The following is a 112654-nucleotide window of genomic DNA, read 5'->3' on the forward strand; positions in this document are numbered from 1 at the left end:
TAGTAAATAGCATAGGAACTTGACAACAAAATAGTGACTTGGAAAGGCTAAAGTAGAAATAGGTAAAAGTAAGTGATATCGAATGTTAATGAGTACAGCAGAAAATTCACAAATTCATCCACATAAAAAGATATAATAACTTTAATCTAAATAAATTCAAGATCTAGAGTCAGTGATTTCATTGAGTGAAATTATTTGTTATGCATACATAACTCAAATAGAAAGCAAGAGGTCCAGTTGAATTCATTGAACCCGTCCTAGATCTACGTAAGAGCTTGAATATTAATTGATCATCAAAACATAGCAGTAATAATCTTAATATCTAGGAAGACCATTTAACGCACCTTTGGTAGCCAAACCAGTCATGAACAAAACATAACATTCTTTAAGGCTAAATTTATGCGAAAAAATACGACCCTTCTTGGCTTTGAGCTTCATCTTTTTCACTAATTGCTTGCTCATAGTATTCGTCTTCGTTAATTTGCAATTTTCTTCAGAGATTTCTGGCTCTTCTTTAATCGTTTCGAGTTTCATCTTTAGTATCTCTTCAATATCTAGTATTGGTTGAGTCTTGAAGTTCTTTGATGATCTGCTTGTACATGATGATACCACCCACCACATTTTTCTTGACCCTTTTCTCATCAATTCTTGTCTCAAGAGGCACTTAAGTTTGATGAATTTTAAGTGATTTTCTCTTTATATGATGATGAGGAAGGAACCAAACCAGAAGGTGGTCAGGTTTTTTTTTTATTGGTTGAAAAAGTAGCCAGAGGGCAAAAATAGGGGACCAATTCAAAATTCAATTACTAATGTTTACTGGCTAGGTTATCTTTACAACTAGGTGTGATCATAACAGTGGTTTGTTTATCACATTTAGCTTAGCAATATTGGTTTTTCTTTTGTACAGGGCCACGGTATTTAATTATTTTATCACACTTGCTATGCTGATACTTGGAAAATTGTTTAATTAAAAATGGATTATCCTTGTAAATCCGTACCTAGTGTCTATTGAAGATGTCAAGAGAAAATATACGGGAAAAAAAATAGCGTCTCTAATGTTAGAACACCATTGAAGGTGTTCAAGCTCACTCTTCCATAGATGGAGAGTGAGCTTAAGAGAAGCAATCTGTGAGAAGAAAAGAGTAGATAGAGAAGAGAGAGTAGATAGAGAAGAGAGAGTGCGAAGAGTAAAGTTAGAGAGAGATAGATTTCTAAAATATCAGTATATCTCCTCTTGTATATTGTACTCAATCATGTATTTATACTTGTACATAGAGAGGTATGAATACATCTACTAACTACCTCCTAACTAATTCCTAACAGAATACTAACTACTTTTAGTTAGTTTAACAAACTCCTAACAACCATTAGCTTGTCAAATACTCACTTTGTCAACACTCCCCCTCAAGCTTATGGTTTAAACAAATTCATGACTCCTAAACCACTTAGGAGTGTTTGGTGTTGTGCTTTGCCCAAGCTCTTTGTGAGTAGATCAGCCAGTTGATCTTCAGTGTGAGTGAACTCAGTTTTCAGAACTCCTTGGCAAATCTTTTCTCTTACAAAGTGACAGTCTATGTCAATGTGTTTAGTCCTTTCATGGAAAATTGGATTTGCTGCAATTTGTATTGCAGATTTGCTGTCACACATCATTCTAACAGGAAGATCAACTTGAATACCAAGCTCTCTGAACAAGCCAATTAGCCAGGTTACCTCTGCTGCACAATTTGCCATACTCCTGAACTCAGCCTCAGCTGAGCTTCTGGAGACTGTCTCTTGTTTCTTGGATTTCCAAGAGATGAGGGCCTCACCAAATTTGACTAAGTAACCTGTGACAGACCTCCTGGTTTCTAGACATGCACCCCAATCTGAGTCACAATAAGCAAGAAGTTGATTTGAAGAGGTTGTTGGCATGAAGAGTCCAAGGCCTGGGGCATCTTTAATGTATCTTACAACTCTGAGTGCTGCAGCCATGTGTGATTCCTTGGGGCAATGCATATATTGACTTAACTTCTGTACTGAGAAAGATAGATCAGGTCTTGTCATTGTAAGGTAGAGAAGCCTTCCAACTAGCCTTTGGTACCTACCAGGGTCCTTCAGCACAGGATCTGTGTATTCTTCTTTGGGAGGAATACATTCATCAAACTTTACAGATGTGAGTTTCAAATTTTGTTCAAGTGGTGTACCTGCAGGTTTAGCTCCCCCTAGACCAGCTTCAGCTATTAATTCCAAGGCATACTTCCTTTGAGACAAGTGTATACCTTGACTGGATCTGGCAACTTCAATTCCTAGGAAGAATTTGAGTTCTCCTAGATCCTTCATCTTGAACTGTTTCTGCAGGTCTTTTCTTGTGCTGTCTATGAGACTTTGTCTGCTCCCAGTGATCAGAAGATCATCTACATAGACTAATATAATGACTATGTCACCTTCATCCTGCTTAGTGAACAGGGAATAATCATAGTGACTCTGAGTAAATCCCAACTGCAGCAGTGCTTCTGTTAGCTTTAGGTTCCACTGTCTGGGAGCTTGTTTGAGGCCATAGAGTGATTTGTGGAGTTTGCAGACTTTACCCTTCTCCCCCTGTCTAGCAAACCCAGCAGGGATAGTCATGTAGACCTCTTCTAAGAGATCACCATTGAGGAAAGCATTATGGACATCCATTTGATGGATAAGCCAGTGTTTAGCAGCAGCAAGAGCAATAACTGACCTGACAGTAACCATCTTGGCAACAGGACTGAAAGTCTCACTGTAATCCAAACCTTCTTGTTGACTGTACCCTTTTGCAACTAATCTGGCCTTAAATCTTTCAACCTCACCTGAAGCCTTGTACTTGATCTTGTACACCCACTTGCAGCCAATAGGTGATTTACCAGGGGGCAGATCCACCACAGACCAAGTGTGATTATCCTGCAAGGCAGAAATTTCAAGTTGCATAGCCTGAATCCACTTGGGATCCAGAGAAGCTTCAGAAAAGGAGGAAGGTTCAGAGATGGCAGAGTAAGAAGCAAGGGTGTGTACATAGGCTGGGGACAGATGAGCATAGGACAAATGTGCAGAGATGGGGTATGAGGAGGAGCTATGAGCAGCAGTGACAAAGTCCTGAAGCCACAGGGGAGGCTTAGGCTGTCTAGATGACTTCCTAGTGGGAAGAACATGGTTTGGAGAAGGAAGATCAGGAGAAGAAGGCACAGCAGGACAGACACTAGAGGGAACTGAAGGCACAGGGGAGGAGATTGGGGGTGATTGAGAAGAAGAATCATCAGTGTCTGGTAGAGTAGTGAGAACAGGAAAAAGAGGATTTGAGGAGGTGTGAAGTTCTTTGAATGGAAAGACATCTTCTTTGAATACTACATTTCTATTGACAAATAATGAATTGGAATGCAGGTCATATAGAAGATAGCCCTTTTGAGACATAGAATACCCCATCATGACTGCAGGAATAGCTCTAGGAGCAAATTTGTCTGACACATTTGGACAGGCAGCATAGCACAGGCACCCAAATGTCCTGATGTGAGTGAGTGAAGGAGGCTGTGAATACAGCAATTCAAAAGGAGATTTGTAATGAAGTAGTTTAGAGGGTAGTATGTTGAGCAAATAGACAGCAGTTGTAACACACTCACCCCAAAATTTCAAGGGAATGCTGGCTTGAAATCTGAGAGCTCTGGCCATATTCAAGATAGTTCTATGTTTCCTTTCAGCCACACCATTTTGTTGGGGTGTATATGTACATGTACTCTGATGAAGAATCCCAAGGGTGGACAGCAGAGATTGGAATTCATGACTGAAGAATTCACTACCATTATCAGATCTAAAAGTCTTAACAGTGGTAGAAAAAAAATTGTGAACCTGTGAGAAGAACTTTCTCAGCACCACAATAGCATCAGCTTTGGAGGTAATCAGAAACACCCAAGTATATTTTGAAAAATCATCTACTATAGTGACAAAATATTTCATTCCAGCATGAGTTGGTACTCTATAGGGACCCCATATATCACAATGAATTAGTTCAAATGCAGACTTAGACACATTAGAACTAGTTGGGAATGGGAGTTTAGGTTGTTTAGCTAAAGGGCAAACAGTGCAAGATAGATCCACATTTGTTTGTACAAGGTCAAGACCTGTGGACCTCTTTATTACATCTATAGGTGCATGACCTAATCTTCTATGCCACAAAGACATGGACTCAATTTGACTTGATTGATGTGCTGAGGGAACAGGAACAGCTGGGATGAAGTCTTCCTTGAGGATGTAGAGGCCTTGTTCTTCTCTACCAATCCCCCTGACCAGTCCACTGGAGAGATCCTGAAAGATACAAAAATCAGGAAAGAATGCAGCCATACACTGAAGTTCCTTAGTAAGTTGTGATACAGATAATAAGTTACACTTGAAGTCTGGAACAAATAGCACATTGCTGATACTTTGGTTTCCAAACACTTTTGTTTTTCCAGTGTGTGAGACTGATGTTACATTTCCAGTGGGAAGTTGTACTTCCCTCTTATCAAAGTTAGGCACTGGTTGAATTGTGTCTAGTGCATCTAGACTAGCAGTCATGTGATCTGTTGCTCCTGTATCAACTATCCATTCCTTAGGCACATGTTTGGATACTAAGGCTGACAAAATACTACCTGCAGAGGCTGCTTTGACTGAGTGCTCCCCTGCATTTTCAGTTCCTTTTGCTAGCATCTGCATGATTTGCTGGTACTGGCTTTGTGTGAAGAAGCCTGTTGGAGCTGGAGGATTTGAACTTGTAACATCAGGTTGTAAGGCCTCTGCTTGATTTGCATAGGAAGTAACACCTTTCTTCTTTGACTTCCAGCCTGCAGGATAACCTTTAACCTTGAAACATTGTTCTTTGGTGTGTCCCCTGTATCCACACACTTCACACACCACCACAGGTTTCTGAGGCTTCTGTGAATGTGGCTTATATTGAGAGTCATAGTGTCCTCTATTTGGTTGAATGCCTCCACCTTCTCCTGGTTGATGTCCAAAGTTACCACTCCCTTGAGTATGAGCCTTCTGACTGAATAGGGCTGTGCTTTCAATAATCCTATGATTGGAAGTTTCAGAACTTGCACTCATTAGATTTCTCTGACTCTCATGATCTAGGATGAGAGAGAAGGCTTTGTTTAGGTTAGGAGTGGGAGTCTGAAGCAGAATTTGACCTCTGGCAACCGAGTAGGACTCATTCAGTCCCATTAAAAACTGAAGTAATCGTTGATACTCAGAATGTTCTTTGAATTTTCTGGACTCATCACAAGAGCATCCTGGACACGGCATAATTGAGTCAAACTCATTCCATAGGCTCTTCAATGTAGTATAATAGTCAGTTACTGACAAAACTCCTTGGTTTAGGCTATGAATCTCCTTATGAAGATGAAACACATGCACTCCATTGATTTTGTCGAATCTTTCCTTCAAGTCACACCACACTCTGTGAGCATCATCACTATACACAACACTACTGAGTAGTCCTGGTCTTACAGCGTTCATGATCCATGACAGGACAACCGCATTGCACTTCTCCCAAATGTCAACATACTCAGGACCAAACTTAGACCTAGGAAATCTACCATCCACAAACCCTAGCTTGCTCTTACCTCGAAGTCCAATACGCATGGATCTACTCCAGACTGCGTAATTTTCTGAACCTGTGAGTTGTAAGGAGATCAAGGAGCTTCCTGGAGTGTCGTTTGGTTGAAGATAGAGTGGATGATTGTGGTCTATCACCGGAACTCTAAAGTAGTCTGTTTCAGCTGTGAGATTTATGTTTGAGTTGTTCATTTCTGCAGATCCGCCTTCGGCTTCAGTTGTGACAGCCATTTTTTTCAACTCAACACCTTGAGCTTTGATTTTCTTCTAAACTGCAGGTTGGAGACTTTATAGCAGCTCACCGTCGCAACCTCGCTCTGATACCATGTTAGAACACCATTGAAGGTGTTCAAGCTCACTCTTCCATAGATGGAGAGTGAGCTTAAGAGAAGCAATCTGTGAGAAGAAAAGAGTAGATAGAGAAGAGAGAGTAGATAGAGAAGAGAGAGTGCGAAGAGTAAAGTTAGAGAGAGATAGATTTCTAAAATATCAGTATATCTCCTCTTGTATATTGTACTCAATCATGTATTTATACTTGTACATAGAGAGGTATGAATACATCTACTAACTACCTCCTAACTAATTCCTAACAGAATACTAACTACTTTTAGTTAGTTTAACAAACTCCTAACAACCATTAGCTTGTCAAATACTCACTTTGTCAACATCTAACATATATAGATACTGCTAACTTCTTTTATAATTCCACGTTGATATTTATTGCTTCCCCCGTTTTAAATTATCTGTGGTGATCTCTAAAAATAGTTATCTCAAATTATTTTTTATTTTATCCTTAGTAGTAAGACTACTAGCTAACACCTCAATTGTCAATAGAGCAACTGTTTAATGAAGAGAGATTATATTTTAAGACACAGTAGTCAAAATCTTCTTCTAATGTTGTTTTCTTAAGTAATATGTAAAAGAAATATATGGCATATAATGGATGGAGTAATACATTACAAACGTATATTTCAATACAATTGAGTATTAGGTATTGAAGCCACCAAACCTGGATAAAAATATAATGTTACATGCATTATATTTTAATTTTTAAAATTATGACCAGTTTCAACTCCTTCCAATTTCATTATGAATCAGGCGACTTGGTAATTCGTTGAACCTATCAAACATATTTATTCATTTATTAAATATTTATATTTTGAACTGTACTGATTTGAGTATTGAGAAAAATACTTTCTAAAACGAGCGTTAGAGAGGATAATTATTTTTTGGGGGTTAACCAAGTCCACCACTCAATTTTCAACGATAAGTTCTGCAAAATCTTTTATTACAAGCTTTCTTATAATACTGATGTAAACGGTTTCTTTAATCAGGCGAATTTGTACAAATGACCTTTACCTTCTTGAGGTCACTATTTAAATATTATCCTGGTTAATTTAGTGGATAAAATTTATACAAAAAAAATAATTACAAAACCATCTTTAGATAGGGATGGCAATAAGGAGGGGCGGGCTGACCTTAACCCGCAAAAATCTTAACCTGCCCTGGCCCGCATAAATATTTTTTTGTTTTTTTATTATATTTTGTTATTTACATATTTATAGATTTAAAAATTTAGTGGGAGTCTTTTAAATGTCCGAAAATGTTAATAGGAAAGATTTAATTTTTTTGTATATGACCATACTAGCTCGTAATTGTCCTTTAGTTAAAAAAAAAAACTAGCTCGGAATTGTATTCCCAGAAGCTAATTGCTAATGGGAGCAAACTATCTCATTTAATTGTTGATAATTTGCTTATACATGTAAGATTTTTTTTTTTAGATTTAAAATTCAAAAAAATGCTTCATAACAATTTGAAGTTATAATTGAATATATATTCGCATACCTACACAGAAGCACTATATTCTCATGTTCCAACCAAGTGTAACTAGTTTGTAGTGTAATAGATGTAGTTCTAAGTATATATAATTTCAGATAAAGCTAATATAAGTTTAGGTATGTTCACGAGAATAATATTAATTTTAATTTTTTTTTATGTAACCCAACCCGCAAAAAAGTCATTTTAACCCGCATAGCTTAAAAGCCGCTCTGCCCCACGTCCGTCTCGTCCCATTGTTATCCCTACCTTGAAAGACTGAATTTATCATATTTAACTTACGAAGAATGAATTTAAATAGTTGACATTAAAAATAAGAAATTACACCCAAATAACCTTGAAAAATAGGTGCTCTTAAACTTGTGCCTATTTTTTCACAAATTTTAAGGTCGAAAATCAAAAGTTTAATCTATGAGACAACACTTATTAAACTAAACATTTTGCCTAAGAGCTGAAGATCACCTACTTTTAAAGTCATTTCTTATAAAGGAAAAATAACACTTATACTCCAATAAGGGAAAGTATTTACCCTTAAATGCCCATTATTTTCATATCTTTTTTTATTTTATAATGACATAAATTTATTTTAAAATTTTTGCGTATGATACCGATAGGACATCAATATAATGACGAAGTATCACAGAGAATTAAGCTCAATCTTATATGAAATCAACATGGTATAAAATACCGATGGAGTATCACAGATAATATATTTTCTACTAATTTGGAGTTTAATAAATAAGATTGTGATTTTAATAATTTTCTCTTAATTTTTTATTTTTCTTTCTTAAGAAAAGTTCAATCTTATATGATACCAATAGATATTAATATACCGACAGAATATCACATAAAATTAAGCTCAATCCTATATGATATCGATATGATATCAATATATCGATGGAGTATCACGGATGATTATTTCATAACAGTGATGCTGACGTTATGCGCGAAATTAAAGGAGAAAATGATGTAAGAGGTTAAATAGTTTGGATCATGAGTCTATTAAGGATAAATAGTTTGAGTTTGGTCCAATTTGAATAAATAGTTTTACAATTTGATCTATTTTATGTAATTTTCCCTTTTATAAATCATCCAATCAAAAAAAGCCAACCAATGCAAATTAATCCCTTTGATCGAACATGAGTAAGCTTTCAGCCCTACACAACCCAAACTACAACTAAATTTAAAGCGCAACTCGCCACTTCTATCATTCATGATTTGTAGGTATAGATATGGCCCAGCAATCATTAGCCGAGTTGGCAAGGGTCCAGTTCGAACCCATATGGGCCCAGACATACCAAACCTAGTTAACAATGTATCAAAATCACAACAAATGTAACAAGCTTATTTAGCACACTTTTAATTTTTTTCAAGTTTGCACATTATTGATGCATAGATGACTAAAAAACTACACGAAAAAATGGGTTGAAATCGACATTGTGAGTTTTTGCTAATAATAATAATAATTTACTTTTCAAATTTCAACATTCAAATATACTCCAAATAATCTCAAATCTAAAACATAAATTCGATTCATCATTAAGAACTTCAATTCTCAATTTATCAATATAACAACCTCTAACAAACTCATTTAACACCCTTTCAGTTTTTTTCATATATATTTTTATTCAATCTCACATGAATGAAATACATTTTAAAATTAAATAAAGTTTTAGCCATATGCGTCTAAATACAAAAGCAAAAAAAAAACAAAAAAAAACAACTATATTCTTTTATCTGAAAATTATCTAATATTGGTGTTCATGCAAAAACAAAAACAAAATAAAATGTATAAGACGAATATTACTTAAAATGGAGACCAAAATAAGATGGAAAATTTACATAAATGTATTATATTAAGAAAATATTTACCATTTATAATAGTAATATTTTTTTACTGGACACTTATAACGCATTTATAATACAGTTTTAATACAATGTTAATACATATTACTGACAATAATTTATAAAAATCACATAATATAAGTTTTATTCATTGATAATATATTTATCACACACTTTAATACACTTATAATACATTTTGTCAATTTCTTACCAAACAAGCATAATATATTTTAAAACACTTATAATATATTTATATTGCATGCATAATTCACTTTTACTACATGAAAAATATATCATAATATTGTTATGTATTGCTATAGATAGTAATAAACAAAAAATATTATTAAAATCAATAATTATTTATTAAAAAATGTTGTCCCAATAATTTTTCCTATCAATACTCAATAATTTTTTACGGAATATAGAAAGGAGCCCATGCCAAAAAGAGGAGAAGGACCTCAATGTTAGTTGTCACTTGTCACTTGTCACGAAACGTATTTGATCAGCAAACAAAACAACTTAATTTTCATGCTAAATTTCAGAATTGAATCCTAGATATCATATATGCATCAATGTATCTTTATTAGGTTGATACACTTTAGTTATTTTTAGCCCAAATGACATAGTCTACGTTCTTAGGATGTCAGTACTTTTGTATTAAACCTATTAATTATACATACAATAAAATAAATCAAAGTTTCTTATGGGAAATTCAACTAAAATTTATAAGCATAGCCGACCCTAACTTTCTTTCAATGTCCTAAAAACTTCTTTAAGTTGCGGCTAAAATTTGGCCAACTCAGTTAGGTGGGAGTGATAGATAAGAGCAAATAAATTCCCTGTGTTCAGTCTATTAGGGGAAAAAAAGGGACCGAAGTGGCATTGAACAATTTTTTAGAACATAAAAAATAAGCAAAAAAAAAAAAAAATCGTCCAATCAAATCAACTACAGACACACAAAAAAGTTTTTTATATTTTAAATAAAAATATTTAATAAGATTTATTTTGTTATATATTAAGGTGTTCAATTGAAATAAGTCATGGTGCAAGTGTCTAAATAATTCATTGGTAAATTTAAAAGTTTACCCATGTATTAAACATTATTATAATTATTATCAAACAAAAACATTCTACAGTGGAACTATAACTTAAGTGGAATTTGTTTTAGTGTTATAAAATAAACTAACTTAACAAAATAAGAAAGGAAGACAATAAGAGAAAGAGAGAGTTGAAAAAATACCAGCGTATTTATAAATTACACACTGAATGAGGCTATTTATAGCTTGATGAATTAAGAGGATAAGGGAGAGAGCGATATTCTTTTAAGTGGGTCTCATAAGAAAAGTAGTGGATCTAATAATTTCAACAAATAATTTATCAAGAATTATAGTCTAAATATCCTTTCCTAAAGAAATTGCCTTTAAAATGGCAATAAGTTTTTTATTATCAAAGAAAGCTGCAGAATAATGCATGATTAAGTGTTTAATATTTCCTAGATAGGAAGTCAGGTAGAGAATTATCAATTCCCTTCTTATACTGAATATTGAAATCAAATGGGGCCAATTAGGCCTGCCATCTAGTAAATATTAATTTAGAGACATCATGTTTAAATTTTTTGTCAAACATATATTTGATTGATTGAGTATACGTCTTGATCAAGAAGGATATTTTCTCTGGGTTTCTGTCCATTTTTTCGAATGAAATCTTATAAGATATTCACATTTATCATGGGGGTTTACTTGTTTTAGTATCCCCCCATAACCAATATTAGAAGCATCAGTTTCACATGTAATTATTATTTCTTATACATTTAGTTTTTACTAGTATAGTGTACATGCTTTGCAAATGTGTTTCACGTCATTTATAATTTTATATGAAAAGTAGCAATTGACGTTAAAATAAATATACATTTAGATAAATGATATAGGTAAATATTGTAGATCGAATATGTTATTGTTTTTAAGACTTTAAGTCAAATATTAAAAATAAATATAATGTGTTTATTTAGTTCTATACGTAATTTTTATTTAAATCAAAATTTTCGTAATTGTTATCTTTGATTTAAAAATATTAACTGTTGGGACTTTTAATATAGTTCAAATAAAGAAAGAATTAAGAAACATATTTTAAATAACTAAACATTAGAAGTATTCTTAAAAATGATATCCCTATAACAATTTAAACGTAGTATTTTATCAAATCATTAAATATTAAAATAATGCCTCAAGGCTCAATCCGTATTTGCTCAATCAAGTTAAAATGATCGGACAATGTAGGGATATAACATTAGAAGAGAAAAAGACACTCGATGGCTAATAGTAAAAATAATGACCCAAATTTAACTTACTCCACAAATATATCTTTGGTCATTTTATTTTCACTTTAGTTATAATTAGCTCGTATAATGAGGATCGAATCACCTTTGTTGTGGCTTTAAATACGAATTACGTATACATGCGTTGCACGTGTCAATATATATAAAAAGTGTATACAAAAAAATTAACAAATTATATAAAAATAAGAAATTTCAAGTAATAATAAAAAGAAAATAATATTAAATTCTATTTAATTTACTTTCAAGTACCAAAATAATTTTATGTAATATTGAATTTTATATGAATCTATTGTTAGTGAACCATATAGGAATAATGTTGTTTCCAAAATCCCCAAAAGGAAAAAGAAACTACATGTAGCTTTAGGAGTATTGTACAATGTACATAAACAATTGTTTCCGAAATGAAAACGTAAACTAATCCTGGATGTGTAAGCAACACGTGGCACCAGTTTAGCTAGAGAAATCTATTACGATTAAACTTCTTTACAAATTATATGAGCTTATTAAGTGGACACAAGTGTCGAAGAAATTTTTAAAATTATTTTTATATGAGTTATAAATTATGAATTTAAATCGTAAAAGTAATATTAAAATCCAAACTGTTTATATCGCATCAATATACTTTGTGAACTATAGACGACTTATGAGCCTATCAAGTATCAAAAAATAATCGAAATAATTATGAAAATATAAAAAGGGAAAATAAAAATAACACGTAATGAGTGTGGTCCAGCTGTCACGTAATGAAAGGGTTACCCGTGATTAAACCCGACAAACTTGGCGTCAATAACCATATCCTGCAACTCCCTTTTCTCTCTACCGCTCTCCTGTTTCTTGTTTCATTCAATTCAATTCAATTCAATTCAAATTCTCAGTTTATCTCACTTTTTTTTTCTCTTTCACCTATTCACACTCTTCGTCATCCACTATCTATCTGCAGCACTGCACTTACAGATGCTTTGCTTATATACCACAGGCCCCCCACATTCATGCTTGTGGTCCTATTCTTTCTAATTTCTTTGACTTAATTTTTACATTTTTATGTCTGTTTCCACCAAGAATCGACCCAGCACTGTTGGTGGCGGTGGACAAAGCGGCGGCGATGAAGGCGTCGGTGCCGTTGGTGGTGGTCGGTGTAAGGAAACGGATGATTCAGAAGAGGAAGGTGATAACAATAAGGATTTTGGGAAGAATAAGGGGAAAAGGGTATCTTGTTTTCGGTTTAGAAAGGTTAAAAGTATGTTTTTGAGGAGGAAACGAAAAGGGGTTTCTGGGAATTCGGAGAGAAGAAGGGAATTAAGTGGTGGAGGAAGAGGAGGGTGTTACTTGTGCTTGAAGAGACCGCTGACTTCTGATTCAGGTGGTGAATCACAAACGAGTGATCCTAATAGCCCCAATTTTACTTATGAGATGTTAAGAGTTTTTATTGAGAAGAATGATTTTTATTCCAATGAATGCAACCCCCATTTGGATGTAGAATCTAAGCCATGCTCTAATCAAGATGATAAATGAAATGTGATTAAAAGAAAAGGAGAATTTTTGGATGATAACACAATTTGATTCCTGTTCTGCATTCTGGGTGAGTATAAAACTCTGAGGTTTGGAAATGCCAATAATTTGTGCAATTGAGTATCATGGCCTAGTAGTTCTTGGTTTGTTTTGCGTCATTTAGCAGTCAAAACACTATATTTGAACTCGAGGCTCGAGGGGGTGAAATAATTCTGTAGTTTTAGTTTGTGTTTATTGTTTCTGGTGTATGATTGTCATTTTGTGGAGCTGAAAATCATTTATATCAGATTGAGAGCATAGCTGTTAGAAATTCGGAATTGCAATCCGAAGGAAAGTTACGTTTCTGGCTAAGATTTTTGACTTTGGAAGAGAACTTTTCAGAAAATGGAGTGTATTTGGATTTTTATTTGAACAAGATCGAGGAGAAGCCAGAGAAACTATCCATCCAATTGCTCTGCGGTGGATGGCAACTTGAGTACAAGGTATAGAACTTGATTGAATGAAACATTCTTTACGCAAATGAATCAGATTTTGAAATGATCACCTTTTGTGGTAACCATAATCTTGTAAGGTTCCATGTCAATTGTGTTCATCATTCAATTTTTAGAGCCATAATTTGTAAAGAGTACCGGCCACAGTTCACATTGTATATGAAGGTGTAAGCATTGCATATCTATGTATTATGTGATTGTATTTGATGTTAAGCTTTACTTTGAGAAATTTTGTCAGTTTTCTGTTATGTTATATCTTCTTTAGGTTGTGTATGTACTCGAAAAGATGTCAATGACTGCACTTATTTTAACTTGATAAAAAACTGTGATGGATCATGGTGAAGCCAAACATTAGAGCAATATGGCCTTATGGCGAAACAGATGGACCATAAAAGCCCCATGTTATTAAAGTTCTTTGTGTTTAAGAGATGAAGCTTAATATGATAGCAAGCATATCTAAGGTTCACAAATATTGGCGTTAAACATGGACTTTACTACGACATATAAGACAGAATTCTAAATAACTCGGTGTTGGAACCTTGGAGTGAAAAGAGCTGTTTTTCTTTCACACTTCATGGGACCATTATCTATTTATCTTCTATAAAAAGATTTAGAATTTACAATTTCTATATGTAACTATTACCTGCTAAGGATGCTGATGTTATACAGGAATCTGTCAAAACACTTTGTACATTCCTTCCTCTTTATAGTATCAGAGTATAAATTTGAAGTGTGATTGGTTACTGAACCCGCCTTTGCTTCACTACCTTTTTTGAAATTCTGTGCTTTGTATTGTTTAAAGCCACAACTGTATTGTGCTTGGTATATTTTGGAAGTTTTGGCCATCCCATATTCAGTGTCTTAAAATTGATGGATAACATAAGTGGTGGTGACTTCAAATTTTGGACGAAGGCATGGGTAGGAGAGGATACCAGAAATAAGAATGCTTAGAAGTTAAGCGTAGCTCTGGTTGGAAGGATGATCTTTGCCTTATTATGTATGAGGTACAACAAATAAGCTGAGGTGTCAAATGAGGAAGACACACCGATTTGATGCAGGTAGGTACTTAGCTGGAAGGGAATTGCTAGTAACGTTTAACATAGACATTTCAGTCGAATTTCCTTCTTTCTGTCTCCAGGGGATCTATATAATCTTCCCTCCAATTTAACCTCTCTAATGTAAAAGTTCTGTTAAAATTCTTTCGCATGTTTTCCAATAAATATTTTGGTATTGAAATTGCCATTTTATCTTGTCACTGGTTGTTCTGAAATACCTTAAGTCTAGTTTCAACTTGTCATTTGACAGTACTTATGGCGAGAGCCTGTTAATGGTTCCTTGGGAAACAACTGTCACAGGGATCTCAATTTAAGTCAACGTTTTTCTTTATACTAATTCATAATAGAGGATTGTGCATTTCAGCTATCCATCTTCGAAAGATGTTTCTCCAGAATCATAGTAAGCTTCTGTTAGCATCAAGTTGAACTGTTGTGACCCTTGTAATGTTATTTAAGGCACAATGTTATTTTCGAGTCATTTAGAGAAACTGCAGATCATTCCTTAGGACCCTTTGTAATGAAGCCATTGTGGCAGATGGTTGTCCAGTCATTAAAGAGACGTCCCAATCCAAGGTGTTTGAAGTTTGAGAAAAGACATTCTTAGCAAGATGCAGTGTTGCTAAATCGTTTCATCTTTTTGAAGAGAAGTAGGCTTTCGGTCTCTCGCTGCTTCCCCATGTGTTATTCAGCAGAAAGAATGAGATGCTCTAGCATATTGATTGTGCAAAGCATAAATGAATTTCGAATAGCACTTTGTTAAGAAAGATCCCTAAATGTCAAAATCAGGTTGGTTGGGATGCAATTGTAGGATTTCTGTTCATTTTTTTTCTTCTAAATTTTCAATCAATTGTGTTATTACCTTCTGTCCCCGTCGCATTGAATTACTTCGTTATGCGACTGATTTGTGGTACTTCCTGAAATTGAAAGCTCACTGAAATTATTGTGCATTGAAAAGGAAAAGTCAGAGAAAGATTCTAAAGATAACTACACGAGGACTACTTCAATTCTCAAAAGATGATTACAATGAAATGAAAAGATGTTATTTATAGACTCAGCAGCTGTATGAGAGAAACAATCTTCCTACCTCCACGAGGTAAGACTTTGAGGTAAGGATAAAGTCTGCATAAACTCTATCCTCTCCAAACAACCATCCATTTGCTTGTCACGTGATTTATAACGACATTTCTTTAGATTGGCTTGAAGCACAAGAAGAATCCATAAGAACCACTCTATTGCTTGTTAAAATTCTTGGAGAATGATTGAAGACCAAGATATAGGAAAATAAAATAGAACGGTTGTGTTCTCTAACACGTTTTGCTAGCTTGTATGGAATATGTACTGTTCTAATTGAGTGTAGATTTCTAGTCATTTTCTCATTCCAGAAAACAGGTCATCAAGTGTAGATGGGATATGATATTCTATGGATTAGCTATCCCACTGTTTAGTGTAAAAGTCATCCCTGGATTACCAAATATTTCAAATCAAATATGGAATTGTTTTATTTCACTTTATTTATGGGATGGTAATCTCACCATTTTAATACAAATAATTATGTGATTAATTAATATCTCAAATTAAACATTGAATAAAGTTAATCTCAAATTTTATCATGGTATTATCATTATCCGATGTGTCAAACCCAAAAATGTGATGTTACTTAAGGAGTATTAATAATACATGAATTAGCTATATTGAGATTATTTCTTATTCACTATTCGATTTGAAGTGTTAAAAATAACATCTATTGCATAATTTCTAAAAAAATCATTTATTTACGAAAATACCCTCCACATTCTTTTAACTTTGTATACTTTCAAAAACAATTATCTTTAACTATGATTATGCATATATTAAAAATTCTTATTCTTATATTGCTAATATCATGATTTGCTATGTATTTTACTTATACATATGATAATACCAAGTAGAGTGTATAGTTGGAAAATTACATCAAATAAGAAATTAATAATATCAAAAATTATTAGTTTATTTGTCCAAGCATATGAAATCAACTTAAAGCATATAAAAAATATTTTTGTTGAGAAATAGTTTGTATTTGATCATTAAATTTTAAAAATATTATTTTGAGAAACAATTTAATGTTTGGCCAAGAGTGCTTTTTATTTTTTCTTCAAAAAATATTTTTTTAGCTTATTCTCGAAAAACAACCTATCTTTGAAAGCTTACTTTCTAGGAAACGACCCTTGAGCAAAACTTGGCAAGCAAAAAAAAAAAAGGGAAACCGGTCATAAAAGAGAAAATTAGAAGGAAAAAAAAAAATTGTTATTCTATCCTCAAAAGTAAAAACCCTGCGTCGGAGTGTCTACACAGAAACCTGTTTTCTTCTTCATTGGCCTTTTGTATTCTCTTTCCCACTGGCGGCCGCTGATTTGGTCTCCTCTCTCCCTCTCTCTCTTTTACGTAGTATTAATTCCTCATTCTTCTCTTAGCTGTGGAGGTAATTATAGCGGCGGTCAGCGATGGAGCTGAAACTATCATTCCCTGCGGATTCTCCGCCTTTGGTTGTCATTGCGGCGGCGAAGATCGCCGGAGTTGCAATCTCTACTGATCCAACTCTTACTCCTGGTTCTCCTCCTATTATACATCTAGATAATGGGTAATTTATCAATTTCTCCACTATTTGCGCAACTTTTCGCCTATTGATTTGTTTTCTTTTTCCTGCACGGTTTTGCTTGCGTTTGTAATTTGCTCGTCATTGTCTTGTAGTTTTTTCTTTTAAAGATTTAAGGGCGTCGGGAAAATACATTGTTACCGTTATTTGATGAGACATAGAGTAGATTAGTTTTACATAATAAAAGTATTATTCTCTTTTTTGAGCGAGATAGGGTGAGTTAACCTTGGTGATAGCTTTAAATGGTGTTGTCTGAACATATTATACATAGAACGCAGCAGCTTTGCTAGATCAGCTATAGAGAATTGTTCCCTTCCTTTTCGAGAATGGTGATTGCACATAAACTTCAGTTGAAGAAATATTAGAACATTGTCATGGTTGGGTCGCACTTTGACCGGTCGTTGGGTCCAGGAAATGGTCAGAAACGAAACATGTGAGAGTTAATTGATGTGATGATGAGGGTCTCCTTGTGGCTTGCTTTTGTTTGAACTTATTGTCCGAGCCAAATAACCCATTAAACATCATTTTTAGGATGAAATTCTATCAGGCTGATTGAAAACTTATGAGGGTTGGCTCAGTTTGCTGGTGCATGTGGCATCCTCCACTAATACATATCAGGTTGAAGACCGCAAAAGAAATTCATATCTGTTAATTGTTTGAATAGATGAATCTCATTAGTCAATAGTGATATATAGCCCCTTTGATGTTATTTCCCTATGCATTACATGGTGTTTAGAATAGCCAATTGACCATATTTTTCGTTGCTCTTGGGTATGTCTGTGTTTTCATGTAGAGTGTGTTTGGTATGGAGGAAACATTTTTCAGAAAGCGTTTTTCAATTGTTCCGTGTTTGGTTGGTCAAATGCTTTGGAAAATATTTTCTCTAAGGAAAAAAAGTTCCTTAAAAATGAGGAAAATGACTTCCTTAATGGAAGTAGAGAAAACAAGTTCCAGTGAAATTCATTGTCTCCTTCCCATCCCCTACTGCTTGACCATCCCGCCCCACCACCCTTGAATGCCCACTTCCCACCCCACCCCATAGTGTTTTGCTAAATTACATATAAATACTCTTCAGACATTTTTTTTTTTGCTTACCTAAAATAAGTAAGAAACAACTTGTTTTTCAAGACAACATTTTCTAGGAAAACATTTTCCTTCATACCAAACACATCCCTAGTGCACTCTTTTATCAAAAACACGTGTCACTATTTAGTTATGCTATAGATGTTTTTAGTAATATCAAATGTAAAACGTGATGTTAAACTGTTTCTAAAGTGGATCTTACTTCCCTTCTTCCAACTTCCCTACAGTATCTTAACTCAACCTTATTTTCAGACTGAAGCTGCAGGGAACTTATGTGCTTCTGAGGTACATTAGTCGGGTTGCTAACATACCCGATCTGTACCAGCGGGATGCCTTTGAGTCTAGCCAGGTGGTCTTTTAAACTCTGCAACTCAAAGCATTGACTTAGATCTATTTGCTGTTTTCAAATGTTCAAATGAGAACCTTGAAAAATATTCAAATGAGTTCTTTGCCATTTTTAAAATTAATATTTGATTTTTTACTTTTTCTGTCCTTTTTTTTCTCCATCATTACTGCAGATAGACGAATGGCTTGGCTATGCTCCTATATTTGCTTCTGGCTCTCAATTTGAAGAAGCATGTGGCTACGTGGATGGATATCTTCTGCAGCATTCATTTCTTGTTGGACATAGCCTCTCAATTGCAGATATTGCAGTTTGGTCTGGCCTTGCAGGTAGCTGATTCGAATAATTAAAAAATTTAGTGCCTCTATGCTGAACTTATTTAGTGTTTTTTAAGAAGTACCATCATTTTATTTGTGAGGTTGCTATTAGGAATTGCAATTAGATTAGCTTCTTGAGTTGGGCTAGATTTTCCGGGCTGGCAGAGTACTGCGTGAATTAAACACAGACTGTTTATCAAACTCGATGGGTGTTTGAAATGAACACTGTTCCTTTGAAAGTAAAAGGAACTGTGTACAGCTTTAAATTGATGAATCTACATGGTTTGATTTTGGCCTTTTTCTAGCCAAATAAAATCTACGGAAGAAAAAATTGTAGATGAGTATCAGCACTGGTTTAGTGTGGTTTTTGATTGCTTATGGAAAAGAGAATGAGTAATCGTTTGGGCAGAAAAAAGTATGTGTAGCTAGTAGTGCGTTTGAAAAGGATAGCCGGCGAAATCTTTGATTGTATCCTAGCCTAGGGGAAGTAAAGTCAGAAATAGCTTTAGAGAAGGTAGTGCGGTGGTTCCATTATCCACTGAGTTTCGAACCATGCAGCCATTGGCCCTCGGGGAGCCGGTTATAAAAGAAGTTAGATATTAGCTTTATTAATGCTTGTTTCAATATTTCCCCTTTATTTGAATGTATTCATATATGGCCTTTTTCATTCTTGTTCAATTCATGTTCAAGAAACATCTGAGATGTATGTTTGATTCTCTGTCAAGTTCTATTGGGAAGGACTGAATGGGATAATTTAAATTTGAGGCAAGTTCTGTTATTGAAAAGGTTCACTAAATTGCTCAATGTAGCACAATTTAGGAGACTCTAATGCCTTTGACCTTTTTATTTTTCATTAGTTCCTCCTCACATGATATATTTCTGTCTCCCCTTAGTTACACTAACCTATGGGGCAATCTGTCCTTTTTCGTAGGAATAGCCAATTTTTTATCAGGCACTCTCTTTTGACAAGTGATTTTTTGTCAGACACTCCTATGGGCCTATCCTTTTCTTCCAAGGCAAATATCTCTTTGGAAAACAAATATTTGGATTCTGAGTGAGGGGTTGTCGCTGACTCACTTCTCATTGGTGAAGTGAAGCAATTTCTAAGAGGTTGTGGCTCAAAGTGATTGCTTCTTTTCATATGTCTCTATTTACAAATAAAGAGAAAAAAGGAGGATAAAATATGGGTGTTTAGCTATTTAATACTAGGATTCCTCTCCTAGTTCACTTTTGTGTTCTAATTGGTTCATTCTCTAGCTTGCAACAAATCTTCTTTTGCTACTGTTTCCCATTTTCTTGTCTGCGAGATGTCATAATTTATTCTTCATTTCTTCTTCTTTTTTGTTAGGATATAAGTGTGGCTCTTGTAATTAAGTTTAATTATTAACAGTATAGACATAGAGCAGTGGTGTTTGGAGTACATCTGTATATAAGGTTGCAGTACAACCCATGTACTATTGTGATATTATACAAAGTTACTAAGTTCAAAAAAACTAAGTTTAATTATTAAAGAAGTTCAAAGCAACTGAATATGAAATTGAAGTTATTGATTAATTTCTCTTATTGCTGATTAATTGAAAACTAAAAATAATTTTGTGGTCGAAGATATTTTCCAGCTTATTGAAGTTATTTTAATTGCTTTTAATTTGAGCAATTGGTATCTTTACTGACATTATTTTGTATATTGAAATTAACTATTTTGATTGTAAAACGATGTTTCAAGGGCAAAAATCCAATATGCTAGCTGTTTCTTATGCTTTGTAACGTATGGACGTCATTTTTCGCTTCTCCCTTAAAGCCCCAGGTGGCTTGTTGCTTTTTTTCTTTTCGCTGTTAAAACGTTGCTGGAGCTCTAATTCTCATTGAGCTGGAAATGTCAGTTAGCATTTGGAACTGGTACCATGCTTGGTGCTTTTTCAGTGCAGGTGGATTTGTTTTTAAATACATTAGGGAAAAAACCTCTTGCAATTAAGTAGAGTGTAACATGCCTGAAAAACAGAGTGGTGAAATTTCCAAAAAGGCGCTACGCTGATCAACACTTGGACTCTTAACCTTAATGCTTTGAAATGTACTTTTGTTTTGTGTTTGGAAAAAAAAGTTCTCTTTGTTTTTTGCTACATTTTTGGGGCACCACAAGACAAGACCATAAATTGAGACCCTGTGAATACCAAATGAATTCCTTTTCAGTGGTCTCATCAGTGAGGATGGATTGAAAAGGTTGCATTTTCTCTTTGATTCATAAGGTTTCATTTTTGCCGACACCTAGATCTATCTTTTACCTGTAAATAGACCCTAGTTGGACCAAATCTGATGTAATATATGCTTATTTTATAATTAAACGAGTGCACTTGTCTATTTTACTTATTGGTGCTTAAAATTTCCTTGTGCATAGGTACTGGGAAGAGATGGGAAAGCCTACGATCATCTAAGAAGTACCAAAATCTGGCAAGGTGGTTCAACTCAATATTAGCTGAATATGATGTTCTAAATGAAGTCACAGCAACATATGTTGGAAAGAAAGGCTCTGGAAAGCCAACTGCATCCAAAGTAAAAGAGCAACAAGGCTCAAATGCTAATCTGGTCAAAGTAAATGGTGATCCCACTGAAAAGGAAAAAGAAGGTAGGAAACCGACGTCTGAGGTAGATCTTCCTGAGGCAGAAGTTGGAAAAGTGCGGTTGAGGTTTGCACCAGAACCCAGTGGTTATCTCCATATTGGTCACTCAAAAGCAGCATTACTGAACCAGTATTTTGCTGAAAGATATAAAGGGGAAGTTATTATTCGTTTTGATGACACGAATCCTGATAAAGAAAGCAATGAATTTGTGGATAATCTACTGAAAGATATTGAAACTCTAGGAATTAAGTATAGGACTGTGACATATACATCTGATTACTTTCCACAATTAATGGAGATGGCAGAGAAGTTGATTCGTGAGGGTAAAGCTTATGTGGATGATACCCCAAGGGAGCAAATGCAAAAAGAAAGAATGGATGGAATAGAATCAAGGTGTAGGAACAATAGTGTAGAGGAGAATTTGAAATTATGGAAGGAAATGATTGCTGGTTCAGAGAGGGGAATAATGTGTTGTGTTAGAGGGAAATTGGATATGCAGGATCCTAACAAGTCAGTTAGAGACCCAGTATATTACCGTTGCAATCAGACTCCTCACCACAGGATTGGTGCTAAATATAAAGTATACCCTACTTATGATTTTGCATGCCCATTTGTAGATGCTTTTGAGGGTATTACACATGCACTTCGATCTAGTGAGTATCATGATAGGAATGATCAGTATTATTGGATTCAAACTGATATGGGTTTCAGAAAAGTTCATATTTATGAATTTAGTCGACTCAATTTGGTCTATACACTTCTTAGCAAGCGCAAGTTGCTGTGGTTTGTGCAAAATGGACTGGTCGAAGGGTGGGATGATCCTCGTTTTCCAACTGTACAAGGGATAGTGCGCAGAGGGCTGAAGATTGAGGCGCTGATACAGTTCATCCTTGAACAAGTAAGATACTAAGGGTGTTGCTTTATTGTAAGCTGAATACAATTAACATCATTCAGATAATAATTGTGCATCTGGAAAGGCATCCTTGTGGAACAACTGCTAATTTCATAATCTAATTAAGCAAAACTACCTCTGTTTTTCATCCCCCCCCCTACACACACCCCTCCCTCCTTTTTTGGGTGAAGGGGGAGAAACATCATTTCATTTATTGCTTACTGGACTTACATTTGTAGTCTGAAGCATTGTAGAGCAAGTCCATTGAGATTAATCTGACATTCTAAATTAGGAAGCATTCTTTTATATGTTTGATATTGTATTTTGAAGCCTAAAGAACGTTCTTCACAAAACTTTTAGGGAGCATCAAAGAATCTCAATCTAATGGAGTGGGACAAGCTATGGGCCACTAATAAGAAGATCATTGATCCTGTATGTCCTAGGTATACTGCTGTTATTGAAGAAAGACGAGTTTTATTGACTTTGAGTAATGGACCAGATGATCCTTTTGTACGTATTGTACCCAAGCACAAAAAATATTCAGGTGCTGGGGAAAAAGCAACAACTTACACCAGGAGAATCTGGATAGACTATGATGATGCTGTATCAATCTCTGTTAATGAGGAAGTAACATTGATGGACTGGGGCAATGCAATAGTTAAAGAGATACAGAAGGACCAAGAGGGTAATGTGACTCATCTGTCTGGGATTCTGCATCTTGAAGGGTCAGTTAAAACAACAAAGTTAAAGCTCACTTGGCTTCCAGAGAGTGATGAACTTGTTAAACTCTCTTTGGTTGATTTTGACTATTTAATTACCAAAAAAAAGGTATGGCTCTTTTCACTTCAATATGTTTTATATTCAGGCGGGTTTCAAAGTCCAGCCTATCCTTTTATTAAGCTTATCTATAGTCTTTTTCTCCTCCACACCCTCTATTAAATTTTGAGTTCTAATGTAATCAAATTCTTAGAACTTGTGACTGTATGGTTATGTGAAGTTAGGAAACTGCAAAATAATATTGTTCCCATGTAATAATAATAAGAAGCTATTACTTTCTCTTATTTTTGGATGGGTAAGAAGGGGCCTTTATTTCTTGAGTAATAATATTACAACAGCAACAACAATGTCATACCTTAGGGAGGGTAGGATCTATGCAGACATTACCCGGGGGGACCTTTGTTGGGTATAGAGGCTGTTTTGGATAGACCCTTGGCTCAAAAGTCTTAAATAATAAGATTGATACAAATTAATCGAAGTGTGCCTTTCTACATCTGGATAGAGTTCTGAGATGTATTGGAAATACATATGATTTTAGTTTTCTTTCGTAAATGACTTTGAACTTGGGAATGATGAGTATCCTATTAGTGTATAGCTCTGTGTAGACTATTGTTCAGTGTTCACATACTTTTACTGCAAAGCATGAAATTCTAGCCTATCCTTATTTTTGTTGATAACCAATTCTAGCCTATTCTTTTAGTAAACTAACTCTAGTCTTTCTTTCCTCCACATGGTCAGCTGAATTTTCTCTTCATAGTTGAATTCTTAGAACTTTTGAGTGTCTTATGATATACAACATACAATATTGGTTGGTTAGCTCTCTCAAGCATAGGGAAAAGACATAAGTTGCACCTTCAGATTGTCTAGAAAAGTCATTTACACACTCGTACTTTATGGGCGACCTATTACCCTCCTATTCTTATTTTCAGTGGAATTAATCACTCCGTGAAAATATAAAACTAGTTGCATATTGGGAGGTGTATTACACACACATACATCAGATATATTGCCACACTATTTTGAAGATTCAAGTGTGCCTATTTTCTTTTTATATATTGATTTTTTCTGCCACGTAAGCTTTTAGGGTGGTATTAGTCCATTAAAAATAAGAATAGAGAGGTAATAGGTCACCCGTAAAGTATGATTATGTAAATGACTTTTTTGGACAACTTTAGGGTGCAATCTATGACGTTTCCCTTTAGGAAATTTTTAAATGATATGATTCCCCATATAATGGTAAGAACTTTTGAATAGGTAATAAGATTTATCTAGAGATAAGTGCATTTTATGTGGTTTGGATGTAGCTTATGGGAAATATTGGTTATGAATTATTTGGGTTGTTTATGTGAGAAATATTAGAACTTATGAATGCTTAGTTAATATTACTGTTGAGGTATGTCAAACATTTAAACAATGGTAGAGATTGGGTTTTCTATATGAAAATATTAGAACTTAATGAACGTTGAATATGTTATTACCGTTGATGTATGTCAAGCATTTAAGAGTGGCAAAACGATTTTTTTGCATACATTGGTAAAGAGTGCCCTTCTCAATTTAAGCAGTGGTGAAACAATATTTTTTGCATACATTGATAAAGAGTGCCCTTCTCCATTCTAAGATTGATTTAGAGATATGAACTTTATTAGTAGATGCTTTTGTACAATTTTTTGGGGAAGTAGATGTTAGGGATGGTAGAAAGAACGAAAAGTAATAAAAGCAGAGAGTACTATGACCTCTATTTATAATCCATTACAGCATAATGAAACGAACTAGTACCCATTGGGCCTTACTCATTGACAATGTACATTTGAAGTTATAGAATGCCTTCCATAATGTTCTGATTTCGAGTTGTATTTGCTGTCCACGTGAACTTGGTAGTTCACGTACTGAATTGCTAAATTTTGTTCTTGCAGCTCGAGGAAGATGAGAATTTTGTTGATGTTGTTAATCCTTGTACGAAGAAGGAGACTCCAGCACTTGGTGATTCTAACATGAGAAACTTGAAGCGTGGAGACGTGTTGCAGCTGGAGAGGAAGGGCTACTTCAGATGTGATGTTCCCTTCTTAAGACCACAAAAACCCATTGTTCTTTTTGCCATCCCAGATGGTAAACAGCAACCAGTGTTGCGGTTTGCAGCCCCAGATGGCAAAACAAAATGAAGACAGATCAGTTGATTAATCACATCATCAGTGCTGGGTTTATTATGAAAAGAGACTGAAATCCTTCTAATGCATGTTCTGGTTGGATTACCAATCTTTAATTTTCTTGCTCTAGGAGTCTTTATTAGCTTGTACTAGTTGACGATTTTTTTGGTCGCAGACCTCGATGTGGCATTCTTTTGTCTGCATAGCTAAAACATGTATTATGTATACCTCTTTGATCAATTCTAGTTTGTCATTTGGATAAAGAAACTCTGATTTTCAGTTTTTAGGTTTTACTTATTATTGCTTTTATTCTTATTGTTAGATGGAAGTATAATATAACATCAACTAGACGTCTCCGAGTTATGGATAAAACATTAAAATATTACAAAGTTTTGTCCCGTGAATTTAACGTTACAAAGATTCTTTATGTACTCCACATGAGCGAAGGGAAGTATGAAACCTTCTTATTACAAAATTATGTATTTCCACCCGTTCTAAATACTGACAAATTGAATTTGTTTTATTTGACCTTTTTAAAAAGACATAATTCATAAATATGTCCTTTAACTTGATTTCATTTTACATTTATGACCTCCAATTTTAGATATGCACAAGTAAACACTTAAGCTTGTATAAAATTGAATAAGTAGACACACGTGACACAATACACTCAAGATGTCACGTAGGACACAAAATTACTTTGTAAGATGCCATGTTGTACGAATGTGTCTATTTGTTCAAGTCTTGGATAGTTAAAGTGTTTACTTATACACTAATAAAGTTAGAAGTTATAATTGCCAGTTAAAATCAAAATTAAGGATCATATTTATTCTATCATGTTTTTTAAAAAATAAGAAGTATTCAGCTTTACTGTCAAATAAGTGAGACATTTAGAGAATAGTACAAAAATATTACTTAAAAAAACAAATAATACGGACCAAACAGAGTTCGGAGTACTATTATATATAAGACTATTAAAGCACGCTTTTTAATTAAGAACTCAGCACTCTGTTGGTCCACAAGATATATAACAGCCTTATGTAGAATCTTTCCCTATGAAATGGTACGTTACTTTTTCCTTAAAAAAATAGAAAGACCATGCGCATTTGTTGCATCGCAGCGAGCAAATGTTTTACTATATTGCATTGTCTTTCAAGTTTAGTATTACGAATGGTCATACAAAAGAGTTATCGTAAATGGATAATTGTATTACTTTTGATTCTCTAAATAAAATAATTAGGTGGAAATATTTTTAGCCTAAATCTGTCGAAATTTCAGGTTTGTTTAATTCGTAAAATCAGTTTGAGTCGTTAATTACTCAAAAAGCAAACCTTGTTCACTCACTAGAAAGACAGACATAATAATAGAGGTAGGTCAACCAAATCTTTATAAAAAAAATCACGTAACTCTCTTTTATATTTTGATCTTTTTTGCGGTCTCAACTTTCCAAATTTCACTACAACGTACATATCCTTTTTAAATGTTTTTTCAAAGTACAAATGTTTCGTTCTATGTCCACGATATGACGTAAACAAGATTTTACGCATTAGTCAATTATCACAATTTGTTTGGTAAGCGAGTTTGCTCAATATGACATTATGGTGGTACAAGTGTTTTTCTCTGAATTTCAAAATATGTGTCGATTTAGAAATTTAACATAAAAAATAGTAATTCTTTTCAATTATATCATTATGTTAAAGAACTATTTTTTCTTCATAGTGTTCAGTTCTCAAGAAACATCAAATAAATAGGGTAATTTAGTAAACTATACACCTTGTAGTATTTGTTAATTTCCTTAATTTAAGTGAAATGATTTAAAGTCACACTTATTTTGTAACGGAGGGATATTTAATTAGTTTGTGTTATTTTCACCCCCTGGGTGATTTTCTTTTCCCTGTTTGTTTAAGTCCTTAAGTAATTACTTATTAAGCAAACCTATCCCATTGAAAGAAATAACCAAAAGATCCTAATTATTAATTTACCTAACCATGCTTAAGGTATGAGAACCTTTACTGCTTTTTACACTGTCATCATCATCCATATCATAACATACTAGAAAATTCATAATTGGTACAGTTGTTCTTCACCACTGCTGACATCCCATTATCCATTTTTTGACTGATGGTAGAGTAGAATCATCCCTTTCCCCCTCTTTTGTTGAATTTATTTTTCAAATCTATATTGCTTTAGATACAAGAGACTACAGAACCGGCAATTTATTTAGTTTAGTTTAATGCACTAATTACTTAGTTGCGTAAAGAAAAGTAGACAAGTAGGTAGTTCATTATTATTTCGAAAACCCCTTTAAAAGATACACATTACGTAACTCATCTTTTAAGATTAATATGTTGACTAGTACGATTATTTGACATCGATTTACAATTCATGAGATCTAGGTACTTGTCCATATGAACACACAAATCTTTGTCAATCAACCACCTCACCAACATTATTGGAGATAAATTTGAAAAGGAAAAATAAAAAATCCAATCCATTCCCCATCGTATATGAACACACAAATCTTTGTCAATTAACAACCTCACCAAAAGTAAATTATTGTCACAAAGAACAATTAATTAACGAAACATTTACTTTTTAGGTGCCAGCCTTGACTTAATTTTCTGGACTTCCTTAGTACCAACTTGGAATGTTTTAGTCAAGACATGATCAGGAACAGTTGGTGATGAAGCGAACAACGTTGTAGCAATCGATTGAGTCCCCGGCAACTGGCTGTTGAAGCCCGCGATGACAGCTGCCGGAACATCCCCATTGTTCTGCTGGAAATGTACAAGTCCTCTAGGGAAAGCAAACACTTCACCTTTTACAATATGTTTTGTAATCAAAACATTAGATGTTGTAATAAAGCCAACGTCTAATTCACCCTCTAAAACAAAGATCATTTCAGTGGCACGAGGGTGTGTGTGAGGTGGGTTAATTCCACCAGGGGCATAGTCGATACGAGCCATCGACACACCAAGTGTGTTAAGGCCAGGGACTTTCATGACATTTGCACCTGTGACTACAGAACCAAATGTGTTGTTGGTTGCTCCTGCCTTAGCTATGGCCATTGATGAAAAGTCTATTTCTGAAAAGTTCTTCTTGCAAAAATAACCATTTACGGTTAAACCTGTTTCATGTAACATAAAACAGAAATTGCATGATCAGCTTGTGTTACTTTAATCATATAAAAATAACGATTAGATCATAATGTGCAAGACATTTTTTAATTGCATATATAGTACGAAGGGTTAGCTAAGTAGTATTGTCTTTTTGTCCTTTTTACCCGTTACTTCTAGTAAAAAGAATTTGATCCAAAATATTTATCACTTTAAAAAATAAAGGAGGACATCAATTATTGTTTTTTTTTCCGATTCAAATCTAACTACTCTAAAAAGATATAGTCATTAATATAATCAATTGAGGAAGAGATAAAATATATCCTTTATGATTGCTTTCAAAAGTGGGTGTACCAAATTGCTCTTAACGACAAAAGAAAAATTAAAGTTGGGAGGAATTGATTATATTCGGTGGCCATGTCACCCGCTGCTAATCAATACTCACTCATTTACGTGTTCACTAAAAAATAATAATTAGAAGCCTATTATATTATTGAATGTTTCTTTTCAAGTGGACTCACTCGAACAATTTGACAACTTGGATAAATTGCTCTTTTTTTCTTGTGTCTATATAATAGATAAAATTTTATAAAATTTCTAGAAGACAATATAAATATTGATAAGTCTAATAATATTTAATTTTATTTTTATTTATCTGTACTAAATATTATATTTGTATTTTCCAATTCAAGTAAAATTTGTGTAATGAACCATGTATTAATTATAATATTTATTTATTTTCTTTTTGAAGAAAAATATGGATATGCCTCAAATTTTATTTGAATCAATGATCAATTATGAGGATATTTGTGTAATTGATAGTGGAACAACTCATGCCATTCTTAAAGACAAGAAATATTTTTCCAACTTGCTTAGAAGAAAAGCACATATTATTACAATTTCTGGTAATTCAAAAATGATTGAAGGTTCTGAAAGAGTTACTATATTTCTGCCTAAGGGACAAAAATTGTTATAGAAGATACACTATTCTCTTCTAAATCCCCAAGAAACTTGCTAAATTTTAAAGATATCCGCAGAAATGGATATTATGTTGAGACACTAAATGAAATGAAAGTATTGTGTGTGTTCTCTGTCTCTTCTTACATTTCGTAAAATTTTGCCTATTATATAAGCTCAAGAAGAAGAGGACAATTTGCCCAAGTTGTCAAATTGTCAAGTGGATGGGTCCCACTTGGAAAGAGACATTCAATATATATTTGATCTTTTACTAAATTTTTTTTAGAGGGGGAGTATTATATTATTGAATGTCTCTTTCCAAGTGGGACCCATCCACTTGACAATTTGACAACTTGGTCAAATTGTCCTCTTCTTCTTGAGCTTATATAATAGGCAAAATTTTACGAAATGTAAGAAGAGACAGAGAACACACACAATACTTTCATTTCCTCTCAATCTCTCTTTCTCTCACTATATATCTCTTTTTAATTAATTTGCTAAGTTAGTTTATTTTATAACAAAGACTTTTTTTTAAAAAAAACAATAATTTATATTCAATTATGTTTTAAAATATAATTTCTCTTTATTAAATATTTATTCTACGAAGATGTTTATAGTCTTTTAGAATATAATTACTATCAATGAAAAAATTGGAAAAAATAATTAATTTTAGGAAAAAGAATTAAAAATACTCGTCAACTTTTATTTATTTTAAAATAAAGTTATTTATACCTCTATAGTCTACAAACTTATCATTCGTAACCTCCAAACTAACGGTTTCCCCCAAATCCATCTCAAATTCCTATTTTCAACCCAAATTATCCACTTAAAACAAAGTCTCAATTAAATTCTAACCTTCACCCAACCCAACTAATAAATAAGCCAAAAAATATACCCTTTCTGTAAAAGCTGTATCCAAGTCCAGAGAAGGCAAAAACAAACCCCTCTAATGGTGACCGCGACGACTTCCAAAAACAAGGAACCTGTAGTATGGCACTTTCCACCTTCTACAGTTTCCATAACTTTGCATTTTTTAGAATCTAACTCAACAATCCATCACTTCTAACCAAACCCACCCCACCTCCAAATGTACCCCCTTTCTCTTTACCACCACCTATCCCCAAGTCCATTCAAAATACAAATCCAACAAAGAAAAGATAAACCGCAACAAAATCAATAGCTTGTCAGAGAAAAGTCTCAGCACTTAAGTAGACGTAAAAAAGAAACAACATAGCAATCAAATAATACATCACATCTCTCACAAACGGAACAGGACCAACAACAAAAGGTGTCGCATAAATCGCCATCAATCCAACCACAAAAGCAGAGACAAATGTCCCTGCTGAAAGAATCGCGCCAAATCCAGTATATTCTTGTACTGTAATTTCAATTTCACTAGCTTCAAATTGTGTCAAACCCAGTAACTTCGTGACTTATGAGGAAGATGGAGAAATTGATTCTTTTTATTTGGGTGGGTTGCGTTGAATTCATATTAAATGGGTAATTTTAATTGAAATTGGATAATTTTGAGCAGAGCGAGGCTTTCCGTTAATGTGGGAGTATGGGTGCATAAATAACTCTATTTGTAGACAGCTAATACTTGGATTTTGATTCAAGACTCATATTCTTATATATATGGCACAAGCTAGTAATTGATATGGTCAATTTTCTTCTTTAATTTTTGTTATATAGTTGGATCTTGATTCAACACTCATAATAAACCGTATAACAAGTAAGCAAGAATAAGCATCAATTTGTACAGATAGAAAATTAAGGCAAGGAAAATCACAAAACAAGAATGAGAAACCCAAATATTAATCAAGAATCTACCTTTCTCAGTGTCAAAGAAACCAAAAAAGAAGAAGGGTAAAAAAAAGCAAATTAAATAATTGGTAAAATGGAACTTACTGTTGGTAAGATCAGCAACACAAACATCTTGAAGCATGTCTGGATCTCCAGCAGAAGCTTTGTCTAAGCTAATGGCTATCATAGCCATAATTACAACCAATTTTCCAAAAGCAGACATGCTGGAATTAAGAAAAAATAATTTTTTTTATGGTCAATAGAGGAATTTGTATAAGAGAACACTAGTAGTACTTTGGGACAATGGAGAGAGAAAATTGGAGGGGCTTTATTTATAAGAGGAGAATGACGAGTAATCTTTGAAGTCACGTGAGCAAAGCGTGCGGGTGCAAACGCAAGAACCATGCTGTCTATTAGGAAAGAGACGCCCTCACTAATTAACCACCCTATTAATGAATAAATTTGTGTTTGTTACATAACATTATTTTATTTTATTTTAGTTATCATAGAAATTATTTTGGCCTTAATTAGTGTATCTATTTAATTAGATGAGGTTAATATGTTAAACCTTATCTTAATTAAAAAATAAAAGTTCTATGATAATCATTAACTTAATTCTCTGATTTTTTTCCATCCTATTGTCATTCTTATGTTCAACCTTCAATTTTCTTTCCTTTATTTGTTCAAAAACCAAATAAACCGCCTCTCAAGCCTATGATTATATATAAGTTAAATCGCACTTTAAAAATTCTGTGGGCAATGTAAAAATAAAATAAGTTTCAATCGCACTTTAAAAATAATAGGGAAACCAGGTTGGGATTTACGTACGGTGGGTGAAGATATGGGTTGCTAAATTATTAAGTAGCTTTCACAGAATAATTATAGTTGAATGATTTTAAAGTGACACGAATTATATTTTATTTAAATAAAATAAAATAGTAATTGGCTTATTATTAGAGAAATTAACTCACATAGTATATTTTCGATGGATCCTGCCTTTAAAGGAAAGCAAATAGTATAGATTACATATTCACATTAATGATTATTAATCGCTTTAATATACAAAGATTTTTCTAATATAGCTTATCCAAAAATTAAGGAATTCAACATGGTTGGTTGACCTCAATCTCAACTCGACTCGGCATCGCAAATGTCACGAATGACATCTATTTGGGATATAAATATCATATTAATAACTTTTTTTTTCGTGTCCGAGTCCATATTGGAGTCTCGATTAAATTCGAATCGTTCACTGTCGGACCCATTTGGAGGTGACTCCATTGACAAAATTTAGATTATGCACTGCATGGTTCATTCGGGGGTAACGCTCCCAACAGGATTTTCTCCATACCTAGGACTCGAACTCGAGACCTTTAGTTAAAGGTGAAGTAGTCCCATCACTGCAACACAACTCATGTTGGTAAAATCACATTAATAATGATACTCATATACAATTAGATTTTTTTATAACAATCAAAAGAATTCGAAATTATTTTTTTATGTTATATTTATCTCTTTATAACAATTATTTGCCTATACCAACAATAATTGTCTTGATAACAATCCTTTTTTTTTGTTTGTAAAATTAACGTTTATAACGATTATCTTCTTTTTAGATGATATAATAATTTACCATTTTATATATATAATAGAATCACCAAGACTACCAATAACAGGTCTACAGATTTTGACAAAATATTTTGATTCTTTAACAAATATATATACAAATTGCAAAAAAGTCAAAAAAGGGAGGTGCACATGCACCGTCCAAGAAGAAAATGCGTATTTTACACGTTTTAAAAATTGTTGCCTCATTTAGCAACTTTTGACAAGAAAACACGTATTTTACACAAAAATGCATATTTTACGCGTTTCCAATTTTTTATAAATAGAGGGCCGCTTGCCCTCATTTAGATCATCCCACAAAAATACAATCCAAAAGAGTAAGAACACAAAGAGAGTTATACTAAAATAAATATTGTAGTCTTGAGTGTCCTGTGAGTTATTTCTTTTACAAGAAATAAATATTTATTGTTGTTTTCTCCTTGTATTTGAAAGCATTATGCTCACATATTATTTAAAATCCTTCTACCCCGTGATTTTTTCCCTCTATCTATTTGAGGGGTTTTCACGTAAAATTCTCGTGTCCAATTTATTTTCATTATTTATTATCATATCAAATTTTAGTTATGGTGCTTCCTCCCCATCTGACACAAATAAGAAACGGTGGTTTGAAACTAAAATAGTGTCAATGTTAATGGAGGTAATATGATTTTCAAGTACAACGTTATGATCAGGGAACACATTTACTTTTACGGTACGTACATGGCGTAGTGTAAAACGTAAATAAAGGCGTCTGTTTTTGTTTCATTTTCTTGCTCTATCCTTTGATCATATTGTATAAAACTCCCATATTATGAGGAAGTAAAATGGAAAGAAAGAAGGAAAAAGGATTTCCCCCCAGGACTCTTAAATAGTTTAATATTGACGGACAAAAGGGGTTGCTTGGGTGGCAAGTACCCTCAAATCCGAATGGAGGCTTTAAAGTTTAATTTTTTGTTCTTATGAATTAGTTTATTATAATCAATTTATTTAATCTTTCCTAATTCTAGATTTGTAAACTTCTAACAATTATTTTCTGTTATATAAAAGAACTATAGTTTTTACAAATAATACTTAATAGACTTTTTTTTTGAAAAAATATCTATAACCTATTATTGCTTTTAAAAAAGGAGGCACTGAGACTAGGAGGCCCTCAAACAAGAATAATGTTGGTAATGATCCCTGCAGATTTAACAAATATTGATAGAGGATTAAAAAAAGGGTAACTTTAGTTTGCTAGAGAGAGTTTAAAAGAAATGCTTATTACCTCAGTGAATCTCCTTGTTCTCCAAATAAGATTTTGTATTGTTTTACTACATTATATGTTTTGTCTTTTCTATTCATAGCACCAGTCAGTTTGTTGAATCTTTGTTCAAGAAAATATATGTCGATGGCACGAAATTTGTTAATTATATTTATGTGGATGTCCATCATACAAATATAACTCCATATTATTTTTTTCTTATTCTTTTCCATTTTCTTTGTGATCTCAAATTCTTAATGTCATATCTTTCACCTTTTTCATGATCTAATATATTTAATGTCATGTTTATGACTATTTTTTATATGCCTTTATGTAACATTATAAAAAACCCATAAAAACTCATATTGTAGACACTTCAGCACACTTAAAAGAATAAGAAAGTTCTTTCTATTTTTCTTTGTCAAGGTTTAAGGATGCACCATATATAGATAGTTTTAGTATCTGCGCTGGATTATGTTCGTTTAGAACACCATAAGAGCTTTTCAAAAGGATTAATTAGCTTATACACTAATAATGCAAAAAGATGTTACTCTATCCGTATAATTTAACTTCCTACAATTTGTTTATCTTTTTTTTTTTCTAGATTATTCATTTACTAATTATGAAATCATGTATAGTTGTCTTTCAAGTCATCGAATAATATAAAAGTCTTTAACACTGTAGATATGAGTTATAGAAGTTTAGAAACATGAAAGATACAGAAACAGATCGATCACATTTATTCTTGACTAATAGAGAAACAATAGGCTGTTACAACATTATTGGAAATAAATTTAAAAATGACAAAAACAAAAGATATAAAATCCATTCCCCATCGTATATGAACACACAAATCTTTGTCAATTAACAAGCTCACCAAAGACAACAATTGTCACGAAGAGCAATTATTTGACGAAAAGTCTATTTCTTAGGTGCCAGCCTTGACTTAATTTTCTGGATTTCCTTAGTACCAACTTGGAATGTTTTAGTCAAGACATGATCAGGAACAGTTGGTGATGAAGCGAACAACGTTGTAGCAATCGATTGAGTCCCCGGCAACTGGCTGTTGAAGCCCGCGACGACAGCTGCCGGAACATCCCCATTGTTCTGCTGGAAATGTACAAGTCCTCTAGGGAAAGCAAACACTTCACCTTTTACAATATGTTTTGTAATCAAAACATTAGATGTTGTAATAAAGCCAACGTCTAATTCACCCTCTAAAACAAAGATCATTTCAGTGGCACGAGGGTGTGTGTGAGGTGGGTTAATTCCACCAGGGGCATAGTCGATACGAGCCATCGACACACCAAGTGTGTTAAGGCCAGGGACTTTCATGACATTTGCACCTGTGACTACAGAACCAAATGTGTTGTTGGTTGCTCCTGCCTTAGCTATGGCCATTGATGAAAAGTCTATTTCTGAAAAGTTCTTCTTGCAAAAATAACCATTTACGGTTAAACCTGTTTCATGTAACATAAAACAGAAATTGGATGATCAGCTTGTGTTACTTTAATCGAAAAGATAATGATTAGTGTATTTTTTTTTAAAAAAAAAGTCCAACTAGACATTAAACCCCCTGAAAAAGGCTACCTCTTTTTCTGAACTGAGACAAAGATGAATAATTTGCTGGCCCCTTTAGCCCAAAATGGAGGGCCATAATACTTTTTACTTTAGAAAATCAAGATGTTAATTATTTTTCTTAATTTCATTGTTGTTATTACTCTATAGTTATTTGTTACTCATTTAAGGAAGAGATAGAATATCCTTAAGGGTGATCGAATATTAAACTCCCAATCACGGCAAATTAAAAAAAACAAACAGGAGGGATATATTTGGTGTTGTCACCAGTTGCTAATTAGTAATAGTATCTATCCTAGACTTCTACAGCCAATTAATGGGGGAGATTTTGTTTTGTGCTGCTTTATAAAGTTATTTTAATTTAATGTGTTTTCTCCTTATATTAGATATGTTATTATTTTTTCCAACAAGACATTTTTCTTTTTTCACACATTAATCTGAAAATATCATTTTCTTTTATTTAATTTGATTCATAAAGGATAATAGGAGATCATCTCCTCCGTAATAGTTGTATTTTGATTCAAGACTCCTCTATTTTAAATAAATACTATCAGTTATCTACTTATTTTGCCAGCTAATATACAGTTGGATCTTAATTCACTCATAACATATCCTACAACAAGTAAGCAAGAAGAAAGAAGCAATTTGGACAGATAGAAAAGTCAACATCCGCTACAAACGAGAAATTAATTAAGGCAAAGAAAACCACAAAACAAGAATGTGAGAAAGACAGAGAGACAAGAATGATAGAGACCAAAAAACCCCAACTTAAATCACAAACAGATCAAGAATTTACCTTTCTCTTGCTCAATTTTTTTAAAAAAATTAATCAAATGGTAAAATGGAACTTACTGCTCTTAAGATCAGCAACACAAACATCTTGAAGCATGTCTGGATCTCCAGCAGAAGCTTTGTCTAAGCTAATGGCTAACATAACCATAGTCATAATTACAACCAATTTTCCAAACACAGACATGCTGGAATTAAGAAAAAAAATAATTTATTTTGTTCGTTTGATTTATGCAAAAAGAGAGGCACAGAAATAGAGGAATGTGGTATAAGAGAAGTGCTGCAATGGGACTAGTGAGATACAAAATTAGATGGGCTTTATTTATAAAGGGAAATGTTGGTAGTCTTTGAAGTCACGTGAGGAAAGCGTGCGGGGTGTAAATGCTGTTTTATTCTCTTCGACCCAAAGCGAAGACATTAGGAAAGAGGCCCTATAAGAGTCCGAAGTTTGGGCTTATGTGGACTTTGACTTTGCGCCGTTGACGTGTCCTCGCTAATTTATACATTATTTTCATTTTTAACATATCAAAAAAGATAATTTTATTTTTATTTTATCATTAACATTCATTACTTATTTCTAAAATTATTTTTATAGACCTAAGATTATACATCAATGAATATGAATATTGTGGTAAAATATTTATAAGAAGCACAAAAAATTTAAAATAGACAAATAAAAGTGAACGGAGAGAATATAATTTTTAAACATCTTTTGAGTAACCAGTCATAAGTTTAATGAATTTAAAATGATAAAAATTACTTTAGCAACTTTTAGAACAATTCATAAGTTGGACAATTTCAATAATGTCATACAAAACTAATTTAGTGATTTTCAAAGAATAATTGATACTATGTTGAATGATTTTCAAGTGACACAAATTATATTTTAATGATTTTTATAAAAATAATTGTAATTGACTAATTATTTGAGATATTAACTCTCCATAGAAACTAACTCGATGGATCCTGCCTTAAAGGAAAGCAAATAGTTTAGATAGATTTTGCATAGCTTATAATCCAATAAATAGGAATTCAACTCGACGCGGCATCGCAAATGTCATGGATGACATACCAATTTGAGATATAAAATTCAGGTTAATTAAATAACAGTATACTCAAATATAAAAGTTTATTTTTACAAATAAAAGTACAGATGGATACATAAATAATACACGTCAAATTAATCCATACATTCTTGAACTTAATTAGTTATTGCTTCACTTTCGTATTAGCTCGTCGAAGAGAATTGTTCAACCACTCGAAGTGAAAACAAATACTTCCTAACTTGATTTTGATGGTTATTTTGTCCATTTTTAGCTTGACGTCTGACCTTGATTGATTAAAGTTCATAGGAAATTATGTACAATGAAATAATAAGTTAACACCGAAGAGTTAAATGATTAATCTTGTATCAAAGCACTGGATCATTTAATTTGGTTGATGGTTAGAGTTATGAAAGTAGAGGTAATACATGGATGCAGAAATTTGTTATAAAGGTATTAGTTATGCAAAATTAGCTATTCAGTCAGATTAGGCAACATAATAAATAAATATTTAATGATTTTACTTTAGGAGAGTTGTTAAAAATAAGGACAAATATGAGCCAAAGGGTTAATATCGAGAGTATTTTTGAACCAAAAGATTGACGTCAGGGGTATTTGGGGGCCAAAAGGTGTATGAAGGGTAATTTTGTATCAATTTGAATAGTTAAGAGGCATTTTAGACCCTTCTCCATATGTAAAATAATGTATATATTCTCTCGTTCTTTATACATATATCAATTATGTGAAAAAGAAAAAGATGAACCAGACATTGTGCTGGCAATGTTATGGTTTACGTGAAAAAGAATAAAGAAGAAAAAACCAATCAAACTTTATAAAACTATACTGGTATTTTTATGTGGAAATTATTTTCCCCATTTTTGTAACCAAACATTGTATAAAGTTACGGTAGTTTAAATACATGAATAACTCTTCCCTGACCAATAACTAAACGATCCTTAAAATATTAAGGAATCGTTTGGTAGGGTGTATAAGAATAGTTTTGAATATGGTGTATTAGTAATAATGAAATTAATTATGCTAACGTTATTATTTATTGATTGTTCGAGGGTAGTAAAATAGGAACAATTACTATTGAATAGAAGTCTAAACCCACTTGTTATTTTCGTAATAAATAAAGAAGTTTGAAAACTGGAAATAGTGTACGTCAATATAATGTTGATTGTTGATGCAGGTAGGATTTCAAAGTTACGGATTAATTGGAAGACTTTTACTTCTACGTTTCGTAGCGTAGTGTAAAGCGTAAATAAAAATATCTCTTTTATGTCATTTTCCTGTTATCATCAAGTATTGTATAGACTATAGTATATGAAGAAACTGAAAGGGTTTACTATTCAAAACTATGGTTAAACTCTGTTGAAGATGACATTTGGTGTCAGGACTTCCTCATTTTGAATATCCTTTGTTGTCAGTGAACAACACCGTGAGAAGTCTTCATAAGGAAAATCAAGATGCAGCGGTAATTAAGTATTTACCCCCATCGAGAGTTGACGTCAATCCAATAAATATATCATACGTGTTTTAAAAATCGCTAAATCATAATTAATTAATACACATTCTTACTAAAAATTATCATCTAACCTTAATAAATTAGTATGATACGGTGTAAACGCTTGATATAGATCAGATCTTGACAGATGCAACTGGAATTAAGTCCCCATATAGATCAGTTCTTGCCAGATGCAACTAGTCGAGATGTTAGGAAGTTTGATTTGATCGCATCAACTAGCGACGAAAGATGCTAACAGAAAATTCCAACAAGATATTTCTGTATTCATGAGAAAAGTATTTCTCAATTTAAGTAGCACATGAGATTCAAATTTTTAAATTTTAATTTTCCAAACATAAATTGGTACCAGGAATATAATGTTTTAATTTGTTGACAATTGGCTAGCTCTCCGGCCCCACTTGTAGGACCACTTGGTATGTTGTTGTTACCAGTGGCGAAATCAGGATTTTTAATAAAGGGATTTAAAATCTGAAGAAGTAGACACACAAACTAAGGTGGTTCGACATCTATAATTATACATAAAAAATTATTTTAACCATATATAAATAGGATAGTTTTTTGTCGAAGAAGGTTCGGATGAACCTGACTCTGCCACTATTATTGACTGGCTAATTTTTTATGATGACGTGATTGACTTTGGCACACATAGTCAAAAGAATCGTTTCTCTTCCTTATTTGTTGTACTTAGTTCTTTCAACTGCCGTCTAATCCCCTAACATGCTCAAGAACTGAGAGCAGTCATGCATTAACTTCATAATAATAAATATTCTGGAGAAGGAAAAAAAAACATTCTGGAGATAACCACATGCGATTAACATTCAATTTCGCACATATACTATTATAATAACAAACACATTTATTGTTACATGATGAGAAAACTAAAGACAATTCTCAAACTAAAGACAATTCTCTCTTATTGTACGTTACAAAAGTTGAAACATCACACACTTGTTAACAGAACAATATCAATTAAAGAACAATATCAATTAAACTTTTACTCAATTCCTGGGTGCAAATTTTGACTTAATTTGCCGAACTTGCATAGTACCAATTTGGAATGCTTGAGCCAAGACATCATCAGGAACACTAGGTGATGCTGCAAACAACGTTGTCGCAATAGATTGCGTACCAGCTAACTGACTATTGAAGCCAGCAATAACAGCTGCTGGCATGTGGCCATTGTTCTTTTGGAAATGAACAAGTCCTCTAGGAAAAGCAAAGACTTCTCCTTGTACAATTCGCTTAGCGACCAATACATTGGCTGTAGTAATGAAACCAACATCCAATTGGCCTTGTAAAACGTAAATCATCTCGGTGGCTCGTGGATGGAGGTGGGGTGGGTTAATACCACCAGGAGCATAGTCGATTCGAGCTAGGGACACACCAAGGGTGTTAAGGCCAGGGATATTCAGAACGTTAGCTCCAGTGACAAGGGAACCAAATGTATTGTTTGTGGCTCCTGGCTTTGAAATGACCATTGACGAGAAATCAGCCGCGGAAAATGCATTCTTGCATGAAAATCCATTCACCTTTATGGCTGTTACACAATCAGATCACTTATAAGTTAAATTAATTACGTACAAATAAATTTATATATATCATGATATCGAATTGTCCAATATTATTGGAGCCGCGTCTTAACTTACTTGAGGTGAGATCAGCAACACAAATATCCTGAAGCATATCTGGATCTCCAGCACAAGCTTTATCTGAGTTGATGGCTAATAATGCCATAAGTACTACAATTAAAGGGAACATCTTTATAAAGGCAGCCATTTGAAATTGGATGAAGCAAGTAAAAAGGGGAAACAGGACACAAACAGAGAAGATTTAATGTTGACCTATAAATTTGTATGGGTAATGAAAAGAGAAATTAGGCAGTTTATTTATAGGGTGAAAATTCCAAAACGGCCAAATCAAAGTGATGTACTTGGAATTTTAGTTAACGTGAGATAATTTGTGTAAGAGCACCAAACATGCCATTTGGTAATTGTTAATATAATCTATTCGAATTGTTATCAAGTTTTATATATCCTCATTGAACTAGTATCAATTTCTGGAAGTCAGCTCCTTTACTAAAATGAATAAATAAAAGAAGAAATAAAATAGTCTCCATTATATCCCAATTTGACACGTTCTAACAAGCTTGAACCACAAGTTGACTTTCACAAAATTGAAATGGTACTATACATAATTAACGAGTGTGAAAAGGTTTAGGCCGGAGCTCATAGGAATAATTAAGGTCTAGTTGGTGACCTCGAAATGAAGGGAATGAAAACTTAAAAAGAAAAATTAAGAATTATGTTGGTTAATTATTACTGATATAATATTTCGTTCTTCCCCTTCCTTAATTAGGGAAGTTAACAGGCCAGATAATTTGAAATGATCAGTTATTAAGCGAGAAGAATGAAGGATATTATAAAACAAGTAGCTATAGAATATTTGTTGTACTGAATGTTTGAAGTGTTTGGGGTATATACTATTAACCATAGAATATATATTATTAGTTATGAGTTTGGATATAGTATTTATTATAGAACAATTATTTATTCGATTTTAATAAAAGCTTTAATAGATCATATATTCGTTTATGTGTCCATTTACTTATATAGTAGATGATTTAGTGTATAGTGTTTTAGCTTATACACAAAGGATTAAATCATCGGTTCTTATAAGTATAAAGTATATTCACAATCTAAGATGGAAATTGGACAAGTCATCGGTATGATCGTAGCACAAGATTATATATAATTTATCTTGATTATGGGAGTGGTGTAGTTCCAACTTCTTGTGCTAGTGCATATTGTATGTATTGAATGGGACCGAATAGAGATAGTTGTTTTAGACTGACTAACAAAATCATATTCTCTAAATTGTTAAATGTACTTATATTCGTAATCTTGATATAACTATTATGATCTATATATATTAATTATCGTTTTGATTTATTAAAATGTGAGATTCTGATATGGGTTAATATGCTTGGTAGATTGGATGATAATAATATACAATAACAACAACAACAACAAACCCAGTATAATTCCACCATGTAGGGTCTAGGAAGCGTAGAGTGTACGCAGACCTAACCCCCACCTTGAAAGGTAGGGCGGTTGTTTTTGAAAGACCCTCGGCTCAAGAGAGGAAAACAAGATAAAAGGTCAGATAGGGACAAGCATATCGAAAACAAGATGAAAACAAGGAATAACAAAAGTGAGAAAGTCATGGTAGAATAGTACATAAGAAAGAGGCATTATCTACTATAAATAAATAAGATAATCAAAGTACAACGGTCTCACACCTATAAACAACAATATAATGCAGAAATCAAATAGCAATAAACAATGAGCAGAACTACAACTACTATGGTGTAAGGATAAGTCGCCTAGCCTTTTATCCTAATCTGAGTCCTCCACAAAGGAAATTATAGTGTGCTAATGCGCTTACTAATAGAAAAGAATAATGAGACCATGTACTAGCTTTCTACCCTAATGTGGGTCATCCACACCCTCATATTTAAGATCATATCCTCGGTAAGCTGTAATTGCGCCATGTCCTGTCTAATTACCTCTTCCCAATATTTCTTCGGCCTACCCCTACCTCTTCTGAAACCATCTATGGCCAACCCCTCACACCTCCTCACTGGGGCATCTATGTCGCTCCTCTTTACATAATATATATTGGTGAAATAATAAGTTAGTTGATGAATTCATCTCTCGATATAGAGACTGATGATATGCCTTTTTGAGAAGCTTATAAGTTTTTATCGTGTCAAACCTTGCAAGTGAATTTATGAATCCAACACATGAAATAAGTTAAGCAGTGCTCTAAAGAAAATTAATCTTTAAGTTAAATTCGTTAGTAATTTAATTTATTGATTATTATCCGTAATCTTAACATGGGGAATTACATAAGTGTTTAATGGAGAATTTCGAAATATAAATGGAAGAGTGCAATTACTAATTTCTAGTGGAATGATTTGTAATCTATCATGGTAAGAATAATTCAAATTATTTATTTTGAATTATTTCAATAATGCGGAGCCTCAGTAATTAATTATGTGGTCATTACATTGTCCATATTTAACTAGGACTCAGAATTCTATTTTTTTCTCCTTTTTGAACTGGGAAAAGGTCCCTATAAATAAGGGTTCTCCTAACCTAAAAAAAAAAGAATAGAGATAGGGTTTTCTATGGGATACTTGCCCACCCTAATATTGAGAGAGTTCGTCGGCTGTGAACTTGGGATCACAATTGAAGACCGCATAGGTATTTATCGAATTAAATTTCAGAAAGTTTATGTGTTCTAGCATGCTTATATGTGTTCTAGCATAAGCATACGTGTTATCTATTATTCATGTAAGCAGTATGATTCTGATATGTTTCCGCTATGCATATAGTTTTCCAACATGAAGATGATAGTGTTTCTTACCCTAAAATTAAATTGCATCAAGTGTCTTTCAAAAATAATATCTCTGTCTTTCACATGGTAGCGACATGGTTTACATACACACCATCTTCTTCGAACTTCATTTGTGGATTATTCTGAATATATTGTTATATATGTGGATGGTATAAAAAAAATAGTCATCCTATACTAAAAAAATAATTGCTAATAATTAGTGAAATTAAATAACTTGAAGGAAAAAAAAAAGGCAAGTAATTTGTTATAACATATTAAAATACTATGACAATAAAGATTGTTTATAGTGTTAGTGAATATATATAAGCTAATGCCTAATTTATTAAAACAACTTGCACTTTCCATAGAGATAACACTGAGTCGTTATGCAAAGATAATTGAAGCCTCCAACTGGACCACGTCCAAGTCAAATCAGAATGGTATAATAAAACAACATAGTTAATTAATCACAAAAATTAAACAAAGAATTATAGTTGTTTGAACTCGGGACATTTAATCTCATGAACATCAATCAATTCTTAGATCCGTGTTTGCTGCCGGAAAACTTTTTCTTAAATTCGCCCGATCAGAACTCAGAAGTAACCTAGTTAATTTTGCCATCCTATTTATTTGATGTCTCATTTGTCAAGACTCAAGAACAATAAACGGTGAAAAATTATTCTGGAGTTTCTTTGGTTAAATGAAAAACAAGAATAGCATACATATACTGATATACATATTTCCCCTCATGAAAAATATCATAGTAGTTTAGATTCTATATTGACCTTTAAAACAGGAGGAATATATTATAATTTAAAAAGGAGTAATTAATGAATTACACTGTTCTATTCCACAGCTCAATCTCCTAACGTATTTTCATTCTTGAAATTTTCGCTGGTTTATCCCTTTTTGGATTAATTATATAGTAAATGTGCTTTTAATTTCTTTTGCAACTTAAGGACCTTTGAGTAAACTGAAAATACTGCGAAAGAATATTAAACCAATGTCTTAAATTTTGTTAAGTTATTATAAATATTAGACGATAGTCTAATGTTGCCCATTATATTGAGCAATATATGAATATATTGGACCCAAGTCTAACATAAAATGACAGTTTAAATGAGAACATAAGAAAATGAGATTTGAGTAAACCAGCCTTAAAAAATGTAAAGCGGAGTACAATAAATATAATGTGATTTGATTATTCCAGAACTCAGGAAATACCGTAATCATTAGCAAAGACTAATAAAAGGTGGTCCATCCTCGGTTACACTAATCTCAATCTCCATATCTTAAGTTGCTATTTCAATACAGCGATGTGATAGTAGCTCCCAATGCAGTCTTTTCAAATCTGGGATCTTATTTATCGACTCAAACACATCTTTCTCTAATGGTTATCGGTTCGGTGGCTAACAAATTCTGCAAGCAACAAGACAATGCCTAGGACTCTAGAGAACTAAATCATTGCATCAATTGTGCCAATTGCTAGATTAGGATTGTTTTATGCAATAAATTGTACATGCAACTGACAGAAATGCCAATTCACAGAGGATGGGAACCCAGGATAATCCAGATTTATACATTCATTGATTGGAAAAGAGGGCGGGGTGGAGAGATACAGAACAAAAGAAAAGAGAAGTTTGAAAGGAAGAGAAGTTTGAAAGGAAGCCTGACAAATCGGTGTATTTTCTCCCAGAAGAACAAACAAAATTGAGGCAACAGCTACCAAGGACTCCGCAAGCAGCAATGTGACTGGACACTCTGACTGTTCTTCCAAGCAGATGAAAGAAACCACAATGCGTTAGTGTATCCTTAAAGAGACCAAAAACGAAAGAAATGAAGGTTAAGCCAACATCAAGTCAAATCAGGTTAATAATTAGTGAAACACACATCAACCTCTGATACACACAGTTAACTGAAGTCCGGAAGTACTTATATAGATGATCCAATTTGTCTTCTTTTCTTCACTTGCAAATATGGGAAAAGAAAAACAACCATTTCTTTTATCTTTTCCGTAAATTCCAACTAGGAACCCGTGTTCCTTTCTTCAAACACAAACTTCAATTCCTGTCTGTCTGGTTTAAGCTAGATCTTGAGAACGGCACGTCATCATGGTGCATTGAAAGTACACCAAATTACTGTGCAGAAACCAAAAGGATTTCTAGAACTACTTTCAAAGTCCAGAAAAAAATCCAAAGTTAACACATTAGCCACTTCAATTCAGTTGACATCTCATACTCCAATAAAGGCCGGATAAGTGGACAATGGTTTTGAGGAAAAATTATAAATTGGCATCAGAATCTGTATTGCAGACAAAGTCAACGTAGATAATGATCAAATAAAATAGATCAAAGAATCTAACCTGTAAAATAAAATAGATCAAAGAATCTAACCTGACCAAGGTACGAAACCATCACTTCACTGCAAGCTTTAACTTGACACTAACTACTTTTTCTTCTTACCACCACCAGCCTTTGATTTCTTGCTAGCAGCTCCTTTCTCAGTGGTGTGAGCTGTTTCCTGTGACCAAATAAGGCATCATATTTTAACGCGATCCAATCTTTAGCCAAAGATACATCATTTAGGAGCAAAATTCCTCTAGATTTTCATTCTTCACAAAAATTTACTACACAAAAGGCCAACGTCACAAATAAAAAAATAATACCAAGAGTACTTAGCTTGAAATATAATAATTGTTCCTTTGAAACGAAAAAAGTAAATGTTGACTAAAGGCATGATACATAAATGTGCCCTTTAACTTGGCTTCAACTGACAACTATGTCCTCCAACTTTGATTGTGCACAGCAGACACTTAAACTTGCATAAAGTTGAACAAGCAAACACACGTGTCCTACATGGCGATTCGCGTGAGATACACTCGAACGGATTTGTATTATGCCATGTAGGACGTGTTTATCTACTTGTTCAACTTTATACACGTTTAACTGTCTACTTGTACACACTCAAAGTTGAAGAGCATAGATGCCAGTTGAGGCTAAGTTAAAGCGCATGTTTATGTATTATACCTTGACTAAACAACTTACAGCACAAAGATGGAAGAAATTTTGAAGTATCAGTGCTCAACATCATTACCCTACTCCCCAACTCAACTTATGTAGTCATTACTTTCCAATTGATGTTTGTGTGTTCAAAAAGTAGTTCATAGGAAACAATTTTTAGGAGGATGCTTTTTAGCTGCACCACTTTTATCTTCATGAATTAATAATTTATTCCAAACCTTCTCCAATCAATCTCTTTTCCACAGGTTCATTATTCACTATTCAGCACAGCAATCTTAGCAAAAGTATTACCTAAATTAGAGCATTTTGAACTATGAAAGGCAAGAACTTAGAGATCAAGGTTCACAAGGGGTTTACAGCATCATGTGCTGAAGCAGACGTGTCTGGATAACGGCACGGAGTAATTTGACCCCAATTCTAAAGATTGGAAGATTAGTCTTCCAAGGACACCGGGTCTGGACCGTAAAGAGAGTGTCTTAAACTTGGTAACAGGAATCGGAGATACAAGAACACATTTAGTCCCCTGTGAGCCAATGTACCAAAAGTTATGAGGGCAACCAATCATAATTTTGGAACAAATATTAACAAATTCTATATCTAGCATGGGCATGCTTTTTGAATTCCCTGTGAGCCAACGTGCAAAAAGTTATGGTAGCGACCAATTAGAATATGGAACAAACATTGACAAATTTAATATCTAGTATGGGCATGCTTTTGTAGGACAAGACTATGCCTGAAATTTGTATTCAAAAAGAAAGTAACTTTTGGATTTTAGAAAAGCACTACAAATGAAAGATGACCTATATTGATATTCAATCCCAAGAGATATAGATGACTTCCAAGAACAATCAACATAAGATATGATTGAAAAGAAAGAAGAAACAACATAACCAAGTGTTGCTCTTACTTCTTACCACACATAATTTGCAGTTTTTAATCAAGTGAATTGACCTACTCATTACAACATAAATGATGACTTTATCCAATTTTTCTATTGCCAAAAAAGAGTAAGCAACGCGTTGACAATCATTAAATAAAGATTTTTCAGTTGAATGTTTCTTTTGTTTTCAGGACCCTCCGCCTTGTTCCATTTTTTTTTGCGACGGGGGGGGGGGGGGGGTGGTGTTCATGAATGATACCTTTCTTTTAACTGGAGCAGATGTGCTAACTGGTTTAAAGAATGATTCTAACCTGTTCAAAAACGAGACAACACATTCACAATGCAAAAGATCATGGTGAGAATATACCGCAAGAATTACAAATACACTAGAACACCGTACATAAATTAAATGCTTTTACAAGGTGAAATAATATTCAAGGGCCAATCAACCACTTTTTACAAAGTTAAGGGAATGATTTTTTTTCCGACATTATTAACAATCAACAGATTAATTCTAAGCAATTCATACCGTCCCTGAGAAGATTTGTTCTTGGCTGTCTTGATCTTTTCAATTGCCTGAACAAAGCAAGATGCAAAGTAGTTAATTGTATCCTTCAAAAGAAGCTAGAAGAAATCTCTCTGTCAAATAGTGGCAAAAGGTATCATACCTTCGTAACTCTATCAATGTTGAATCCATTTTCCTTAACCAGAAAGTTAACCAACCCCTAATAAGAACAAAAATATAAAAATGAAAATTCTGTTGAAACTCATTAACAACCAACCAAAAATTCAAAATTTTCTCAGGTAAGACAATCACTTCTTCATCAGGAGCAGCCCATTTTAGTTCAGTTTGCTCATCATCTGTAACAACTAATGGTTCCTTGAAGAGCCGCCTAGCCTCTTCATAAGGCCAATCTTCAGGTATTTGATATCTACAATAGGATCAACAATGAATTAACTTTAAGCAACAAATGATGTAATCATGATTTATTCAACTGCCCACATATGTACCAACAATGTTACAGTCAAGTCCACCCAATCCCCAACCACAACCCAAAGAAAAGGTGAGAGGGAGACGGGAGATGGAGAGGAGGGAGAGCTCTCAAGTATGTCAATTACTTGGCATACTTTTCTCTTGAATCTTTTTGAAAATTAACTTTTTTTTAATAACAAAAGAAATCCTTGAGGGCTACAGCCATATGGTTCAAAACTCAGTAGATAACGGGACCGTCCCACTACCATTCTTCACTTAAAAACTAGGCTTTTGTTTGCGGCAACCCCATGGCGTATGCCTAACCCACACATCCTAAGTTCACTTTTATTACTAGACCAAAGCTCTAGAGGCTTCTGAAATTTTAACTTCACAAGAGAAAATATATTTTGAGATAAACTATTAAAAAGGGGCAACCATGTCTAGGCTGTGTACAATAGATCCAACATGATCGCTCTTCTCAGGACTCCACAAGTATCCGGAGCTTAACCAAACTGACCTTTCTTTAATTATTTATCAAACAATATAGGTCCCTTATGAACTTAAAATTTAAAAATCTTTGCTGAGGAAGTATGCCAAAATGTTTAAGAACATTGTTAATTGTCTAGAGGAAGTGTACAGTCTATAAATAGTGCTAACCCATAAAGTCTCCAGAAGTAAATGCAGTAAAAAAGGGCAGCCCGGTGCACTTAAGCTCCCGCTATGCGCAGGGTCCGGGGAAGGGCCCGACCACAAGGGTCTGTTGTACGCAGCCTTACCTTGCATTTCTGCCAGAGGCTGTTTCCAAGGCTTGAACCCGTGACCTCCTGGTCACATGGCAGCAACTTTACCAGTTACAAATACGACAAGCTCCTTTAGAATGAATTTCTAAATTTTAACATGTCCTCGCTCTTTCTGCCTTGAGTGACAAGAGAAATCAATTAGCTTCTGGAAAAAGTTTTTCATTTTATCAGGATTCAGGATAACTGAAGACTGTTGGCAAAGAAGAGCTAGTTAACACCTAACGAATGCATGCATACATACTCGGTGAACTCGGTTCCATAAAACATCAAATGAAATACCTCTCTTTGTTAATATTCTCTAATATGCTCTCCATTGACCCATGTTGGCGTACAAGCTTCAAAGCCGTCTGGGGCCCTATGCCTATTGCATAGATTGATGATTAGATACCAAGAAATGTTGCTCAAATCACTCAAACCATATCAGTTGCAGCATAAGTAAAGCTTGTAGCATAAGCACATGGAATTTAAACGGCTCTTAGATGCTAATGTAAGATTGATTATAAGAAGTCAGGATCCGGGTGCCAACCACGAAAATGGCACTTACTGTAGCATAACTGGGAACAGATCGTACAGAAGAAAAGCATAGGGGCCTAGACTTGAAAATGATTGTTTGTTGTTTGGGGGGGGGGGGGGGGCAACACAGGCTTTTCTCAGGTATCTCAATCTCCACATGAAGGCTGGAGTTTTAACAGCACTTGGTTTTTTACCACCTTAACCCAGGGAGCAAAGATGAGAATAGAAGACAAGGAAGCTACTATATAGTTGACAGACTGTAGCCTAAGATCCAAATCTACACGCTATCATTTAGAGGCTAGAAGCACATGTACATCTCTGTTACAACAATCAAAGCACATATGCATTAGGAATAGGAACTTATATACTTATCTCAGAAAAAATGGAGGCAGAAGATATACGAGCTCTAAGATACTGCAATCTATATAATGAGTCAAATGATTTTTAAACAGAGATCTAACTGACAAGCATGGTACCTCGGATGCTATCACAGTAATCACATCCACAGAGAATGCACAAGTCTATGAACTGATCCATAGTAAGTTCGAGTCCCTCTAATACCTGCAATGAGACATATAAATCAAGAGGTTATACACCTGACATCAAGACATCAACTAAAAAAAGTGTTCAGCCATTTTACCTTGGAGATATCAAATTCCATCACTGGTATCTTTTTGGAGCTAGGATCCATTAAATGGCGAAGAAACTTTGGAGCTCCAAAAGTTAAGGAATCCATATCTTCTGAGGCCACAGCATAGACCTGACAAGTATAGGAACTCTTTCTCATCTGATACTTATCTCAAATGATGCCCAACGAGAAACTTGGAAGTGGAAAATCTGACTCAATTACACGTCATAACTCTTCAGAGAAACATTTCACTGTCAGCCCTCACCCCAACCTCCGAAATTTTTATTATAGCATATGTGTGAAGGACTATACATACCGTGAAAACCTTAATTCTGCATATGTAGGACTTAAATAATCCTTTACAATATAATAGATTAAATATTCCAACAATATAAAGCATCAACCAAGTTATCAGGTAATCTGAGCATTTCATAAGTGATGTTTGCTTTAATAACTGGGCATAGGACTAAGCAATTAATTAGTTGACAGGGAATACATGCCTTTTCTGCCTTGCAAAGTGCAGCACACTGAGCCTCTGCTTCAGAAGGAGCCTAAGGAAACCATCAAGGAAAAAATTCAGACTTTCCATCGCATCAGGGGCAAAAACTTTATTTTGGAGACATACCATTGTCTGTAAATTATGTGAATTAAGGTGCAGTCAATGCCACTAGCCATCTAAAAGACACCATACTACCAGAATGTCTATACAGACTTCCAACTCACCTCAACAGCAGGTACCCCCATCAGTCTGAGAAGCTTTTTGCAGTCATCATTGTGTTGCGGCGTAACCTGACAATTAGGTGTGTCATTCATACATATGCACAGGTTTTGGCTATTTACTACAATGTAAAAAAAAGGGGGTAAAACCCAAACATTTCGGGAGGTCTACGAGCCAAAGCATGCTATACAATGAGATATCCCATATTTCACAAGAAATCACTTTCTTCAAATTCTCAAAACACTTCAGTGGTATTAGTAGCTACAGTTGCAGCACACCCTTGCCAATCGTACAAGAGTATTAAAAAGTCATTCTAAAATTATCGCCCAAGTGCTGAAACCTCTTTTCTATTCAGAACCTGTAAATCTATGTTGAACAAGGTTGTAAATCATAATTCAACAGCGGAAAATTGATACAAGCTTTGGAGTTTGAGAATATATGCCACCTGCTTCTTAAACTTGTCTGTACAAAATAATATTGAAGAGTAAAGCTCGACAGATTAAGGGTAAACAAAGGTGCTTCCTTTTCTTGACATTATTAGTTCTCTCTGCATCTCAATTTGTTGGACTTTTTCGGTGCAGTTTTACAAATCTTGTATTTGTAGATAACAGAACAATAGGAGTTTTAAACATCTACTATGCAATAAGATTAAAGGAACAGTAGGAAAACACCATTTCTGGTCTTACGTAACTAATAAACCTAGAACCAGTCTGGAAAGTCAGGGATAACGAGTAGCACGCATAAAGAATAACAATTATACACACACACCTTTACTGTTCTCTTGCTGAATTTCTCAATATCCTCCTTGTTGCCACTCTGTAATCAACATGCAACTATATCAATTATGTGAAAATACACACATATGAGGAAAAATAAGAGGTGGACACTTTTCCCAACCCTTTTCCTGAGGTGGAGGGTACAGGAAATTAAATTCAGTTAATAATAAGCCCAAAAGAGGTACTGAAATCATGACATATAACTATCAAACCTCTGTAGCCTTAGCCAAGTCATCTGTGGCATCTTCCCTTCTAGAGTAACTGCATAGACAAGAAACAGTGTGAGAACATGACCAAACAGGCAGCATGTCATGGATATGATACAAAGAGCATATAAGGGAGCTAATAGGTACCGTTTTGCAAGTTCTTGTTTCTTCAAATCAGGGGGCTTCCCATCAAAAACATAACTGTTAATAAATACATGGGAATTACTGATGAGGAACAAGGCAAGAAAGGGACAAAAGTAAAAACACAAACGCTAAAGCAACAAATTACACTGGCTTGATTCCAGCTTCCAAAAGCCTAATCGTCCGCGAAAACATCCCAACCAAATGACTGAAAACACAGATAGCCATCATAATCAATAAAAAACTACAGTTTTGTAATGCCAAATTCAAAGTAGAACGCAAATCTAACATAAGCAATTATGTAAATGAACCATAACAGTAGTTACACAAATATGTTTTGTTTTACTCTTTAAAGCAACAAATAGCCCACAAAATGTTGCTCCTATTCATTTTAGGTAGATTACAACAGTACTACTAATCGTGTAGTCAAACAGTTTTCCCTTTGACTACCAAATTTAAGAAACAATGTCCCAATTGAGACTAGATCATTTGTTGTCATTCTTTGTTAAACAGGGAATAAAATGCTCTGCATCAAAGTCAGCCAGAAATTAATAAAAATAAATATACCTGGTAGTTTCCCCAGCTTCGTTAGTGAGCATTTCCGTACCGCTTCGTCCAACGACAATCTACAGAACAGCAAATTCACCATCGAATTACCCTCCTAATAACTCCACAGGCATATGAATGCATATAAGGTAAATGTACAGACCAGGAACTGATAAATGCTCATACTAGCGTCGATGGCTATTTTACGACCGAAATAGCTCTCGAATTTCTGCTCCTTCATTCCACTTGGAGCATTGTCAGCCAACAGCTTCATTAAACCCTAGAATTCACAAAGAAACAGTTCAGTATATGAAAATGGAAGAGAAAAATTGATGGATTCAGCGTGGACAAACCTTAATTCCCATTTTTTTGAATAGAATGAAGTCAGAAAGCCAAGCCAACTTCTCAAAGGTTGGGTACTAGGGTTTAAGCTTTTCCCGCCTCTTTGGTATATATATATATGTGTGTACGTATGTAGTAAGTATATCTACAAGGCTTGTATTATACGCCTGGTTTTGCTCCTATGTAGGAGTTGTGGAGCCCACTGTAAAACCCCCGCTTCATGTTATGCGGACAAACCGGCTCGTGAATAGCACGCGTCTCCCTCAATATTCTAGGGGTCCTTACTTGAAAGAACGGAAAAGGATCAAAAGCATTTTCTTTGTTAATAATTTAGTTTAATGATCAAAAATGTCCTTGTTCCAAATAGATAGTATATTATTGCTAAATGCGCTAGTAACCTAAGAGGCGAAGTTGTTGATTCACCTTCAAAGCAGCATGTGAATCTGGTGTGAAATTATCATCATTACACATTCATTGGTCTAGCGAGCCTTTCTAGAGTGCCCTTTAACAACTTTCAAAGTTGCATTAGCACTAGCAGGAGGAGGAGCACTAGTAGAAAGAGCGGGCAAGCTCCGCTACAGATCCGGGGGAAGAAATAGGCATGGGAAAGAATCTGCAACAAAATAAATTGAATAGACAGAGAAGTCAGATAAATCTATATGCTAGGAGCCTCTGTTGGAATCCCCCCTATCACTTATTTTATTTAAACCCACTCTTTTTCTAAGAATGATTTTTTAAAAACTAGAAAATGTTTATCCTACTAAGTCATAAAATGGTAAAATCTCCTAAATAGGGTTAAAAGAAAAAACAAAACTTCACTTTGTTTGTGTGTTTGATATTAGGAGGAAAATAATCAATTTTGTGTGTTTAATTCGTTAAAATGTTTGGAAAATAAATTCTCAGAATAAATTTCTTGAAAATGAGAAAAATAAACCCCCCCCCTAAAAAAAAAATCTCCCCAACCCTTTGACTATTCCAGACCTCCAAACCCCACTCTTTATTCAATTTTACCTCTATAATATTTTGTTGAATAGAATATAAATATTTTTGGGATAATATTTTATTGCTTATTTATCAAACACTAAAAAATAAGCAGCAAACTTACTTATTTTCTGAAAAAATATTTTACAGAAAAACATTTTCCGGGGAAACTAAAACAGTTCCTTTCATAGCAAAAACCCTGAGTCTTTTTTTTTTAGGAAAATTAACTTAAATTTTAGGTATTCGCTACAAACAATTTTGTGGTTAGTGTTCATGACATATATTAAAGCCGTCAAAGAAAAAAAAATTATTTATACAAAATCCCTACCTCCCATGTTGCATCACTTGGTCAACTTTGAAATTTTTTAAGAAATAAATAGAGTGAGACTAACACCTAACACTTTGTGTGTATATATATATATATATATATATATCATGAAGATTCAATCCATTTATGTAGAGCTAAGAATCTGAAATATACTGGAAAGTTGGACATATATTAGCCTGAAGTAGGTATGAGTGTATTTCTATACAAAATGAGTCGATAATACAAATATAGTTGCCGTATATAAGCAAACATTAATTTGAGAAGTTGTATCTATATATGCTCGAGTAGTTTAAACCAACAATAGTTACTTTGATTTGTCAACTTTTTGATTGACTAAGCTTAATTTTTCTAAGTTTCTTCATATGTACAATTCTAAATTCTAATACACTACGCCCAAAATTCAAATACGGTTTTTGCAAAATCTATAACTTCACTTCAGCGGTAGAGTCTTAAAGATAAATAAAGGGTGTGTTTGGTGAGAAGGAAAATGTTTTCCAATTTTTTTATGTTTGATTGGTTAAATATTTTGGAAAATATTTTCCAAATCAACTTGTATTCCTCGAATTCAATGAAAATGACTTCCCTTAAAAAAAGTAAGGAAAACATTTTCCAAAACCATTTTGAACCTCATACTTCAACTTTCCATCATAACTCAAGTCTCAGATATCGACTTACGATACTAATCCTAGATCCAACTCCTGATTCTCAATTTGAAATCCGACTCTCGACCTCGATTCGAGGTCCAACTCTCAAGTTCCAAATTAAGTCGGGGTTAGATCTCGAGTTAGGATTAGAGGTCGAATTTTGAATCGAGTGTTGGGGTCAGGTCTCGGGTCGAGAGTCAGGAGTCGAAAGTTGAGTGTTGATGCCGGGTCTCAGGTCGAAGTTGAGTCTCAGTTCAGAGGTTAGGATCGGGGTCGGGGTTGGTGTCGATGTAGAGGTAGAGGTCTCGAATCGAGGTCAGGTTGGGAGTCGGGGTCGAGGTTGGGTCTTAAATCTCGAGTCAGGATCTCGGATCAGGGCTCGGGTCGGGAGTCAAGGTCGAGGTCGGGGTCTCGAGTCGAGTCTTGAGTTAGGAGTTGGTGTCGAGTGTCGAAGTCGATGTCGAGGTCCGGTGTCGTTGTCGAGGTCAAGTCTCGGATTGGGGTCTGGGTCGGGTCTCAGGTCGGGATCAGGTCTCGAGTTGGGGTCGGGGTCTTCAGTAGGGTGTCAAGTTGGAGTCGGAGTCGAATTTTGGATCGGGGTAGGGTGTTGGGTCTCGGTCGACAGTCGGAGTCTGATGTCTAGGTCAAGATTTTGGTCTCGGATCGAGTGTTAGGGTGGGGTCAAAGTCGGGATCGGATCTCGAGTTGGGGTCGGAGTCTCTAGTTGAGGTCGATATTGGGTCTCGAGTTGAGGTCGGGGATGAATCTCAGGTTAGGATTGGGTCTTGAGTCGGAGTCGGGGTCAGTTGTCGGTCGAGTGTTGCGGTAGGGGTCGTGGTTTCGTGTCGAGGTTGGGATCGGGTCTCAATTCGAGGTTGAGGTTGGGTCTCGGGTCGGGTCTCGGGGTCAGATTATATAAAATATGTTTTCTAAAAAATGTTTTTCATTCATGAATCATACACTAGAAAATATTTTTTTCACTCACCAACCAAACATGAAAAAATATGTTAGAAACCAACTTATTTTCCAAGAAAATATATTCCTTCATACCAAACACACCCAAAGTTTCAACTTTCAAGATTTTAAAATTACTTAAATTTCTTAGACATACTCCAAGAAAGCTATGTATCACTTGCTAGTATATCACCCCGAAAAAAAGAAAGATAAAGATTCAATATTTCAACTGAGAAAACAAGAATTGTTTGGTTGAAATGAGGAGTAATAAGTTAATAAAAATGCCCACAACCCATATAGTATATATTATGTAGTATAATGTATTAATGGACATTGTGTCACTTGTAATCCCCAACTTAGGTGCCAGCCACAGCTTATATATTAATGAACAACGAGAAGGAGAATGAAAATGACACCAACAATAAATCGATAAATTTTATGCCACGAACGTTACATGCAACGTTCCCACTCTAACCCTTTTGTTGCTTTATATATTTTCCGAATTTTAACCAAAGTCTCAAAAAAAATAAAAATCATTTGGTGGCCTTTACTGGCAATCCTCTCAACTCTCTGTAGTCATGGTAAGTTATTGCTTAATTTCCTTTGTCAGTAAAGGAAAAAAAAAAAAAAAAAACACTACAAATTATGCTAATTAATTTGTTTTGTGTGCTTCTCTACATATTAATTAGGAGGAGGGTAAAACCACAGAGTATAATTCTGTGAGTTCATTGAAAGATCAAGGAAAAGGTGGATTTAGAGCTACCTCCTTTATCTATGGTAAGTAATTTTCCAGTTTTAGCCTAGCTATATGAACTTGTTCATTAATAAGTAGTTTACGTATATGCATGGTGTTTGAATATTATTTATTTGTAGGTTTACTGGGATTGGAAAACATGGGTTTTATCGCAGTCATGGTGAGTTTTGGTTTGTACTTCAGTTTTGTGATGGGTTTTGACCTGACTGGATCAGCTAATACTCTCACCAACTTGATGGGCTCAACTTTCTTGCTATCCATTCTTGGTGGCTTCATTTCAGATACTTACATCAACAGATTCCACACTGTCCTAATTTTTGGATCCTTAGAAATTATAGTAAGTTAAATATTAGCATCTACATCGACGATCTTCAACAAGACAAAAAGTTAAATACTGTTATGGCATGTAATTTGGTATGACTAATTTATGGCGATGATGATCGATTATTGTAGGCGTTTGCATTGATAACAATTCAAGCTCATTATAAGAGTTTGCAGCCAGTATGTTTGGAACCAAACTGCATATCAGGAGGGAAAGCTATATTTTTCTATGCATCACTTTGCTGCTTTGCTTTGGGTGGTGGTGGGGTTAAGGGAGCTTTGCCGGCATTGGGTGCTGACCAATTTGATCAGAAGGATCCAAAGGAGGCTAAGGCTCTTGGAAGATATTTCAATTTGATGTTGTTTAGTTCTGTGATTGGTGGAGCATTTGGGGTGACATTTGTTGTCTATGTTAGCACTGTTAAAGCTTGGTGGAAAGGTTTTCTTATAAGTTTGCTTTCTGTCACGCTTGGTTTTATTGTCTTTGCCTTCGGAAAGCCTTTCTTTCGCCTTCAACAACCTGCTGGCAGTCCACTTACTAGAATTTTCCAGGTTAATTTTTCACCAACTCGTCTTCGTCTTCTTGTTGACACTTCGTTTATACATAATAAGTGAACACAATTTGGACTAAAATTACTGGGGTCTGCCGTAATCATACGCGGAACTATATATATATATATATATATATATATATATATATATATATATATATATAGCTCTGCCTGTCTATCTGGCTCAAATTCGGATTCGTCAAGCCAGTAGGTTTCGTGGTTAAAACAAAAAAAAAATGAAAACGATTTTTTGAATTATGTATTCTTTTATATTAATTACATAGCATATAGTATGGAAATTGAAGTTTACTTGATATTATATTAATGTGCCAAAATGAAATAGAAAAGAAACACCTTGTATTTGAGCAAAATTAGTTTTGTTTCTCTTCTTCTTCTTTTTTTTTCAGGTGATCGTTGTGGCAATAAAAAATCGAAATCTGCAAATACCAAAAAACAGTGAGGAGCTGTATGAGATTAATGAGAAAGAATCAGACTCATCACAGCCAAAACTTGCACATACTAAACAATTCAGGTGATGTTAATATTCCGATGAATAATTACTTAGGAAAGGCAGCATATCCATGCATTCTTGTATGTGTTTTCGTATTTATGGCTAAGTAGTACTATTTGTTTGTTACTATTAATAAACGCCCACTTGTTTTATAAACAAAGCAAGGGAGGTCCATTTTCAAAGATTAATTAATCTGTTCATGTTTGGGGTGTTAATGATAAGTCCATTTATTAACTCAGTCTATTTTTACCTACTCAATTTTAGTGTACCTAAAAATCAGACTGACATATTATATATAGTCATAATAAATGTTGATATACCGTGAAACAGGTTCTTAGACAAAGCTGCAATCCATCCTAAAACAGCTGAGCCTACACCATGGACAGTGTGCACTGTGACCCAAGTTGAAGAAGTGAAAGTATTAGCAAGAATGTTACCCATCATAGCTAGTACCGTTATAATGAACACATGTATGGCCCAACTCCAAACATTTTCCGTCGCACAAGGCTATCGAATGAACCGTTTCATAAAAAAATTCGAGGTACCAGCACCCTCAGTGCCCGTGATCCCACTAATTTTCATGTGTGTTCTCATCCCAATTTATGACCTTATCTTTGTCCCCTTTGCGCGAAAAATCACCAAACACCCCTCGGGGATCACTCAGCTCCAACGCGTTGGGGTTGGGCTAGTCCTCTCGATCGTGTCCATGTCTGTTGCTGCCCTAGTTGAGATCAAAAGAAAGCACCATTCATTGAAAGATCCATTGAATCCAATTCATCTAGCTTGGCTAGGATTTCAATATTCTATTTTTGGAATAGCTGATATGTTTACCTTAGTGGGCTTGCTTGAATTTTTCTACAAGGAAGCACCTGTTGGAATGAGGTCCTTATCCACTTCATTTACATGGATTTCAATATCTTTGGGCTTCTTCTTGAGTAGTGTACTTGTTGACATTATCAATTCAGTGACTAAAAAAAGAGCACCAAGCAAGAAAGGATGGTTAGTGGGCTTAGACTTGGATCAGAATAATTTGCACCTCTTCTATTGGTTCTTGGCTATTCTTAGTGGGCTCAACTTTCTGAACTACCTCTATTGGGCCTCGTGGTATAAGTACAAAACAGATGATATTGTGAAGCCCAAGCCCAATTTAGGAGATTCCATCAGCCTGTCCAAATCAGTCTCAGTGAGCAGAGTGCCATTGCTGAAGCCCAGTGAAAGTGCAACGGCAATGCCTATAATTGAAGAATCACCCAATATTGGGCCAACTGAGGAAGCTAATGAAAAATTATCAGCAGTGCCCACAGTTGAAGCATCATCGACTGAACATGCAAGCAGAGGATAATAATTTGAAACATTTAATAGAATAAAACAAATTAAATTGTATTTTCATGTGTCACGTGATAAAAAAAAAATTGGTTGCTACTTGTATGTTTTCAGATTAAATTGGTTGCAACTTGTATGGGTTCAGATTAAATTATGTTTCATATATATTTTGATTTTCTGTTACAAATTACAATTAATTACAGTTGATACGAAGATAACTCGTTAATAGAATTATTATCATGTATCCTACTAACTAACTAACTCCATCCAATTAGCTGTATGAACATTTGGTGGAAATCCAATGTAAGAACTAAGAAGATAACAACATCGTAGCAGAGTTAATTGTCCATTAAATGAGTGAAACAGATTTCATGATGTTTGACAGTGAAGCTCTGTAACAGTGGGACCAAGAATATTTAGGCCACCCTTAACTTGATTTCAGCTGGCAACTACGGTCTCTCATTTTACTAAGCACAAATAGACACTTCAACTATCCAAAATTTGAACAAATAAACACATTCGTCTTACATGACATCCTACATGACAATTTTGTGTTCTACGTGATGTCCAATGTGTATTATGTCACGTAGAACACGTGTGTCTGCTTGTTCAATTTTATACAAGTTTAATTGTTTATTTCTGCACACCCATCATAATTAGAGGACATAGATACCATCTGAATTCAAGTTAAAGGCGACATCTATATATTATGCCGAATATTTATATGGTCTGTAATTTTTTCTTAAGTTCCCTATAATTTAAATTGTTTTCGTGATATACCTTCACTTTAAAAAATGACAATTATTTTGGACATCTACGTTTAGTAAGGATACAATTTTCAAACATAAGCGATTAAGGTGTTGGTACATGTGATGTCTGGGACCAAACCCTCATGTGTGTTCCCCACTACTTTAACACTTTATGAGGTGAATTGAGGCTTCTCTCTTTTCTTTTTCTTTTTTAAAATTAATGATATTTCAAATTTCACGTGATCAAACCATCACCACATTTAATGGTAACTGATAAACTAAATCATGTTCATTTGTTGGTTTCATTGATCCATTTTCATGGCTGATTAGCTAATGCAAACAGCTGTTGTTTGATAATTATGAATCTTTGATTTCGAAATCTCAGCTGCCTTATAATTGGAAATGAATTACTTTGCAGCCATTATGATCTAGTGTAGCTCATAATTACGTGTCATGATCTAGTGTAGCTCATTATAACGTGTCATGACTAAATTTTATGTGTATGTAATTTTTCATTTATTAAATTTTAAATTCCTACTTCTAATTTCTCATTTTCTGCAGTTTGATGTCATTAGACATTAGCGTATTAGGAAGGTAAAAAATTATCCACACAGATGAGTTACATCACACCAAAAATATGAGACGAATGAAAAATCCTCTTCTTGTTAAAAAAATAAACATTTTGTACTTTTCCTCTCTTTTTGCTTGTGCTTCCACCCCTGTTTTATCTGTTTGAACTTCTTATTAATTATTAATTTAAACTCTTCACTTTAGATGGATGATTGAACACGTTATATTGTTAACATAAATGTCCAAACACAATCTGCAATTGCTATCACAAATCTAGAACGTGTAAGGTTATTTTCGTTAATTTTCTCTAATTTAAATTCTCCTTAACACACACACCACACATTAATATTTGCATCATTTTTGCGACCAGATGTGAATATGTAAAATTTTAATAAACCGATAAGAAAAAGGGAAGCGTGGGAATTGAATTGATATGTTTAGATTCAACTCTCACAACTCACAGGCATCATGCATATGTAGTTTATTTTTCATTAATAATTCTCCCGCTATATATATATATATATATATATATATGTGTGTGTGCTGTCTGTTATTATTACTATTGTGAATTGTTGACTTATTCATGAAACTCTCTTTATTTGCCCCAAAAAAGAAATGATGCAGCATTATATTATATTGCCTCACTCATATTATCTTTCGCAAATTATATTAAAATAAGAATGTAGGTTTGATATAATATTTTAAATTATAAAAAATAATTTGATGATTTTTACTATTCTTTGCCTAGGTCCATCCGTAAATTAAACCTAGTTAGTTTCACTCTCCTCATTGTCGTCGTCTGGGCAATTTCCCTTAAATTAGCTAGGCCCGGTTAAGGATTTCCGCCATTAGCGTGGTAATTAAGAAGATTAGTAGACAGATTAATTAATTAAGGGGAGTAGAAATTGGAATAAAGGTGTTACACAACTCAAAAGTTAGTCGGAATTATGAAAAGGAGAAGATTTTGTATTCTATAGATCGATCATGAACCAAGTACTCAATAGGGAAAAAGTCACCAAAAAGGAGTTAGTTTCTGATCAGTCCCCATGGTAGTAGACCCCCCTATGCCTTTCCTAATTCTATTAAGTCATGAGAATTTCATTTGTCGGCACGAGTACTTCCAAATTATTCATCACACCACCAAAGATATATTGTTGTTGTGCCCAACATTACCCTTACATGGGCTTTCATAAACTATGCTTACCTGATTTGATATATTTATTAATACAACAACAATAACATATTCAGTGGAATTTCATAAGTGGAATTTGGAAAGAGTAGAGCGTATGCAGATCTTATCATTATCTCATAAAGATAGAATTAATATTGAGTTTAAATTAATTATATAAATTGTTCGTCCAAATATAAATTTTCTTCGTAGAATATTTGTTGAACTCCAATTAATTTGGATGGAAATAACATTCATGGCTTGAAATCTAAGGTTCTGATTAAGGGAGGAATAATTTTATCCACTGAATTATATCTTTTGGTGATTACACTTATAGAATTGAGCAAGAGTTATATGGCTCAGATAATATTGTAGCTATACATTGTATTATATTAAAGGTGAAAATGAACTTCTCCCTTGTCTTTTCTCGTGTCTCATTCGATTTATTTCGTAACACCAATACTTCATGATGTGTAGAGTTGCAAACTCAAATCCAACACGCAGCCTCAAAATAAATTATACTTGGAGGACATGCAAATATAGAAAACTCAGAAAAAGACATTTTTCTTGGCCATGTTAAAGAGAATTGCTTTGCGTATGGATCTCTACCTATTGTATTTTCTCTAATGAAAAGACAACTCCTTTTTTATTACAATATTAAATTTCCTTCCATTATCAGCTTCTGACAATTAATGTGGAATTTAAGATTAGATTAACATTTGGCAGTTGGAACCCCATGAAAGAAGCATTTGTCAAAAAAATGTAGATACAAAAAACACCCATATCTTAGACCTCAGATGTGTACCTCTTATTCCATGTTCCACTAGTATAGCTGGCCATCTTATTGCATGGTATTTATATTAAACAAATAAATTCACACGGATTATTATTGTCCTATTCAATTTTCTAATTGAGGGTTCGAATCACCTACCTCTAAATCCATATTGATTTTCTGAATTTCTCTCTCAATGTATATAGCTATTCATCAAAATAACATGCCTTCAAACATATATTTTTTAATATAATAATGCATAGGATACATCTTTTATATATGATTAATATAATTTGTATATAACGAGTATAATTATTTTTGATAGAGCGCCCATATATATATTTTATCACTACAAAAAAATGGGTAATTTTCGAAGGCTTAAAGTGCAATTCTGGGAGGGGTTAAAAACTTCTACCATTTGATGTAGCAAATTAATAATAGTGATTTTTAACTTCAGTGAATTGCACTTTCAACCTCCGAAATTACCCTTTTTGTAGTATATGAGCTTTAAGAGCTCCGATGTTTAATTTTGTAATGCTAATACACCAAATTATTGTTTAAATGAATCGATGATTAATTCGATCGATATAATTTCCTTGAAAATTGATTTGACTGAGGCATCAAACTATTCCACCCATATGTTTCCTCCTTACATGACTCAAGTCGATTTATTGGTGAATAAATGGGTTTGGTTTAGAAACCTAATTGAAACATAGTTCAAAATATTCTCTGAGTTTAAAGAATATGAACGTGACATAGATATATTATTTTGCATATGTAAATTTAAGGCGTAATACATATACAACCCCTTTTAACTTGTCTCTATTTTTTTTATTTTGACACTCTATCTTAGCCTTGTTTCATTTTAACCCTTCAACTTTATTTTTTATATACTATTTAAACATAAAATACTAATTTATAATTTTTTTTAATTATTATATATGCTCTTCAACTATAATTTTACATTTAAAAATCAATGTTCGTCCGTTAGTTTTCGTTTAAAAAAAAATTGACAGACAAACATTGCTTCTTTTTTTTTTAATAACAATTTCTTTTGAGAGTTTCTCTCTATTTCTGCGTGAAAAATAACTGGCGAAAGTGCGTCGATTTTCTTTCTTAAAAAATCAATGACAACCCAACAAAGTTTGTGGAGTTTTAGTAATTTTTTTTAGTAGTGTTATTAGCAATGTACAAGAGTCTTTTTTTTATTCGTATTGAAGATGAGTTCTTTTTATCCGTATTGAGTTGAATTAAAAATTAGAAAACTAGTATTTGAGTTAAATTCAAATAGCATGGATATAAAAATAAAATACATGGTGTTAAATAATTTAATTAATTGTTTAAGAAAGAAAATCGACACACTTCCGTTGGTTATTTTTCACACAAAATAATAAAGAAACTCTCAAAAAAAAATTGATGTTCCTCCGTTAATTTTTAAAAAAAATTATGAAAACTAACGGACAAAAGTTAATTTTTAAAATGAAAAAAAAATGCAATTGAAAAGCATAAATGAAAATAAAGAAATCATAAAATTCGTATTTTGTATTTAAATAGTACATAAAAAATAGAGTTAAAGGATTAAAATAGAATAAGGCTAAAATAAAGTGGTGACATGAATTATGAGGATAAGTTAGAGGGGTTATGTATGTGTTTTGACCTAAATTTAAGGAATATTGATGTAACATGATACTTTGTAAGCTGTATAATAATGTAGTTTTGAAATCATGTTAGAATTATTTTTTCTGTGAGACAAGTCCAGTTTCATAGTAACTTCCAACAATAAATCTAACCTTGATTATATCGTCTTTACTTTATAAAGTATAATATTAATTATCCCACTTATGCCTCATATTCTTCCCTTTTGAATTTCCTTTTCGTAAATCTCCTCTATCCAGTTACCACTTCATCTTTTCTAATTTTTTGGATCTCTCTTGGTTCTTTTTAAAGTAATTGACAGACTATAGCATCCGATTCTGTGTCTTTTCAGATTTTTCATTTGCCAAAAAAGAAAAGAAAATAAAAGTAAAGAAGTAATTTTATTTTGCCTAAAAAAGAATTAGGAAACTTAGACAGATACATTTTTTAACTTTTAGATTATGTTGGTGAAATTTCAAGATTATAAATTATAATTTAAAAATAAAATGAAAAAAATAAATTCACTTCTTGGCTGGGGCGCGGATATCTCGTTCTCTTTAAGGAGATTCAAGCCTACTGCAGCAAATCTTTTCACCGGTCTAGCAGTAGTCCTCTTGACTTATCCCCTCCAGGATACAACAGCCTTATCACAAAATGTAACTCAACAAACTCTGGACAAGACTTGAGTTTAAAGCTCCACAAAAAAGAACAACCCCTTTCAACTTATAAGAACTCTATTTTTTGACAAACTTAATGCACTCAATATTTTTCTTCTATTTCAAAACAAAGAAGACCTCTTTATTTATAGGAGAGGAAAACATTCAAAAAATGAAAAAATAATGGAATGTCGTCATTAACATTTAGTGCACAATTATCATTTGGTGCATCACTTAATAGTGAAAATTAGATTAAAAGAAATTATCATTTAGCACACCATTTACTAGAGATAATTATGTTTAAAAAACATAATGGATTGAGTAATATATGCACTAATGCAGAAAAAAAATAAAGATGACATTAGATGTCATCAATGGCAATTGCTAAAATTGTAATTTAATAAAATGTTAAAATGTCACACTAACAATCCCCACTCATTTTAATATTACATAAGAAAGTCTATCAGCTGAAGAAAAACTACTACACATAATGAAGGCGTGCTCTGTATTGAACCTCCACTTAGTGAAACAATAACATTTACTCTAGAGTCGTAGTCATCTCAGACTTAAACTATGACTGTTGAAGGGACATAAAATATTACTACTCACACATAGTAATCAAGGTATTGTCACAAGCTTTCTAAGCCAACACATTACGGCTTTGTGCTATCCCGATTTTATGAGTACTTTTGAGAATAAGCCCAATATAATTTTCATAGAAAGTGGCCTACTTCCACACTCACATAGGTGAAATCTGTCGAGAGTGCTTGTGTAAGTTTAACACTCCACCCATATGGGCTACAGATTTTCATTAAGAGTTTTTTTTAACTCAACCTCCACAATTTACTACAGAAAACAATGCACTCACATCATAGGGATGGAATATAAAAAATGGTGCATTTTTTCACAACAAGTCATCATATGATTCATTTTTCCCATTGAACCTAGTTATAGGATCTCTAGTCCCCAAGTTGGGTTTCCTTATATGTGACTCATGGATTTTTAGGCTTCAATCCCATCCCCCTTGATATGCTCTAGACCTTTTCTCTTGTTAAGGCCTTAGTAAAAAGATCTGCAAGATTATCACAAGATTTGACATAATCAACATTAATGGTACAACTTGTCAAATACGATCTTACATTACTGTGTTTCCTCCTTATAGGTCTGGATTTACCATTGTAATAACGATTTTGAACTCTACCAATTGTTGATGTGCTAATTAAAATTGGAGGAATTAATTTTTCAAAATAAGGTATTTGAAATAATAAATTTCTTAACCAATTCGCTTCTTCACTAGCTGAAGCTAAAACAATTAGTTCAGCCTCAATGGTAGAGTTAGCAATTATAGTTTGCTTTTTTGATTTCCAACAAACAGCACCACCACCCAATGTAAAAATATAACCAGTGGTAGAAAAGAAATCGCCTGCTAGAGTGTTCCAATCTGCATCAGAAAAGCCTTCAAGTACAGTAAGATATTTTTTATAGAACAAACCACAAGTTTTTGTTCCAATTAAATATCTCATAACTCTTGTTATAGCATGTCAATGTTCATTATCTGGCTTGCTTGTAAACCTGTTAAGTACTCTTACTACATATGCAATATCAGGCCTTGTGTAGTCATTCACAATCTTAAACTTCTAATTAAGCTAGCATACTCATTTTGTTTTAGCACATCATTTGCACTTTGAACAAGAAATAAGTGTACACTTGAATCAAAAGGAGTTAAAACATGTTTACAATCTAGAAAGTTATATTTTTTCAAAATTTTCTCAACATAATATGTCTGGTCAAGGAAAATTCTATCACATGTTCTAGTAATTTTTATTTCAAGAATAAAATTTGCCTCACCAAGATCTTTCATATCAAAATGGTTTCTAGGAATATTCTTAGTATCATCAATAACACTTATATTAGAGGCAAGGATCAATAAATCATCAACATATAGGCAAATAATAACATGTGTATTAATCCAATACTTATGATATATGCACTTATCACACTCATTTATTTTAAAATTATTTTCAATCATGCAAGAATCAAACTTATCATCTCATTGCTTCGTTGCCTGTTTCAAGCCATATAGGAATTTAGTAAGTTTACATACTTTGTTTTCTTGGCTTGCTTCAACAAAACCCTCAGGTTGTTCCATATAAATTTCTTTATTAAGGTATCCAATTAAAAAATCAGTTTTTACATCTATTTTATGAATACGCAAATCAAAAATATTTTTTGAAATTGTGGCACACAATTTTTTGAAACTCCTTCCATGAAGGTGGAAGTTTATCTATTATGCCACAAATAATAAAGTTATCTCCAATTTTGACTTTCTCGGACCTGAGCTCTCCAACAATCATTATAAAGTCTTGAGCTTGGTCGATCACCGATTCGTCATCCATCATTTGGAAACGAAAAAATCGGCTACTAGCATATTTTTTTGCTCCAATTCTTCGATATTATACTTACTCTGCAATGCTTTCCAAATTTTCTTTGCAGTAGAATAAGTTCTATCATAAAAATTATCAGATAGATAATTAAGAATATAATATCGACACTTGTAGGAATTATCATTATACTTTTTCACTTTCTCTTGATGAGAAATAAGTTCATCATTATCCATGGAGAGAATGTCAACTTTATTATGATTTTTCTCAGTTAAGACATATGAAAAATTGAGAAGACTTAAGTAGAAAAATACTTTACCCTTTCATCTCTTGAAATGATTACCATTGAACCGAAATGGCTTGTTAAATTACAATTTAAAAATAAAATGAATAAAATAAATTACTTCTTGGCTGAAGCGCGGATATCTCATTCTCTTTAAGGAGATTCAAACCCACTGCAGCAAATCTTTTCACCGGTCCAGTAGTAGTCTTCTTGACTTATCCCCCCAGGATATAACAACCTTATCACAAAATGTAACTCAACAAACTCTGGACAAGACTTGAGTTTAAAGCTCCACAAAAAAGAACATCTCCCTTCAACTAATGAGAACTCTCTTTTTTGACAAACTTAATGCACTCAAAAATTTTCTTCCATTTCAAAACAAAGAAGATTTCTCTATTTATAGGAGAGGAAAGCATTCAAAAGATAAAAAAATAATGAAATGTCATCATTAATATTTAGTGCACAATTATCATTTAGTGCATCACTTAATAGTGATAATTAGGTTAAAAGAAATTATCATTTAGTGCACCACTTACTAGATATAATTATGTTTAAAAAACATAATGGATTGAGTAATCTATGCACTAATACAAAATAGAATAAAGATGACATTAGATGCTATTAATGGACAATTGCTAAAATTGCAATTTAATAAAATGTTAAAATGTCACACTAACAAATTATCTATGGTTTGAGTTTTGCACATTTAACTTCAACTTGGTAGACTTGCTAAGTTTGATGTAATTTTACAGGAAAGCTGAAATTACGAGCCAAGTTAAACTATAAGATGTGCTGATCTAGTCGAAAATTCGATTAATTTAGTGAAGTCCGATCGATTGAAAGTTCATTAAGTACGTGCGTAAGATAAAATAACAGATACAAAAAATACGAACCGTGATATAGTTAAAGAAAGAAAAGACACGTTCACTGTGTAGTAAAATCTAAGCACTGCCCCATTCTTTATTTTTGTGTGCGCATATATTAGCTTTTAAAAGTCAAATTGAACTACAGGTACCAGTAATTTTTACTTAAATAATTTATTTGTATTGAAAAATTTATTAAATATTAAATTTAAAAATCTAATTATTTTTATATAATTCAAAATTTATAAAATTAAAATTCCGCCTTCGCCTTTAATCAAAGTTATATTTTAGATGGTGTTTTAAAAATTTCAAGAAGAAATGATGACATTTAGTTAAAGTTAAAAAAAATCTTTGTAAAAAGTGAATTTATGAGTGCATATCTTTCACTTGATATTATTTTAATTTGCCACGCTTTGCATTTTAAGAATTAAATTATATGGATTTTAATTAATATTTTAAAAAATATTTTATTATTATTATATTATTATAAAAATTATAATTTATAATATTGTTCGTATAATTTTCGAACATCTAAATTTAAAATTTAAAATATTGAATTAATCTAATTTAATTTAGCTTCAAAAATTAGTTAAAGAGACTCCCACGAGTGAAACGTGATAAGTAAAAGTAAGAGGAGGGAGTACTAACAATCCAATACTCTATCTGCCTCAAATTATTTATCGTGATTTCTACAAATAGTTATCTCAAATTATTTGTCATTTTAAAAATTCAAAATAAAATTAATTGGTCTTTCCATTTTACCTATAGTAATGATTGTTCTTGACGATTACAAATATTTCAATTATGGAGTGATGATAAATAATAGAGTAAATAATATTCAATAACAAAGGTTAAAATAGTCAAAAAAAAATTCCTCTTAATTAGTATTTTCTTAAGGGGTTTATAAAAAATGACAAATAATTTGAGACGAAATGTAATGACCCGCTAGGTCTTTTTGAGAACGATTTCTTCTCCTTTTGTAAAAGACACTTTACGAAATTTTTTTAATGGTTTATTTGGACTATTCGATAACTATGATTAATTAGTTGAGGGGTAACTTTAGATAACTAATTTAATTGGTGGGCTATAATGATAATTTAATTAATATATTATATCATTTATCCCATAATTATTAAAATAAGTTACTAGGGTTTGTCAGTTCTAGAAAATTGTTTTAGAAAAGAGAAGGGAGGCAAAAACTTACCTAGGCGACGAACGCAGCGGAACTCCTCCAGGTAACGGCTACAATACTTCTGTTTGTTGTGCATATTTGTTTCTATGATATGTAGTATATTTTTATAACCTTGGGTAATGATCAGTGGTATGACACTGCTCCAGGTAATGACTCTTGAAATTGGATTATTGAATGTGGCGTGGTTGCTGCCACTGGTTTCGTAACCAGTGGCTTCAATATTACTATTATTATTTTGTTATCACTTTATAAATTAATTTTTGATATATTGAGATAGATAATATTACACATATTGTATTATAGAAAGATCATTAGATTTTATGATATTGGAGGAGATTGAGACTTAATCCTAGGCTTGAAATTTTTTAAAAATAATATAATATTTGATTTATTAATTGACATCAAGATTTGCGAACTTGATTATAGATTTGTGTGAGTTTTTTTGGGTATAAGCTAGACATGGGTGTTGTTAGTTTTGAAATTTTATTATGGTTATTTATTTGATTAGATTATACTTATTTGGAGGCCCAACGAAAAGGGAAGGATCAAATCCCGGAGTAATTGCTTAATTATTTGAGGCAAATAAATTTTTAAACCTCAGTTTAAGCTTTTAGATGCTTGTATTTCCGTTTTATGTGTACTGGGAGTAATGAGAATTGAACTGGGGTTATTGACTGTATAATTGACATTAAAAATGGTGATTTAATGACATGTATTGGTGGAATTGATATGTTGTGATTATGGGTTTATTTTGGACATGTAAAATGACTATGTTGATGTGAGATAGGAAAAATTATTGTTGTCGTCATGTTATTATCGTAAATTATATGAACATGAATTGATTGCATTGATTCTGACATATTGTGTTGAGACTGAAAATGATATGAAACGAAAGGAGTCGGGCCACACGCTCCGTGGCAGGTATTATGAAATAAAGGGGCCGGGCCACACGCTTCGTGGCAGGATATGTATATTGAGGGGACGGGTCACACGCTCCATGGCAGATAACATTGACAGAAATGTCCCTCATGAGTTTCGGACTGTAATTCAGCGGATGTGTACCGATAGGTTAGACATGCATCATCTCATTGCATTGATTCGCATTTTGTAGATATTTGTGAATTTGTGTTTATCGCTTATTGCTCTGTATATGTTGAACTTGACTTGATATGATTCACTTGATGAGACTATTGATGAGTATTCGTGGACTGTATTATTATTATTATTATTATTATTATGTAGAGTTGGATTGGTTTTATGCAGGTTGTAGTTGAGGATGTTCGGTTGGGATGACAGGAGTACTTGTATCTATTAAGCTTTGCTTAGTTTGAGTTATCCACTTGCTAAGTACCGTGTTATTTGGTACTCACCCCTTGCTTCTACACTTGTGTAGTTTGTGAACTCGGACCTGCTTGATCTCTTTGCATTTTATACCACATCACTATCATCTCGAGTGTTGAGGTAGTTGTTACATCTATCTAGCGGACACCTCTTACTCTTTTATTATGTTTTAGTCCTATTCTAGAGACAAAGACAATGTGACTATATTTTCTTTTGTACTTCGGTAATGTATTAGTGGCTTGTACACGTGATAACCAGTGGAGAATTTTGAGATTTTTTTTATTTGTTTTTTTTGACTAAGTTAAACCTTGCTTTATCTCAATTACTTCTGTATTTACTTTCTGTTGAGTTTAGACTGACTTCTCTCGGTGGATTGAGATGAGTGCCATTACAGTCGGATTCAGGCCGTGACACGAAATGTATTAAAGAGAAATATGATAGATAAATTTAAAATGGAGCAATTATATTTTTGAAATAAAATTAAATATTTACAATTACCCATGTTATATAAGCTTTTGTTAGTTCCGTACATGCAAATACTAAAAAAAATTAAATGCAGCACAATTCCATGAAAATTTGAGACTAGTTAAATTCTATTCCTTGTTGTCTCTAGTGTTATTTTCGGAATAAGTATAATTTTTTTGGGTAAGGTAATAAGACAATGATCATGATATTGACTGATACGTAAATTCGTTGACCTGTGACGTGTGCATGCACTTTACCATAAAAGATATAAATATTATTTTAAAAAATACTTATCCATGATTATATAATATGTATTTAAATATATAAATTTGTAAGTATTATTAAAAAATCTTAACATGAAAGAAAAAAGGAAATCAAAATTTATTATGTGCTGCCTTTTAGATTTTGAAATTTAAGGAAATCTATATTTAATCAAAATTTTAATATAATTACTACTCCCTCTATTTCATATTGACTAAAATTTTAGAGCTTTTTTCATTATTTAAAATAATTAAATTATTCAAAGTTCAAGAGATTTGATTTTTTTTTCATGTTTACCCTTTGCATCAATGAAGTTTTGTAATTTCCTATGATTTAAACTATACTACTTATAGAGTTATACTCCAATAAGAAACTATTCGTATTTATGATTTTACATTTAATCATCTTTATGAGGCTGATTAAATAAAATGGTAATAGAGAAAAATATAGTTTAAATTTTGTCTTTAAATATTTTTTTAATATGTGTACATTACCTTAGAAATTAAGTTAATATTTAATAGAGGGAGTGTGATCTATACTCCCTCTATTCCATATTAAGTGAATTTGTGAGACAATGCTTACATATTAAGAAAAATATTCAAGGACATAATTTGATCCATATTTTTCACTATTACCTTTTATAAAATCATAAATATAACTTTGCAAGTAATGTGATTTATCTCCTAGAAAATATAAACTTCGATAAATGAAATGACAAATATGAAAAAAATTTCAAACATCTATCTTGACTTTTGAAAAATTTAATTATTTTAAATAATAAAAAATTTCTCAAAAATTCAATTAATATGAAATGGAGGAAATAATAATTCGAAATTTAAAACGTATCACTTAAAAAGAGGTAAATTGAAAATCTGCGCGATCACCGGTCTCCGTATAACACGGTCACCGCACATTAGACCATAAATAATAAGAACAGACAAACACCGTCATGAGTTGGGACCAATTTTATTAAAATATCACTTAAATTCAAACGGCCCTAATTTGATCAGGCATTCAATCCAAAAAAAAAAAAAGCTGTCTTCAACTATCACAGTAGGATTATTGGATAACACGCGCTCGTTGGTTTTCATCTACTTTTGTTAGGCATGATTGGCTTGATAAAAGTTTAGGTCATTTATTTTTATTCTTCTTCACAAGAGATTTAAATATAGTATGTATGGGTTACATTATAGTGTCTTTTCAGCTCTATTGATTGATTAGTGTAACTGTAGTTGATTAAATCTTTTCAATTCAATTTCACGTTACATATCGTAATTTAATACTAACAAGACAATTTAAACTATTTAGGTATATAATGACCAACATTCTTTGTGACGTATAATTTGAATCAATTTTTCTAAGATATTAATAGATACAACGTACATGTAAATATAAAATTTATTGGGTCATATATATATATATATATATATATATATATATATATATATATATATATATATATATCCAACATAGTACAATTGCAAATTAGTTTAATTTTATTTACAAAAAAAGGTTAAAAATATCCTTAAAGTATTTGAAATGAACAAAAATATCTCAGTTGATAGTTTGGTCCAAAAATAATGTTGTTTTCAATAGTTTGATCTAAAAATACTCTTATTGTTACATAATAGATCAAAAATGCTCCTTTCCAAATAAACATTATTTCTTTTCTTTTTAAACACTTTTTTTCTTAATGATGATTTTTTTAATTAAAAAATATTTATCCTACTTTAATTCATAAAAATTATTAACAAATAAAAAATATTTTTTATTTTATTAGACTTTTTAATTTTTATCTAAATGAAAATTAATGACATAATTACTATGAACGACCTATATTATCGGTTAAAAGATACATAAAGTTATTCTATTTTAATTGTAAGAATGAGATTAAGAAGAAGAAAATATTATTTGCTACTTCTTTATTGATTTTAAAAGAAAAGAAACAAGAATAGGGTTCTTAAAAAGTAACATTTTTATCGGAATGAACGCCCTCGTAGCAATTCCATCATTAATTTCATTTAGATAACGATAAAAAATTTCTAATAAAATATAAAATATTTTTATTAAAAAAATAGGTTTAAAAAGAAATAAATATTTATTTAAAAAGAATATTTTTGACCGATTAATTAATCATAAATGCATTTATGGACCAAACTATTGAAGACAATAATATTTTTGAACTAACAAATCATCTGATGACATTTTTGTTCGTTTCATATAGTTTACGAACATTTTGATCATTTTCCATTTTATCTATATAAATAATTTTTAAAAATTAATTAATTAGTTATTCATGTAATAAGACATGATAGTAAATTTTATCCATCATTTTCACCTTTTTAGAAAGTCGTTAATAAATTTGTTGTTGTTTTTTCTTTTATTTGTATGGATTTTTATCAATCTTGTTTTATTTTAAATCAACACTCTCAATTATTTTGGTTAAGCAGCTGACCTAAACATGGTGTTGTTGGAAAGAGTCACCCAAATTTTTGCCGATCACACAATATGTGAATTGCAGTCATTCTAGTTGTATTTGCCATACTTTTGTTAAGATTCTATGCGTGTGCCTCTTTCACTACTTTTGGTATCGGAATTAACTTTGCATATTTTTTTAATTTAAATTTAATCGCCACTTTAGTTAAATATTTAAATGCAGGCTATAATGGTAAACTTCGAACATAATGCCTTCTTCATCCAAATTAACAACCACTTTAGCTTAAAACAAATTAGTTTTAAAATTAAAATTGATAATTGTAAACTACTCCATTCAGAATGAGCTTCTTAAAGTCCAATGATATATCATTATTTTTTTAAAAAGTATTCTTCTTCTTAATAGGGTTCATTGACTATTCTAGTTTTAATATTTTTTTTTTGAGAAGAGGCAAAAATGATATTGATAAATTACTCTTTAATTAATTTTATTGAGAGGTATGTCATAATCAAAACTTAATTTATTTTGAACCAGGGGGAATACTATGTTTTATGACACTGTATTTAAGAAGAAAAAAGTAATAATTTTTCTTAACATGTGAAAATAACCATTCTCTTCGATTCATTTTATTTTTCATGTTTTGTTTTACGTCTTTTAAAAATATTAACGGAAAAAGTATTTTGACTAAATTATACATATCTACCTTTTGACATCAATTTAATATCATTTTCTTATTCATTATATTATTCTTTGCATATTTATTAATTAAGAAAGATAAGTAAAATAAATCAAAGTGAGTAAAATAACAATTAAAATGAAATGGAGAGAGTACAACCTCTTTGTTCATTTATACTAATTCACTATTTTAAAAGTAGATTTACATTTTTATGTCTCGTTGTTAACACCAAAAAGGAATAAGATATAAGTACCCGTAAATTATAATTGAAATCTTAGTGATACTCAGTAACTTAATTAGAGTCCTATCACCTTCTCTAATTCATTTTTCCTGTATTTCGCGTACTTTTTGTGCCGACGTGACACCTTCAATCAGGTAAATTGGTTATGTTTTATAACACGCGCTACCCCATGTGTAAATATTTTCATGCACTTTTACTATTATTTTTTTCTATGTTTTATTTTTAGTATTAATCACTTATTTCTAAATAATTTTCTAAAATTTAATACTAAACATTAATTAATAGGAATAGTACGATAAAATATTTATGTTAGTTATTACTCCCTCCGTTTCTTCTTAACTGTCATGTGTATTAATTTGACTAACTTTAAAAACTAAATTAGATTACGTTAGTTTGATGTTTTGAAACAAAAATTTATAGATTTTCAAAAACTATATGAAAAGCTATAAATTAAAAAAAAATCATATTAATATGATGAAAATTACATCTTAAAATGTTAGTTAAAAAATCATATTATTTGACAAACAAAAATAAAATTATGATAACTAAAAAAAAAATATCTTTTAATAAATATATCAAATAAATGCGATAAAGTAAAAGTGAACGGGTACCTAATTGTACAGTTAAAAGTTCCAATTCCTTGATTGAGTTGATACCCCGTAACATTTGCATAAATCTATGATTTTTGAATTTAACCACACCCCCCCGTCCCCCCAGCCCCCAACCCCGAACCATTTCTTTTTCTTTTTCTTTTTAAGCCAAGCCTCTGGAAATCTGTGTCCGAGGGACAAAATTGTTACACATTTGTTCGTGTTATTATTCCCATAAAGCTAAAACATTAACACCAATTAAAACACAAAAACCTTTTACACCTTTATAAAAACTCCATCAATACTTCCTTTCTTGCTCTCTCTCTTCCCCAAGATTTGTGTGGCCACAGCTGAGACAGAGAGAGAGAGCTATGGCGAAGCTATTGATGTGGTTTTTGGGTGTGATTTTTATGCATAGCAAATTAATAGATTCTTATGAATTTGAAGAATTTTTTTACAATAAAACAGAAGGGGCATTCTTGGAAAGTGTGTATGGAGATTCTGCAGCTGCTCCTCCTCCTCTTATGATTGGTCTTACAATCATCCATGGTGCTGCTTCTAGAGGAGCTGGTTAGCTACATTATACTCTCTCCCTATTTTCTTCTAATGTTTCTTCTCATTCTTAAATCTTTTTTTGTTTTGTTTTTGAAAAGTTGTTTTCTCTATTTGATTTATATATGTTTTAATTGTTTTTCTATTTCAGTTTCTTGGCTTTTGATGATTTTACAACAACCCACTAGAGATCTTGCATTAGATTTTCTTTCACTGATTCTTGCTTCTAATTTATCTATTAATTTATTTTCACAATCTTAGTGTTTTAGAGTTGTAAGTGGAGAGTGTTTAACATTCTAACAACCCCTTTTTGTCAATTTATATATTAGTAGTACTAAGCTTCTGCAATTTTCTACAAGGGGCGAGTTGATATCTCTGTCACTTGTTCTTTAATTTTTACCCTTGTGAACCTTTTTACTTATCTGTCACAAAATATGAAGGATTGTAATAAATTAATCTAGTTCGATTTAACTTACAAAATTACTCATATTTGACTCTTGTCAACAACACGTAACAAGTTGCTTACAAAATTAACCAAAAAATTGACTCTTGTCAGTTGTCCACAACTTGTAACAAGTTTTATCATCTGTGTGAGAATGATAAGGCCAAGTGGTTGATTAAGAGATTTTCTTAACTTTCTCTCTCTGGCTAATTAGATTAGGTCAGCTGTAATTATTAGTCAGCCTTAATAAGGTTTTGCAATTAAAAAAACATAACAACAACAACCGAGTGAGGGTAAATTGTAGGCAGACCTCTCGGGCAATTAAAAAAACATTATATCTGGAAAAATGATTAGCGTGTTTTTGACTTTCTTGTTTCTACCTTTTCTACAGTGTGTTTGGATGGAACACTACCAGGTTACCATATCCATCGAGGTTATGGGTCTGGGGCAAACAGTTGGCTTATTCAATTGGAGGTATGCCAATAACTGTTTCTTAATTAACTTATAGTACAGTTTAACCACTATTCTTTTTATGTTATTTCAACTGTCTTAGCAGTCAACTTTTTGAATTGCATGTGTATGTGTTGTCTTTTCTGGTGTCTTTATTAAGTAACCATTGTTACTTGGTTGAGTTTCAGTTTCTTGTGATGTTTGACTGTTTGTTATTTTCTTTTCCTAATTTTGTGTGTTTATTTGTTCCTCTCAGTAGCAGAGTGCTTCTGTTGTTTAAATTGATGTTGGAGACAAGTTGTATTTGATGTTTATGTTAGGTACTTATGGCTAGCCATTTAACCATGGGCGGAGCTAGAAGCTCGAATACGGGTTTGGCCGAACCCAATAACACTTTTGCTTAAATAATGTATTTGTATTAAGAAGTTTATTAAATAAGTACAAATAATAAGTTTAGAATCCAATTATTAACACTAGAAATCGTCGTTATAAAAGTTAGAACCCATAAGGTTAAAATTTTGGCTTCACCTATGATTGTTTTAACATGTTTACGGAATTTGACCTTTTTCCTCTCTTGTATGCATGCTTCTGTAATGTGTTGGGAACGGAATTGTGGGTGTGTAGCTTTTGAATAAAAGATTGCAGCTTGCTATTGCTATAATTGCTTCAGATTAAAAACCGAGTGTCTTCTTGAGGCAGGGTGGAGGATGGTGTAACAGTGTTGGAAGTTGTGTCTATCGCAAAAAGACAAGGCGAGGATCATCGAATTACATGGAAAAACAGATTCCTTTTATAGGGATTTTGAGTAACAAGGCTGAAGAAAATCCAGGTCCTTTTAGTTGATGATATAACACCATCTCTTCTATGAGTTCAAGCATATTGTGGAGATTCCCTTACGCGTTTTTTTTTTAAAACTCTGTTTGCAGATTTTTATAACTGGAATAGAGTAAAAGTTCGCTACTGTGATGGTGCCTCATTTACTGGGGATAGTGAAGATAAGGTTTATCAGATCATTTATCCATTTCTCCTTTTAGTTTTCACTAATCATGCAAATGTGCTGTTGGTCCGAAAGTAAATGAGTGGAAAATATAATAAAAGCTGGAATATGTTACTTTTTCAATTTGCAACCATCCTGATTGCTCCAGACAGTTGTGCTTGTGCACTTTTTTTTATATTGACTTTACTTTATCTTTTTGCTTCTTCATGTTTTTGTAATCTTATTCCTTGCTCTTTTTGATTCGGAGAGGCAGTGGAGGAAAATGACGCAAAAGCAATACTCTTCTTTTTCCTAAGGTTAGGAAAAGAAGATAGTAGTCTTTTGGCTGACTCCCCTTTTTCTTTTTTAGCTCAATTTTAGTGTGACCGGAACTGCAATGAATGTCCTCGAACTTTTTGATATTCCTAGGTAGCTTTTCCCATGCTACATGGTTCTGCTGTGACAGTGAAAGAGTAGAAGCCTTTTGTCAAGGTGGTACATGCTTCTACTTTAGGCCTTCCCATTGTTATGCTTCAGACTACAATATTAAACTTTATGGACCATTTAAAAGTCCTGGTTGAAGGATGAAAATATTCTTGAGCTAGAATTCCTGTTCAATTTTGTTAACATCCTCGTTGTAGCTCCTGCTATATCATCTGACTAATCCTTATGCTTAGAAAATTTTAAGAGACTTATTAAATATACGTCTGCTCGATCCTGGTCCTCTGCAGTGTGATGCCCCCTATGATGAAATCTCGTAATTTGTCAATTCTTGTTTTACCTTATAACATGATGATTCCAATTCAGTTCACCTGAGTAGGCTAACAACCAGAAGTTGTTGCTCCCATATATTACAAATTTAAAAAAAAACGAGAAAGAATGAGAGGCACTTTCATGTGGAGTTATTAGGAGATTTGACTGCCTGTAATTGCATCATATGGTTTTGAGGAAGAGATTGTTGGCTATCTGTTTGTCTGCAATAGTTGTGTTTGACTTGATGCATTTTTCTTCAGGCTGCAGGGTTGCAATTTAGAGGCAAGCGCATATATCAAGCTGCAATGAACGAGTTAATGTCAAAAGGAATGCGATATGCCAAGCAGGTAGAATCACAATGTGCACCTCTCATCTCATTTGCTTTCAATCTTCATGTTGTGATTTCAGACTTTGTTTTTTAGGCTCTTCTCTCTGGATGTTCTGCTGGTGGTCTAGCTTCAATAATGCATTGTGATGACTTCAGCAATTTGCTCCCACATACTAAAGTGAAGTGCCTGAGTGATGCTGGATTATTTATGGATGCGTAATTTCCTATTCTCTATATCCTTCAAGTACTTCTTGAACTAAAGATACTGCCTGCACTTTGACTCTTTTGCTAATTAGTGAATTGATATGATTGCCTTTTTTCACAGAATTGATGTATCTGGAGGACACTCAATCAGAAATTTTTTTGGAGGTGTGGTTAAGACGCAGGTAATAAGCCAAGGTCATGTTCTATATTTGGTCAATTCCTGCAAGTTACCAACTTGTCTGGTTTTAATTATGGAATGCTGTAAACATCTGCAGCAATTGTTTGCTAGAGTACAAGGATAAAATATTGTTAAATTTGTTGTTGCCTATGCAAACCTTGGATGAAAATGTCATTCTTGAAAAGCAATTTTCAGCAAGATAGCTACTAATTGTTCCACGACAGTAATATTTCTTTAATACCTAAATGGATCATTAAATGAAAGGTATCTGTTAGAAGAAAACTCTTATGCTCAGCCGAAATTTTCATTTTTTGGAACAGCATCTTCAGAATACGCTACCAAGAGCTTGCACCAACCACCTTGATGCAACCTCGGTAAGTCCCTTCCAAGTAATTTTCTCTTAACATCTGGAAAGCTGCTGCTTTTTTTTTTCCTTAATAAAAGTTGCATTTTTTCCCTTTCCAGTGTTTCTTTCCTCAGAATTTGATCGGCAACATCAGGACCCCTCTTTTTCTACTGAATACTGCTTATGATTCCTGGCAGGTAAGTTATTAATTCTATCCATTTTCGCTGTTCTTCTATATGAAGACGATTTTTGAAATTTTTTAGTTCCTGTTCGATACTCTACAGTTGTTGTCAGACTCTTGTTATGGTGATGACAATTCTTTCTTTTGCACTTATACAGCTTCAGGAAAGCTTAGCTCCTCATACAGCTGATCCTCACGGCTTATGGCATGACTGTACACTCAATAATGAAAGATGTTCTCCTTCTCAGATTCAATTTTTACAAGGTATGTCCTACTCAATCTGCTAACCATTTTTCAAATATTTTGAGATCAGGAACTCACATGTTGCCACCACTATATCGGACAGGTTTTAGGATTCATATGCTTAATACAGTTAAAAGATTCGCTGCTTCAAGACAGAATGGTTTGTTTATAAACTCTTGCTTTGCCCACTGCCAATCTGAGAGGCAAGATACATGGTTCTCCGATAATTCCCCCATGATTAATAACAAGGTATGCCTACGTGCTTCCTTTCTCTCTTTAATTTCAGTTTTTACGTTATGCTAAAGATATTATACATGCACATCTGTACAAGCATCATAATAACTTGAACTTGGAATGATATGCAGCCTATTGCACTTGCAGTTGGAGATTGGTACTTTGATCGAAGTGGTGTGAAGGCGATCGACTGTGCATATCCATGTGACAGAACATGTCACAATCTGGTCTTTAAGTGAGCCACACAATCAAATTCTTTTCCTGCTCCAACTTAGCAGAAATATGTTATCATCTTGATAGTCATATACCCTTCCCAATTAGCTTAAGAGGTTTTCCAGTGAAACAAAGTTCACTGTAGACAATAAAGTAAAGTAATTTATCTCCAACTGCGTTTAGTTCAGTTAGACTTCACGCATCCCTTATTAGTGCAGGAGCTTCTCATTTCTCAAAGACTCATTGTGTATTTATCCCAAATTTATTGGATTGTAAAACAAAGCAACTCAATGAAGAGCTAGTTGTTCATACTTGGCCAACAATGTGGTTTGTTTCATTTTCAGTAGAACTACCTACTTTTTACTGTTGTGGTTAATAGTTCATACTCTGTGCACTTATTATTGATTATTTCAAATAAATATTTAATTAAATAGGCCAGAAAGCTCAGATTTCATTAAATATAAATTAAAAAATTCCATGTGAAAATCCCAAGTAAAAGAATTACACTTGTAAATTATAACCCAGTGATTTTGTGTAGCTGCTACTGAAAGTTTGGATCATACATGAGAAAGAAGCCATACAAATTAGTTGTTGAGTTCTTGCAACCTTTCTTCAATTCCCAACATATTGCAGCCATTGTATGAGTTGAAGCCAATTTGTAGTATTAATTAATTCATTCTTTTGTTAGACATTGATCCAGTTGTTCAAGCAAACGAATGGACATAAGGTTCGTGATGGTTGGTTTCTTGGTTATCCAAGTTGCAATCTTTCATGGCTAAAAGCACGTCAAGTTGGATGTTTCTGCCAACAAGATGAATCAAAGCTCATGCTGAGTGCTTTTAATTATGAGAGGAAACAAATGCAATGGAAACCCGCATATAAACATAAACACTATATAATTGTTATGACAATACCTTATTAGTACAAGTTTTAATACCAAGAAAACATTTAGGAAAATGATTGATGATGTAGAAGACATTGTTACTTTATATTTGGCCTACCAACAATTCCTAATAACAGTCATACTTTCTTTGAGCAAGTTTGTTGTATTTACATGAATTCAAAATTTGGCTTACAATTACAAATTTAGAATAATAAATATCATGTTATAAAATAAATTAACTTGACAAATTAAAAAAAAAAAGAGTTAGTGAGGGAAAGAGAGAAAGAGAGGAAATTGCAGTGTATTTCGTATGAATCTGCGTGTTCCTTTAAATTGCCAAAACAAGGCAATTTATAGCAAAGAAAAAGAAAAAACGTATAGGGACAATGTGGAGTGGAAAGAAAAGGGGAAAAAACAAGTGGGAAGAAAAGTTATTTCGTTTACGCACAAAAATCTGTTTGTACCCTACTGGCTTGACACCTTCAGGTGTTCGGATTATTGATCAGAAAATTTCACGTTTTTCAAGTGAAGTTAACTCTCCTTGAATTGCATCCTTCCATTTTGGTCAATCATTTCTCTGTCTACATTCATCAACAGATTTTGGTCCAAGATTCTTATCTCGTAGCATTATTTCAATGGTAACATTATAAGCAAAAATATTATCGACCACAATATTATTTCGTTTCCACCATTTTCCTGTCGAGACATAATTTATTGAGATTTTTTCATTCTCATTATTTTCAGGTACTTGGACCTCATTGGTGGTATCTCCATTTGTTGTGTCTCTAGGCTCTTATTGAGCAATTGCCTCCAAATTATGATCATCTTGATAATTTATTTCTTTCCTTTTTCATGAATTTTTATCTTTATAACCAATTGATCTACCACGTTTTAAGCGTGGCCTAGGCTCATTTGCATGAACAAGTTGTTCTACCGATATATCAACTCGAACTTGAGCATTAACAGCTGGGATATGCGATTTAGTAACCCGTGAAAGGTTAGTAAATGCATCCGGCAGTTGATTTGCAATATTTTATAAATAAATCATCTTTTGAACTGCTTGCTCACATTGATTTGTTCGAGGATCTAAATGAGATAGTGATAATGAATTCCAATCTATCTCATTTTCCAATTGCTTATGTTCGTTCTCCCTCTAATATTGGGTATACTGATTCCCAACCTTCTTTGGGGACCCATCTTTGTGCTGTGCGGTGGAGCAATTAAGACATATACCGCATACCTAAATATTCTAAGATGAGATATATTTGGCTCCCTTTCAAAAGTCAACTGTAATATGAAAAATTCATGAAAATTTGTTGGCCTTAATACCCTCATACCGAAAGAGGAAGTTTTGTCCTCATTAGCAATGGTCTGGCTATCAATTGTAGGCGTTTAACCAATGATTCTGCTAGACCATTTTGAGTATGAACATGAGCAACCGAATGCTCAACTTTTATTCCAACCGACATACAATAATCATTAAAGGATTGATATTTAAATTCATCAGCATTATCAAGATGAATTATTTTTATTCCAAAATCTGGAAATTGTGCTCTTAACCTTATAATTTGAGCTAACAATCTCGCAAAATTCATGTTGCGAGTTGATAATAAGCATAAATATGACCATCTTGCAGATGCATCTATCAAGACCATATAATATTTAAATAGTCTACATGAAGGGTGAATTGACCAACATATTTCACCATGTATACGTTCCAGAAATGCAAGAGATTCAATCTCAACCTTAGTTGCTGATGGTTTAATAATCATTTTTTCTTGGGAACAAGCAACAAAAGAGAATTTCTTAGATTGAACAATTTTTTGATTCTTCAAAATGTGCCTATGTGAATTCTCAATTATTCTGCGCATCAAATTATAACTGGATGGCCCAACCGAACATGGAAAATAATAAATTCATTGTGGTCAATAAATCTTTTATTTACCATGACATGTGATTCAACTACATCAATACTTGTGTGGTATAATCCAGAAGAAAGTGCAAGTAATTTTTCATGTACAAATCTTTTTTCTGCTTTTATTGTAGTAATATAAAGGTACTCAACCTTTCCTTCATTAATTGTCTCAATATGATAATCATTTTGACAAATAACCTTGAAACTTAATAAGTTTCTTTAAAACTTACTACAATACAAAACATTATTAATAGTCAATATTGTTCCCCTAGGTAATGATAAGGCGGCGCTTTGAGAGCCCTCAATTATTTTTGTACTACCGGATATTGTATTAACATTGATACCTTTCATAACCAAATGAGAAAAATATTTCTTTTCTCTTAATATAATGTGTGTTATAGCCCTATCCAAAAGACACATATCTCCAGTACTAATCCTAGATCCAATTGAAAATTGAGAAATTTATTTATCTTTATAAAATAAAAATACGTTATAAGAGATAAAATAAGTAATAATAAAAAACATAAGTCTTTTTTTTTAAAAAATAGATAAATGTAAAAATATGATAATCAAAAGTACATTAAAAACGACAACATATTGTAAATCATACAATAAAATTAAACATCAATTACAATCCCTAAAGAAGTCTTCAACTCTAAATGAGTAATATCATTGAGGTCATTAAAATCGTTATCCTTAAAAATCAGATTTACTTTAATATTATCATTATGCGAAGGTTTTGCCTCAATATTATTTTCAAACGCCAAATGTGACTCTATCCGAGCATTAAAAGAAGAGGCACCACCTCTATTTGCCTTTCTTTTGAAGAAATTTTGATAAAGTCTTACAAAATGATCAAGTGTCCGACATTTATTTTTTCAGTGGTCTTTTATGACACAACGATGACAATTACTTCTTAAAGGGCCATTTTGAGAACTCATATTGTTCTCCCTTTTATGTTGACCACCACCACGACGATTATTATATCGTCTTTTTTCATTGTCATGTCCACGCATATTATTGTGGCTTTGATTTTTATTTTGTCATCTTTCAGACTGACCATGTGCTTCTACCACATTTGCTTCCGGTAACGAAGCAGTTCTAGTAGCCCGGACTTCATGATTTTTCATTAAAAGAGGATTATGTTGCTTAGCCACCAAAAGGCATGAGATCAATTCAGAGTATTTCTGAAAACCTTTTCACGGTATTGCTGCTGTAATATCACATTAGAGGTATGAAAAGTAGTTAGTGACTTTTTCAACATGTACTCATCATTTATAATTTTTCCACATAATTTTAATTAGAAAGTTATTCTAATTACAATAAAATTATACTCAATTACAGTTTTAAAATCTTGAAACTGTAAGTGCATCCACTCATAACAAGCCCTTAGCAATACCATTGTCCTAAAGTGGTCATACCTCCCTTTTAAATCTTTCCACAATTCAAGTGGATCTTTCACTGCTAAGTATTCAACCTTCTGACTTTCATTTAGATGATGACGAAGGAAAATCACAGTCTTCACTTTATCTGGACTTGATGCTTTATTTCTTCGATTATAGCATTATCAAGACCTTTAGCGGTAAGGTGGATTTCAGCATCAAGTACCTATAACAAATAATTTTTGCCAAAAATATCTAGTGCCACAAACTCCAATTTTGAGAAGTTTGACATGATGAAAACTAAGATAAAAATTAATTTAAAAATAACAAAGACAACTAAAATTAAATTTTTTCAGTAGATATACCTAATATAGAAGTTAATTTTTTTAGAAAAAATTAGAGTCTCGTGCTGATAACGTGTTATAAAATAAACCAACTTGGCAAATGAAAAAAAAAGAGAATTAGTGAGGAAAAGAGAGGAAATTGCAGTGTATTTCATATGTATCTGTGTGTTCCTTTAAATTGCCAAAATAAGGCAATTTATAGCAAAGAAAAGGGAAAAACGTATGGAGACAATGGGGAGTGGAAAAAAAGGGGGAAAAATAAATAGAAAGAAAAGTTATAAAGTGAAACATCAACTTGCTCCTTCCTAATATGAGTCCGTTTGGATGGGCTTTAAGTTGAAACCAACTTAAAGCCCCTTTTTAGCTTTTGAATGTGTTTGTCTAATGCTAACTTTAAGCCAGAAAGTTCTTAAAGTCAGTCAAAAATGAAAAGTTAGGATTCCTAACTTTTTTTTTCTAATTTTTTTTTTCTAAGTGCTTAAAGTCATTTTTTTGACCATAGAAATTACTTTTATATCCCTTATATTTTAACTAAATTCCCAAACTACTCTTTTTAGTCTTTTAACACTAAAATTCACATTATTTTCCTCATTTGAGCACTTTTATCCAAACACTCAACTGCTTATTTATAAAAATAACTTTCAGCACTTCAAAGTTTTAAAAACACTTCATACATAAAAGTTATTTTTTTTAAGCCCATCCAAACGGGCTCTATATCACTCTTATTTGGAATTGTATAGGATAACATACTTCTTATATTTATTTCTTGTTAAACTACTTGCTAACTTTCTTGTTAAACGATTTAGTGCTAAGCCCAAGTCTATCGACTAATGAAAAGAGTCGTTCCATAATTTTTTATTTTTTGTATTTTCTATACAAGATAAATATAACGAGGTAGACATTTCTAGAATAAAACAACATCTCATTATATCATTTTTATCAGATATTTTCTTTTCACTTATATCTTCTTTCTTATTGTAATTCTTGCGAAATCCAATTTATTCTCTGAAGTTAACTTTTTTTGCCTTCTATATTTATTTTAAAGTTTAATCAAATTTCATTTGCAAAGAAAGAATTAAGTATCATAATGAGTTGGGAAAATAAAAGGGAAATAAACAAATTTTTGATGGGATATATATATATATACCCTGTTTGGATTGACTTATTTTTAAGCAGCTTTTAAGTTGGAAACTGCTTATAAGTTTTAAAAAAAAAGTAGGTGCATGCTAACTCTTTTTTTTAACTTATAAGCTGTTTTCAACGTATAAACTGTTTAAAATAAGTTCATTCAAATAAACCCAACTATTTATTGGGGCTTATTTTAAGCACAAAATGACTTTAAGTTGACCAGCCAAACACTCAAAAAAAACTGAAAACAACTCATAAGTCAATCCAAACGACTTCATAATGGCATAGCTCTCTAAAGAAACTTTAATACACTTAGATTAAGAATATGACACACTGAAATTAATATAGTTGATTAGACAGTTTCACATATAAAATCCATTGCATTTACGTTTATTTTACCATGTCAGATTAGTTTGTATAAAACTAATGTATAGATTCATTTTGATGCATATATTTTACAAAATCAAGAACTTAGGACATTTGAATGGAAGGAACTTGGGCCAAACCTAAATGGGCTGGACACCAAACAAAAGGAACGCAAAAATGAAATATTTTAGTCTACCTCTGAGCTGGATGATTCTAGGCCTAAGATACTGGACTAATAGTAAAAACATAATACTTGGTACTTCAACCTTCAAGTATCAAACTTGTTTTCTTCCTTACCTTATAAAACTTGCAAATGAAAAATGAACTTTTTAAAAGTGATTTGTCAGAAATATAGAGCCCAATGTTTCTGCGAAGATAAAAAAAGTATTTCTCTTTTAAGAAATCCCTAAATCCTCATACTTTGACCTTATAAAGCCTTTTTATTTGTATATTATAAATTACATTAATGCAAAAGTTCCTAATAAATAATTAGGGAAATTAAATTAAAATTTTTAATATAGGGAAGGAGCCCTCGTTTTACAATTAAGTTATTGCGGTGCCTAAACGTAGTCAAACAAGCAGAATCAAGGTAAGAAGAAAGCCATTCATTTTTTTTATTAATAGATGTGATAAGATGAATGAAATCTCTTAATCATTAATTAGATGTGTCGAATTTGAGCCCTAAATTTTTTTAAAAAAACTCAAAAGAAAGGATAAAAAGTTCCTATGCATGTGAATCTAGAATTAGTCAAATTAATGAATTTTTTAATTAGGTGATTAATAAGAGACAGATTTTTTTTCTTTTAAGCAAATCCACTAGACGATGTCCTAGGACCTAAGTTTTTTTTTAAAGTGTAATTGAAAAAACGAAATTCAAAAAAAAAAAAAAAGGAGCAAGACGGCCGTGCGTTATGATATGACGGAAATTTGGGGAAATACTTTCTTTGATGGAAATTGGGATCCTCTTATGAAACGTTGTAATTGATCGCTGAGACAAACAAATTTCTATTAAACTAAATTATTTTTTTCCTTGTTTGCTAATAATGCTAGTTGTTCATTTTTATCAATTCACTAATCATGTACCTTAATTAACTAGTCAGTTTTTTAAAATATTTGTGGTCCCTAATGAAATCGAATCTCTTTATTGAGGTCTTCTCTTACACAGAAGACTTTCATTAAAATCTTTATCAGATTACTATAACATTTAGAGAAACTATTGTTTGCATTTTCTTCATTAATAATTTATTAATAAAAGATTAGTTTGCTTGAGTCGAGGATCTATAAGAAATAGTCTCTCCCCCAAATTTCAAAAAAGAAATTTCACTGGATATGTTATTGATCTATTAATTTATTCTTTAAAACTAATTAGCTATTTGAGAGGTTTAAGAATTTTTACCATTTATTAAGCAAATTAAATTAAGAGTTTGTACTTCGTTTAGGCGTTAGGATGAAAAAGTCTAAATCATAATCGTCATATTAATTAATTATCTTGATAATGGCATTATTTATTACTATTGTCCTAATAAGCATAATATGATGAAGACAAATTAAGAAATCTGAAATTGTATTCTAAACAAGATTTTAAAATAAATCGCGTTCAGCTAAAGTTAAATTAACACTCCATGTTGATTAATTAGCGTGACATTGATTTGGAAGACCCTGATTTTGGGCTTGAGCTTGAAAAGGATTTGATTTTAAATGATGATTATGTACTGGCTTGAGCTTGAATTTGAGTTGATTTCATTGTACACAAAATACAATCAATAACTTTTAGAACCTCTATTGCACATTTCTTAATCAAGTAGAACCAAAATAAAAGTTTTCCACATCAATCAAAGGACAAAATAACAAGACTTCCCAACCTAATTAACAAGCCAAATTCAATTAAGCACAAGTTTTTTTAAAAAATAAAGTTAGATCGGCTAATTGTGTTATCATTATTGTCGTTGTTCTTTGTATTATCACATTCACCAAGCGTATTTACGAGTAATTTTTTCATTTATTTTCAGTGAAAAATGAGAGACACCATAGGTACTGATTTATCTGAGAGGACGAGTCTGCCAAAAGGCAAATCATTTACCTTTAAATGTCACATTACTTTTATACCTCTTTTTATTTTAAAATGACATAAATTTATTTTAAAATTCATGTACTGATATCAGTGCCCATGATATCGATATGGTATCAATATACCAATGGAGTATCACAGAGGATTAAGCTCTGTTCTATATGATACTGATATAGTATCAATATACCGATTGAGTATCAGAAAGAATATATTTAGAGTTTAATAAATAAGATTGTGATTTTAATAATTTTCTCTTACTTGTTTTTTTTTTTTAAAAAAGCCCAATCTTATATGATACCGATAGGGTATCAATATACCGACAGAGTATCACAAAGAATCAAGCTTGGTCCTGTATGATGCTGATATGGTATCAATATACCGATGGAGTATCACATATGATTAATTCACAGCAATGATGTTGACGTCATGCGCGAAATAAAAAAAAACGGAAAAAGTGAGGTAAGAGGGTAAATAATTTGAGTTATGAATCTACTAAGGATAAATAATTTGGGTAATTATTTCACAATTGAGTCTATTTAGTGTAGTTTTCGTTAGAAATTATCTTATTTTTAGGAGATTAGTTTTCACATCTCAAAACCTTCAGGAGACTAGTTTTCACATCTCAAAATCTACTTCTAAGTCTATTTTTGGACCAAGCTATAACTGTTGGTTTCTTTTTAATTTTTAAAATTTACGCCAAACTTTTATATTTTATAAAAGAAACCTCATCTATAACTTTAGATTTGTTTTGCTTGATTTGTATAAGATTTTCTTTAGATTGTAATCCCTATCAATATATGAGGTCTCTCATCTCGTACATTAAATAATATTTCCTCCGTTCCATTTTAGTTGTCCTGTTATAATTTTTGAAAGTTAATTTGACTAGTTTTGAAAGTTAAATTATATTACTTTAATTCAATATTATAAAGTAAAAAATTAGATATTCAAAAATTATACAGAAAGTACTATAAATTACAATTTTTTTGCATATCAATATGATAAAAAAATATCTTAAAATATTAGTCAAAGTTTATATAGTTTGACTCTCAAAAAGAAAATAATGACAAATAAAATGGAATGAAGGGAGTATGTGTTTGTAATGTATAAATTTTTCTTCAAATTTGTAAGTCCTTGCCAATTTATGAGATTTCTGTTGTTATTATTTAATTTTTCACATTAATGAATCTTTGTAATTAATTTTAATTTGACTAATCGTAGTAGCTAGTAATTGTGTTATTAATAATTTTTATTAAAAGATCACGATGCATTATAAAAATGATAATTTATGTCAAACTTATTCGTATAAAATTATAATTTATGATAATGAACTTTATCGACAAATTTTTTTTCAAAAACTATGACGAGCCGGTGAATGGTGATCCATAATTGAATAAGTCGTCCTTACTTATTTGAGAGGAGAGAAATAAGAAAGAGAAACAAAAACACAAAGTATAAAGAAGAAAATAGGGGACAGGTACGTTTTTTTTTTCTTTGTAAAATAGACAACAAAATATTGCACCAGCTTTAGAGAATCCTTTATAATTGAAATACTGTTTCACTAGTACTTTTTGGCAAATAATAGTTTGAACTTTCAACCACAACCTATTCTTCCACTGAGGTCCCTACCTAAAATATGGCCTCAAGGACAAACGTCAAAGTCAGCATTTTGTACTCTTTAGGCCCCGATCTATGTGGCATGTATTCTTTTTTAATCTATTTTTTTTACTTAAAAAATTATTTAAAATCGATTTCAATGTCAGATAAATTAAAACGAAGAAATTACATTTTCTCTAAATAAATAATCATTTAAAAGTTTTTATTACACATTTAACAATGAAGTATAAGTTTCATACACGATGAAATGATATATATACAAAATATATTCACAATCAAGTCTTCTAAAATACAATTGAGAGTAGTTTTATATAACTACTATTGTATTGACTGATAACATGAAATAAATGACAAGTAATTTGTTACTCCGATCCATGATAACTTAAATCACACTGAAAATTTCATTATTTCACCCATAGTCTTCTTATTTTCCCCTTTTCCGACACAATTATAACTCTAATCCCTTTACAATAATTTTGTACTCCCTACATTTTCGTTCACTTTTATTTGTTCAGTATTTTAAAAACAAATTTTTATTTTTAGTTGTAAATTAAACCTTTAATATTAATTACTTATTGTTCAAATTATTTTTCAAAGACATAAAATTGAACATCAATTAATATGAATATTATGACAAAATATTTATATGAATATTGTTTTAAGGGGCGTACGTAGTCTAGTGTAGATAAAGTAAAAATGAACTGCGGGAGAAACTTCCAGTTTCATTTTGGAGATTGAGGGGCTACACGTTTTTATTGAGCTTTCTGTTTTGCAATTATTATTGATTAGTACTTTATTAAAAGCAGCAAATGTGTTGTGTTTTGGATGTCGGATTTATTTACTTTCTGATTATTATTACTACTAAATGAAGATATTCTCAAAACGTAAAAAGAAATGTATGTTGAAACTATTTGTATTATTTTTACAAACAAGAAAAGTTACTTGCTTAACAAATAACTATATCTAGTTAAGTAAAGCAAGAAAGTGCTGTACAACAAATTGGCACCAATCTGGTTGACTGATATATATATATATATATATATTTTTACTTTGAACCAATGGTTGACGTGTAACTTTCTAAGCCATCCAGCTGTCTGTTGTATAATTTCCTCAGCCGACAATTGTAGTAATTTTTATTTATCAATTTTCATCAACGTATGTGTGTGTCTCTTTCAAGCAAAAGGTGTAGTTTGATTTTCGTTTTACTTTAATAAAGAAACATATTTTTAATATTTTACACTTTGATTGATCAAAAGTAAAATTAAAATATAAATAATTCATGAATAACATTTGACTTTGATTGTCTTCTATTTACCATCCACCCGTCCACGAGTCCCATTCATATTATGAGTTGTGCGAGGAAACAATTTATTTTGTTTTTCATAATTAAAGTTAATATATACTTTAAGTTGTGTGATACTTTCTTTCGTCTGACAAAGTAGTGGATTCAAAATATATGAGTTGGATCCACAAAATAAAAACAAGACATTTTGCCCGAGTTACGTCACTTATATTGTAATAACCTAATTTACTAATGATATTGTCCACTTTAAATTTAAGTTTGTAATATATAAAAGTTCCATATGAGCAAATTATAAAAAAAGATGTTGAATTTATAAATAAATATATGTTATGCTCTAAAAAGAAGTCGTGCGAATATAACTTCAAAGCGAATAATATCACTAATAGAGTGAGAGATATGTGAGGTAGAAAATAAAATTTGTCCTAGGTCTCGAGTATCCTTTTATGAATCTTAGGCAACTTCTCAGGGTCCAATTGTGTCCCTACGACAACGTAGCTTGGATACAAGCTAGTACTACGAGGCTCATTAATACAAAAGACAAACAATGTGTCATTGGGTCTATGTACTGGAAGCTTGTAGGATCACACAACTCAATATGATTCTTGGCATATATACTTTCGAAAAGAAATACTAAAAAATAATGTTGATAAAAGTAGTACAGCAACAATCTCTCAACACGTGTGTACTTTGCTGCTTCGTGGGGATAAGAGATTTCTGTTAATCTGATTTGATTATCATTTAGCCCATATTATAAAATTCAATTAACTATTTGCTCATTTATATATATTCAACTTATTGTATTCATTCATCTAAGTTCATTTCAAATTCGTGCATTTGACAGTATATTGCTATATTCTTTTAGTATGTTATCTATTGTCAGCGTGAAGACTAGTTTCGACAACTTATCATGAATTCTTGTACACTTTAGAATTTCTTGAAACTTCAAATAGGTTGTTTTCATAGTGATTATCTGAATTTTTATTTTATTAATAAAAATTTAATCTATTTCATCTTTTTTATCTCAGTTTATCTTTAAAAAAAGAAAAAGAAAAGTGGATTCCCTGTTGTATAGTCAACCTTTGAAGATCCAATAGATGTATTAAATATGGTGTGCTGCTATATATGCCCACCGCTCTTTCCTCATAGGTTCTTTTTTTCTATTTTCACAATCACGGATGCAAATGGAAGTTGAGAATGAGCGAAGGATGTCAGCACTTGCGTCAATCAGTTTCGTTTAAAATAAAAATAAATATAAGGTTTTTAACTTATTTACGTACAACCTTAATGGGGAAGAATGTCTGCACTTGTGATAGTCAGTTTGGTTAATTAAATGGAGAAAAGGACGGATTTAACTTATATACATAAAACATAAATTGAAGTTATTCTGGACAAGGTGAGACTGTTTTGGATAGACAATACGAAGAGAGCGAGGTTGAGATGATTAAGGTATGTGTAAAGAAAATGCACAAATAAAGATAGTGGATATAAGGAGAGGTAAAAAACAGATAAAATAATTCTTGGGAAATCACCTGCAGCTTATTGATCGTGAGGACATGACCCTACTCCCTAGTTAAGTTAAATACTTGAGTCAAAAATCTATCGAAAACGACATATCTATATTTATAAAGATAGGGGTAAAGCTGCATATACACCAGTTTCTGCAGACATCTTTTTGTGATATTACACTTAGTATATTATTGTTATTATTATATATAACATAAATGAATTTAATTTATGATCTATGTAATTTATTAATCTATTATAACAGATTTTTTCAAGAAACTTTGTCTACTTATTATGTGCAATGATCTTTTAAATGATCCGATCATATAGTAAAAGTTATTTTACAATGTATGTGATAAAAGTTAAACTCAAAAGAACAATGAAAAAGAAAAAGAGAATGACAGTTGTGAAAGTTGGTGGAAACAGTTTTCTACTCTTTCACTTTACACAATTTGTCTCTCTATTATTTCCACCAACACATTGATAATAACAATCTTTTCTGGTTGAACAAAACATTTTTTTCTATTTACAAGAAACTGTAGCCATTGATCATTGAAAGTTGAAAAAGAATAACCAAACAAGTACTAATAAAAATAATTGTTTTTCTGAGTTACCTTTTTATTCTTCTAAAACACTTGCTCCTCAACACACAAGAAGTTCTTTATTTATACAGGTTCATATTTATTATAAAAATATATAGCTATAGTATGTTCCTTTCCAATAAAATTTTCGTCTCAAAATATTACGTACTAAAGTACTATATTGAACAATCTTATATCACCTTTATCATCATTGTCACAACACCCAATTATCACCTTCATCATTATTTTCCAATTTTCTTCTCATTAGTCAACATATGGTTCCTATTCCTTTCTCTTTTTATGTCTCCCATTTTTTACTTTTTCTTTTAAGTTCTTGAAAAATATAATCATTAACTGCTTCTGGCAATCACACCGGCCAGGAGAATATTGGCTCCCAAAGATTCAATAATTTTGATTCATATAATAATTTTGATTCATATTTTATATATGTAATGAGAATTTATTAAATAGATGTAGATATTGATATATAGAGAACCCAATAACATAAAACAAGTAATTAAAATCTTTAATACGCCTCTGCCTCTGTATGGCACCGATCCTGTTTAGGCTGATAAATTATTATAAGATGTCAATTCCTTTATTTTTGTTCTGTTCTTTGTAGAAGAAAGAATGTAGGTCCAAGAAAAGAAGACTCAATAATTAGGTTCACATGCATTCAAAGTGACCCCCCAATTAATATACTACTCCATAGACAATACTTTCTAGTTTCTACGTTATTAATTGTTTTTTAACAATAATAAAATGAACGAGGGCCAGCTAGGAGAAGAAAAAAATATTCAATTAATATGGAGAGTATGTATAATTTTTCGTTGGGTGCACGTGGGAAGGAGACTCTGGTTATAGGGCCTACCATACATGTCCATGTGGTTGATTCATATATATATATATATCTGGATGGGCCTCTTTTTTGATTCTTTTAATATCCTTGAGCTATTCATCATTGAAAATTATTTTTTTCATCTGCAAATTATTGGGGTATTTGTTTCTATACATAAAAGATAACTTGTCAGTTTCTTACGTACAGATATTAGATGACTAGATAGTACATGAATATTATTATGAAAAACATTGGTTTGTTTGGGGGAGCGGGGAGGGGGGGGGGGGCAGAAGATAATCTATCTGTCACGATTTAAGTGTCTTGAATTCAAACATTTTAATTGACAAGTTTAAGATCACAATATTAAAAATCTGTCTTTATTTGTTAATACTTCATACCCAATCAAACTAAGATACTTAAATTAGAACGGAGAAAATAATTAAGAAGTTGATGGAGGGACCCTTTGTTGATCAGTACATGTAATGAGAAGACTTTAATTCATGGAGTTTTATGGTGATAGTGAATGTTGAATATGAAAGACTGATATAGCTTGCTACCTCTCACGTGCAAACTAGGCCCATTTGCTATAAGTAAAAAATGGGATTTTTAATGGGAAAAAAACCTTAGGAGAACCAAAGGTTTATAGCTATCTTTTTTCAACAGTAGTAGATGCTGTCACTTTAGAAAATTTCACTTAATAAGGAGGTTTTTTCCTCTCTTATACTGTTTTCTACTCTAGCATATCTCTTATGTTGTAAGAAAGATACGGTTTTTTTCCCCTCTTTACTCTATTTATCAATTTAGTCTTTTTCTATCATAGAGGTGGGACCCTTTAATTTCTTTCTCCTTTTCCCAAAAATAGATAAAGTTAGGCTACCATCGAGGATGTATTATTAGTGTCCATATTCTTCAAACTGCATCTTATTTGTGGCTTTCCAAGTCATTAAGCAATTAGATGGATATCCTTCACCTCCCAAAGATATGAGTTGGAAATTTTCTCGATTCTCTTGTGATTCTCACTAGTGTTTGAACCTCAAGTATCATATCATATATAGCACATTGAAATTATGTTCCAATACACTACTTTAATCCTTTTTTCTTTGACTAAATAGCCATAGTGTTCAAACCTGTGAAATTTATCACGCTTTTCCCTCCTTTGTTTTTTTTAGTGGAAAGTACCCCTATGTTTTTATAATGGCGATGTCAGGACTCGGGTCATGGAATTTAGAAAACATAGACTTTTGTTACAAGTCAAATGTACTCTTAGAAAACTTGTTTTATTAAACGTGCCAAGACATTTTTTTGGTCATTAACAGTGAGTTAAATGGGATCAAATGATAAACTCAACTTAAAAAGATTTCAAATATAGTAATATGTCTATCCTTTTAAAACATATAAAGGATTGTCTTATAAAATTAAGCGGAGAGTGTTTTTTTTTCTTTCTCTTATTATAATTATACATATGGAGGGGTGGGTAAAGGAAAAATAGGAGAGGTGATTATAGGGTTGAGAATATGAACATTAAATAACCTGAAAGTTCACGTAGCCTACTAACTAAGCTATGAAAATCTCTAAAGATTTTTATGATTTCTCACCCAATTGATGTTCGATATCCTTATTGGTGTCTACCCAAAACTGTAGATTAAAAATGAACAAGTATTTTTACCGTTCCACCATAACTTTTTTTTGAGTTAAAATAAGTTGTCATCATCACATGTTAGTTAAAACTTAAAAGAGAGTGGAATTGACTTAATAGACTGTCAAAAGTAAAAACTATCTCCATCTGTAGGGGACAAGGATAGACACCCATTTAGGCTATATATCTTAGCAGATAGTCGCTTTCTGCTAAGGATTCTTTTTGGTTTAAAAAGGAATAAATAACTGGTTACAACGGTAAAAACCAGAAAAGTCATAATACTTTTTGATTGAATGCTTAATCAACAAACAAAATTACAACCTGTAAATAAAAAGATGTACAAACACAAAAGCAAAAAAAGTACATATACTATCATATACCATCCACGAAAGGAGGATGATCAACAAACTTTCCAATATTTTTATCAAGTGTTTTAGACAAAGGAAGGAAATATGTGTAAGACCTATTTACAGATTAAAAAAAATTAAAACTCTATAGCACACACCTGTAGGAAATTAAGTAACCGTCCATAATAAGTGAGATAATTAGCCATTGAAAATCGGCTAAGAAAATTGTCCGAAGACGGCAGAGAGCCTCTGGAAATTATTGTTACTGTATAAGTCTGCAGTTTGTAGTGAAGTCTGTGGCGTTTGATTCTGAAGCCATGAACCTTGTGTCATAAATTGTGTTTCCGCTTTTATTTCGCCGTCGTACAAGTCTTGATGCGGAGGAATTTGATGATGATGATGATTATTGTCGATTGTGTTATTATTAACACCTAGAGAAAACGGAGTTTGCAAATATTCCGACCATTTGATTTCTTCTCTCTCCGGTTTCCCTGAACCATCTGCTGGTGCTGTTGCCCCTGCTGATCCCCAAGCGAAAGCAGCAGCAGCGGCATTGTTATCGAAGAATGAACAGTTGCTTTGTAATTCGATACTGTTACTGGTACCGTTACTATTGTTGCTGCCATTGCTGCTGATCGTACACGCTTCCCAATTCTGGAACTTGTTGATATTAAAAGTACGCGCCAACGGCGATATTGTAGTACTGAGAATGGAATTGGACATAGATGAAAAAGTAGCATTTGGCAAGGTGCTACAATTGAACTGATGATCAGATACCATATTGTCAGCAGGAGAAGAGTTTTTGGTATTGAAGAGAATATTGGTGTTGGGACTATTATAATTGTGAAAAGAGAGATAAGTAGACAAATCAGGAGACTTGCAATTGGTGGTGAAAAATTCATGAGTTGGTGGGGAAATATTATTTGCCTCGTGAATAAGTGGATAACGCTCCAAATTATTTACCATTGAGGAAACGGCCGGCTTAATTGGTTTTTCTGTTGAAAATCCATTCTCATGTGCCTCAACAAAATTGAATTCATTATTTGAACTTTCAGAAACTTTGTCATTGTTCTTATTGTTACTGTTTGCCGACGCTTTCTCTTCGCTCTCAACTTCAGAAAGTGGCTTGTGGGTATTTGGATCAATCCCTCGTTGCCTTAGCTTTTTCTTTATGGAAGAGTTCCACAGATTCTTAATCTCGTTATCTGTTCTTCCAGGTAATCTAGCTGCAATTTGCGACCACCTGAGAAGTACGCGGAGGCCAGGTTAATTAATTTATAACATTTCATGGAATGAATCAAATTGTACTGTTCTAGTGAAGGATAATAAATATATTACTTGTTCCCAAGAACTGCATGAAGTTCAATGATCAAATTTTCTTCATCCTGTGAGAATGTCCCTCTTTTCAAATCAGGCCTCAAGTAGTTAATCCACCTCAGTCTACAACTTTTTCCACACCTCTGAAGACCTGCCACAATTGAATTTTTTTAAAAAATTCATTAACAAGAAAAACATGAAAACAAAATGAAACTAACAACAATTACGCCATGATTGAAGCAAGTTGGGGTCGACTATAAATTAAATACCGTACCGTAATTTTTTTTGACAATTTCAACATGCATTTTGAAGAAAAGTGAGTAAGAAATTTGGTTAGCAGTAGTAATAGTGTACCTGCTAGTTTAGGGACAGAACTCCAACAGCCGTGACCAAATTTAGTAATATGCTTTATAAGTTTCTCATCTTCTTCAGGAGACCAAAGGCCTTTCCTTAGCTTCTGTTTGTAGCAACAAGAATGCCTCCCCATGTGATATTTGCAATGCTGGAAAACAAAATACTCCAAAAAAAAAAAGAAAAAAAAAGGCAAAGTTCCTTTTTTTTTTAGTTGAATATGCTAAGTGAAGCTGGTTGATTATATTATTTTCTCTTGCTAAGAAGCAAAGAAAGTTTAGAGAGAGAAAGAGAAAATGATGTAATGATAGTTAGGAAGGAGAGTGGAAGCTGTGGAAAATGAAATGGATAGGAGGGCGGACGAGACTTATAAAGAAGGTCGTATTCAGCAGATGATTACATTTTTGAGGTTTATTTGTTCAATTTCTTTTAATAAATACTCCCACAGTCTTAAATTATGTGATATTATTTGAGGAGATATAATTTTTTTTAAAGGAAAAATCTTTTTGAAAGCAAAAGTGAGGAAATGAGACCTCTATTTATTTATTTTTAACAATTTGAATAGAAGAAAATAACTTTTTAGAATTGTTATATGTAAATATGAAAATCTCTCGTAAAAAGACTATAAAATTTAAAAAATATTTATAATGGTCTAGTAAATCAGTACTTCAATGAAGTTAAAATATTTTATAAAAAAATTAGATTATTTTTAATATAAAAATAAGATTTTTTTTGCAAGATAAATTAAAAAAAAGTATATCAAATGATTTTTCTTCTCATTCCTTATTTTATTTTTCCTTTTAAAATTCCATTTTACGTATGTTACATTTGAAATTTGGAAATGGAGCTCCAATATTCTGACTTGCATTTGTCTTAGCAAAGGGTTTTGAGAAATTAATGAGTTTGACAGCACTTGTGTGGGTCACCAAGACAGATATTTATTTCATGGCCACAATATTATTTCCGCAATAACTATTGCTCGTAAAGACTCTGTAGAAATTAAATTAAAATTTGAGACAAGTTGTAATTTGGATGACTTTGTTTAAGATAAAAGATTCATTGAGTTTAATATTGAGGGTTCAAATAAATTATTTTCATCATCTCAAATTATTTATTGTAATTTTTTTAAAAAAAATAGTAAGCTCTAATTTTTTCTGATCACCTTAAAAGTTCAAGACAAACGTAAAAAATTATTATTTTTTATTTTATTCTTAGTAAAAACTATTTTTAAAAATTATAAACATCTCAATAAAATAAATATTTAACGAGAAAAGATTATATATTTTAACACATAAATCAGAATAAAATTATCAAAAATCTCTTTTAATTAATATTTTATGAAAAGATATGGAAAAGAAAAATGCGACATATAATTCAGATGGATTATTTGATTACAAAGATTCCAAAACATAAAAAAAGGGTTAGAATATTTGAATATGTTTAAAGGGGTTTGCTGACTAGAAATCTCGATGATTGTTTAAAGCTAGCAATTAGGGTAAACTAAATTAATTAATGGTAAGAAAAAAACCTTCTGTCATCATACATTCCCTTGTCCTTCATAATTGACATAATATAATTTTCCTTAAACTCTAATCACATAATTTTATATGGATCTTTGCCAGGTGGAATTCAAATAATTAAATTGTCTCTTCTATTTTCTTGTTTTGCAGTACTGGTCCGTGAATAATTTTTGTGAACTGATCATAATCTCTTTCTTTAGTGTCATTAAAGTTTAATGAATAATTTAAAAAGATGAAAATAGTATATAAGTATTTTTTTTCTTCTAGGAACATGGATGGTATCTTCCATCTTCTATTGGAAATCATCTTATTCCACCAACTCCCCTATTATTATTACTATTATTTTTATTTTGGACAGAATCAAATGAGATAAAGAAAACAAAGAATACTCTAACATTTTCCATGATTGATTATGATTTTTTTTCCTTATAAAGATTGTTTATTCGAGGATTATTATTTTCCCATTTATTAGAAAAAAGAAAAGAAAAATATTTTGTCCTCTAATCATTTGTATGACTAAATCAAAATTTTTTAAACTAGTAAACGGTGTGTTTTTCATCTAAACATAGCCGACAATGACAATAATATAGCTGTACTATTCTGAATTTTCTGAATGCCCAAAACTTGAGTACGGACAAACTCAGTTGAATTATACATTATTTTTTTGGGAAACTTAATTCAAATAAGTAAATATATATTAGTTAATTAGTTAACGTAACTATAATTTATCTAATTTATAATTTATTTTTAATATTTAACGTTAATTACGGTTTGAGTTTGTATAATTCACACGTTTTGTATAATATAATTTGTATAGCTGTTTAAAGTTCAAATGTTTGTGTTTGTATAAATTTGTTATTTTGAGTTTATATAAAAATAACTCAATTATCTACTATTTATACAAATCCCCCAATTATATAAATTTGCGAATTATACAAATGATGCAACTTAAATTATAGCTACAGTCCGTAAATATGTAAAGTATAGTTAAGGAGCCTAATTAAATTTTTTTTTATTTAGAATTTAGTCGAAAAAGTCTCGAGAGTTTTCAGAAATCAAAATCATGTTTCAATTTTCTTGAATTTAATCTTCATTTTTCTGTGAAACAATTAATAGACCTTAATTATAGAACTGAAATGCATCTAAATGTATAACAGGTTAGTCACGGATACTTTAGGCGTCTAAATTGTCTTTCCCTTGGGCAGCATGCTTTTGATCTTATAGTCTAGACACCATATAAAAGTATTAGGGTAGTCAGACAAAGGGAATAATAACTATCTTTAAAAAAAATAGATTAAAGAGATATAATGGATCAATATTACAATAACAAAAAAAATTCAAATAAGAAATACATCAATCAATTGAGCCCCGCAACTCCCTGTTTTTGTGCCTAGAAGTGCCAAGTCAGTAACTCTCGACCAAGATTTATCATCATCAATAGCTGTTGCTGCAATCTTAAGTAATAATTTGGTGGGTTCTAATATTGAAAATTGACTTCTCTTACATCTATTAACACTAACAAATAACTACAAGCTGATGGTAGTAGTACTTTTTTCCCAAATAGATCTGCTGACCTAGATGATGAAGACATCTTTATGGAAGGTGAGGAAGATGATATGTTGGATTGTTGTTTTGCAAATGCAGCTCTAGGAATGCAGATAGTTTTCCTAGGCAACAACATAACAACAAAAAGAAGCATGGAAGATAGAATAGTTGGGATGGTAAGGTAACTGAAGAATTTGTTCCAAGACATCTACTGATGAGACTGATAAAGCAGAATCATATGATAGTGTCAATAATTTTAACAAGATCCAATACATCCAACAAGTGATAAACTATCAAGTGTTATTGGATAGATTTGAAAAAGAAGACAAGAAAAAAATACTTCAGATTTCTTTAAAAGGCCAATCTATTTTTTTTAGTTCATACATTTATAAAAGGATGTTTGAGATTGATAACTTAACTTTTTTCTTGATTTTTATAATTTTGCATTACTTAAGAATCCTCATCTGTAATATCATCATAAATTATATTATAAACTCTGTGATGATCATGAAATTTCTAGTTCTCTCTGGCTTTTATTTTATTCATAGTTGTTAACTAGTATAGGTTAGGTACCTCGTTAAGATTAGTTACATAAGGCCTAACTCCCTTTGCTTGTACTTATTCCTATTAAGAATATTTATTCTATTATTAATAAAACACCGCTAGACACACTATCTAGTGGTATAAATTTGGAAAAAGAAAAAGAAAAACAATCACGAATTTCTTTTCTAGCATTACATATAATTAAGGAGCAGCGAACAAATTAGAGGAAAAGAAACTCTTTAAAGGAAAAAGCAAAATATGAAATGAGTTGTACAGAAGCAGGGGGCGAAGCCACACAGCAAATTAGGCAGACCCCAATAACAACTCAGAACCCAGTAAATTAGATTAAAGTCATTCCTAAACTAAAAATTCTGGCTCCTACTCAATGAAACAACATTAACTATTTATGAAAATTTCTCATATAATAAGTGTCACACTAATTAAAACAGTAAAAATATATAAAATTAGATGAAGAAAAGTAGAAGATAATGAAGTGGCTGCTGTAGAATATAGTTTATGAATTCTCAAAAAAAGTAACTTTTCCATAGATATTGTTGAAAAAAAATGATTTTATATAAATTTGTGACTGTGAAATTTATAAGAACTCATAAACTTTAAATATTGAATTAGACTACGAGAGGATGAGTTGTACAAAATAGTTGTGAATGAGATTGCAGATATATATTAATTAAAGGTGTATGTATATGTTGAAGCATGCAAAGTTGCATATACGTGGTGACCCAATATGATAGCACCCTGCACCACAAAGATACTACTACTTGTACTACTAACTACAGCCCTTTATCCTACATTTAATTCAATAGGCCACTTCTTGATGGGACTTGTTATAAATTTAGACTAATAAGCAAATGTGGCTGCCTTCTCTTCTTCCTTCCTTTCACTTCATACTAATAATTTGGTACCTTTTCTGGTCAATGGAATACTTTGCAACAGCTGTATATTGCACACGTCCTCATAAAAATGGAATTTATTTACAAATTATTCACATTTCCAGAATCTTTGTTTTTTTAAAGAAAATTTATGGCTTCTTGTTTTATTGTTACATGAAGCAAAGTAATTCGTGAAAAGTTCCACAATTCTAGTCGACGCAGACATTAAAACAAGTTTCATGGATATACAGTTTAAATTTTTATAACACAATTATATAGCCCAAAAAGGTAGTTGTACGTAACTCATTAAATATGTATTAACGGGTAACTATGTAATATATAGAGTAAATTGTGAGGTACTTGCTATAATAAACTAAATTGCGTTGATAGTATATATCTGCTCCTCTAAGGCCTCCTCACTCCGATCATAAAATAAAAAAGAAGAGAGTAGAGAGAGAGAGAGAGCGCAAAAACATTGAGTTGTAATTCGGATTGTGAATTCGAGTCTTGAAATTAAAAAAAAAACTAATATAACACGATTTTTCTTATAATGAACCTTACATAATGAGAATTTAAATTAATCAGGACTCTGAAATAGAAATTTTTTGAAACAAAAAGAAAGTCCAGAATTTCAAAAACCATACTGTATAAGTTGTTGCCAGTTTTTTATTCGTTTTCATATGTGGATAGGAGTAGGGTCAAATATAAAGTGTGGCTCTTTCTATTTAGGGGAAACCACACCCAACAGTCTTAAAACCACACGTCCCAACTCCTCCCTCCCCACCTTTAAGGGACTTTTTCATGACCAAAACCTTTCGTATTTCCAATCATACGTATTCATGACAAAACAACCCTTTTTAGGACTTCGTCTTGTGTTATTTTTTTGTCATTTGTATGACAATCAAGCAATACGTCCCATTTACATGGAATCTTCTTTCTTATTCTCTTTTTTGATCAATTATGATGATAATAACCGTATTTTGTGCCAAATTCAACTTCAAAAAGTAATTATGAGTTGAAAACCAGCCAAGATTATATAACAAGGCCAATTACCCCATCCACTTCCAATGTGGATATCAAAACTCAACATCAATGGTGAAATCTCAAGTAAACTGAAAAGAGAAAGCCATGACTAAGAACTGAAGAAGGAGATAACTCATTAGCAGATGATTTGATTAAAATGATAAATCACACTGGCCTTTGATCATTAGTGAGATATATATACAAGATGAAAATATGACAGCTGTATTATAACTAACAATCTAACAAACTACATCTGAAAAGTAACAAACTAGCTGAATCTAGGGCTGGGCATAAAATACCGAAAACCGAATTACCGAACCGAACCGGCTATTTCGGTATTTCGGTATTCGGTATTCGGTAATCGGTACCAAAAGTCCATAATTTCGGTATTTCGGTTTCGGTTTCGATATTTATTTTTTTCCCGTTCGGTAGTTCGGTAAATACCGAATACCGTAATTAATATGGCTAGTAGACCACTAGTCCACTATTGTATGTCTGTTGGGCCTAAGCCCTTTAGAAATTATTTTAAGGCAGCCCAAATCCCTAACCCAATAACCCAACAGCCCACTCCAACAACATTACAACAAAAATCCATTTAGGGCTAGGGTTAACTTTCATTCTTTCTTTCTGTTTCTCATTTTCTCTACTTCTCACTTCTCACTTCCAAACGGCTCCTGTCTCTCCAACAAAAAAACTCACACTGCCATTGTAGATTTGTATCCTCCACTGCCTCACTTCCTTCTCCGGCGGACCCTCTCCCTCACACGCTGCTCGCCGCCCGTCAAGAACCACCAACCTTCGCCGTCTCCTCTCCGCACGAGCCGCTGTCCAGAGAAGACAGCAGCAACCATCCGTCACCGGCGAACAGCGAGCTCCGAGCTCGCACGATGAACAAAAGCCCACGTTGATCCACCATCAGCAGCCCCTGATTCTTCTTCCTCTTCCTCTCCACCGCTGCAACAGCAACTTCGACGAACACACCGAACAAGCTGCAACGACGAACAACAACCTGCAAGCGGCCATGGGCCATGGAAACTGATGAAGTATCACTGGCCACTTGACCTTTCAATTGCATTATTTCCATTTATCACTTCTGTTCATTGATTTGGTAAGACATCATCACTATAAAAGTTCTACATTTTCTTTTCACATAGATCTTTTAATTGATCCGGAACAGTTTTTTCTATTCAATTTCTAGTTCATCAGTATCTAAGTATCATTCTTGTGGAGACAACATCATCATGAAAAAGAAAATAGAGATTCTAATTATCAGTTTTTTCTTGATAGTTGTGCGTTGAAAACTAGATATTGCCTGATATTTTTTCCCCACCAAATTTCAAATTGTATAGGCCAGTGATACTTCACAGTTTTTCTGGATGTCGCACTGTATGATAGTGCATTAGTATTCTCGTGTGATTTTACTTTATTGAAACATTAACAAGTTGCATTTTTGTTATGTAGAGGATATCTGAGATTTTTTTGTTATTGAAACATTAACAAGTTGCATTTAAGATGGTTTTGTGGCTACTTATCTTGTAAAAAAAAGTGTTTGCATTTGTGTTGATCTTATAAGATGCAGAAATTTGGGTATTACCGAATACCGTAACGAACCGAATTTTTATTTACCGATTACCGAATTACCGAACCGAAGTTTGAAAGTTCGGTATTTGGTATATACTTTGAATTACCGATTACCGAATTATCGAATTTAAATTTTGAAAATACCGAACCGAATACCGAATGCCCACCCCTAGCTGAATCTGTAACTAACTAACTAATGTTGACGTGGCTAACTAACTGTTAACTAACTATACAAAATAATTAAGCACTACATTAAGTGTGTTCTTCAATACCCCTCCTCAAGTTGGTGGTGAAGATCTCACAACCAACTTGTCCAAGAGAGCATTGTGTTAAACACCAGTTAAGGCCTTTGTAAGGATGCCAACAAGTTGCTCGCTAGTATATTCATGATGAAGTGAGATGAGCCCCTCTTGAAGCTTATTCCGAACAAAATGGCAATCAACTTCAATGTGTTTAGTTCTTTCATGAAATACAGAATTGTGTGCTATATGAATGGCAAATTGATTACCACAATATATAGCAATGGGAGTAAGATTGGGAATAGTAAAATCAGTAAGCAACCTATGAAGCTCAATTAACTCCCCAACCACTTTTTGGAGTGACCTATATTCTGCTTCAACTAATGATAAAGATATAGTCTCATGTTTCTTTTATTTCTAGCTGATAGGACTGTTTCCAAGTAAAACCAGATAATCACTCATTGATCTACTGAAATCTGGACAAGAAGCCCAATCAGAATCACAAAATATTGTCACTGTGCAATCAGGCTCATTGGATAGATAAATCCCAATGGTGGGATCCTTTTTCAAGCATCTAAGAAGTTGGAAGGCTACTTTTAGATGAGGAACTCTGGGATCTTGCATAAACTAACTTAGTTGTTGGACACTGAAAGTTATGTCTAATCTAGTGTTTGTGAGAAAGTTTAGCTTGCGTATTAGTTTTCTATAGTAAGTAGGATCATATAGTGGAGTGCCTTTTTTGGATCTGAGCTTGACTGTTGGATCAAGTGGAGAAGATACAGGAGTATAGTTGAAACAGTCATATTTCCTTAACAAGTCTAGTACAAATTTTCTTTGGGAGATAAGGACTCCTCCAGTTATGTCAAGTATTTCGAAGCCCAAAAAGTAGTGCAATTTTCCAAGGTCCTTGATTCTTGAAAGTATTATCTAAATAAGTCTTGATTTGTGCAATCTCAATGGAATTTGTACCTGTTAAGATAACATCATCCACATACACTGTCACAAATACTGTCAAGGAACCAGATTTCGTGTAGAACAAAGAATAGTCATGATATGAGTGTGTGTATCCTTTAAGTGATAAAGCCTCAGTTCATTTGGCATACCATTGCCTGCTTACTTGCTTAAGACCATAAAGAGACTTATTAAGCTTGCAGACCAATCTTGGATCCTGTACATAAAGATCCTGAGGCACTGACATATATACTTCTTCATGAAGTTCACCATGAAGGAAGGCATCATGATATCAAATTGAAACATATTCCATCCCTTCTTATTACCACATGATATCAAAGTTCTCACAGTGGTTATTTTAACCACAGGTGAGCATATTTTTGTGAAGTCTATTTCAGCTTGTTGGGTGTAGCCTTTCACTATCTATTTAGCCTTAAATCTTTCTATACTGTCATCTGCTTTGTGTTTGACTTTATATACAGCCTGCATCTAATAGCTTGCTTGTCTACAGATAATCTCACAAGATCCCAAGCATTGTTAGCATAGAGTGCCTTAAATTTCTGTATCATTGCTTTCTGCCAAACAAGGGCTTAAGGATGCTTCTTCATATGATGATGGTTTATTATCATGACAAATATTTTCAATAAAAACCTGACTATTAGATGCAATTACATTAGGAGAAATATGGTGATGCTTGAATAATAGAGCATTAAGGAAAAAGTTGGTGTTGGGAGGAGGTTGTGAGGTGTTAAGAGTTTTCAAGGCTAGGATGGAAATAATATAATCTTTCAGATGTTGAGGAATTTTATTTATTCTGTGGGATCTTCTTTGAGCTACTATAGGAGCAACTTGTGGTGGTGGTGGAGAACAATTTTTATAAGAAAAAAGAGATGTTTGTGTAGGAGTATGTTCAACGATAGATTGTTTTGGTGGAAAATTGTAATGAGGTAAAGAACTAGTATCTTGGACAATGTTATTTCTATGATCATTTACATGGTTGTTATATGGTCTCAATTCAGTATAATCACTAAAATTAGTGGAAATAGTAGAAGGTACTGGCTTCAGAACAGAAGGAAAAGTGCACTTTTCAGAAAATAATGAAAAAAAAATACTCTCATGAAAGACTACATCTTTAGAGATGTGTATTTTTTTTGTGGCAAGACTCATTATCTTGTATCCTTTTGTTCCAAAGGTATAAGATGTGAGGAGTGGTTCTTGGATCAAATTTATCTCTAAGGACTTTTGGTACAGTAGGATAACAAAGGCATCCAAAGGATCTGAGTTGGTTGTAGTTTGGTTTTCTATTGTATAACAGTTCATATGGACATTTGTTTTTGAGGTGACTTCAGGGCAATCTGTATATAAAATAGGTAGCTCTCAAAATACATTCTCCCCAATATCTCAAAGACAATTTTGACTGAAACAAGAGGGCCCTTGCTGTCTCTAGTAAGTATTTGTTTTTTCTTTCCACAACACTGTTTTGTTGTGGTGTGTAAGGACAACTCTTTTAATGAATAATGCCCTTGTTTTGGAAAAATTGATTTTCCTCATTGTTGGTAAATTCTAGGCAATCATACCTAATGTATTTGACAGTGGTCTTAAAATGGTTTTCTACTATACTTGTAAAGGCTTTCAGAATATTCAAAGCATTACTTTTGGTATTCAAAAGATGTGTCCAAGTAGATCTACGTACTATAATCATCCACCAATGTAATTAAGTATTTGTAATTATCGTATATGGGTATATGGTATGGTTCCCACAAGTTAACATGGAGTAATTCAAATTTGAATTTAGTTTGACTGGTGCTTTGGCTAAATGGCGGTCTCTCTTGCCTTGTCATGGAACATATAGTGTATAAGAAGGGTTGTTTTGAAGAAAAAGAGGCTGAGATTGTGGAGATATTCCTCATTTTAACAAAAGCTACATGACCAAGTCTATTATGCCATAATAAGTCCACACTTCCTCTGGCAGTCATACAAGAATCACTATAAAGAAAAGCATTTTTATTATAAAAAATAGAATCGATACATTGAAGAGAGTCATCAGATTTATCTAAAAGACATGACTTACTAATTGAGGAATTATATGATTTACTAGACTTACTAACTAAAGAGTTATAGGCCCTATTTTTAGTAGAAACAAAAGAAATACTATTATCAAAAAGACAACAAAATATTTGATTCATGACAATGTTATTCGACTTCTTCAAACACCTTGAACACAGAAAATAAAGCCCATTTATGCTATTACTAATCACCTGAGGCCTCTTCATTGAAGGGGCCTGTAATAGACAAAGTGCATTAGTGAATAAGACTGCATTTCATTGATAGAGACAAAGAATGGATTGAAACAAGATTATACCTAAAAAAGGGCACATATAACACATTATGTAAGATGATCTTAGATGTGATTGAAACATCACCAAATTCTGTTACCTTAACTTTGTATCCATTAGGAAGGGAAACTAATATGGGATATAGTAAATTAGTAATATTGGTTAGGAAAGTTCTATTAAAGGTCATATGGTTTGATGCCCCCGAGTCTATGATCCATAAGTCAGCACTTGATTCAAAACATTTGCACGAAGGATTATCAAAATCAATAGAAGAAGAGCAAACTACAATACCTGTAAAATTCATAGAGCAAGTATTAACACCTGAAGTTATTGAATCTCCCCCTATATTTTCAATCTGGAAATATTGTAGTAGATCCATAATCTGTCCACATTATTTCTTTGTTATACCAGTATTTTGAAAACTATTGCCTTGTGACTGTTCCTCTCCATGAATATCCATATCATTTGGGATACCATATACATTAGCCACCACTTTCTTTCCTTTGAAAGCTTGGTTGTTCTATCTGTAGGTCTGTCCATTATTGTATGTGTTTGATTTGTTGTTTTAAAGGTATTCATACAACTTATAACACTTGTCTTTGATATGTCCTCGCTTCTTGAAAAATCAAAAATCATGGCATTTCTACCACTGTTACTTTCTTTGAAATAGTTGTTATTGTTGGCATAATTGTTGTTCCTTTCTGAATTATAACCAGTGTTTCTTCCTGAATTATTACTGTTTTCTGCATATTTTTGATAATTTGTTTTGAAAGACTTTTCCATTGGACTCTTGCCATTATTGTTATGGGCACTCACATTTAAAAAGGTTGATTCCATGGACATTCGACTAGTGGGCTTGAATTTCCCTTGTTTCTCCTCTTGTATGAGTAAGGAGAAGGCCTGTGCCATTGTAGGAAGTGGATTCATCATTGAAATGTTGCCCTTTATCAATGTATATACCTCATTCAATCTCATGAGGAACTGAATTAATCTTCTGTCTTATTCTTTCTTATGCATATTATCCTTAGCACCATCGATGAATATGCAACTACATTGATTTTTCAAACTTAAATTACTCAGCTCTTCCCACAACTTCTTCATCTTTGTCTAGTAGACAGTAACATCCAACACTCCTTGAGTGAGATCATTTATTTTCTTTTGTATTTGATATAGCTTTGCTCCATTTGTCTGATCATACCTGTCTTCCAATTCTTTTCAAAGCTATACAGAGTTGCTAACATATTTTACACTATCTGAAATTTCTATGGTTAATGAATTCAAAATCCATGATGTTACCATGTCGTCGCACCTTTTCCATTGACGAAGCTGAGGTGAATTTGCATTTGGTTTCCCATAGCTTCCATCTATGAAACCTACCTTATTTTTCACTGATAATGCACGGATAACTCCTTTTCTTCGGGATCGATATCCTGTGCCATCAAACTGAGCAGGAACAAGCAACAAGACTATCTGAAAGATGCACATACAAGGCACTATTTGTGTCATTGACAGTTGTGTTACTAACAACAGTATTGGTTCCTTCAGAACCAGAAGTATCCCCATCAATCGCCATAGTTGTGTTGTTCGAATTGATTGAAAAATATACTTAGATAAGAAGAAACCAACTAGATCTACAAGTATTGTGAAGATAAACCAAAAACGAACTAGCTACAAGCCATCAAATGAATGATCAACGAAGCAAAAAAACAGAGAAATTGAAACATCAAGCCTTGCTCTGATACCATATCAAAACTCAACATCAATGGTGAAATCTCAAGCAAACTGAAAAGAGAAAGCCATGACTAAGAATTGAAGAAGGAGAGAACTCATCAGAAGATGATTTGATTAAAATGAGAAATCACGCTGGTCTTTGATCATTAGTGTGATATATACACAAGATGAAAATATGACAGTTGTACGATAACTAACAATCTAACAAACTACATCTGACAAGTAACAAACTAGCTGAATCAGTAACTAACTAACAAATGCTGACGTGGCTAACTAAATGTTAACTAACTATACAAGATAATTAATCACTACATTAAGTGTGTTCTTCAATAGTGAGATTACAAACAATATTTCATTTTTTTCTTTTTACAAATTTAAGTTAAAATTCAACATGTGGGGTTAGTAAAAACTGTCTTTTACTTGCCGTCTGGCTTGAGACTTCATTTAAATATATCATGGGCTAAGCATTGACATAGAAACAACCCAAAAAAGACTTAGAGAAATGTCTAATAAAAAATGTAGTATCCATAATTGGTTTCTTTAGTATAAAGCATCCCTTAATAATTTCTTAATTATAAGCATCTTTCTTTAATATCAATAAAAAAGCTAGATATTCCATGAAAGCTACGTTTGTAGACACGTCTAATACTTCACAACCTCTGTTTAATCCTTCTTTTACTTTAAGCACGTTCTTGACTTTTGAAAGAGCAAAAAAAAAAAAAAGTACTCCTAATTGATATCAAGACGAACAATATATAATTATAAGTATAATAAGGTTTATTTTTTGTAATAGTTTGTCTTATGTTCTCACACCGCGAAGATTCCTTGACCTTAGCGATGTCCTAATTTAAGATATTCTCACGAGATTATTTTTCAGTCTACAATGTATTTCGCATATTACTTATAAAATAATAAATAAAATATATATTTTATTATAATATTTATATTAATTAATATATAAATTAATGAATTTGAAAAATAATTTAAAATAAATGATTAATATTAAGAATAATTTATTTTTTGAAAAAAACTTCTCTTAATATACTAAAGTAGATAAGTAAAATACAATAAGTTAATATAATGTATAAGTAAAAGTATCACAGGGATAAGAAAAGAAAGTAAGTAATAAAAAAATACAAAAGGATCCCACAAGGGAGATACTTGTAATCTTCCATCTGAGCTTATCTCTTAATTTCTAGAGAAGAGTACTGTATGAGCTGTTTCTATCATTATTTATCAAGTCAACTATTTATGGGGTACAATGCTTATTCCCTTTGTTTTTTATTGCTCGACAAAGTTTTAATACTCATTTTGCTTTGCTGTAACTTAATAATATTACCCCCTCCCCCACTTCCCGCCCTTAGATGTTGCAAATAAAACTAGAGGATTTTATTTTAATAAATTAAATATTTAAACCAAGTTGAAGTGCATGAATGGTGCATTGTCGTTTATATTTAATTTGCGCTTCATATAAATCCACCAATTCGACTCTCTGACAATTTTGATTAATTCTAAGTTCATTTCAAAAGAGAATATTTGTACTTCCATGCTTTAGCCGCCCTGCAGAGATCTTTCTTTATTTAATTCCATAAATTGTTTTGACATTTTAAACTTTTTTCCTTTTTTATTTTATTTTATCCATATGATGTATCCTTTCAGATAAATCAAGGACGAGCCCATTAATTACAGCTCAATATGCTCATTTGTTTTGTCACTTTTTATATTTATTTTTCACAAATATTCTCTGAAAGTTCAATTACAGTTTCGCACATATTTAACATATATATATAGCACATTTCTCCTGTTCTTATTTCACCGCATTGTTGAAGAAGTTCCATGTCCGTCAATTATGGGATGAATGATCTTTTTGAGATAATTTTTATTTTTGAGATTGAATTAGACCTAAAATTTATTT

General features: G+C 32.5%; 9 protein-coding genes across 12 annotated transcripts; 4 read left to right on the plus strand and 5 right to left on the minus strand.

The window, feature by feature from the left end:
• The first annotated feature begins 12410 nt into the window (after positions 1 to 12410).
• LOC129886005 (uncharacterized) lies at positions 12411 to 13831 on the plus strand. The gene has a single exon (XM_055960511.1). The coding sequence runs from the start codon at positions 12644 to 12646 to the stop codon at positions 13112 to 13114; it is 471 nt and encodes a 156-aa protein (XP_055816486.1). The 5' UTR covers positions 12411 to 12643; the 3' UTR covers positions 13115 to 13831.
• A 3085-nt stretch (positions 13832 to 16916) lies between these two features.
• On the plus strand, positions 16917 to 25753 carry LOC129886006 (glutamate--tRNA ligase, cytoplasmic). Its single transcript, XM_055960512.1, has 6 exons — positions 16917 to 17274; positions 18625 to 18721; positions 18891 to 19044; positions 21425 to 22545; positions 22900 to 23367; positions 25230 to 25753. The coding sequence occupies exons 1-6, from the start codon at positions 17138 to 17140 to the stop codon at positions 25473 to 25475; spliced, it is 2223 nt and encodes a 740-aa protein (XP_055816487.1). The 5' UTR covers positions 16917 to 17137; the 3' UTR covers positions 25476 to 25753.
• A 2211-nt stretch (positions 25754 to 27964) lies between these two features.
• Positions 27965 to 31642, minus strand: LOC129886007 (germin-like protein 5-1). The gene is made up of 2 exons (XM_055960513.1): positions 31442 to 31642; positions 27965 to 28587 (listed from the first exon to the last, which is right to left on the minus strand). The coding sequence occupies exons 1-2, from the start codon at positions 31557 to 31559 to the stop codon at positions 28049 to 28051; spliced, it is 657 nt and encodes a 218-aa protein (XP_055816488.1). The 5' UTR covers positions 31560 to 31642; the 3' UTR covers positions 27965 to 28048.
• A 3256-nt stretch (positions 31643 to 34898) lies between these two features.
• LOC129886009 (nectarin-1-like) lies at positions 34899 to 36851 on the minus strand. Its single transcript, XM_055960514.1, has 2 exons — positions 36612 to 36851; positions 34899 to 35641 (listed from the first exon to the last, which is right to left on the minus strand). Exons 1-2 carry the CDS (start codon positions 36733 to 36735, stop codon positions 35103 to 35105), a joined length of 663 nt encoding a protein of 220 aa, XP_055816489.1. The 5' UTR covers positions 36736 to 36851; the 3' UTR covers positions 34899 to 35102.
• A 3079-nt stretch (positions 36852 to 39930) lies between these two features.
• On the minus strand, positions 39931 to 40974 carry LOC129884623 (nectarin-1-like). The gene is made up of 2 exons (XM_055958904.1): positions 40766 to 40974; positions 39931 to 40656 (listed from the first exon to the last, which is right to left on the minus strand). Exons 1-2 carry the CDS (start codon positions 40893 to 40895, stop codon positions 40118 to 40120), a joined length of 669 nt encoding a protein of 222 aa, XP_055814879.1. The 5' UTR covers positions 40896 to 40974; the 3' UTR covers positions 39931 to 40117.
• Positions 40975 to 44981: 4007 nt separating this feature from the next.
• Positions 44982 to 53332, minus strand: LOC129886010 (flap endonuclease 1). Of its 4 annotated transcripts, none has more exons than XR_008766165.1 (18): positions 53072 to 53324; positions 52882 to 52998; positions 52740 to 52798; positions 52321 to 52380; positions 52179 to 52232; positions 52038 to 52086; positions 51818 to 51865; positions 51055 to 51120; positions 50832 to 50882; positions 50344 to 50463; positions 50180 to 50264; positions 49470 to 49551; positions 48235 to 48349; positions 48086 to 48142; positions 47947 to 47993; positions 47677 to 47728; positions 45911 to 46037; positions 44982 to 45282 (listed from the first exon to the last, which is right to left on the minus strand). XR_008766165.1 is itself a non-coding variant. In XM_055960516.1 (18 exons), exons 1-17 carry the CDS (start codon positions 53081 to 53083, stop codon positions 45963 to 45965), a joined length of 1149 nt encoding a protein of 382 aa, XP_055816491.1. In that variant the 5' UTR covers positions 53084 to 53327; the 3' UTR covers positions 44982 to 45282; positions 45916 to 45962. The 4 variants fall into 4 exon arrangements, 2 of the variants coding, with proteins under 2 accessions (XP_055816491.1, XP_055816490.1); XM_055960516.1 differs by having other exon boundaries at positions 45916 to 46037; positions 53072 to 53327; XR_008766166.1 differs by lacking the exon at positions 44982 to 45282 and adding an exon at positions 45296 to 45879 and having other exon boundaries at positions 53072 to 53327.
• A 1902-nt stretch (positions 53333 to 55234) lies between these two features.
• LOC129888027 (protein NRT1/ PTR FAMILY 4.5-like) lies at positions 55235 to 59446 on the plus strand. Its single transcript, XM_055963283.1, has 6 exons — positions 55235 to 55582; positions 56657 to 56744; positions 56841 to 57058; positions 57175 to 57594; positions 58001 to 58125; positions 58435 to 59446. Exons 1-6 carry the CDS (start codon positions 55235 to 55237, stop codon positions 59444 to 59446), a joined length of 2211 nt encoding a protein of 736 aa, XP_055819258.1.
• A 16420-nt stretch (positions 59447 to 75866) lies between these two features.
• LOC129886011 (pectin acetylesterase 12) lies at positions 75867 to 81147 on the plus strand. Its single transcript, XM_055960518.1, has 12 exons — positions 75867 to 76274; positions 77090 to 77172; positions 77848 to 77977; positions 78075 to 78148; positions 79138 to 79224; positions 79300 to 79421; positions 79531 to 79591; positions 79908 to 79961; positions 80053 to 80130; positions 80273 to 80378; positions 80461 to 80606; positions 80723 to 81147. The coding sequence occupies exons 1-12, from the start codon at positions 76076 to 76078 to the stop codon at positions 80828 to 80830; spliced, it is 1248 nt and encodes a 415-aa protein (XP_055816493.1). The 5' UTR covers positions 75867 to 76075; the 3' UTR covers positions 80831 to 81147.
• A 15521-nt stretch (positions 81148 to 96668) lies between these two features.
• Positions 96669 to 98698, minus strand: LOC129884624 (transcription factor MYB61). The gene is made up of 3 exons (XM_055958906.1): positions 98384 to 98698; positions 98051 to 98180; positions 96669 to 97955 (listed from the first exon to the last, which is right to left on the minus strand). Exons 1-3 carry the CDS (start codon positions 98514 to 98516, stop codon positions 96929 to 96931), a joined length of 1290 nt encoding a protein of 429 aa, XP_055814881.1. The 5' UTR covers positions 98517 to 98698; the 3' UTR covers positions 96669 to 96928.
• Between the last annotated feature and the right edge of the window lie 13956 nt (positions 98699 to 112654).

The sequence above is a fragment of the Solanum dulcamara genome, chromosome 4 (assembly GCF_947179165.1).
Source record: "Solanum dulcamara chromosome 4, daSolDulc1.2, whole genome shotgun sequence".
NCBI classification, from domain to species: Eukaryota; Viridiplantae; Streptophyta; class Magnoliopsida; order Solanales; family Solanaceae; genus Solanum; species Solanum dulcamara.

Excerpts from the sequence above, each read along its gene's own strand:
- LOC129886005 (XM_055960511.1), top strand. The coding sequence starts at position 12,644 with ATGTCTGTTTCCACCAAGAATCGACCCAGCACTGTTGGTGGCGGTGGA.
- LOC129886006 (XM_055960512.1), top strand. The coding sequence starts at position 17,138 with ATGGAGCTGAAACTATCATTCCCTGCGGATTCTCCGCCTTTGGTTGTC. Across the intron at positions 19,045-21,424 it reads AGTTTGGTCTGGCCTTGCAG|GTACTGGGAAGAGATGGGAA; the intron begins GTAGCTGATTCG and ends CCTTGTGCATAG. Across the intron at positions 23,368-25,229 it reads ATTTAATTACCAAAAAAAAG|CTCGAGGAAGATGAGAATTT; the intron begins GTATGGCTCTTT and ends TTGTTCTTGCAG.
- LOC129886007 (XM_055960513.1), bottom strand. The coding sequence starts at position 31,559 with ATGTCTGCTTTTGGAAAATTGGTTGTAATTATGGCTATGATAGCCATT. Across the intron at positions 28,588-31,441 it reads TGTTGCTGATCTTACCAACA|GTTTAACCGTAAATGGTTAT; the intron begins GTAAGTTCCATT and ends TACATGAAACAG.
- LOC129886009 (XM_055960514.1), bottom strand. The coding sequence starts at position 36,735 with ATGTCTGTGTTTGGAAAATTGGTTGTAATTATGACTATGGTTATGTTA. Across the intron at positions 35,642-36,611 it reads TGTTGCTGATCTTAAGAGCA|GTTTAACCGTAAATGGTTAT; the intron begins GTAAGTTCCATT and ends TACATGAAACAG.
- LOC129884623 (XM_055958904.1), bottom strand. The coding sequence starts at position 40,895 with ATGGCTGCCTTTATAAAGATGTTCCCTTTAATTGTAGTACTTATGGCA. Across the intron at positions 40,657-40,765 it reads TGTTGCTGATCTCACCTCAA|CCATAAAGGTGAATGGATTT; the intron begins GTAAGTTAAGAC and ends ATTGTGTAACAG.
- LOC129886010 (XM_055960515.1), bottom strand. Across the intron at positions 51,121-51,817 it reads TCAGCAAGAGAACAGTAAAG|GTTACGCCGCAACACAATGA; the intron begins GTGTGTGTGTAT and ends CCTAATTGTCAG. Across the intron at positions 47,994-48,085 it reads ACATTGATAGAGTTACGAAG|GCAATTGAAAAGATCAAGAC; the intron begins GTATGATACCTT and ends TGCTTTGTTCAG.
- LOC129888027 (XM_055963283.1), top strand. The coding sequence starts at position 55,235 with ATGCCGGGTCTCAGGTCGAAGTTGAGTCTCAGTTCAGAGGTTAGGATC. Across the intron at positions 55,583-56,656 it reads GGTCTTCAGTAGGGTGTCAA|GAGGAGGGTAAAACCACAGA; the intron begins GTTGGAGTCGGA and ends CATATTAATTAG. Across the intron at positions 57,059-57,174 it reads TTGGATCCTTAGAAATTATA|GCGTTTGCATTGATAACAAT; the intron begins GTAAGTTAAATA and ends CGATTATTGTAG.
- LOC129886011 (XM_055960518.1), top strand. The coding sequence starts at position 76,076 with ATGGCGAAGCTATTGATGTGGTTTTTGGGTGTGATTTTTATGCATAGC. Across the intron at positions 77,173-77,847 it reads GTTGGCTTATTCAATTGGAG|GGTGGAGGATGGTGTAACAG; the intron begins GTATGCCAATAA and ends TTCTTGAGGCAG. Across the intron at positions 77,978-78,074 it reads CAAGGCTGAAGAAAATCCAG|ATTTTTATAACTGGAATAGA; the intron begins GTCCTTTTAGTT and ends CTCTGTTTGCAG.
- LOC129884624 (XM_055958906.1), bottom strand. The coding sequence starts at position 98,516 with ATGGGGAGGCATTCTTGTTGCTACAAACAGAAGCTAAGGAAAGGCCTT. Across the intron at positions 98,181-98,383 it reads TTCTGTCCCTAAACTAGCAG|GTCTTCAGAGGTGTGGAAAA; the intron begins GTACACTATTAC and ends CAATTGTGGCAG. Across the intron at positions 97,956-98,050 it reads CATGCAGTTCTTGGGAACAA|GTGGTCGCAAATTGCAGCTA; the intron begins GTAATATATTTA and ends CGTACTTCTCAG.